The sequence below is a fragment of the Esox lucius genome, chromosome 3, assembly GCF_011004845.1.
Source record: "Esox lucius isolate fEsoLuc1 chromosome 3, fEsoLuc1.pri, whole genome shotgun sequence".
NCBI classification, from domain to species: Eukaryota; Metazoa; Chordata; class Actinopteri; order Esociformes; family Esocidae; genus Esox; species Esox lucius.
Window position 1 is genome coordinate 35,818,373 of NC_047571.1, and position 115,225 is coordinate 35,933,597.

The following is a 115,225-nucleotide window of genomic DNA, read 5'->3' on the forward strand; positions in this document are numbered from 1 at the left end:
AGTCGACTGAAGTCTCAGTTTTAAACTATGAGTTTAATGAGCGGGAACCAGACCATGCCAGATGCCAGAAACATGGATCAAATAAACATGTAGATATTACAAATAAAAAATGTGATTTCTGTGACATTAATTGTGTATACAGTCAATTATTAATGGTGACATCAGACAAATGACAGAGCAGGTGACTGTAACAAGTTCTTATCAAATGTATTGTTATGTTTTCAACCAGTCATGTGAAAATGTGGATGTGATGGGTTAATTTACTGTGAATGTAAATTAAAACAAATTATCAGTTTGGTTGAGGTGTAGCTTTTTTCTCTCTGAATGATGCATGTATAAGTAATATAACATTTGGAAATGTTCTGCAATGTTCGGATGTTGTACTGAATGTGACTATTGGGCTTTGGGCTCGGTAGGTCTAGCAGAGTTGGGATGTCCTCGTATGGGCTTTGGGCTCTGTAAGTTTAACAGTGTTGGGATGTCCTCGTATGGGCTTTGGGCTCTGTAAGTTTAACAGTGTTGGGATGTCCTCGTATGGGCTTTGGGCTCTGTAAGTTTAACAGTGTTGGGATGTCCTCGTATGGGCTTTGGGCTCTGTAAGTTTAACAGTGTTGGGATGTCCTCGTATGGGCTTGGGCTCTGTAAGTTTAACAGTGTTGGGATGTCCTCGTATGGGCTTTGGGCTCTGTAGGTCTAGCAGTGTTGGGAAGTATAGAGTAGTTCACAGTTGAAAAAGTTTGTGAATTATGAAAAAACAAAACATAAAATACCTTATTGTATCTAATCTTTTAACTTTCCTTGTCTGTCCTTCCTTCTTTATCTCTGCATCTCTGTTTGTCTCATTCTCTCTTTGTTTCTCTATTCCCCCCCGCTCGTTAGGCTTGGGAGAATTACAGCATATGGCACCTCTGAGTGTGGGAGGTAGATGACATATTTATGGAGAGATGGGAGGATAGAGGGGTGAGGTGATACCATTCACCACAACATACCATTCACCAAAACCATACCATTTATTTCAACCATACCATTCACCACAACATACCATTCACCAAAACCATACCATTTATTTCAACCATACCATTCACCACAACATACCATTCACCAAAACCATACCATTTATTTCAACCATACCATTCACCACAACATACCATTCACCAAAACCATAACATTTATTTCAACCATACGATTCACCACAAATATACCACTCATTTGACCCATACCATTCACCAGAACCATACAATTCGCCACAACCATACCATTTATTTGAACCATTATATTTATTTCAACCATACCATTCACCACAACCATACCATTTATTTCAACCATACCATTCACCACGACCATACCATTCACCACAACCATACAATTTATTTAAACCATTCCATTTATTTCAACCATACCATTCACCACAACCATACCATTTATTTCAACCATACCATTCACCACGACCATACCATTCATCACAACCATACAATTTATTTGAACCATTCCATTTATTTCAACCATACCATTCACCACGACCATACCATTCACTACAACAATACCATTCACTTCAACCATACCATTCACTACAACCATACCATTCACTACAACCATACCATTCACTTCAACCATACCATTTATTTCAACCATACCATTCACCAGAGGCGTCGCTAGGATCACAACACATTTGGGGGTTAGCCCAGCCTCCCTTCCCGCCCGGGACAGGAAGTACAGGGTTTTGAATGACCATGTGGAATATGTCAATGTACACACTAGCGACCTACACGTCTACATTGTCATAATGCGCAATCGGAATTATCAATTAATAGATATGGGGATATTTTTTTATTATTATTATTGGGGCTATAGCCCCACTAAAGACGCCACTGCCATTCACCACAACCATACCATTCACTTCACCCATACCATTCACTTCAACCATACAATTTATTTCAACCATACCATTCCCCACAATCATACCATTCACCACAGGGCCTTGGATAGCTCTTTGATATGGGTGTGATGTATCAATAAAACTCTATATGGATAAGAATAAACCAGAACAATGTCCTTATGAAAGGTTCAACCTTCTTAATTTACTCTTTAATGATTTTCAATGTATTTGGACCAGTTTTATGCAGATTATTCTAATTTTAGCCATTTCATGTGGTGTTAAACGTGCAATTGTATCAGGTGAGAAAGTGTATAATAATACTAAAAACAGAAGTGTTTTTATAAAAGCATTGTATGAAATCTGGAATGAATTCATTAATAATCAAAAGTCGTTATTCCAGAATTCTGGAGGCTGTTAAAGACGGAGACAAGAAGCAGGTTTTGACGCACAGAAATAAATGCTTGACAGATGGGTAGAGAGTGACTGAATGTGTGAGTGTGTGTGTGTGGAATTAATCAGTTCCAATTTTAAGACCCAGGTAAGGTGAAGTACTGTATGTATTACAGGAGAGCAACCAGTGTCAGAACCAGCTCTGGTGGAGGAAGATGGGCCCATGGACCTTCAACACTTGCATCATCCTAGTTTTTGTTACCAGTTCTACTGAAGGTGGGTCATATTAATGGTTATAGATAAGGCAGGTCATGTTAATGATTATAGATAAGGCAGGTAATGTTAATGATTGTAGATAAGGCAGGTCATATTAATGATTATAGATAAGGCAGGTTATGTTAATGATTATTGATAAGGTAGGTTATGTTAATGATTATAGATTAGGCAGGTAATGTTAATGATTGAAGATAAGGCAGGTCATGTTAATTATTATAGATAAGGCAGGTAATGTTAATGATTGTAGATAAGGCAGGTCATATTAATGATTATAGATAAGGCAGGTTATGTTAATGATTATTGATAAGGTAGGTTATGTTAATGATTATAGATTAGGCAGGTCATATTAATGATTATAGATAAGACAGGTTATGTTAATGATTATAGATAAGGCAGGTTATGTCAATGATTATAGATAAGGTGGGTTATGTTATTGGATAACACTTTATTTGAAGGGGTGTGCATAAGAGTGACATGACATTGTCATGATACTGTCATAGCCAAGAATCATTGTGCTGGAGGTCTACGATGGCCGGGAGCTGGGTACCAGTTTCAAACACTTGACTGGAGCTAGCATACAGCTAACTGGAGCCAGCTAATAACCAACCGAAGACAGCTAGGAACAAGGAACTAGCTAATCGCTAACCCTTACAGTGCAACGATTGCTAAGTTCCTATACAATACAGTTACACAATTGAATTATATTAATCATAGGGATATTGTCAGGAGTGTTGTTTTCGGAAAAAAACGATTCAGTACAGGACAGTGCCGGAGGACATTGTTTCTGACCGGGGCCCCCAGTTTACGTCTCGGGTTTGGAAGGCCTTTATGGGCCGGTTGGGGGTCTCGGTCAGCCTCACCTCCGGGTTCCACCCCGAAGCGTCGAGGGGGGGGTACTGTAATGAGGACGCGCGTGGAAGACGCGCGTCCGAATACCACGCCCGAATACCACGCCCGAATACCACGCCCGAATACCACGCCCGAATACCACGCCCGAATACCACGCCCGAATACCCCCCGACGTGGTATTCGGCATGCGTCATCGCTGGCCTTCTAGTCACGCCGCTCCTCCTCCCACGGCACTGTCATGTTTTGTTATTGCACGCACCTGGTGTCCATTCCCTCATTAGGTTGCCTATATTAGTTCCTGTGTTTCTGGGCGTCTTTGTGAGGTATTGTTCTATGTCTGGTGTTGTACAAGAAGTTTGCACGCTTGTTGTTGCACTTGAGCATTTGATTTTCTGCGTGCCATTTAAGTATTAATATACTAAGTTACGTTAACCGCCTCCCTGCGTTTGACTTTGACTTCATTCTACGCACACCACAACGACACCCATTCTGACAGAGGTTACGAGAATGTGCAGGTGTTTGATCAGTCCCAACGCAACACGACCACGTCAGACTGCCCCCTATAGGCCACCCATAGTAACTGTCCTTCAATATGAAAGAATCTTTCAAAATTCTATATCAACCCCATATGCAACCATACATTTTGAATGTGTCACACCTATTTGAAGACGCAAGTAGCCAGTCTACCTTTTTATAATGGTTACCGCACTGTAATCATATTAACAAATTGGATTATGTATATTATCTCTTGAATAATGTATATTACTTAGCCTATTCATCATGCAAACCACTAGTTACATGAATGGATGTCCTACATCAACATTAACAAAATTAAAGTACAAAGTATGTTCCTGCAAAAAACGTTGATATAAACTTGACTTGTTTTTTCACATCATGGAAAAGTCTGCCCAAGACACCATTATAATGGCGTATGGCTAACCAGTGGTGCCACTATCATTTTGAGGTGAACTTCAGTGACTCAGGAGTGCGATTACCTTTATGACTCCCTATTTACAATTTGTATTTCTGCCATGCATGCTCAATATGCTGAGTATGAGCACCAGTCTCAGGATCAGCAAAGTTCCTTTTATGGCAGACAGAATACTGGCTAAATAGTTTCTTCAAGTTTGATAATTAGGCCCATGTTTATGACATGTCATGTTGTCATAAAAAAAGACACTGACAGGTTATGTTGTCTCAGTTAATGTCAAGTTTTCATAACAAAGACATCCCAAACAATGTCAGCCTTGCATAAAAAATGAAATAATCAACGGAATGACACCTAATGACAACATTCATAAACATTCAAAATGATTCCTTAATGTGTCATTTCATGGTTATGACAGTATCATGACAGTGTCATGTCACTCGTGCACACCCCTTCAAATAAATGAACACCCCTTCTGTTATTGATAATAGATAAGGCATGTCATGTTAATGAATATACTTTACCTGGAAGGACATCAAGCCCAACTTTGATGTGCCCTGCATACATATTACTATAATAATACATATTATTACTATACACACTACTTACATACTGTATAATACATATTATTAATATACATGCTACTTACTTACTATATAATACATACTATTAATATACACACTACTTACATACTATTTAATACATACTATTAGTATTCATACTACTTACATACTATAGAAAACATACTATTAATATACATGCTACTTACATACTATATAATACATGTTATTAATATAGATACTACTTACATACTATATAATACATGTTATTAATATAGATACTACTTACATACTATATAATACATGATATTAATATAGATACTACTTACATACTATATAATACATGTTATTAATATACAGGCTACTTACATACTATATAATACATGTTATTAATATACATGCTACTTACATACTGTATAATACATGTTATTAATATACATGCTACTTACATACTATATAATACATATTATTACTATACACACTACTTACATACTGTATAATACATATTATTAATATACATGCTACTTACTTACTATATAATACATACTATTAATATACACACTACTTACATACTATTTAATACATACTATTAGTATTCATACTACTTACATACTATAGAAAACATACTATTAATATACATGCTACTTACATACTATATAATACATGTTATTAATATAGATACTACTTACATACTATATAATACATGTTATTAATATAGATACTACTTACATACTATATAATACATGATATTAATATAGATACTACTTACATACTATATAATACATGTTATTAATATACAGGCTACTTACATACTGTATAATACATGTTATTAATATACATGCTGCTTACATACTGTATAATACATGTTATTAATATACATGCTACTTACATACTATATAATACATGTTATTAATATACATGCTACTTACATACTATATAATACATGTTATTAATATACAGGCTACTTACATACTATATAATACATGTTATTAATATACATGCTACTTACATACTGTATAATACATGTTATTAATATACATGCTACTTACATACTGTATAATACATGTTATTAATATACATGCTACTTACATACTGTATAATACATGTTATTAATATACATGCTACTTACATACTATATAATACATGTTATTAATATAGATACTACTTACATACTATATAATACATGTTATTAATATAGATACTACTTACATACTATATAATACATGATATTAATATAGATACTACTTACATACTATATAATACATGTTATTAATATACAGGCTACTTACATACTGTATAATACATGTTATTAATATACATGCTACTTACATACTGTATAATACATGTTATTAATATACATGCTACTTACATACTATATAATACATGTTATTAATATACATGCTACTTACATACTATATAATACATGTTATTAATATACAGGCTACTTACATACTATATAATACATGTTATTAATATACATGCTACTTACATACTGTATAATACATGTTATTAATATACATGCTACTTACATACTATATAATACATGTTATTAATATACATGCTACTTACATACTGTATAATACATGTTATTAATATAGATACTACTTACATACTATATAATACATGTTATTACTATAGATGCTACTTACATACTGTATAATACATGTTATTAATATACATGCTACTTACATACTGTATAATACATGTTATTAATATACATGCTACTTACATACTGTATAATACATGTTATTAATATACATGCTACTTACATACTATATAATACATGTTATTAATATACATGCTACTTACATACTATATAATACATGTTATTAATATAGATACTACTTACATACTGTATAATACATACTGTAGCGACTGTGGTAAGGCCACTACTCGCCCCTCCAAATGGATATCCTTATTTGGAGCAGTGGGTAGTGTGCCTGCCTGGGGAGCCAAAGGTTGTGGGTTTGATACATTGCCTGCCAGACGCTACAATGCAATTAATATACATACTATATTATACATACTACTTACATACTAGGAGTATACAAAACATGCTATATAAAGCATAATATTAATGTACACACTACTTACATACTATATAATACATACTATTCCCACCTATTAAGTTTATAAAATGGTAGGTTTACCATTTAACAGCACAATATCTGATACAGACTAATTCTCCACCCACTCAATAATTTTCCTTTGAATGATGGCAAACATTTTAAGATGATAATATTTTCATATCCAGCCAAGGCCTGATTACACAGAACCAGCGTTGGGACTGGTGCAACTGTTGTTCTTTGTCACTACATTCCTGGCCAGTACTGCCCCCTGGTGACAGCGGACAGGACACAAGACAGTTAATCCCCCCTCAATTGTCATCTGAAGCTTTCACTCGTCTGACAAACAATGTGTTTGCAACGTATGACTGCCAGGGAGAGAAATGAGTTGAAACTATTTGTTGGCAATGTTGCCTTCATTGAGGAACTCTGTATGTTGGAATGGGGCCCATAGACCAGCATGAACATTGCAATAATCGATTTCATCGGAAGGCTTGGCCAGAATATTGAGCCTGTCATTTATCCATGCCTGTAAAGAAATGTGGGTTTTTGTTTTGGTGTATCAGCCCCCTTAGACATTTTTGCCATAAGACAGAAGTACGTTTTCTTAGTTAGGTCTTTGCTGTTACATCTGTTTGTTTTTTGGGAGAGGCCTGGTCTCAGAAGAAGGAACAGTCATGATGTCAAGGGGATGTTCTGCAGATGTTGTAAAGATCCACAGCTGTTGCATTTCATTCCTGGGGAGGAAGAACTCACCTGCAACATAAAGCCAAGCTCAGCCAGGCTTGTATAAAGAATGCGACAATCTTGTTCTTTTTTTTCAATCGCTTTGGTACTTTTATCAATAGTATGGTGCAGTGTTTCAAAACTCTTACAAGACTCCAAGCAGATCATACTCTTAAATAATTAAATCTTGCATTTCATACAACTGATATGCTTTAATTTAATTTGAAAACATCTTTCACCACAAGATCAGTGATTCAACCACTAAGTTTTTAGTGAAATACAATGAGTACGTTCGTTAAGTGATCAAAACATAACATAGTGAAATTCTTTCAGTTAAGTAAATGTAATAATGAGTTAGTTCAAGCCCAAACAATATAAGACACATGTTTCAAAATGACAGTTTATTTAATCACTGTATTCACATTAGGCAAAACTGTAACTGTACATTACCTATCAAAATTGACAGAAAATACTTTCCATAAATCCTATCCCATCATCAAAAGTGTGATTATGGGATCTTCTACAATCATTGATGCAAAAAAGTTAATTTTACTTCAACATGTTTTTTGTCTATTCAACTTTAACAAATACTATCAGAAATACACTGCTCAAAAAAATGTAAGGGAACACATAATCATCACAGTATAAAACCAGGTCAATAAAACTTCAAGGATATCAATCTGTCCAGTTAGGATGCATAAGCAATTGTGAATTCATATCCTCTCCTTATCCTTCCTGACTGTTTATTTTCTAGTTTAGCATTTTGCTAGTCTCCTTGTCACTACAGGTAGCATGAGGTGGTACCTGCAGCCCAATCAGGTTGCACAGGGAGTCCAGCTCCTCCAGGATGGCACATCCATACGTGCCATCGCAAGAAGGTTTGCAGTGTCTCTCAGTACAGTCTCAAGAGCATGGAGGACATACCCGGAGATGTTACACAAGGAGAGCTGGACTGGGCTATAGAAGGGCATCAACCCAGCAGCAGGACCGGTATCTGCTCCTCTGTGCGAGGAGGAACAGGAGGAGCACTGCCAGAGCCCTACAAAATGACCTCCAGCAGGCTACTGTGTCCATGTTTCTGACCAAACTGTCAAATACAGACTCCATGAGGGTGGCATGAGCCCAGCACCGTGCAGCTTGATTTGCATTCACCAGAGAACACCAGAACTGGCAGGTCCGCCATTGGTTCTCTTCGCAGATGAGCGCAGGTTCACACAGAGCACGTGACAGGAATGAAAGATTCTGGAGAAGCTGTGGTGAACGTTATGCTACCTGCAACATCATCCAGCAGGGGTGGTGGGTCAGTGATGCTCTGAGGAGGCATATCCTTGGACAGGTCACACAGATCTCCACGTGCTAGCCACGATACCCTGACTGCTGTTAGGTACCAGGATGAAATCCTCAGACCCATCGTCAGAACTTACGCTGGTGCAGTGGGCCCTGGGTTGTTGGAACAGGCAGTGATTTCAATTGTTTTCTTTCATTTTCGGTGCAAGTTTGAAACCAGCCCTCAATCGGTTGGTGATTTTGGTTACCAATGACCATTGTTACGTCATTTTGTCTCATCTCTCATCTCATCTTCATCCGCTTATCCGTATCGGATCGCGGGGACAGCAGCTCCAGCAGGGGACCCCAAACTTCCCTTTCCCGAGCCACATTTGCCAGCTCTGACTGGGGGATCCTGAGGTGTTCCCAGGCCAGTGTCGAAATATAATCTCTCCACCTGGTCCTGGGCCTACCCCAAGGTCTCCTCCCAGCTGGACTTGCCTGGAACACCTCCCTAGGGAGACATCCTGGGGGCATCCTTACCAGATGCCCGAACCACCTCAACTGGCTCCTTTCGATGCAAAGGAGCAGCGGCTCTATTCCGAGATCCTCACGGATGGCTGAGCTTCTCACCCTATCTATAAGGGAGAAGCCAGCCACCCTTCTGAGAAAACCCATTTCAGCCGCTTGCACTCGCAATCTAGTTCTTTTGGTCATGACCCAGCCTTCATGACCATAGGTGAGGGTAGGAACGGAAATTGACCAGTATATCGAGAGCTTTGCCTTCCGGCTCAGCTCTCTTTTCGTCACAACGGTGCGGTAAAGCGAATGCAATACCACCCCTGCTGCTCCGATTCTCCGGCCAATCTCCCACTCCATTGTCCCCTCACTCGCGAACAAGACCCTGAGATACTTGAACTCCTTTACTTGGGGTAACGCCTCATTCCCTACACGGAGGAGGCACTCCATCGGTTTCCTGCTGAGAACCATGGCCCCTCCCAACAGATTCGCACTCGGCTGCAAACCGGTCCAGTGAGTGCTGAAGGTCACAGATCGATGATGCCATCAGGACCACATAATCCGCAAAAAGCAGCGATCATTTTGTTTTCAACTAATTAAACAATGTACAGTAAAGATCTTTAATACATTTAGTTCATCAAGACCCGATGTGTGATTTAAGTGTTTCCTTTATTTTTTGGAGCAGTGTAAATTAAAGAAATGTCAATGTTTAGAACACACTACATTAATGTGTCAGTTCTGTTTTCGGCATTTGGCCAAGATATCTTGTCCATGTCACAATGGATATCAAAATATTTCCATTCAGTGCTGGAAAAAATATTTTGGCATTGCTAACCCAAATGTGACATTAGTCACCAGTGATGTCACGACATGGCTTGTCCATGAGCTGTAGGGGGACATGCTCATGGGGATGGCAGTCATAGATCTTCCACCTCCATAATGAAAAGGAGATTATGGGGCAGGTCTAGGGTCAGGGATTGGCCCAAAACCATTCCTGAATCACCTCAGAATGGTGGAACCTGTTATTATCCACACAAATCCATTGAGGAAATCAATGAGATTTGCAACCACAGCATTGAAAGACCCAATAAGTGTCTTATGTCCTACCAGCCCATCTTCAGATATGGATACACAAAGGAATATGTTTCCCCCATGTTGTACCGGCACATGGACAGGTGCTCATTGACCATTGATATTGCACCAATACTGCTCCATAGAAGTCCGATTTATCAACAACGATGTACTTGTGATGGTTCACAGCAGTTCTTTTTATTTCAAGGACAGAACAGCCTACAGACCCCTACAAGGACAGAACAGCCTACGGACTCCTGCAAGGACAGAACAGCCTACTGACCCCTGCAAGGACAGAACAGCCTACAGACCCCTACAAGGACAGAACAGCCAACAGACCCCTACAAGGACAGAACAGCCTACAGACCCCTACAAGGACAGAACAGCCTATAGACCCCTACAAGGACAGAACAGCCTACTATTGAAATTCCCTCTGAAAGTCTCTCTTTTTGTTGTCTTGTTTTAAATACTCAAGTTCTGAGTTTCCATGATTGCTAATGAACATGGTAATCCTGTTTGTTACATTTCAGACATTTACCTGTAATAAAAGAAGTTGGGAAACAGATAATTATAAAGGAAACATAAATATGTATATATTTCACTATTTACAGGATCACTGTTTAAGGTATCTGTGCCAGTAATATTAAAACATAGATGGCCTGCGGGTAAATGGATTGATTGATCAACATAGATGGCCTGTGGGTAAATGGATTGATTGATTAACATAGATGGCCTGCGGGTAAATGGATTGATCAACATAGATGGCCTGCGGGTAAATGGATGGATTGATCAACATAGATGGCCTGTGGGTAAATGGACTGATTGATCAACATAGATGGCCTGCGGGTAAATGGATTGATTGATCAACATAGTTGGCCTGTGGGTAAATGGATTTATTGATCAACATAGATGGCCTGTGGGTAAATGGATTGATTGATCAACATAGATGGCCTGTGGGTAAATGGATTGATTGATCAACATAGATGACACAGTCACAGTCTTGACATCGTCACTTGACCTTCGACCTGTTGGTAGTCTGCTTAATAGTGTTCAGTGCTGGTGTGCCATGGATCTCAAGATGTTCAAAGCCAAGAGGCATCTGGGTGGAAATTCACACAGGAATATATGACATTCTGGAGAGCACAATATCTCCACAAAGCAGCAGGCTCCATTCGCAAACTTCTCTTCATCTCTGCAGACTGACGAGTTCCCCTGAGGATCCAACCAGGTGCAGAACTCGGTTCTCCTCACGCGGCAGCGTTCTCTGGAGGGAGAAAGATATGTGTAGCTTTCGAGGGAGTGAAGTACCTTGCAGTGCCTGATGTGAGGAAGCTAGGAAGCCTTGTGGTATCTTCAACCTTGAGACAAGTTAAAAATGTGTTGTTATTTCTAATGTGTTCATCGGATATGTAAGAACATACCTTCAAATGAAATATTAGCATTTCATGCATTGTAATAGGGAGAGACACAGGGAATGGTCCTAGTGATGTCCTGCTGGATGTTTTATTAAAGAAGTGAAAGATGTGAGGGAGTGTTAGAAATCAGCCATTTCGTATAGTGGTTGTAATAATTATTGCATACCCGTTTGTCAAGGGAGAGAGAAATTATATTATTTATTGCAGCATTAGAAAGTCTTGTTCATGAGGTCTGTCAGGGAAATGTCTTAAACTGATGTATTCTTACTGATTAAAGGACTGAGTCCCCATGTTTAGATAAGTAGAGGAATGTGGGAGAGGGGGATCTGGTATTTGTTTAAGGGGGCATACTTGACTGGTAGCAGCAGATTATAGGGTTAATTGTAAATCCGCCTATCTGTACAACCCATTAGTGTCTTTCTGTAGTTCGACCAGATGCTTTAAATCCTCCTCAAGGGTTGAGAAGGTTACCCAGGGGGGAGGGAGGACAACAGGTGCCTTGTGAAATGTGATAGAACAAAGGGCATGTTTGATTGACATGAGACAGAAGGCAGCATCTTATCACACCCCTTTGCCTCCCTTAAATACAGACGGTTGTCCTGTGTTAATTTAGAGATTATTCATTGTTACTTTGTAACATGGGTATTCTCTCCTTGCAAGAATAAACTGTTTATTGTGCATTAGAGTTTTCCTCTGTCTTACCTACCATTTTTGTAAATTGTTTGGACTTTAGAAATTGCCATCACATGTTACTGACCTGGTCTTCCTTACACAACCTCAATCTCATCTCACTCAATCTCTTCTCACTGTAATGTTGGTTACAAGCTGATATATAAATTGAAGGGTGTGTCTAACTAGCAAAGATCAGGTTTCCAAGACAGTGACCCCAATGCCAAATGGTCAGTTGTAAAACATTCCTGGGGTTAGTAGAGCGCAACCTACAGAGAGATACAGAGAGATCTAAACAGCCAGGTTTCTGTTGTTTTCATTATCTAGGCACATTCACCTACAATGAAATGTACATTCACATTGTAATTGTTAATGCTCAGATTCCACAGGAGTAATCAACAGAAAACAAACTGCTGTGATAAGTTGTTGGCGCTGTCTTGATGACAGCCTCCCAGTTGTCTGCGTTGTCTTGGTGACAGCCTCCCAGTTGTCTGCGTTGTCTTGGTGACAGCCTCCCAGTTGTCGGCTTTGTCTTGGGTGACGGCCTTTTCTTTGTAGTTTGGGAGGAACGGACTCTCGGGGTGGATGAAACTTCCTGGGCTCCCATCTTCCACGGGCCAAGCAGCTGTGGGGACTGCATGTCTTGGGGATGCCTGCTGTTTGCCCTGAGTCTCAGATGCTTCTTCCTCGCAAGCTACCAAAGCAAGTCCTTCTTTGGCTTTCACAGCTTTCTCCTGAAGTTCTTCCCAAGGAGCTTCTTGGGTGTAATTACGGATCTCCCCTAACAAGGACTGGATGAGATCCAGCTGTGCCGGGGATATTCAATACCATTTAGCTGTTCTAGTATCCTACCCCTGGTTCGTGCTTTTGAAGAACTGTTGAATGTTCCTTTGTGTTCATGATGTAGTTTTTGTCAGTAATTTTACTAACCAACTGTGAGACCTCCCAGAGACAGGTGTATGTACCTGAAATAATGTAGAATAATGTGGCTACACCTTAATTGCGTAAAAAAAAAAATGCCATGCTGTTGCAAGTTTTAAACAATTGTTCTGTGGAGTGGACTTAACATTACCATTACCATTTGCATTGAGATTCCAACTCACTATTTGAAAATTGCAGTCCACAAACATTGTCCAATGTGATGACAATTCCATTGAATAGAACCCTTTCGGAAAGCAGGTACAGAAACAGAATTCTCTTAGCACAATTAGCACTTCAATTACTTGAGAAAACACAGTCACAAAGTAACAGTGGGGAATCTCTGAAGAAGTTCAATACTTAAACAAGAATGTGTGGGGATAAGAATGTGCAGTTATCCTGTGAAAACAACATATGTTCCTCATCCCTTCTTACACCCTGGTGTGTGTCTTCCTTGATCCTGTTCTAAAACACATTGATCTGTGTCTACCCCGATTCTGATAAAAGGTCTACATCCACATCAAAACCTCTGGCATTCCTTTTCTGGCATTTCTCACAAGGAATCAGTACTTTTCCAATAAGCTCAATACTTTACTAGAAATATACAATGTACAATCAATTAATGCATCAGTTCAGTAAAATAACCACAACACCAACAAATCCAAACAACCTTGATTAAATCTGCCAAAAAGAATGGGGCCACAAACACTCAGACCAGACGCCATGTTCAAATCTGATGCAAACTTACCAAAAGAATTAAAGCGGTCTATCAATCCGACGCTGTGTGTAAATCTGATACATACTTACCAAAAGACCTAAAGCGGTATTTCTAACGTAAAATGACTACCAAATATGAATGCATATTTTAGTTTTTAATCTTTCTTACAAATATATATCCCAACAAACCAAGGTCACCAAACAGTTCATTTTGCGTTTTAAATCAAAATATCAAACAGAATTAAATCCAATTTATTAAATCCAATTTGTTATTCAGTTAAATTAGATAAATGTTCAGTGGTATTAATGCAGATTGATGTAATCGTATGGACAATTGCCTTTAAGGAAATTCGAAAAAGTGGAAAATTAGCATTACATTACTCCAAACGAAATTAAAACAAAATAATTACAACTGATATTGCCTGAATTAATGGAAAAATAACCTGAATTGTTTTACCTTTGTAAACACAGCATCATAGCATGTCCAGAAATGGTTGCAAAGATTTAAATATAATCAGTTCACAGTTCACATGGATTTTAGTACCATTCATTCCTGAGACTAGCGTGTATTCTCTTTCCTTACATACGTTCTGATCACATTTTTAGACAAATTAATTGGGAACACAGATTTTGTAAGTCCAGGACAAAGGTTAGAACTAGGTGTGAATTAGACCAAAATTACAACCTCAAAAAATGTGGGATGCTGCGTAAAATGCAAATAAAAACAGAATGCATTGATGTGCAAAACACGTACCCCTATATTTAATTGAAAATAGTACAGACAACATATCAAATGTTAAAACTTAGAAATGCTATTGTTTTTGGAAAAATCCATTCTTGTTTAATATAGGATTGCATCTTCTCAACAGTTCAGGGTCTGCATTGTCAATTTTTCACTTGCCTTTGTGGATGCAGCGACATATTGTGTTCACAGACAATGGTTTTTGGAAGTGTTCCTGAGCCTGTGGAGGGATTTCCGCTTCAGAATCATGTCCGTTTTTAATGCAGTGGCGCCTGAGGGCCCGAAGGTCATTGCCATCCAACATTGGTTTTCGGCCTTGTACCTTGCGTCCAGAGATTTCTCTGGATTCTCTGCATCTTTTAATGGTATTATGTACTGTAGATGATGAGACCCCCAAACCCTTTGCAATTTTACATTAAGAAACGTTATTCCTGCAGACTTTCACAGATAAAAGTGAAAGACTCATCTTCTCTGGGATGCTCTTTTTATACCCAATCATGTAACTGATCTGTTGCCAAATAACCAAATTAGTTGTGAGATGTTCCACCAGGTTCTTATTTAGCATTACACAACTTTTCCAGTCTTTTATTGCCCCGTCCCAGTATTTTTGAAACGTGTTGCTGGCACCAAATTCAAAGTCGGCATATACTTTTCAAGGAACATCAACGTTTCTCAGTTTCAACATTTGATATCTTGTCTTTTTCCTATTTTCTATTCAATATAGGGTTTAAATGATTTGCACATCATTGTATTCGGTTTCTCTTTACATTTTACACAGCATTCCAACTTTTATGGAAACAGGGTTGCATTTATATGTATTGAAAATAGACTAAGGACTCACATGATAGACTGGGTATTGAAAGGTCATTTTGACCAGTCCCCTCAGAAATGTTGGCTCCAAGTCGATCTGATCAATAATTGAATAGCAAAGATCAGAAACACAGTCCTAGCAGGCAGGTTAGGACAGGGCTTCTATGTACAGTATATATGAAGATAAGGAAAAATAATTAATACGAGAATTAGGTAGAAATAGGACTTTAGTATATACTTTATTGAAAGCTGTTCTGTTGGTTGGTGTGGTTTTCAAATTACTTGCTTTATTAGGAACTTAAAATAGATGGAATCTATACGGAAGAGGATTAGTGCCAAGCAATAATACAAAAATAAAACCATCTCGACATTAAAGTCATCATAATGCGAGATTAAACTCGTTAAATTTTGAGAAAGAAAGTCGAAATACAATCGTGAGAATAAACTCATTAAATATCGAGAATAAAAGTCTAAATTAAATGTAGAATAACGCATTCGATCAGTGTGCATTGCATAGCCTACTGATAGAGGACATGGCAGAGTTGGATCAATTAGTCAAACTATATTATAGACTTTCTTTCAGTAACAAAGAAATACTATCAACTTTAGCTAATTATGACAGAATTATAATTAGCATACGAACTTTAAAATGAATTTGCAAGCAGTTAGGTCTTTTTAGAAGAAAAAATCTGTCCAATTTGCGCAATGTACTCGCTTTTGTCCAACATGAATTGACAACCAGTGAACATATGCCAAGTTATCGCTGGCTTCACCTATGCGCGATTCATCGAGGTTTCGTGGTTTCCCAGGATACCAAAAAACGGATTATTAAACTTTATTCTCGATATTTAATGAGTTTATTCTCAAGATTGTATTTCGACTTTTTTCTCAAAATTTAACGAGTTTAATCTCGCATTATAATGACTTTTTTTATTATTATTATTGCTTGGCACTAATCCTCTTCCGTAGATCTATAATTCATAATTTAGGGACAAAATTATAAAATGACACATTAGTATTCTTACCCAGTAAAGGGTCTAGTATGACATCTACCCCTGTTTTGGTTTAGTCTACCTGGCACTGTTACCAACAACATTCGTTTTAGCATTAGTTTCAAAAATCACATCCAGATCCTGGTACTTAAATGTATTTCATTTAAAACATATCAAAAAGGTCAAACACATATATGGTTTAGCTGATGATGCAAGCAGGGGTTTAGTTCAAGATGCAACAACATTAACATTTTACCTGATGGTGGTTTGAGCAAGTTGTGCACAACATCTAATATTGGTGACTCGGATCAAATTTGTTCTGAGAATACTATGAAAACTCAGCATTTGGAAACAGGGCCATGAAAAAAAGGATGGCTTTCTTTCGTAACGTGTCCATATAGACTTCTTACAAACTATTTACACCAAAGCATCATTGTGTTATTTGGACAAGCAATACATTTAACTACTGCATGTAATATAATAACATGACATATATTTGAAATTGTGTTTAGATTCCAGCCATGGAAAGAAATAGATCCAACTCTGCTATTAGGAAATACTTACGTACTAACCTGCCTTACACGCAATCTAAAAGTACAATGTGAAAGTTTTCTTTCATTCTCCAAAGAGATTCTAACAAAAGGCCGAACTCTGACACAAGGTTAGGGTTAGGGTTAGGGTTAATACTGCCCAAAGCTATTCCTACCGTGAACGTATTCAGTACACCTACATTATTGCACTAATATAATTAAATGATTATGATACATATACACTGTAGTTGTTTATACATAATATTAATATCTTCCCAACTAAAGGGATAAAAGTCTTCCAGTCTCTACGATGAAGGAAACAGACATTTTTAAATTCTATGTTTATGTACATATTCAATATTTAGTAAAGCCATTTATCACTCTGCACTCAGTGGCCCTCATTTATCAAAAGTGCGTACACCAAATTTCCAGCGTACAACTGGCGTACACCCAAAACCACGGTGACTTTGAGATTTATCAATATGGACGTTGGCGTACGGCACTCTCAAATCCTACGCCAGCTCAGGAGGTGGTGTACGCACGTTTTGAGTTAGTGCGGAAATGCGCAGAAAAAAAAATCCTAACGCACTGACAAACTAAAATATATGATATATTATGACCCACTGTAAAAAAAACAACAACATAATTACAAGCTTCAGTGTTTATTTTTGTGCAACATGGACTTCAAGGTTTCATTTGTGTGACTTTACCAAAGCATTTAACTTATATGTATTCCTTCAGATGCGAGCCTGTGCGCTTTACATGACGTTTCAGGGTTAGGCCCGGCAGTTGCGCATGGACTGGGTTCAGTAATAAAAGGCTTTAAATTACCAAAATATAATTCAGACTGACAAAATAATAAAACTGACATTCTTCTTCTTTTAAATAATAATAGAAATAATAATAACGACATTCTTCTTCTAAATAACAATAAACGTCATTAATAATAAATATCATGAAATAATAAGACGAATATTACAAATTGTCATGCAATTATTAATGTGAATGAATGGTACTCCACATCACATCATCATCTTTTATTCCGCTTTTTAAACTGCCAAATGAAACAATTTTATTTATTTCTACCTCCCTGGTGATTGTCTCAATCTCCACGTCAGAGAAGTTTCTCTTTTTTGCCGTCTTCCGTGTGTCCATGGCATAAAATGAGGGCTTGGGGGAAGCGGAGACTTGAATATATAGTGGCGTGTTATTCTAATGACGATCGTTTTCATCCGCGGCATTTATCAAGGGAAGGTATTGTGTACACCTGGATTTTAAAGGTACGCACAGTTTCATAAATCAGGCGATGAGAGGAGTGTGAGCAAAATCTTACGCCAACATATACGCCCGTTTCTACGCAAGAATGATAAATGAGGGCCAGTGTCCTTCCTAGTCTATACTCTATGTGTCTGGTCATGCCTATATCAGAAGGTTTATGTGGTACAAAAGCTTTTCTCTGGTCTGGCTGCAGGACCTAAGGTCACGCCTAGATTACAGAGTAGATCACTCTGTTTTAAAATATGGTGCCAGGAAACATAGATTGGAATGATTAGAGGGTATATTCTTCAGGACAAGTCTTGTTATCTTAAGGTTAGCTATCCAACCCAAACTACTTTAGTTTCTGGGAAATAAACCAGAGCGGGGTTTGGGGAAGCTCTCTCTTGTATTTTCCTCACTTCTGCCTGCATTTTTACTCTTGCAAATTAAATTATCCGGAGCACTTTGATCTTTGATACTTTTGATACTGTAATACAATACTCCATATTAAATTAATTTGTTTCATTCATTCCATGACAATTTGGAATTTATCTAAAACGAGTGAAAATCCAGTTCTTTCGACAACAACCAAGAGTCTGCTGCCCAATGACACTCTATTCCCTATATAGTGCAATACAGAGACCATATCACACTGGGTAATGAACTATTTTAGACCATATTACATTGGGTAATGAACTATTTTCTTCCATATTACATTGGGTAATGAACTATTTTAAAACCATATCACATAGGGTAATGAACAATTTTAGACCATATTACATAGGGTAGTGAACTATTTCAAAACCAAATTACATAGGGTAATAAACTAATACAAACCATATTACATAGGATAGTGAACAATTTTGAAATATATTATATAGGGTAGTGAACTATTTTAGACCATATTACACAGGGTATGGAAGTATTTTAGACCATATTACATAGGGTATGGAAGTATTTTAGACCATATTACATAGGGTATGGAACTATTTTAGACCATATTACATAGGGTATGGAACTATTTTAGACCATATTACATAGGGTATGGAACTATTTTAGACCATATTACATAGGGTATGGAACTATTTTAGACCATATTACATAGGGTATGGAACTATTTTAGACCATATTACATAGGGTAGTGAACTATTTTAGACCATATTACATAGGGTATGGAACTATTTTAGACAATATTACATAGGGTATGGAACCATTTTAAACAATATTACATAGGGTATGGAACCATTTTAAACAATATTACATAGGGTAGTGAACTATTTTAGACCATATTACATAGAGTAGTGCACTATATATGGAATATACTTTGTTTATTGCTATTCGTTACGAAAAAACGTTGAACCCGACATCAAACCTTATATGTTTTAGAGTTTCTGAATGACACAGAAATCAGAGGTCTGTACTACGAAGCAAGTTCAACATGCCCAGGATTTATTTTCGTTAGTTGGCTTCACTGAGCCAAAAACTGCAACTCCGCAAAAGTGTTGTCACAACAGTGGTTATCTATTTGTTAAATCTACCCAGGTTTTCCCAATCTAGCCATGGGCGCATTCAAATAAAAGCCATGACCAATCACAAACATGGACAAGTCTAGAGACGCATATTCCATTCAAGAGCAAACGATCACTTTAGAGAAAAATGAAGAATATAGAAATATAATCCAGGCTAAAAGGAACACAGTTGCTGCTGCCAAAAGCAAGAAGGAAAGCTGGCCAAAAAAATGCAGACTGTAAATCCAAAAATTGCAAGGCTTTTCAATAGCCTATCACTGCCCCATCATTAAGGCACAACTAGATCTGACTATAATTACAGTTGTGTACTCCATTAGATTAATTCTTATGGTGCGTAAGACCATTTTTGCCTTATTGTTTCAGTTGCAACCCTGGCTGTGCTAAGTAGTCCATAAAAAATAAATATAAAAACATAATTCACCACTAAGTAGGATTACCTACTACTCAAAAAGTACAAGGCTGCTGGAGTCAGTCTCTGTTTCAGGTAGATACAGGAGTATGCATTTAATAAAGGCCTAAAACAGTAAGCGTCAAAGGGGCTACATTATTAATAGATGAAGTAGTCCACGTAATTTGTTTACCAGCTATTTCATAAAAGCCCCCTTTTAATGTGGCCAGGAAACACAACAAATGTATCAAGTAGCTCTGTTAGAGCAGGAAGCACCTTGTTTTTCACGTGTTGATCTGTTATCTGGAATATAATCTGCTCCGGGGCAGGTTAGGTGTGCTGCATAAGTTACCATAGTGATGTAACCGGTGCCAAGGGAACCACTGTTGTGACACTGACAACCCAGGGTTCAACCTGAAGTTAGCTCACTAACCCCAAATCCTGCTTTGTAGTACAGGCCTCTGAAACAATAACAAAGTTGAACATACACATTGAGTACACTATTACAATTAATGAGAATTTTAAATAGAAGACACAATATAAAACAAAAAACACTAAAGTCAAACCAGGGTTGAGCCAATGACATCAGTTCATAAAGTAAATCCAATTACCATATCTAATGATCCTCACTGAAAAGCATTGAACGAACCTTTAAACAGGAAACCCTTGACCTTTAACCCTGACCACTATACAGCAAAATGGTTCAATGAGGATTTGCCTAATAGTTTACAAAGGTATTTAAAAGTAAGATGACAAGTTCATTACAGATGTATAAAAGTAAATTAGCCTTGATCGCCAAGGCTGGTCTCCCATTTATCAGAACGGTATATGTACATTTCTGTTTAAATGAACAGTCTGTCTATTCCTCGTCTAAAAAGGACACAAAGAAACATCCAGTGTCAGAGGCTTGAAGAAACAACTATGAAAACAGAACATATGACATACAGGCTTCTGTCTCACCAGAACTGTAGTTGGATTACCGCATACATTTTGAGCACCAGGGTTAGGGTTCATTCAGAAGGGGAATTTTGTCATCATACAGTTCTAACATGAACCTATGACAGAACAAGAAAAATTAGGGAAGACTGCAAGAAGACTGATGGAAGAAGACATATCTATCCAGTAGAGAAAGAGATGGAAAAGGACATATCTATCCAGTAGAGACAGATGGAAAAAGACATATCTATCCAGTAGAGAAACAGATGGAAGACATATCTATCCAGTCACGACAGATGGAAGAAGACATATCTATCCATTAGAGAGACAGATAGAAGAAGACATATCTATCCATTAGAGAGACAGATGGAAGACATATTGATCCAGTAGAAAGACAGATGGAAGAAGACATATCTATTCCGTAGAGGGCGCTAGAGCTTAAGCACATGATGGTCATTTATCGTCCTCCCAGTCTTGCCTGTTGTTCTTAGTCCATCGTTATCTCTGGAGGAAACAAAAACAGGTCTTAAGTTAATGTTTGTTTCATCGGTAACACTTTACTTGAAGTGTAGTGTCATAACATTGTCATAACTCTGTCATAACCATGTCATAATGTGTCATGTCAGCTGACATAACATGTCATATCCTGTCATAACATGGACACTGTAATGACACATATATTTTGAAATATTATGATATATATTGAATTTTTTATGACTGGTTATGACACCTAAGCAAGTCTGATAAGTGACACAGGATGATCATTATGCCATCATGACATTATTATAAACGGTATCTTCTCAGTTCAAGTAAAGTGACACAGGATTGTCAAAATGCTATCATGACATTTTCAAAAACTGCAAGTAAACTGACAACCTTTAGTTATTTATTCCTGTCAGGACGGTTTATTGCAGTGACACCCAATTCTCTGTACTCATCACTGTTCACTTCACAGAGGTTATGCAGAACACAACATGCTATCACCATGGATTGGACCTTGTGTATGTTGCAGTTATTTCATTTTAACAAGCACCTACATCTGCCCTTCAGTCTACCAAAAGCGTTCTTCTGTTAATCATTTTAAAACAAACTGCCATCTAACGGTATAATTCTTCTTTTCAAATGAGGCTACAATCCTGCCCTCCCAGTCTACATTTCTTGAATGTCAGTAAAAAGCTGACCCTTCAGTTCAGAGCTGCCATGGTCGCATATGAGCATCTCCAAAGGCCCTAAACACTGGACAGTCCTGACCTCTGACCCTATCTAAGTATGTTCTTCAAGGTAGGATTCTTGGAACAACCTAACTATCTGTACATATTAATAATGTTGTGCCTGCAGCTGGGAACTCCCTCTTCCAACTTTATGCCCAACCTGGCGGTCCCCAAACATCCTCTCCCTGAATGAGTCAACCAAGATACAGGACTAAACTTTCCACTCTCATTCTTTACTCATATCAACCACCTTCACCCATATCAACCACCTTTACCCATATCGACCACCTTTACCCATATCAACCATCTGTTTTCCCATACGAATTACCTTTACCCATATCAACCACCAAATCCAGAATTTCTTACTTTCCAAACAAAACACCTCTCACTATACAGACAAGGCTAAACGTGTAGCTCTCTACTTAAAATCTGCAATGTCATTGTTATGAGTGAATGTGGATGACATTGGTTGGTGGCCCTCTACCTTCATTTGATTGCAGGTTGTTCTGGTCACTCGGTGGAAATTCTGCCCCCTCTGGCATTTCTCCTGTAGGATCATCAGATTCAGAAAATATCATTTTAATATACAGAATGACAAGGCTTTGAAGGCTTTACTATTTCCTTGTCTGTCAAACAAGGTTTCACATGTGGTTGGACATATGATATTAAAACTGTAACTATCAATACAAAAAAAATGTAAGCTTAATTTTAAATTATGGTGCTGTTGTATGTTATTGTGTATCCCTTTAGAACTCAAAAGAGTTTAACCACAAATAGACGTCTTTTCTATATATAGATATTGGGTTCAGAGTCATTTTTTACAGGCTGATATTGGATTCAGAATCATCCTTCACAGGCTGATATTGTGTTCAGAGTCATCCTTCACAGGATGATATTGGATTCAGTCATCCTTCACAGGCTGATATTGGGTTCAGAGACATTTTTCACAGCCTGATATTGGGTTCAGAGTCATTTTTACAGGCTGATATTGGATTCAGAGTCATTCCTCACAGGCTGATATTGGATTCAGAGTCATTCTTCACAGGCTGATATTGGATTCAAAGTCATCCTTCACAAGCAACTGAAAGACTTTCATTTAGAATGAGACATCAACATTTTCCTGTCATCTGGTTTCCCCGGGTTCTCAAACCCATTTTGTAATGTCTGTATTTCATTTTGCTTTGCCTTTTTAGGCTGTCTTTTAGAACCCAATCTTCCTGTCACTTGACGACCTTCCTTAAACAACCCCATAGTGTCTTTAGAATAACCTTGTTTGGTTTGTCAAAGTGATTTGTATGTCAGTGATTTCTATTTGTTTTGCTATGGGGGAAGGCAACATGTGACTTACCATTCTCTTCCAGTGAGTTGGTGTCTGCTGAACTAGCAGGCTGCATTTTCCCTCCATCACTCTCTTTACCCCCCTCCCCCGTTTCTCCGTCGTCACATCTGTTCAGCTCCTCTCGTGTTTCTCTCTTCTTCTCTCCCTCACCCTCACTGGTTTCTGTCTCTCCCACTTTTTGTTCTGATTGCCCATCCTGGGGTTTCATGGTGTCTTCCACCACTGGTTCAGTATGTCCCTTTAGAGTCTCTTTGGGCTGGGCTCTGTCCTCCTCATTTTCCCTTAGGGCCTTTTCCTCTGTTTCTGGCGCAACACACAGACACACAGAGATGACCGCACTTCAAACCACTTAAAATACATACAGTATAGCAGAGGGTGCTCATCGACTGATCTAATTTTAATTAAAATCGATTCATTGAAAACAAAAATCGAATTTACCTTTAGTGGCTTGTGTCTTCCATCTGTTTCGGTTCTGATAAACCTCTTCGCTCCATAAATCCTTAAAGTTCTTCAGGTCCACAGCCAATAGAGAACAGCTTTCTGTAGGACTGCCCTCCGAGGCTGAAGTCCTCTGACTACCCCACTTAGCATCTTCACAGCTGATGCTGTTCAGACTGGAGAGGAGAAGTGTGGAAGAGAGGAGAGAGGGGAGGAAGGAGAGGAGAGAGGGGAGGAAGGAGAGGAGAGAAGGGAGGAAGGAGAGGAGAGAAGGGAGGAAGGAGAGGAGAGAGGGGAGGAAGGAGAGGAGAGATGGGAGGAAGGAGAGGAGAGAGTGGAGTCGAAGAGATGGGAGGGAGGGAGGAGAGGAGAGGAGAGAGGGGAGGAAGGAGAGGAGAGAGGGGAGGAAGGAGAGGAGAGAGGGGAGTAGAAGAGGAGAGAAGGGAGGAAGGAGAGGAGAGAGGGGAGGAAGGAGAGGAGAGAGGGGAGGAGATGAGATGGGAGGGAGGGAGGAGAGGAGAGGAGAGAGGGGAGGAAGGAGAGGAGAGAGGGAGGAGAAGAGGAGAGAGGGGAGGAAGGAGAGGAGAGAGGGGAGGAGAAGAGATGGGAGGGAGGGAGGAGAGGAAAGAGGGGAGGGAGGGAGGAGAGAGGGGAGGAAGGAGAGGAGAGAGGGAGGAGAAGAGGAGAGAGGGGAGGAAGGAGAGGAGAGAGGGGAGGAAGGAGAGGAGAGAGGGGAGGAAGGAGAGGAGAGAGGGGAGGAGAAGAGATGGGAGGGAGGGAGGAGAGGAGAGAGGGGAGGAAGGAGAGGAGAGAGGGGAGGAAGGAGAGGAGAGAAGGGAGGAAGGAGAGGAGAGAAGGGAGGAAGGAGAGGAGAGATGGGAGGAAGGAGAGGAGAGAGTGGAGTCGAAGAGATGGGAGGGAGGGAGGAGAGGAGAGGAGAGAGGGGAGGAAGGAGAGGAGAGAGGGGAGGAAGGAGAGGAGAGAGGGGAGGAAGGAGAGGAGAGAGGGGAGGAAGGAGAGGAGAGAGGGGAGGAGATGAGATGGGAGGGAGGGAGGGAGGAGAGGAGAGGAGAGAGGGGAGGAAGGAGAGGAGAGAGGGAGGAGAAGAGGAGAGAGGGGAGGAAGGAGAGGAGAGAGGGGAGGAGAAGAGATGGGAGGGAGGGAGGAGAGGAGAGAGGGGAGGGAGGGAGGAGAGAGGGGAGGGAGGAGAGAGGGAGGAGAAGAGGAGTGAGGGGAGGAAGGAGAGGAGAGAGGGGAGGAAGGAGAGGAGAGAGGGGAGGAGAAGAGATGGGAGGGAGGGAGGAGAGGAGAAAGGGGAGGAAGGAGAGGAGAGAAGGGAGGAAGGAGAGGAGAGAGGGGAGGAAGGAGAGGAGAGAAGGAGGAAGGAGAGGAGAGAGGGGAAGAAGGAGAGGAGAGATGGGAGGGAGGGAGAGGAGAGATGGGAGGTAGGGAGAGGAGAGAAGGGATGTAGGGAGAGGAGAGAAGGGAGGTAGGGAGAGGAGAGATTGGAGGTAGGGAGAGGAGAGATGGGGGGTAGGGAGAGGAGAGATGGGAGGTAGGGAGAGGAGAGGAGTGGTGAGAGAGATGTGACTACAGAGAAAATGTAACAACAGACAGCAGACATGATAAGGAGACTAGCAGACAGGTGAAGGGAAAGGAGAGATGGAATATAAATGTCTGCCTGAAGCCTTTATATGACAAACAAGATGCAGAAGCAGGAAGCAGGAGGCAGGAAGCAGGAGGCAGGAGGAAGGAGGCAGGAGGCAGGAAGCAGGAGGCAGGAGGAAGGAGGCAGGAGGCAGGAGGCAGGAGGCAGGAAGCAGGAGGCGGGAGGAAGGAGGCAGGAAGCAGGAAGCAGGAGGCAGGACGCAGGAAGCAGTGTACCTGGAGTGTCTGAATCCAGCCAGGCTGTGTGACGCCTCGTCAATCAGGGGAGTGACAATTTTCTCTGTCATATCCGTCAATACTGTGAACGTTGGAACGACGATGAAATCTATAAACCCTGGAGGACAGATAGACAACCACTGGAAACAGACTGAGAGACATAAGCTGACAGAAATATTGGGATGTCAGGTTCATGGTAACTCACCGATCTGTGACTGAGCGACCATGGTTGACTTGCGGTCACACAGAGGAGAGAATGGCAGTCCTAACTCTGCCTCTTTATCACCCTACAGAGAAACCAGTAGTTAGAGGTCAGTGGTTACAGGTTAGTGGTTGTCAAAGGAATCAATCAATCAAATATATTTTATAAATCCATTTTTTAAATCAGCAATTGCAAGGTCTTCTAAAGATATCCAGTTTGAACCCAAAAGAGCAAGCAACAACCCGAGTGAAGCATAGTGTCTAGGAGAAGTGGTCAGGGGGTACCTGTCTGAAGAATTCCTCCAGCAGGGAGGCTGTCCAGCGATGATGCAGGTCCCAAGTTTTGGCTGGGTGGCTGATATCAGCTGCATGCAGTAGGAGGGACAGGGCCTTGGGCTTATCAATCCTGGGGAAGGGACAAACACGCACAAACACGCACACACACAGTTAAAAGTTTTAGCATGCTCCCTCCCCTCTATCAGTCAGTATGTTCTACAGCAGAAGGTTATTACCACTATCAGTCAGTCTATTCTACAGTAGAAAGTATTTACCTCCTCTATCAGTCAGTCTGTTCTACAGCAGAAGGTCTTTACCTTCTCTATCAGTCAGTCTGTTCTACAGCAGAAGTTCTTTACCTCCTCTATCAGTCAGTCTGTTCTACAGTAGAAGTTCTTTACCTCCTCTATCAGTCAGACTGTTCTACAGCAGAAGGTCTTTATCTCCTCTATCAGTCACTCTGTTCTACAGCAGAAGGTCTTTACCTCCTCAATCAGTCAGTCTGTTCTACAGCAGAAGGTCTTTACCACTATCGGTCAGTCTGTTCTACAGCAGAAGGTCTTTACCACTATCAGTCAGTCTGTTCTACAGCAGAAGGTCTTTATCTCTGCTATCAGTCACTCTGTTCTTCAGCAGAAGGTCTTTAGCTCTGCTATGAGTCTGTCTGTACTACAGCAGAAGTTCTTTATCACCTCTATCGGTCAATCTGTTCTACAACAGAAGGTCTTTACCTCCTCTATTAGTCAGTATGTTCTACAGCAGAAGGTCTTTACCAACTCTATCAGTCAGTATGTTCTACAGCAGAAGGTTATTACCACTATCAGTCAGTCTGTTCTACAGTAGAAAGTATTTACCTCCTCTATCAGTCAGACTGTTCTACAGCAGAAGGTCTTTACCTTCTCTATCAGTCAGTCTGTTCTACAGCAGAAGTTCTTTACCTCCTCTATCAGTCAGTCTGTTCTACAGCAGAAGTTCTTTACCTCCTCAATCAGTCAGTCTGTTCTACAGCAGAAGGTCTTTACCACTATCGGTCAGTCTGTTCTACAGCAGAAGGTCTTTACCACTATCAGTCAGTCTGTCTAACAGCAGAAGGTCTTTATCTCTGCTATCAGTCACTCTGTTCTTCAGCAGAAGGTCTTTAGCTCTGCTATGAGTCTGTCTGTACTACAGCAGAAGTTCTTTATCTCCTCTATAGGTCAATCTGTTCTACAACAGAAGGTCTTTACCTCCTCTATTAGTCAGTATGTTCTACAGCAGAAGGTCTTTACCAACTCTATCAGTCAGTATGTTCTACAGCAGAAGGTTATTACCACTATCAGTCAGTCTGTTCTATAGTAGAAGGTCTTTACCTTCTCTATCAGTCAGTCTGTTCTACAGTAAAATGTCTTTACCTCCTCTATTAGTCAGTCTGTTCTACAGTAGGTCTTTACCTCCTCTATCAGTCAGTCTGTTCTACAGTAGAAGGTATTTATCTCCTCTATTAATCAGTCTGTCTAACAGCAGAATATCTTTACCTCCTCTATCAGTCAGTCTGTCTAACAGCAGAAGGTCTTGGGGTAGTGGATGAGGAATGATATTTAATGGAGGGATGAGGAATAATGGAGGGATGGGGGATGTATGAGGGGCTGTAGAGTCTCACCCTTCTGGTTGTTGCAGGAAGTTCTTCATGTGTTTGACCTGCTGAAAGTGGCAAGACATGTCCGTAGCCAGCACCATCTCTACTACCAAGGCTCGCAGCTCTCTGAATGGACAGACAGACTGATCACTCTCTAGATTACTGGCATATTAGGCATGTTATATTCCTAGTAGTGAAGTTATTACATGACATTACAGTCATATTAGGACTTCATAAGGAGTAGGGACACCCTTTACCTTCAGAAGAAGGGTGATATTTTGCTTCATAAGAAGAAAATGCCTCATATTTCTGTAAATTCTCTAAATATATTATAGAAATGTAGTAAATGGAAAATATAATCAATCAGTCCTCTTTCCCCCTTCTTCTTCCTCTCGCCATCTTTCTTTCTCAAACCATCTGTCTTTCTCTCACCCATTTCTCCCATTTGTTTCCCTGGATTTTCTCACCTCCAGTCATCCTTGCTGAGGTTGTAGAATATGTTCATCTCATCGTCGTCCTGTAGGAGGCGGTATGCAGCGCTGACATGATGACTTTCTAGGATTGAACGGTCATTGTACAGGATAGCAGAGTCTGACCTGGACATAAACAGTTACCGTCAGCTAATTACAATCAGTGATCTGTTACCTGGTCTGGATGTGTTGAATCAATGATCTGTTACCTGGTCTGGATGTGTTGAATCAATGATCTGTTACCTTGTCTGGATGTGTTGAATCAGTGATCTGTTATATGGTATGGATGTGTTGAATCAGTGATCTGTTACCAGGTCTGGATGTGTTGAATCAGTGATCTGTTACCTGGTCTGGATGTGTTGAATCAGTGATCTGTTACCAGGTCTAGATGTGTTGAATCAGTGATCTGTTACCTGGTCTGGATGTGTTGAATCAGTGATCTGTTACCAGGTCTGGATGTGTTGAATCAGTGATCTGTTACCTGGTCTAGATGTGTTGAATCAGTGATCTGTTATCTGGTATGGATGTGTTGAATCAGTGATCTGTTACCTGGTCTAGATGTGTTGAATCAGTGATCTGTTATATGGTATGGATGTGTTGAATCAGTGATCTGTTACCTGGTCTGGATGTGGAAGTTGTTGGTGGTTCCAGTGTGTTCGTAGTCGTGAACCGCTGCTGCAAAGATCAATGCAAAGATCTCCAACTCTGTCAACCAATGCTGACAGAAAAAAAGACAGAGAGAGAAAATAAGAGACAGAGACCACTGAGACTGAACCTGACCATGGACACTGACCATGACCACCGAGAGTTAACCTGACCACAGACACTAACCCTGACCACCGAGACTGAACCTGACCACAGACACTAACCATGACCACCGAGACTAAACCTGACCATGGACACTAACCATGACCACCGAGAGTTAACCTGACCACAGACACTAACCCTGACCACCGAGACTGAACCTGACCACAGACACTAACCCTGACCACCGAGACTGAACCTGACCACAGATACTAACAATGACCACTGAGACTGAACCTGACTACCGAGACTGAACCTGACCACGGAGACCGACCCTGACCACAGAGACTGATCATGACCATGGAGACCGACCCTTACCACAGAGACTGACCCTGACCATAGAGACCGACCCTGACCACGGAGACTGATCAAGACCATGGAGACCAACCCTGACCACGGAGATTGACCCTGACCACAGAGATTGACCCTGACCAAGGAGATTGACCCTCACCATTGACCCTGACCATTGAACCTGACCATTGAACCTGATCATTGTGTCTAAACCAGACCAGTGACCCTGATCAGTGCAAATGGAGGCTCAACTGTGCCACTTTTACAACCAGTGGCCAAAACTAGCAGAATGCTTTCTTAATAATCACTTAAAATGCATATTCAAAACATCATACTTTCATCTGAGGAAAACGTCTGGGATTAGACACTCTAAACCAGATGCAGAAAAATGTGTCCCTGCTTTTCTTTCATCTAGATGTGAATCCTGGAATCCCTCCTCTTCAGCTGTTCAGACGGAACACAGCAGTTCAAATTCTAATCAACAATTGAACATGAACACATTAGTGCAGCTGCAAATGAACAACCCAGGCTGCCTGAAGTAGCACAGAAGTAACACAGTATCTAGGTTTACACAGTATCTAGGTGTCCACAGTATCTAGGTTTACATAGTATCTAGGTGTCCACAGTATCTAGGTTTACACAGGATCAAGGTTTACACAGGATCTAGGTGTCCACAGTATCTAGGTTTACACAGGATCAAGGTTTACACAGGATCTAGGTGTCCACAGTATCTAGGTTTACACAGTATCTAGGTTTACATAGTATCTAGGTGTCCACAGTATCTAGGTTTACACAGTATCTAGGTGTCCACAGTATCTAGGCTTACACAGCATCAAGGTGTCCACGGTATATAGGTGTCCACAGTATATAGGTGTCCACAGGGTCTACGAATATGGCCCAGGTGTGTAAGATGGGCTGGTGAGTTTGTGGGGTTAGGGGGTCAGGAGAGGGCATTTATTATTTGTAATATTCTCCTGACAGATGCCTGAGATTGTGATGATGTTTTGGGAATATGGCTGGTGTGTAAAATGAGCTGGTGAGTGAGTTTGCCCTCAAAACAATTTTACTACCAACCACCGGCCGAATGGAATTCCCTCACGAGCCGGTTTTGCTCAGGTGGTCACAAGGTTAGGGGTTTATGGTCAGGGGGTTAAGGGGTTAGGGGTTTATGGTCAGGGGGTTAAGGGGTTAGAGTCAGGGGGTCGGGTTAGGTGTGTGTGTGACTCACCACCATGCCAGTCTTCAGCAGTAGGTAGTGGATGGTCTGTGTGACATCAGCAGCGTGCATCAGGTTGTGATAAGGGTTTTTGTGTTTACTGTAGCCCACCTCCAGAGCCTCTACGAATGACACCACTGCAGAGACAGGGATCTGACCACAAACACACACACACACACTGAGCCAGATCCACCACATTACTGTAGGATAGATCCACCACATTACTGTAGGATAGATCCACCACATTACTGTAGGCCAGATCCATCACATTACTGTAGGCCAGATCCACCACATTACTGTAGGATAGATCCATCACATTACTGTAGGTCAGATCCATCAAATTACTGTAGGCCAGATCCATCAAATTACTGTAGGCCAGATCCACCACATTACTGTAGGATAGATCCATCACATTACTGTAGGTCAGATCCATCACATTACTGTAGGCCAGATCCACCACATTACTGTAGGATAGATCCATCACATTACTGTAGGTCAGATCCATCAAATTACTGTAGGCCAGATCCATCACATTACTGTTGGATAGATCCACCACATTACTGTAGGATAGATCCAACACATTACTGTAGGCCAGATCCATCACATTACTGTAGGCCAGATCCATCACATTACTGTAGGCCAGATCCATCACATTACTGTTGGATAGATCCATCACATTACTGTAGGCCAGATCCATCACATTACTGTTGGATAGATCCATCACATTACTGTAGGCCAGATCCATCACATTACTGTAGGATAGATCCATCACATTACTGTAGGCCAGATCCATCACATTACTATAAGCCAGATCCATCACATTACTGTAGGCCAGATCCATTACATGACTGTAAGATAACATTAGGTAAACTACAGAATGCTGCAATTCTGTATAATAAATTAATTCATGAAATTTAGGAATATTATTTAGATTTTCTTTTCTCTTTGTGGTATTGTTTTATTCAGGTGTTTCTAATGCCATGGTGTGAACACAGGCATGAATGAAAAGGTTTTAATTAATCAGAACATTTAAACAGATGACACATTCCAGTTGGTTGTACCTTAAATCTGCAGATGAGGTCGTAGCGTGTCAGTAGCTCATAGAAGATGAATTTGAGGGCGTGGTCTCCGCTGGCTTCATTAAGAGCAAACACATCAAACGACCACTTGTCTATGTGCTACAGGGAGAGAAACATATGACATTACATCTACCCCTAACCTATAACCCCAATGTGATGCCAGGAAAGGAAAACGTGGAATTTGCTCTGACCCCTGACCTATAACCCCTATTATTGTGATTATTATTGTTTTATCATCATCATACAGTTTTAAGTTGTTATTATTATTTCATCACCATACAGTTTTAAGATGTTATTATTATTTTATCACCATACAGTTCAAAGGTATTACAGTTTTATCATCAACATAGAGTTTAAAGTTGTTTTTATTTATCTGTGTTGAAGTGATCAAGATCAGCACTACAGAATGATTTGACTCGCCTTTTCAAACATTGCTGAGTTAGACTTAAACATGTATTTGCTTGAAAGAGTTGCAGGCAGTTTCTTGAAATGTGTAGGGTATGCTAAGGAAATGTAAAATGACTGCTTTGCATTGGTTAATTCCTGCCGTACGTCCACATCTAGATGTTTGCTGTGGGGGTGTGAGGCTGCAGATCAACACATCGTGCAAATCTGTCCTCCCACAGCTACGAACTCCCACTAGCCGGGTTATGAATAAAAGGGGTTGTCTTTCACCATGTGTGTTTACCTTTTTTCATTCAGGAACAAACAGCACAAACTAAACAGAACTTCAGAGTACCCCCCCCCAAGATGCGGACACCCAGACAAAACAACAAAAGTCCAAAAGGGAGGGAGGGCGGGGCCCCCATGTAGTCGGCAGCTCTGAAGATGGACGGGGCGTGATGGCAGGCAGAGGTTCCTGCCCCAGAGCAGAGCATCAGTACCAGTAGGCACTCTGCCTCCAAGGCAAGACTTGGGTTAACCGATGGGGCCAGCGTGGGTAGGTTCTGGGGTGCTGGGTGGGGCCAGCGTGGGTAGGTTCTGGGGTGCTGGGTGGGGCCAGCGTGGGTAGGTTCTGGGATGCTGGGTGGGGCCAGCGTGGGTAGGTTCTGGGGTGCTGGGTGGGGCCAGCGTGGGTAGGTTCTGGGGTGCTGGGTGGGGCCAGCGTGGGTAGGTTCTGGGATGCTGCGTGGGGCCAGCGTGGGTAGGTTCTGGGGTGCTGGGTGGGGCCAGCGTGGGTAGCAGGAGGTTAATCCACCCACATTGCCAAGCATCAACCAAAGGGACACCACCAACCGCAACCACCCTGAATTAGGGCAGATTATTGCCAGCAGAGTTCAACCCAATTGTATAATGGGCGCAACAGAGAGACAAAAACAAGCCAGTGACTTCGCCCAAAATGGCATTGGAGGGAGGGCATCCCAGTGGGGCGCTGAGAGCCCACCTGGCAAGACAGCAAGGGGGGACAGTATCAAGCCTTCTGGTCACTTTCACGCCCCCGGGCCAGGCTACACCTAATCATAAACCATGCTGTAGAGATTAGTTTTTAGTACACACTTGAAAGTTTGCACTGAGTCTGCACAGGCAGCCAGTGTAAAGAGACTAGGACAGGAGTAATGTGTCCAAATGTTTTAGTTCTAGTTAGGATTCTAACAGCCATGTTGAGCACTAATTGAAGTTTACAGTGTACTTGTTACCACTCTCAGCAGATTACTTTCACTGTAGAACATTGTATTGAAATGTAGATATTAGCCTATGAAAGACCAAAGAGCTTTAGATTCAGAACAACAGTGTTTACATGGTGTATCCAAAAACTATTATGAAAGAAGTGTTTGCCATTTGATGCAAATGCTTCATTCTGACATGTGTTTATGGCATTTTGAAGGAGATGTGAGGCATTTTGCATTTTGTGTGTGCAATTTTGGGAATTGTGTGTAGAGTTTTGAAAAAAGGTGACATAGTTTTGAAAAGATGTGTAACCAGTTGGAAAAAACTGTAATACCCAGTCATGTTACTGACCTGTTGCCAATTTACCTAATTACTTGTGTGACATTCCACCCGATTTAGTTTTTTAGCATTACACAACTATTCCAATCTTTTGTTGCCACTGTTCTAACTTTTTTTAAACATGTTGCTGGCATCAAATTCAAAGTGGGCATGTACTTTTCAAGAAACAATTAAATGTCTCAATTTCAACATGTGATATGTTGTCTTTGATCTATTTTCTATTGAATACAGAGTTTAAATGATTCTTTTTTATTTACATTTTACGCAGCGTCCCGAATGTCCTGTATTATACAGCACTTAAGCAATGCAGTGGCCTTTTGTGGCTCCGTTTTTAGAGCACAGCCCTCCCGACACCAGGATCGTGGGTATGAATCCCACTGAGGTCACACAAAGCTGTGAATATCTTCTAGATGACCACAATGATGTTTGATCCTGTGTGTTGCGCTCCGTGAATGTTGAATGTGCTTAAAGAGTTTTGACTGTGTGTGTGTGTGTGTATATGACTGTGTGTGTGTGTGTATATGACTGTGTGTGTGTGTGTGTATATGACTGTGTGTGTGTGTGTATATGACTGTGTGTGTGTATATGTATATGACTGTGTGTGTGTGTGTATATGACTGTGTGTGTGTGTGTGTGTGTATATGACTGTGTGTGTGTGTGTATATGACTGTGTGTGTGTGTATATGACTGTGTGTGTGTGTGTGTGTGTGTATATGACTGTGTGTGTGTGTGTGTATATGACTGTGTGTGTGTGTGCATATGAGTGTGTGTGTGTGTGTGTATATGACTGTGTGTGTGTGTGTGTGTGCATATGAGTGTGTGTGTATATGACTGTGTGTGTGTGTATATGACTGTGTGTGTGTGTGTGTATATGACTGTGTGTGTGTGTGTATATGACTGTGTGTGTGTATATGTATATGACTGTGTGTGTGTGTGTATAAGACTGTGTGTGTGTGTGTATATGACTGTGTGTGTGTATATGTATATGACTGTGTGTGTGTGTGTATATGACTGTGTGTGTGTGTGTATGAGTGTGTGTGTATATGTATATGACTGTGTGTGTGTGTGTGTGTATATGACTGTGTGTGTGTGTGTGTGTGTGTATATGACTGTGTGTGTGTGTGTATATGACTGTGTGTGTGTGTGTGTGTATATGACTGTGTGTGTGTGTGTATATGAGTGTGTGTGTGTGTGTGTGTGTGTGTGTATATGACTGTGTGTGTGTGTATATATGACTGTGTGTGTGTGTATATCACTGTGTGTGTGTGTATATGACTGTGTGTGTGTGTGTGCTCATTACCTTCAGGACTGATATAACAGTTGAAGGGTAGCTGAGTCCAACCATATTAGAGGTCCGTCTGTACATCCTGTGAGACATAAAAGTACACACACACAAAACCTTGGGTTTTCTATCATTAAGGGGACCAAATAAAAAGGAAGTCATGTTAACCCTAACCCTAACCCTAACTTACTGGAATCCTGAGTTTAATATGAGCCTAACCTCCAAAACGTTATATTATTCTCTAACCCTAACCCTAACCCCTAACCCCTAACCCCTAACCCCACAAGTAACCTAGCCCTAACCCTGAATAATATTTGTCTAAAGTAACCTAGCTCTAACTCTAAACCTCAATGGTATTTATGCCTAAAGTAACCTAACCCTAACCCTAAATTAACCTAGCCCTAACCCTAACCATAACTGATAATTATTAATCCTAACAGTAATCTCAATTCTAAAAATAACCCCAATGTTTCCTCCCAGGATCAGCCAAGTGTCCTACAGGCATCAATCAATCCTGAAGTCACATGGTCAAAACCCTTAACACAGTCAGCAAAACAGAAGTGTATGTGGACCAAACTGGGAATCATTTTTCATTGCCTTTCTGTGTGTGTGAATGCATGTGTGTTTGTGTGTGTCTGGGTGTATGTGTTTTGTGTGTGTGTGTGTCATATTGTTTGTGGTTAGGGTTCTTACTCAGCTTCTTTCGGTTGTAGTGATCTGTACACTAGAGACTCCAACACAACCACACACACACACACACCCACACACACACACAAACACTCTGTAGTGATCTATACACTAGAGACTCCAACACAACCACACACACACACACACACACACACAAACTCTCTGTAGTGATCTGTACACTAGAGACTCCAACACTACCACACACACACACACACACACACACACACACAAACATTCTGTAGTGATCTATACACTAGAGACTCCAACACAACCACACACACACACACACACACAAACATTCTGTAGTGATCTATACACTAGAGACTCCAACACAACCACACACACACACACACACACACAAACACTCTGTAGTGATCTATACACTAGAGACTCCAACACAACCACACACACACACACACACACACACACACACAAACACTCTGTAGTGATCTATACACTAGAGACTCCAACACAACCACACACACACACACACACACAAACACTCTGTAGTGATCTGTACACTAGAGACTCCAACACAAACACACACACACACACACACACACAAACACTCTGTAGTGATCTATACACTAGAGACTCCAACACAACCACACACACACACACACACACACACACAAACACTCTGTAGTGATCTATAGACTAGACACTAACTCCATTACAATCACACACAGACACAAACACTCTGTAGTGATCTATAGACTAGACACTAACTCCAACACAATCACACACACACACACACACACAAACACTCTGTAGTGATCTATACACTAGAGACTCCAACACAACCACACACACACACACACATGCATACACTCTGCAGTGATATACAGCCTAGATACTCACTCCAACACACACACACACATACAAATACACACACACTGTAGTGATCTATAGACAAGACACTAATTTTAACACAACCAGACAAACACACACACACACTGTAGTGATGCATTTGAGGACTCAGTACTGGCTGAAAACAGTGACAGCTTGGTAATGGTTTTCTAGATTGGATTATAAAACTCTCCTCAACACCACTCTGCTTTCCAAAAGACCCCCTACTCCCTACTTAGAGCACTTTTCAGAGAGTCCCTGGGCCCCGGTCACCACTACATTGGGGATCACTACTGTGGACTGACAGAGAGGCATTACACAGGACCTACAGAAGTGTGTGTCTCTCTCATTGAATGCTACTCTGAATGGAATTTGTGTATGTGACTGGATGGGTGTGTTTTAGAGTGTGTGTGTGTGTTTGTGTGTACCTCTCCACGAAGATGCCAGCCTGCACAGCATGAACAATGCTTCTGAAACGAGGTTTCTCCTCAGTCCGCCGCAACATCAAACCCATCTGACGGGTGAATGTTGACGCCAACCAATCACGGACCTCAGAGGGAACAGACTCTGATTGAATATCGCTCAGCTCATCCTCTGTGTCAACCAATCGCCTGGAGGAAGAAGGGGGGGGGAATCTTCTTGTCACAATTATAATATAGTTCTTGAGACAGAAATGAAGTGATGTCAAAAAGGGGTAACAGGGCCATTAGCTAATAAATTGAATGTCCAGTGATAGTTGTGATCTTAAGCTAAAATATTTAATTTCTATTGTGTTAGCTGTGACGTTAGCTAATACATTCCATTTCTATTGTGTTAGCTGTGACATTAGCTAATATATTCCATGACTTGTGTTAGCTGTGGCATTAGCTTACATATTCCATAACTTGTGTTAGCTGTGACATTAGCTAATATATTCCATGACTTGTGTTAGCTGTGGCATTAGCTTACATATTCCATAACTTGTGTTAGCTGTGGCATTAGCTTACATATTCCATAACTTGTGTTAGCTGTGGTATTAGCTTACATATTCCATAACTTGTGTTAGCTGTGGCATTAGCTTACATATTCCATAACTTGTGTTAGCTGTGGCATTAGCTTACATATTCCATAACTTGTGTTAGCTGTGGCATTAGCTTACATATTCCATAACTTGTGTTAGCTGTGGTATTAGCTTACATATTCCATAACTTGTGTTAGCTGTGGCATTAGCTTACATATTCCATAACTTGTGTTAGCTGTGGCATTAGCTTACATATTCAATGACTTGTGTTAGCTGTGACCGTATAATATATTATATAATAAACATGTAGAAATATAGGGCTTTTATTACATGTAGTATAAATTGTTACGTAAGTCACAGTTTGATTATTGCTGCTTAGATGTCACAGTCATAGTATGTCTTGGTCAACTAGATGTTACCGTGTTTCCTCTATGTAAACCGACTCCAGAACAGAGGCTGCATATTCCAGGTTCTTCTTCAGGTCCACAAGAGATGCCTCCCCTCTCTCTAGCTGCTTCACCAGACATCTCAACCTGGAGGATAAAAAGAACAACACTGTGAAATCTCAACTTGGAGGATTAAAAGAAATACACTGTGACATTTCAACCTAGAGGACAAAAAGAACAACACTGTGACATCTCAACCAGGAGAACAGACAAACACAACAACACTGTGACATCAATGTTACAACAACAACTTATCGCACTGTCAGTGGTTACAACAACACCTGATCCCAGTGTCAGTGGTTACAACAACACCTGAACCCAGTGTCAGTGGTTATAACAACACCTGATCCCAGTGTCAGTGGTTATAACAACACCTGATCCCAGTGTCAGTGGTTATAACAACACCTGATCCCAGTGTCAGTGGTTATAACAACACCTGATCCTAGTGTCAGTGGTTATATAACACCTGATCCCAGTGTCAGTGGTTATAACAAAACCTGATCCCAGTGTCAGTGGTTATAACAACACCTGATCCCAGTGTCAGTGGTTACAAAAACACCTGATCCTAGTGTCAGTGGTTATAACAACACCTGATCCCAGTGTCAGTGGTTATAACAACACCTGATCCCAGTGTCACTGGTTATAACAACACCTGATCCCAGTGTCAGTGGTTACAACAACACCTGATCCCAGTGTCATTGGTTATAACAACACCTGATCCCAGTGTCAGTGGTTACAACAACACCTGATCCCAGTGTCAGTGGTTACAACAACACCTGATCCCAGTGTCAGTGGTTATAACAACACCTGATCCGAGTGTCAGTGGTTACAACAACACCTGATCCCAGTGTCAGTGGTTACAACAACACCTGATCCCAGGGTCAGTGGTTACAACAACACCTGATCCCAGTATCAGTGGTTACAACACCTGATCCCAGTATCAGTGGTTACAACAACACCTGAACCCAGTGTCAGTGGTTATAACAACACCTGATCCCAGTGTCAGTGGTTATAACAACACCTGATCCCAGTGTCAGTGGTTATAACAACACCTGATCCCAGTGTCAGTGGTTATAACAACACCTGATCCTAGTGTCAGTGGTTATATAACACCTGATCCCAGTGTCAGTGGTTATAACAAAACCTGATCCCAGTGTCAGTGGTTATAACAACACCTGATCCCAGTGTCAGTGGTTACAAAAACACCTGATCCTAGTGTCAGTGGTTATAACAACACCTGATCCCAGTGTCAGTGGTTATAACAACGCCTGATCCCAGTGTCACTGGTTATAACAACACCTGATCCCAGTGTCAGTGGTTACAACAACACCTGATCCCAGTGTCATTGGTTATAACAACACCTGATCCCAGTGTCAGTGGTTACAACAACACCTGATCCCAGTGTCAGTGGTTACAACAACACCTGATCCCAGTGTCAGTGGTTATAACAACACCTGATCCGAGTGTCAGTGGTTACAACAACACCTGATCCCAGTGTCAGTGGTTACAACAACACCTGATCCCAGGGTCAGTGGTTACAACAACACCTGATCCCAGTATCAGTGGTTACAACAACACCTGATCCCAGTGTCAGTGGTTACAAAAACCATTTAAACCAATGTATGTTACTAGAACATCAGCTGATTGCTGATCTTTGTCAGTTCAACAACATTTGGTCAGTCAGTTAGTTAGTCGATGGCCTTCATTCATAAATAATGCATCTAATAATACATCTAATAATTAATCTAATAATGCATCTAATAATACATCTAATAATTCATCTAATAATGCATCTAATAATACATCTAATAATTCATCTAATAATGCATCTAATAATACATCTAATAATTAATCTAATAATGCATCTAATAATACATCTAATAATTCATTTAATAATGCATCTAATAATACAGCTAATAATTCATCTAATAATGCATCTAATAATGCATCTAATAATACATCTAATAATTCATCTAATAATGCATCTAATAATACATCTAATAATTCATTTAATAATGCATCTAATAATACAGCTAATAATTCATCTAATAATGCATCTAATAATTCATCTAATAATACATCTAATAATTCATCTAATAATACATCTAATAATTCATCTAATAATGCATCTAATAATGCATCTAATAATACATTTACTTTTGATGGTAGTTTGTGTGTGATTGTGTTGGGTTGTGTAATTGTGTTGGGTTGTGTGTGATTGTGTATTGGTTTGTGTGTGATTGTGTGGGTTTGTGTGTGATTGTGTATTTCTTTGTGTGTGATTGTGTTTTGGTTTGTGTGTGATTGTGTTGGTTTGTGTGTGCTTGTGCTTTGGTTTGTGTGTGATTGTGTATTGTTTTGTATGTGATTGTGTGTTGGTTTGATTTGAAATTTTGATTTGAAATTTTAGATTTTCATGATGTTTGCGTATGATACGATTTTAATACTATTGCCTTCACTTCTAGTAGAAAACAATGGAGGCTCTAAATTCAATACTTTGCCCATGTAGGTTTTTATTCAAAGAACTTCCCTCATGCAGGAAAATGAATAAAATGTCAATAAAACCATCAAGGTCTGAGCGGTTTTGCTGCACCACCTCCTTCTCCCACTTCTCTCACCTCTGGTAGAGTGGACAGTGTTAAATATTTCTGACCCTTACAGGAAAAGAGTTTGCTGAGAGATAAAGACGGATCAATTGGAGATTACTGTAAGTGTGAGTGCTTTTAGGTGCTGAGTGGATTAAATCTGGAGGTAACAATGTCATCCAACGATGTATGCTGTGATGTGGGCCCCGATGCAAGAACAAACTTCACTGATGGTTCTGACAGGAGGATTCTGTCTGGATGGTTCTGACTGGAGGGTTCTGACAGGATGGTTCTGAATGGAAGGTTCTTACTGGATGGTTTTGACAGAAGGGTTCTGACTGGGTGGTTCTTATGGGATGGTTCTGACAGGATGGTTCTGACAGGAGCATTTTGACAAAAGGGTTCTGACAGGAGAATTCTGACAAGACGGTTCTGACTGGATAGTTTTGACTGGATGGTTCCTACAGGATGGTTCTAACTGGAGGGGTCTGACTGGAGGGGTCTTACAGGATGGTTCTGACTGGAGGGGTCTTACAGGATGGTTCTGACTGGAGGGGTCTTACTGGATGGTTTTGACAGGAGGATTCTGACTGAATGGTTCTAACAGGATGGTTATGACAGGATGGTTCTGACTGGAGGGTTTTTACTGGATGGTTCTGACAGGAGGATTCTGACTGGACGGTTCTAACAGAATGGTTATGACAGGATGGTTCTGACTGGAGGGTTTTTACTGGATGGTTCTGACAGGAGGATTCTGACTGGACGGTTCTGACTGGATAGTTTTGACTGGATGGTTCCTACAGGATGGTTTTGACTGGAGGGGTCTTACAGGAGGGTTCTGACTGGAGGGTTCTTACAGGATGGTTTTGACAGGATGGTTCTGACAGGAGGATTCTGACTGGATGGTTCTAACAGAATGGTTATGACAGGAGGGTTCTGACTGGATTGTATACTCAATTCTGTCAACACTTTACAGTACCAGCACGTCCTCACAGTGATGCTAAGACTCCAAAACAAACTGATATTACAGGTGCAGTCTCAGCACTCTTGGTGTTTGTGTGTGTTTGTGTGTGTGCATGCATGTGTGGTTGTGTGTGTGTTTGTGCAGTACTTCAGGCAAGGCTAAGTGCTACTTTGTGATCTATAGCAGCAACCTCATCATTTAAAGCCTCTGCTTTCATCTAGAATATGGACTTAAATTACCTCCCTGGAGGGTATAAAACACAAAGTCAAACACTCAATCACTCATACCTCCTCAGTCACGGTCTCTCTAGCTGATTGTTCTCTCTCTCCATACTCTACTTCTCTCCACTAACTCCCCTTCTCTCCCCCAACTCCCCTTCTCTCCCCCCAACTCCCCTCCCCTCCCCCAACTCCCCTTCTCTCCCCCCAACTCCCCTTCTTTCCCACTCAATCTCCCTCAGGAAGCTAAAGTAAAAACGGTATTGTAGATGAACATTAACATCTCTAGGATCACCCTGTCCTTATTCTGGGCCAACCTTTCCCAATCCCAGGCCAACCTGTCCTAATTCCAGGGCATGTTGCCATTATTCCAGGCAAACCTATCCTTATTCCAGGACAATCTGTCCTAATTCCAGGCTAACCTTTTCTAAATCCAGGCCAACCTGTTTTAGTTCCAGGCCAATGTGTTGTTATTCCAGGTCAATCTGTCCTTATTCCAGGACAAACTGTCCTAATTCCAGACCAATCTTTTCTAAATCTAAATGTGTTGTTATTCCAGGTCAATCTGTCCTTATTCCAGGTCAATCTGTTCTAATTCCTGGCCAACGCTCTTTACCACTGCCAGGGGGTGGAAAGCTGTCCTTATGCATTCCAGGCATTAAACAAAAACTTTAAAAAAGTTAATAACACTGATACACCCACCAGCCATAACATTATGACCACTGACAGGTGAAGTTAATAACACTGATTCACCCATCAGCCATAACATTATGACCACTGACAGGTGAAGTGAATAACACTGATACACCCATCAGCTATAACATTATGACCACTGACAGGTGAAGTGAATAACACTGATAATTTTGTTATCATGGCACCTGTCAGTGGGTGGGATATATTAGGCAGCAAGTGAACATTCTGTCCACAAAGTTGATGTGTTAGAAGCAGGTCCGATCCAACAGACAAGCTACTATAGCTCAAATAGCTGAAAAATGTAATGCTGGTACTGATAGAAAGGTGTCAGAACACACAGTGTATCACAGTTTATTGTGTATAAAGATGTTTATTAACAGATTTGTATTAACAGATATTTACTGACAGGTGTGTATTAACAGATGTGTACTAAAAAATGTGTGCCAAAAGATGTGTACTAACAGGTGTGTCTTAGCAGATGTGCACAAACAGATTTGTACTAACAGGTGTATACTAACAGGTGTGTTTTAACAAATGTGTATTAACAGATTTGTACTAACAGGTGTATACTAACCTATGTGTATTAACAGATGTGTACTAAAAGATGTTTACTAACAGGTGTGTATTAACATATGTGTATTAACAGATGTTTACAAACAGATGTGTATTAACAGATGTGTATTAATAGGTGTGTAATAACAGATGTGTATTAACGGGTGTGTACTAACTGATGTGTATGAACAGATGTGTACTAACAGGTGTGTATTAACAGGTGTATTCTAACAGATGTGTATTAACAGATGTGTACTAACAGGTGTATTCTAACAGATGTGTACTAACAGATGTGTACTAACAGGGGTGTACTAACAGATGTGTACTAACAGATGTGTATTAACAGATGTGTGTAAACAGATGTGTATTAACAGATGTGTATTAACAGATGTGTATAAACAGATGTGTATTAACAGATGTGTATTAACAGATGTGTATAAACAGATGTGTATTAACAGATGTGTATTAACAGGTGTGTACTAACAGGGGTGTACTAACATATGTGTACTAACAGGTGTATTCTAACAGATGTGTATTAACAGATGTGTATAAACAGATGTGTATTAACAGATGTGTACTAACAGGTGTATTCTAACAGATGTGTATAAACAGATGTGTACTAACAGATGTGTATCAACAGATGTGTAGTAAAACACTGTTAGGCAGGATTCACAGTGGCGAGTGAAGAAAGTGGAAACAGGGGTCACATCATGATTGGATGAGAGCATCTGATGCTTTTAAATGTCGTGTAGCAGGAGGGGAGCTGTTGGTTCTAACAAGGGTTTACATAAAACAATAGTAATGCAGTCCATCTCTATTCCACTCTGAGCAAGGTTGACCTGAATGCTGTTCACAACCATCCTCCATGCACATCACAGAGATCCCTCTGCTGCTGCCTCTTCAACGGCAGTTTGACTATATGTTTGGCCAATTATGATGTCAAAAATGCAGAGCAATTTCACTCTCTGCCCGTATTTTACCCACATTTACCTGTATTTTACCAACTAGTTGGATCTCTGTGGTGCAGCACACAGCATATGTTTGTGAGTGAGGTTGACATGTGTCATTGCAGCTGACGGGCTCGTCCCGCCCCTCAGGTCGATATCTGACCAATACCGCCTGGGGCTCAACCATTATCAGGACCCCCGGATCACATTGTCCCCTCGTGGCCATGGCAACAACTTCTCAATGACAGCAATGACTTGGGGGCAATGAGGGTTAACTATTCTGTCAGTTATGTACTTTCATAGCTGTAAATAAGTATATCATGTTTCACCATCTGTGTAAATAGACACTAAGACCCTGTCCAAAGACAGCAGAAGATCTGTTCCAGATCGGCAGAAAATAATGCAGGTTCAAGCTTTCTGCTTCATGGCACACTTTATGCATGTATGTTTATAATGTATGTTTGTGCGTGTGTATGTTTGTAATGTATGTTTGTGCGTGTGTATATTTGTAAGGTATGTTTGTAATGTATGTTTGTGCATGTGTATATTTGTAATGTATTGTACACTACCCCCACCAAACGGGAGTGTCCTCACAAATGGGATGTCCCTATTTTGAGCAGTGGGTAGTGTGCCTGCTTGGGAAGCCGAAGGTTGCGGGTTCAAGACACTGTCCTGCCAGACGCTACAGTATGTTTGTGTGTGTGTGAATGTTTGTAATGTATGTTTGTGCGTGTGCTTCATGTGTGTGTATGTAATGACTACTGCATTTGTTTTAATCCTAGCTGCCCATTTCTCAGCTAGGAATTCATTTGGTTCTGTATAGAAACAAACAGCTTACACAAACACATACACATGCAAACGCACACACACACACACACATTGGAGAAAACAACATTGATTAAATATACAATATTTACATAATCACAGTGGGATAATAGCAGAAGTATATAACTTTGGTCACAAAGTCTCCGAAGCTAACGTGACCTTCCCACTTAAGCTATTTGTTTGTCTTGCCTGAAGACTCAACGCTCAGAGCTAAATATTATTAGATTATTTGATTGGAACCAGGCTGTATGGTCAGATGAGATATTTAGCAACAGAGCTAGATTTGCTGTAGAATAGGGATTGTCGTGCAGAACTCTCATTATGCCAAAGACCTTGATAACTTGAACAGCAGAAATGGCAGCATGGATTTTACAAAAAGATTTACACAAAAACACATCCCCTTGTGTTTTGGATAAAAAGTCCACATCCAGACCGACACATCATTGATCACATAATCAAGCCTTTGCAACGTCTACATTGTTTTTATACACAACGTTTCCCATTACCAAGGGGTTCAAAAAACATGGAGGGCACCATTTAAACGTTCCCTAACCCTAACGCAGTTTAAACGTTCCCTAACCCTAACACAGTTTAAACGTTCCCTAACTCTAACGCAGTTTAAATGTTCCCTAACCCTAACACAGTTTAAACGTTCCCTAACTCTAACGCAGTTTAAACGTTCCCTAACTCTAACGCAGTTTAAATGTTCCCTAACCCTAACACAGTTTAAACGTTCCCTAACTCTAACGCAGTTTAAATGTTCCCTAACCCTAACACAGTTTAAATGTTCCCTAACCCTAACACAGTTTAAACGTTCCCTAACTCTAACGCAGTTTAAACGTTCCCTAACCCTAACACAGTTTAAACGTTCCCTAACTCTAACGCAGTTTAAATGTTTCCTAACCCTAACGCAGTTTAAATGTTTCCTAACCCTAACGCAGTTTAAATGTTTCCTAACCCTAACGCAGTTTAAATGTTTCCTAACCCTAACGCAGTTTAAACGTTCCCTAACCCTAACACAGTTTAAATGTTCCCTAACCCTAACGCAGTTTAAATGTTCCCTAACCCTAACGCAGTTTAAATGTTCCCATAACTAAATAAACAACGTTCAACCCCTTAGCATCTAACGCCTCTTTAACCTAACGCAGTTTAAACGTTCCTATAACTAAATAAACAACGTTCAACCCCCCAGCACCTAACGCCTGTTTAACCTAACGCAGTTTAAACATTCCCATAACCTAATAAACAACATTCAACCCCACTAGCACCTAACGCCTCCTTAACCTAATGCAGTCCTACATAATGACCTGCAGTGTTGAGCCTGTAAACATAACCTGTCCTTAATGCCACTGTGATCCCACTATCTTATATCAGAAGGCTTCAGTCATCAGTGACCCTCGTCCCGCTACTGATTTGTTATATAATAACTCATATTCCAATTTAAAACGAAGCCTCCTGCAACAAAGTCAAAACCATCCTGACCTGGCTTAACACATCAACCCTAACCCTAACCCCATATTACTTTACACCACATTATTTGCATGTCAGTCTGTCTGCCTGACTGTTTATCAGTCTGTTTATATGTCAGTCTGTCTGTCTGACTGGTTTTCAGCCTGTTTACCTGTCAGTCTGTCTGCCTGACTGGTTATCAATCTGTTTCCCGGTCTGTCTGTGTGTCTGCCCTGTCTGTCTGACTGTTGTTCTGTCTGTTTTCCTGTCGGACTGTTGCTCTGTCTGCCCTGTCTGTCTGACTGTTGCTCTGTCTGCCCTGTCTGTCTGACTGTTGCTCTGTCTGCCCTGTCTGTCTGGTTATCAGTCTGTTTCCCGGTCGGTCTGTGTGTCTGCCCTGTCTGTCTGACTGTTGCTCTGTCTGTTTTCTAGTCTGTCTGTGTGTCTGCCCTGTCTGTCTGACTGTTGCTAGGTCTGTTTTCCTGTCTGACTGTTGCTCTGTCTGCCATGTCTGTCTGACTGTTGCTCTGTCTGCCCTGTCTGTCTGGTTATCAGTCTGTTTCCTGGTCGGTCTGTGTGTCTGCCCTGTCTGTCTGACTGTTGCTCTGTCTGTTTTCCTGTCTGTCTGTGTGTCTGTCCTGTCTGTCTGACTGTTGCTATGTCTGTTTTCCTGTCTGACTGTTGCTCTGTCTGCCCTGTCTGTCTGCCTGTTGCTCTGTCTGCCCTGTCTGTCTGACTGTTGCTCTGTCTGCCCTGTCTGTCTGACTGTTGCTCTGTCTGCTCTGTCTGACTGTTGCTCTGTCTGTTTTCCAGTCTGTCTGTGTGTTTGCCCTGTCTGTCTGACTGTTGCTATGTCTGTTTGCCTGTCTGACTTTGTGTCTGTCCTGTCTGTCGGTCTGAGTGTGTTGTCCAGTGATTTAAAGCTTAACACGCCCCGCAAAACATCAGGCTTAAACTGTATTAAACTCTGTTTCCTCTCTTGACAATACTACAGGAGCAGGTGGCTAATCCACCACCCTTATACACACACAAATACACACACATAGGCACACAAATAAACACACACATTTAAGAAAATTCACACACAAAAATGCACACACGTTTACGTACACACACAAATATACGTAGACACACACACAAATATCCACACATACAAGAATATCCACACACACACAAAAATCCACACACACACAAATATCCACACACACACATATATCCGCACACACACAAATATCCATGCACACACAAATATACACACACACATATCTTTTTTCTTTCTTTTTCACTTGCTCTCTTTATCTTTCTCTCTCAATCTCTTGTCTTCCTTGTTTTGTAGAGTGTGTAGTGTTGTTGAATACCACAGTAACTGCACTCCTCAAACTCGTCAATGACCTTCTCCTCTTTGCTCATGCCGGTTCTCTCAACATCCTGATTCTCCTCGACCAGAGTGCTGCCTTTGACACCGTTAACCACCAGATTCTGCCCACCCGGCTGGAGGGGCTGGGCGTAGAGGGAACTGCACTCTCCTGGCTGAATTCCTATCTCACTAACCAAACCCATTTCGGATGAAGGACAACTTCCTCAAACTAAACAGTGACAAAACAGAACTTCTACTCATTGGAACCAAATCCACCCTCAAAAAAACTTTCAATCTCAGCATCGATGACATTGTTGTTTCTCCATCCCCTCACGCACGTAACCTTGGCGTCATTCTGGACTCTACACTCTTCTTTTATTAGCACGTCAAACAGACTGTAAAATCTTAATTCTTCCATCTTCACAACATCACCAAACTCAGACCTTCCCTCTCCCATCCTGCTGCTGAAACCCTAATTAATGCGTTCATAACCTCCCGTCTTGACTACTGCTGCTCCATACTCAACAGCATCAAATCTACATCCCTCCATAAGCTCCAAATTGTTCAAAACTCTGCGGCCAGACTACTCACTCACACCAAGTCCTGGCAGCATATCACCCCTATCCTCTGTGAGTTATACTGGCTTCCTATGTCCCAACGAATTGACTACAAGATCCTCCTACTGACATATAAAGCCCTAAACAATATCGCCCCTGCCTACCTCTCCGATCTTCTTCTTCCATATCAACCTACACACACACTCCATTCCAGTACCTCCTAATCCCCAAGTCCAAGCTCAAGGGCTTTGGTGACAGGGCATTCTCAAGGGTTCCTCCTCGTCTCTGGAACTCTCTCTCCAAAACCATCCGTGACTCTGAGACTATCCCCATCTTCCAGCAACGCCTCAAGACTCATCTGTTCAAAATCACCTAATCATAGCCATGACAAATTCCACACTCTCAATCTTTGTTGTTTTCTCACAGTATTTATTTTGTTTCTGTTTGTTTTCTGTTCCAGGTCACTATTGTACAGCGTCTTTGGGTCCCTGAAAAGCGCTATATAAATATAATGTATTATTATTATTACGGTAGGTCAGTTGGTAGAATATGTAGTGTTGTGGAATACCACAGTAGGTCAGTTAGTAGAATATTTAGTGTTGTGGAAAACCACAGTAGGTCAGTTAGTAGAATATTTAGTGTTGTGGAATACCCCAGTAGGTCAGTTGGTAGAATATATAGTGTTGTTTAATACCACAGTAGGTCAGTTAGTAGAATATTTAGTGTTGTGGAATACCCCAGTAGGTCAGTTGGTAGAATATATAGTGTTGTTGAATACCACAGTAGGTCAGTTGGTAGAATATTTAGTGTTGTGGAATACCACAGTAGGTTAGTTGGTAGAATATTTAGTGTTGTGGAATACCACAGTAGGTTAGTTAGTAGAATGCCCCTCCAATGCTACTGTTATAAGTTTGATTCCTATTGGGGATCTGGATGAAGAGTCACTACTCTAAAATAAGATGTTCTGGAGTGAGTCTGTTAAATGTAGATGATAAGAGTGTCTGGGAAACATAGATAATAACAGGGTTAGGGTTATTTCAAGACAAACCCTGATTGGGATGTTTAATTCTAGGTTTGGATGTTTAGGCACATGTAGTAATTTGTTCCAGGGAAACTGTCTAGGTAGAAATCCTGAATATGTGCAGATGATCTAGGGGTTGCTGTAGGTCCCCCCTGATTGGAGACAGAAGATATAGTTGTTGCTAAAGATCCTCCCTGATTGGAGACAGAAAATATAGGTGCTGCTAAAGATCATCTCTGATTGGAGACAGAAAATATAGGTGCTACTAACGATCCTCTCTGATTGGAGACAGAAAATATAGGTGCTACTAAAGATCATCTCTGATTGGAGACAGAAGATATAGGTGCTGCTATAGGCCCTCCCTGGTTGGAGGCATAAAATATAGCTGCTGCAATAGGCCTTCCCTGGTTGGAGACAGAAGATACAAGTGTTGCTAAAGATCCTCCCTGACTGGAGACAGAAGATATGGCTGCTGCTATAGGTCCTCCCTGATTGGAGACAGATGTAGGTGCTGCTATATGCCCTGCCTGATTGGAGACAGAAGATATAGGTGCTGCTAAAGATCCTTCCTGATTAGAGACAGAAGATATAGGTGCTGCTAAAGATCCTCTCTGATTGGAGACAGAAGACATAGGTGCTGCTAAAGATCCTCCCTGATTGGAGACAGAAGATATAGGAGCTGCTAAAGATCCTCCCTGATTGGAGACAGAAGACATAGGTGCTGCTAAAGATCCTCTCTGATTGGAGACAGAAGATATAGCTGCTGCTAAAGATCCTCCCTGATTGGAGACAGAAGACATATGTGTTGCTAAAGATCCTCCCTGATTGGAGACAGAAGACATAGGTGTTGCTAAAGATCCTCCCTGATTGGAGACAGAAGATATAGCTGCTGCTATAGGTCCTCCCTTGTGTCTTTCAGTTCATTTGTAATTTTGAGTCTGTTGCTAATGATACTGAAAATACATTTCCTAAAGTTGCTGTTCATACAGATTCCCTGTAATAAATGGGTCCACGTTTATGGATTCTAGTTAATGCTGTGGTTTCAAATATTGTAGAAGATTCCACACCTGAGGGTGTTTTAGATTTTCAGAATAGCTCATTTGAATTTGTGGTCTGTAAATGTTATGATTATATGTAGGGTAACATCAAGACATATTAGATTTTGTTCTTGTATTGTTGTTATAGGATGGAAAAAGGTGGAAGAGTGGCTAATCCACACAATAAAATATATGTGAATAGCATCACTGCCACTGACATTTACTAGAAGCCAAGAAGCCAGTGAGTCAGCCAGCCAGCCAGTTGGTCAGCCAGTAAGCCAGCCAGTCAGGTAGCCAGCCTGGAGGTACTAGATTTTAAACACTATGGATGAAACCCATCAGATCCAGCTCTAACTCAGACAGATGGGCAGGGCTGGATCTATGGACAAGCAAGTCGGTGTGGAGGGAGGAGTAACTATGCTGCCCAGATGGTTTAGATGAAAAGAGTAGAGAGCTACAATAGACACTAACCTTCCAGCATGACTGACTGACTAACCAACAAAGAAATGGAGATCAAATTACCATGTGAGGTTAAGGGTTAGGGTTCAGGGCAAGGGTTAAATGTAAGGTCAGGGTTTAGGGTTCAGGGCAGGGGTTAAATGTAAGGTCTGGGGTTAGGGTTAAGGGCAAGGGTTAAATGTAAGGTCAGGGATTAGGGTTAAGGGCAGGGGTTAAATGTAAGGTCAAGGGTTAGGGTTACTTGGGTTGGGACTGACTGCTGAAGGAACTTAATTTAACCTGTAGCAAGGTGAAAGAGAGAGAAAGGAGAATAGAGTAGAGAAAGGCAAAGACAGAGGAAAAAGGAGAGAAGAGTTGAAATGGAGCAGAGGGAGGAGAAAGGGAGAAACAGAGGGGAGCAGAGGGAGGAGAAAGGGAGAAACAGAGGGGAGCAGAGGGAGGAGAAAGGGAGAAACAGAGGGGGAGCAGAGGGAAGAGAAAGGGAGAAACAGAGGGGGAGCAGAGGGAGGAGAAAGGGAGAAACAGAGGGGCAGCAGAGGGAGGAGAAAGGGAGAAAGAGAAGGGAATAGTAGAGGGAAGGAGAGAGAGAAAAGGGAGGGTGGAAACAAGGAAGGAGATGTTCAAATACCTCCTATTTCTCATTTTGTTGGTGAGATGTCATTTTAAAATAACTAAACAAGATCAATTTCATGGTCGGTTTCTTTTAAAGGAATAAAGCATGCCCAAGTACTAGTTAAGTATGAGTATCGTTATGGAGATGCTGGATACTAATATGATACATATAATCATTTATTTCTCAATGCTAGAGAGTTTGCAAACGCATATACACACTTTTATGTATACAATGAAATCCCACAGTATTTGCACACTTAGACATTGGCTCTGTACTACATCATGTTGGACTTAAAATTAGACAATGAGTTCAAAGTGCAGAATATCAGACTAAATTAGAATTTTCTATTATCCATATTGGATAAATCCTTTAGTAACTACAACAGATTCTATACAGATTCTTAGCTGTTTTAGGGGGAGAAACAACCAAACATTGGGAGGATCTTAGGACAGTCGCGGGGAGGTGGAAAGAGTAGAGGAGTGACAGGAGGAGAAGAGAGGAGCAGGTGGACACATATGCCTTACAGAGTCATGAAACACTGTTAATCAGAGTTCATGAAGCATCTAAAACTACCTCCAGCAATTTCCCTCCCAGAGAGAAGGACACCTGACTCAGTATGGAAGAGAAGGAAAAGAAGAATGTAAGGGAGGAGGAACTCTCCACTACAGCTGTCTATCATCTATCTGTCTGTCTTTCCCTCTGTCTGTCTGTCTATCATCTATCTGTCTGTCTTTCCGTCTGTCTTTCCATCTGTCTGTCTGTCTATCATCTATCTGTCTGTCTTTCCATCTGTCTGTCTATCATCTATCTGTCTGTTTTTCCATCTGTCTGTCTGTCTGTCTGTCTATCATCTATCTGTCTGCCTTTCCATCTGTCTGTCTTTCCATCTGTCTGTCTATCATCTGTCTTTCCATCCGTCTGTCTGTCTATCATCTATCTGTCTGTCTTTCCATCTGTCGGTCTGTCTATCATCTATCTGTCTGTCTTTCCATCTGTCTGTCTGTCTATCATCTATCTGTCTTTCCATCTGTCTGTCTTTCCATTTGTCTATCATCTATCTGTCTTTCCATCTGTCTGTCTGTTTATCATCTATCTGTCTTTCCATCTGTCTGTCAGGGGCTCTGCTCTTCCGAGCTTGATTAGACCTGGTCAATTACACCTCTAATTATCAGGTAGAGAAGAAGAAGAGGGAGGTGGTAAGGAGAGGGAGGTGAGAAGGAGAAGAAGGTGGTAAGGAGAAGTAGGTGGGAAGGAGAGGGAGGTGAGAAGGAGAGGGAGGTGGGGAGAAGAGGGAGGTGGGAAGTAAGAGAAGGCGGTAAGTAGAAGAAGGTGGGAAGGAGAGGGAGGTGGTAAGGAGAAGAATGTGGTAAGGAGAGGGAGGTGAGAAGGAGAGGGAGGTGGAAAGGAGAAGAATGTGGTAAGGAGAGGGAGGTGGGAAGGAGAGGGAGGTGGGAAGGAGAGGGAGGTGAGAAGGAGAGGGAGGTGGGGAGAAGAGGGAGGTGGGAAGTAAGAGAAGGTGGTAAGTAGAAGAAGGTGGGAAGGAGAGGGAGGTGGTAAGGAGAAGAATGTGGTAAGGAGAGGGAGGTGAGAAGGAGAAGAATGTGGTTAGGAGAGGGAGGTTAGAAGGAGAGGGAGGTGGAAAGGAGAAGAATGTGGTAAGGAGAGGGAGGTGAGAAGGAGAAGGAGGTGGGAAGGAGAGGGAGGTGGGAAGGAGAGGGAGGTGGGAAGGAGAGGGACAGTATTAATGTATAAATAAACCGTACCACCAGTCAAAACTCCGTCAGACCACAGCGAAAATCTCCAGAAAACACTTTGTGATCTGAAATACAACACTACTGTTGTTTGCTCCTTGGGGTTTAAGGCCAGGTGTCTCTGTAAAGCACTTTGTGACAACTGCTGTTGTAAAAATGGCTTTATAAATACATTTGATTGAAATTTGATTGATTGATACCCCAAGAAAATCTGAGAGCCAGATTCAAACTCTGGTCTCACAATGATGCACTCATTCCCAAAATATTGTGGCTTTCAGTTCAAGGAAAGTGTTTGACATGTTCTGGGTGTAGAACATCAGCCCTGATTGTCTTTGTCTCACTTGGCTGAAGGATATTGACATCAAAATATCTTCAGGTGGGATTGATGGCAAAACGGGGGAGCTAGTTGTATAAGCCCTAAATCTAGTTATACAAACTCTAAATCTAGTTATACAAACACTAAATCTAGTTATACAAACTAAACTCAGGGTATCTTGTTCTGTACCTTTGATTTGGATGTTCATCAAAGGTGGCATTAATAACTACTGGCTTGATTAATAAGAATAACTGTTTGAGTTATCAATCAATTGTTAAACATATCTTGATTATTAAGAATAACTGTTGGAGTTATCAATTAACTGCCAAAAAATATTGTGATTAATAAGAATAACGGTTGGAGTTATCGATCAACTGCCAAAAAATATTGTGATTAATAAGAATAACTGTTGGAGTTATCAATCAACTGCCACTGGTTTCAGATGGGTATCAGCATCATTACTGCTGCAACATAGTTTTTGAATAATTTTGTAATAAAAAGCATAAGGTAAGTACGTTTTTTGGAACGTTTGACTACTAACTATTGATTCACATATTCAGCTGAGATCACTGAGCAGAAATACTCACTCCTATACATAAACATTAAGTTGATATCACTGGGAAGAAATAGTTATCGATATACACAAACATTCAGCTGACATTGCTGAGCAGAAATACATACCAATATAACCAAATATTCATCTGAGATATCCACACAAACACATGTTTGGCTGAAATTGGCGTGCAGAGCTACATATCGATACATGCAGACATACATATTGCTAAGTGAGTGATAATGTTGTTTATTTCTAATGATTTGAGTATGTAGGCTAAATGATTGTCACACATTGACTCTGTATTGCTAAGTGAATGATAATGTTGTTTATTTCTGATGATTTTAGTATGTAGGCTAAATGATTATCACACATTGACTCTGTATTGCTAAGTGAATGATAATGTTGTTTATTTCTGATGATTTGAGTATGTAGGCTAAATGATTATCACACATTGACTCTTGATCCCTCCCTTCCTCATACAGCAGAGTCCTGTGGCGTCAGTAATGACATCCCAGCATCTCCCAGTCGTTCTCCACCTCCTAATTACCCTGCTGAACCCTACAGAGCTGTCAATCAACCAAGCGCCTTCCCTTCATTCTCTTTCTCTCTCTGTCATCCCCGTCCTTCTCACTCTTATCTCCATTTCAATTTAAATAGATTTATTTACAGTACAATGGGAATGTGAAAATAGCAGTTTAACAATGCTGATTTTATTTTATATTATTTATGGGTCTGTAGGATCTAATGTGTTCCTAATGTGGTCATATACTGTATTTCTTCAGCTTCTTTTCCAGCTCATTTTATGGGCAGTATGCACATAGCCAGTCGTCTCTCTAGAGCCAGGTCTGCCTTTGGCTGCCAATAGTAAGGCCAAGCTCCCTGACAGGTAATCAGGGTTCTTTATATTTTTACATCAGCCATTCTGCCACTGTGTACTCTCTGTTTAAGACAAGGCAGAACTGCAATTGATCTGTTTTTGGTTGATTATTTATTATTTAAATTGTTCTCTTTTTGTTTTCTCTGGATTTGTCTGGGTCTAACTGTGTTGTTCTGTTGGACAAATCAGGCTAAGAGAAGGCTTTGGCAAGGTCAGAGTATTGTGCATATGATTTGTTCTACAAAGAGGTGAGACCAGAAGGAGTTTTTAGTTTTTTGATGGAACAGTAGTCGCTTCATGCCTTGTCTCCAAGGTCATTCACAGCCTTGTTAAAGTCACCTGTGGTTTTGATGTTTTGTACTAAGGTAACCATTAGGTGTTTGTTGTAGGGCAACAGGTAGTCAAGCTAGTCATTAGGGGTTTCCTCTAGGGCAACAGTGTCTAGCTGGAATTTGGCGTGGAAGATACTAAAGTATCAGCTGTAGGCCTCCTTATGTGGATAGAAGTACATATGAAATAATTTAACAAATGATCTGCTGTCAGGTTTCAGGTAAGTCTCATTCAGCTGAAACAAATGTACTGTTTTTAACAGTCATTATGAAAAAGAAATAATATGTACTATATAATTCGGTGTTATGGTGCTACTGGATGTTCCGAAGGTTTTTGATACCTTAGATTAACAGACTTTGTTTTGTATTTTTTTCACCATTGTTTTACCAAGTTACCATGCTGAGAAAAACATCTGTTTTCACACTAATAACCTGGAGAAATGAGGATTTAATGTCCTGCTTACCAACCAAAGGGATTAGAGCCAACAACGTTTAGTTTACTGGCCCAACGCTTCTGACCATTAGGTTACAGTGTCATCCTTGCTCTATCAACTAAGGGATTAGAGGATATAAGATCATAATTAGTGCATGCTGTTTGACTGAGAAAACTATGTGACTGATGACATCACAGTTAACCAGGATGTTGGGCTCGGTCCCCGTACCTAAAGGTCATTTCATTACAGTGAGGGTAGAGAGCACTGGGTAGAATTTATTAACTAAACACAGGCAGCTGTCGGTGACTGTCTACCCTGAAACCCTAACAGCACACACATACAATACTCACTTAGCAAACTCTCTCTAAGAACAGTAGGACTGTAACTAACTCACAGGTAATCTCACAGGTTATCTCACAGGTAATCTCACAGGTTATCTCACAGGTAATCTCACAGGTTATTTCACAGGTAATCTCACATGTTATCTCACAGGTAATCTCACAGGTAATCTCACAGGTTATCTCACAGGTAATCTCACAGGTAATCTCACAGGTTATCTCACAGGTTATCTCACAGGTTATCTCACCGGTTATCTCACAGGTTATCTCACTGGTTATCTCACAGGTACACGGTTCTCTGTGACATACAGGAGTGGAGCCAAAAAGAGGAAGATGCCCGCCAGAACCCCACCTTATATACACTACGGCCCGGTGACCCCTAGACATGGCCCAGAGCTGCCACCTCACCGTGGGACCCTCCCCCCGGATTAACAGCCCTGCTCAGCTCTAAGACCCCGCCCTCTTAATGAGAAATACCGGAACATGAACACCTGAGAACAGCACTTAAAGGAATGCATTTACAGAAATACAGGGTCGCCACAGTAGTTTTACATTCCTCGTTCAAACACTTTCAATTTTGACTTGCTGTGCCATAGAAGGCCCCTTGAACCCAACCAGTAAATTTGACAGGCCCAGACAGGCCCAGACAGACCCAGACAGGCCCAGATAGACCCAATCAGGCCCAGACAGGCCCAGACAGACCCAATCAGGTCCAGACAGACTCAATCAAGCCCAGACAGACCCAATCAGGCCAAGACAGACCCAATCTGGTCCAGACAGATCCAATTAGGTCCAGACAGACTTAATCAGATCCAGACAGATCCAATCAGGTCCAGACAGAACCAATCAGTACCAGACAGATCCAATCAGGCCCAGACAGACCTAGTCAGGCCCAGACAGACTCAATCAGGTCCAGACAGACCCAAATAGGTCCAGACAGACTCAATCAGGTCCAGACAGACCCAGTCAGGCCCAGACAGACTCACCCGGGCACAGACAGACCCAATAATTTGGTGCTTTTAGTTTATAAATCACTGAATGGTTTAGGCTCTGAATACATTTCTGATATTTTTGAAGAATATAAACCGAGCAGGGCTCTTAGATCCATGAACACAGGTCAGCTAGTAGAGCCCAGAGTCCAAACTAAATAGAAGCTGCATTTAACCGTTATGCTGCACACAACTGGAATAAACTACCAGAAGATCATAGAAGTGCCCCAAACGTACACATTTTTAAACCCAGGTTAAAAACACTTCTCTTTTGCCTGAGCGCTTAATCTTCACCACACTGTTAGCTTTACAGCTTTTATAGCTTCCTCATGGAATCTACTACGGAATCTACCAGTTATGTTTTTATTTGGTTTTTCCATTTCTATTTTCTTTTTCTATGTTTTACCAATCATTAAATTGTTTTTCTGTAATGCCAGTTCTGGTGCTATCAGAGGAATAACCTCCATGTAAATGCAACAATCTGCTGGATGGATAATACAAGTTGTTGTGCTGCTGTTTAGACATCGATGTAGGGTTTTATCGCACAAAAGGACTGACGAGTTTATCCAAGAGCTGGACCGCGAGGATTGAGATACCGGGGTGGTTCAGTAAACAGTTATGGGAACTGTAATTCATGGAAGATGAATATTAAATGCATGAATAGACACGATATAAATGCCCCCTGGAGACAGCCGGGTAAGATATTGATGCAGAGATGATCTCACAAAGTGACTGACGGGTTCATCCTAGCACTGTAGTGCAAGGATTGAGATACTGGAGTGGAGAGACCCCCTGGAGAGTGGTTAGAGAATTGTAACAATCTGACGTTTTTTATTCTATTGCATTTTTTTTATTTAAATGTTTTCTTTGTAAAAAACATTGAATTGCTTATATGTATAAATTGTGCTACATCCTCTTGAGACCCGGGGAAAGTGAAAATATATTTTTTATATAAATGAAGTGTTGGTATAAAACACATTGCAAAGATAATTTTTTTCTTCATAATGTCATGTTTTATAACATGTGCACTCTAGTGAACAACGGGGTTAATTCATCCTTAAAACATGAACAGAATAAAACATCTGGCTGGATATCTACACAACACACCCAAACTGCATAAAAACTTCACAAAAACATAGGATACAACTCAGTCAGGGTCAAATACACATACAGCTCATTCAACTTTTCACTGGCCATAGCCCTATGATGAACATTTGGTTTGCCAGTTCATAAATACCAATTCATTTGTGATATGTGAGGAAACACTGTGACTTTTTGGAGACACATAGGAACATGTCACATTTAACACATCTCACATAGGTTCTACTAGTGCACCCAGGCAGTCTGCATCTGGAACGACTTGGACTGGCAACCATTTCAGGCAAGTGGATCGCACCATGTTTTCGGATTCTCTCATCTGGGTGTGGCTTCCTTTTCTTTAGTGTTGGAGTGAATTCTTCATCACTTGAGTCACTCTGGTCTTGTGCACATGCTTGTCCCTGGGTTATCAGTTCCTCAGCCAAGAGGAGTTTGAACTCCAGGTACTGGGCAGTGTACTTTGCAGGTCTTTGCAAGACTGGCTGTCTTGCCGATACTGAAGCCATGAGTTAGTAATGGCCAAATCAGTGAAGTGGAGCATTGTGTGGACCGTCCACTTCTTCGTCTGGCTGGACATTCTTGGTGACTGCTATTTAATCAGGTCTCCTTGGTTTTTTGCTCAGGATGTTGTCAGCAGTGAAGTGGCACTCTTTTGGGATTCGATTCTTTTGAATTGTTCCAGTAGCAGGAAGGCCCCTTTCCCGAAGAGCGTCCAGGAGACCGATGGTGGTAAAATACCGGTCAAACTAGACCAGTGTTCCTCTCTGAACTGTCTCAGTCAAACGCAAGACCGAATTTTCACCTTTCCCCATCTGCTGGACTTGAGTGAAGGTGTTCTTTCCCAGGCACAAATTGAAGAACTGGACACCAGCCGGTGAATGGAACAATCTGTTCATCAATACAGACCTTTCCTGGGTAGGTTGAGGCAACCTTGCAGGGCTCTCTTCAGAACTGGTCTGACTTTCCAGAGGGGATCCTTTTTCTTTTCCTTTTCTGCAACATCCAGATCATTGACCACTTTCAGCAAAGATCTGATCACGTGTCATGGAGTCAGCTATTATCTGAACTTTTGTTTTGGCATATCCAAGGCATGCCATATACATCGAGATTCCTAAAAAGGTTTTGATTTCTTCTGGTTTTGTGCTTAAGCTAAAGCCTGAATCCTGTACCATACATTGGTTGGTGAAGAAGGACAAGTCCTGAATTAGTTAATTGTCAATGTACTGCTGGAAATACTGCTGTGGGCTCCAATTACTACGGTTACATGGGGACCATCTTCTGCAATTCTGTGCTCTTCTAACACTGGCATGAACCTAAGACAAAGAAAAGGCAAAATTAACATGTACAATTTTTAACCCTCCTGTTAAATTTCTTTCTCAGGAACAGCAATGGTGTTTGTTGGAGAGAGACAGACAGACATAGAGACAGACATAGAGACAGACAGACATAGAGACAGACAGACATAGAGACAGACAGACATAGAGACAGACAGACATAGAGACAGACAGACCGATCAATTTGACCCGCAACATAACAGAAGCGTTAAAGGGATGGTTCACTTACAACACATTTAGGCTATGACATTAAGTCTATACATCATCATCAAATACATTTTCCCAAAACATCTTTGTAGGTTATCTTAGCTTCTCTGCTCTGATTATCCCTACATGGTAGTTTTGGCCCATAGAGGACGATGGCACACTTCAGCTGGCCCTGGGTCTTGGTCGACTTCCGCTAGTTCTGTGTCTTGGTCATCTTCATCTGATTCCTTATCTGGGTTATCACCCTCTCCTGTCTTGCTCATTGGACTCTCATCTTCAGAGAACTCTATGTCTGAATCTCCCTCAATGATTCTGGAAAGTATTCTCTCTGCCTCTGACAAAGAGCTGTCTACTTAAAAAAGAGAAATAATCATGAGTACAAAGTCTTGATGTACACTACAGTGAACATTCATTAATCAGTGATTTTTACTATGAAACTAAGTAAGTTCAGCTCTGAAAACTTACTAAAATTACTCCTCAGATGTTTACTTACTAAAAGCAATCAACATATAACCCTCAAACTCATGTTAAATTAAAATGTAATGCTTACCTTTCTTCCATAAAATGTGCCTCTGGTGATGCCAGCCATTTTGAAAAGACAGGAGAAGGGAAGTTGGCCAGGCCACAGCCCCACACATGGGGTATCAATTTAAAGCTACAGTTGTCCACTCTAAGGAACATCAGGACTTGGTAAAGTGGTACGGACACTATTAGAGTTATGTGCAAAACCTGAATGTGCACTACAGTGTACAAAAATGAATTACTGGGTCTCAAGAGGATATAAATAAACGTGCTTGTAATAATAGAAATAGAAAAATAGCTAAAAAGACGGATATTGGTTATGTTCACAATGTTGTTGTTTCTTTTTGGAGAAAAACAATTTACATCTGCATGTTCTCAGAGTGACAGCTGTATTTAACCTGAAATCATGTGAAAAACTATTTACATCTGCATGTTCTCAGAGTGACATCTGTATTTAACCTGAAATCATGTGAAAAACTATTTACATCTGCATGTTCTCAGAGTGACAGCTGTATTTAACCTGAAATCATGTGAAAAACTATTTACATCTGCATGTTCTCAGAAAGACAGCTGAAATCTTTTCAACCTGAAAAGACAGCTTTAATTGTACACCATTCAAATAGTTAAGGACTTCTAAAGAAAACAGCGGTTGGTGGGGCGGTGTTGAAGTCTGCGGAGCGCATCATCAGCTGCAATTTCCCCTCCATGCAAGGCATCTATCATAGTATGTTTAATACAAGACTGGTATAATGACAAGGACTTGAAATGTAGAAGTTGAAAGAAAGACATCACACAGGACAATGACCAGAAAAGAGAGTGCAGAGACAAGGAACTGGGAAGACAAAATAGGAGATAATAGAAAATGGAGACATACAGTGGGCAGAACAAGTATTTGATACACTACCGATTTTGCAGATTATCCCACTTACAAAGCATGTAGAAGTCTGTCATTTTTATCATAGGTACTCTTCAACTGTGAGTGACGGAATATAAAACAAACATCCAGAAAATCACATTGTATGATTTTTAAGTAATTAATTAGCATTTTATTGCACGACATAAGTATTTGATACATCATAAAAGCAGAACTTAATGTTTGGTACAGAAACCTTTGTTTGCAATTACAGAGATCATATGTTTCCTGTAGATTTTTGCCCACTCCTCCATACAGACCTTCTCCAGATCCTTCAGGTTTCGGGGCTGTCGCTGGGCAATACAGACTTTCAGCTCCCTCCAAAGATTTTCTATTTGGTTCAGGTCTGGAGACTGGCTATGCCCCACTCCAGGACCTTGAGAGGCTTCTTACGGAGCCACTCCTTAGTTGCCCTGGCTGTGTGTTTTCGGGTCGTTGTCATGCTGGAAGACCCAGCCACGACCCATCTTCAATGTTCTTACTGAGGAAAGGAGGTTGTTGGCAAAGAGCTTGCGATACATGGCCCCATCCATCCTCCTTCTTCTTCCTCCAAACACGGCGAGTGGAGTTTAGACCAAAAAGCTCTCTTTTTGTCTCATCAGACCACATGACCTTCTCCCATTTCTCCTCTGGATCATCCAGATGGTCATTGGCAAACTTCAGACGGGCCTGGACATGCGCTGGCTTGAGCAGGGGTACTGCAGGATTTTAATCCATGACGGCGTAGTGAGACTGTGGTCCCAGCTCTCTTCAGGTCATTGACCAGGTCCTGCCGTGTAATTCTGGGCTGATTCCTCACCTTCCTCATGATCATTGATGCCTCACGAGGTGAGATCTTCCATGGAGCCCAAAACCGAGGGAGATTGAGCTTCATCTTGAACTTCTTCCATTTTCTAATAATTGTGCAAACAATTGTTGCCTTCTCACCAAGCTGCTTGCCTATTGTCCTGTAGCCCATCCCAGCCTTGTGCATGTCTACAATTTTATCCCTGATGTCCTTACGCAGCTCTCTGGTCTTGACCAATGTGGAGAGGTTGGAGTCTGTTTGATTGAATGTGTGGACAGGTGTCTTGTCATGGTGCGGTGAGCAGCAGCGCCACCGTGCCATATTTCCACAAGTTCCCATATTCTCACGAACACATCCCGGACTGTCACATGTTTCCCATCTTCCACACCAGGTCCCAATCTAGCTCGTTTGTATGTGTATATATGTTTCCCCTCTGCTCCCCACATTGTGGATCATTGTTGCTGTCGCTGTCATTGTTGCTGTTTGTTAGTTAATCGGTGAGTGTTGTTTAATGTACCGTTTGAATGTTTATTGCTAAGACGCATGTTGCGCACTTTTATTTCATTCAGTCATTAGTATTGTTTTCCGTTCGTGTTTGGTTTGTTTGTTGAGTATTAAACCCACAAACGAGATTACTGCCTGCGCCTGGTTCCTAACCAACACTACACCACGACAAGTGTTACATGTCTTTTATACAGGTAACGAGTTCAAATAGGTGCAGTTAATACAAGTAATGGGTGGAGAACAGGAGTGCTTCTTAAAGAAAAACCTGCAAAATCGGCAGTGTATCAAATACTTGTTCTCCCCACTGTAGGTAAGAAGACTAATGAAACAGGTAAGAAGACTAATGAAACAGGTGAGAAGACTAATAACACAGGTGAGAAGACTAATAACACAGGTGAGAAGACTAATGACACAGGTGAGAAGACTAATGACACAAGTGAGAATACTAAAGACACAGGTGAGAAGACTAATGAAACAGGTGAGAAGACTTATGACACAAGTGAGAATACTAAAGACACAGGTGAGAAGACTAATGACACAAGTGAGAATACTAAAGACACAGGTGAGAAGACTAATGAAACAGGTGAGAAGACAAATGACACAAGTGAGAATACTAAAGACACAGGTGAGAAGACTAATGACACAAGTGAGAATACTAAAGACACAGGTAAAGAGACTAAAGACACAGCTTAAGAGACTAAAGACACAGGTGAGAAGACTAAAGACACAGGTAAAGAGACTAAAGACACAGGTGAAGAGACTAAAGACACAGGTGAGAAGACTAAAGACACAGGTAAAGAGACTAAAGACACAGGTGAAGAGACTAAAGACACAGGTGAAGAGACTAAAGACACAGGTGAAGAGACTAAAGACACAGGTGAAGAGACTAAAGACACAGGTGAGAATACTAAAGACACAGGTAAGAACAATAAAGACACAGGTAAAGAGACTAAAGACACAGGTGAAGAGACTAAAGACACAGGTAAAGAGACTAAAGACACAGGTGAGAATACTAAAGACACAGGTGAGAATACTAAAGACACAGGTAAGAACAATAAAGACACAGGTAAAGAGACTAAAGACACAGGTGAAGAGACTAAAGACACAGGTAAAGAGATTAAAGACGCAGGTGAAGAGACTAAAGACACAGGTGAGAATACTAAAGACACAAGTAAGAACAATAAAGACAGGTAAAGAGACTAAAAACACAGGTGAGAATACTAAAGACACAGGTATGAACAATAAAGACACAGGTAAAGAGACTAAAGACACAGGTAAAGAGACTAAAAACACAGGTGAGAATACTAAAGACACAGGTAAGAACAATAAAGACACAGGTGAAGAGACTAAAGACACAGGTGAGAATACTAAAGACACAGGTAAGAACAATAAAGACACAGGTAAAGAGACTAAAAACACAGGTGACAAGATTAATGACAGGTGAAAGCAATGAACACAAGGGATAAGAAACCAAACATAAACAGATTAACTAGATCTTAAATACACTGAATATAGGAATGTAACAACTAGCATGACGCTGGCCAGCGTGTTGCAATGTGAAAGTATTTAGAACCTTTCACTTCTTCTACATTTAGTCCTTATATATACTTATTTTAAAAAAGAGTTTAGATGGCCAATAATGACAAAGCAAATAGACATATTTTTGAAATATGTGCCAATTAATTGAAAATATAAAAAGGATATACAGTTAGGTCCGGAAATATTTGGACACTGACACAATTTTCATAATTTGGGCTCTGAACGCCACCACAATGGATTTGAAATAAAACAATCGAACAATTGAAGACTTTCAGGTTTTTCAAGGGGTTGAACAAAAATATTGTATGAAGCGTTTAGGAATTGCAACCATGTTCAGACACAGACCCCTTATTTCAGGGGCTCAAATATAATTTGACAAGTTTACAGAATCATAAATAAAATGTTCATATTTAGTACTTTGTCGAGAATCCTTTGCAGGCAATGACTGCTTGAAGTCTGGAAGGCATGGACAACACCAAACTTTGGGTTTCCTCCTTTAAAATGCTTTGCCAGGTCTGTACTGCAGCTGTGTTCAGTTGTTTTTTGTTTGTGGGTTTTCAGCCTTAAGCTTTGTCTTCAGTAAGTGAAATTAATTCTTGATCAGGTTGAGATCAGGTGATTGACTCGACCATTGCAAAACTTCTATGCCTCAAAAAACTCATGGGTTGCTTTCACAGTACATTTTGTGTCATTGTCCATCTCTAAAGTGAAGCGCCGTCAAATCAACTAAACTGAATTTGGCTGAATCTTTTTCTTTTTTAGACAAAGTCTAATCTGGCCTTTCTATTCAGGAGGCTTCCATCCATCCATCATCTTCCGCTTATCTGGGGCCGGGTCGCGGGGGCAGCAGTCTAAGCAGGGATGCCCAGACTTCCCTCTCCCCAAACACTTCCTCCAACTCTTCCGGGGGGACACCGAGGCGTTCCCAGGCCAGCCGGGAGACATAGTCCCTCCAGCGTGTTCTAGGTCTTCCCCGGGGTCTCCTCACGGTGGGACGGGCCCGGAACACCTTCCCGGGAACGCGTTCAGGAGGCATCCGGAACAGATGCCCAAGCCACCTCAGCTGAATACTCTGAGCTCCTCCCGGGTGACCAAGCTTCTCACCCTATCTTTAAGGGTTCACCCAGCCACCCAGCCACCCTCATTTCGGCCGCCTGTATCCGGGATCTTGTCCTTTCGGTCATGACCCAAAGCTCATGACCATAGGTGAGAGTAGGAACGTAGATTGACCGGAAAATCCAACACGACAACATCATCCGCAAAGAGCAGAGACGGAATTGTGTGGTCCCCAAACCTGACACCCTCCGGGCCCTGGCTGCGCCTAGAAATTCTGTCCATAAAAATTACGAACAGAACCAGCGACAAAGGGCAGCCCTGCCGGAGTCCAACATGCACTGGGAACAAGTCTGACTTACTGCCGGCAATGCGAACCAAGCTCCTGCTTCTGTCGTACAGGGACCTGACAGCCCTTAGCAAAGGACCCAGGACTCCATACTCCCGAAGCACCCTCCACGAGGGACACAGTCGAATGCCTTCTCCAAATCCACAAAACACATGTGGTTTGGTTGGGTAAACTCCCATGAACCCTCCATCGAAAACCACACTGTTCCTCCTGAATCTGAGGTTCTACATATCGGCCGTATTCTCCTCTCCAGTATCTCTCTGACAGGAGACTTGGCCAGACGTTCCCAGCAGACCCTTACAGTACGCTTGGGTCTGCCGAGTCTGTCCAGCTTCCTCCCCCACCATCGGATCCGTTGACAGCTCCGCCCCTCTCTTTACCCGAGTGTACAAGACATACGGCCGCAGGTCAGATGAAACGACAGCAAAGTTGATCATCGACCTACGGCCTAGGGTGTCCTGGTGCCACGTGCACTGATGGACACCCTTATGCTTGAACATGGTGTTCGTTATGGACAAACTGTGACAAGCACAGAAGTCCAATAACAACACCGCTCGGGTTCAGATCAGGGGGGCCGTTCAGGAGGCTTATGAAGGGTTTCCATCGTGTGGTGAACCCTCTGTATTTGCTCTTGGGAAGTCTTCGCTTTATGGTAATCTTGGATAATGATATGCCTACCTCCTGGAGAGAGTTCTTCACTTGGCTGGATGTTGTGAAGGGGTTTTTCTTTACCATGGAAAGGATCCTACGATCATCCACCACTGTTGTCTTCTGTGGACGCCCAGGCCTTTTTGTGTTGCAGAGCATCCACCAGTTCTTGTTTTCTTAGAATGAACCAAACTATTGATTTGGCCACTCCTAATGTTCCTGCTATCTCTCTGATGGTTTTTGCAGCCTAAGCCTGGCCTGTTTCACTTGAATTAAGAGCTCCTTTGACCGCATGTTGTGGGTTCACAGCAACAACTTCCAAATGTGAATGCCACACCTGAAATCAACTCCATAACTTTTACCTGCTTAATTGATGAATAAATGGAATAGCCCACCTGACCATAAAACAGCTTTTGAGTCAACTGTCCAATTACTTTAGACCCCTTAAAAAACAGGGGGCTACATATTAAAGAGTTGCATTTCCTAAACCCTTCCACCAATTTGGATGTAACCCTGTGTGTGGACACTCAAATTAAAGCTGAGAGACTGTACTTTAAACTCATATTCATAATTTAACTGTAACTTGTCTTGAATATATTTTGGTAAACAGCCAAAATAACAAAACTTGCGTCAGTGTCCAATTATTTCCGGACCTAACTGTATATTCATGTACATTAGTATTCCGATCCTTTATCCTTTGTGGACTTTGTGCCATTGGTGATCTCAGATCATCTTGGTCATCCCTCTACCATCTGTGCATGCCTGCATTTGGGGACTTTTATTCTTCCTTTTAAATACTTTCAAGTGAGATTGGATGGGGAGAATATTGTGTTCTTGAGATTTCCCCACAGATTTTCAACAGGGTCCAGGCTTTATCTACTCAAGAACATGCACAGACTTGTCCTCTTTGTCTTCAAGGATCCTTTCTTGTAATGTAGACTTGTAATACTTCCTTCCATTCTGACCAGTCTCCCAGATCCTGCTCCACCTGGACAACAACACAAACCACCTGGTGTTGTTTTCCAGGTGGTTTGTAGGTGTGTGTGGGGGTGGTTCTGTGTGTGGCGGGGGTTGGGGTGGTTGTGTGTAGGGTTGCTTGTGTGTGAGGGTGGTTGTGTGTCGGGGGTTTGTGAGTGGGGGTGAGTGTGTGGTGGTTGGATGTGTGTGGGGGTGAGTGTGTGGGGGCTGGATGTGTGTGGGGGGTCGGTGTTTGTGGGGGTGAGTGTTTGGTGGGGTGGGGGGGTGAAATTATGAATATTAATGGTTTACAGAAAGTTGTCTGTAAATCTAGATCTGCCAGCCCCCCACCACAGAAAAACTGTGAAAATAAATACTCTCAGATTACTCTCAGAAGCGGTCTTAGGGCGGGGAAATATTCTCAGTCACTAAAATATTATCCAGCCAAGGACATCCAGCAGCTCTTACCTCTGAGATGTCTTCTTGTACTTCCTCCTGCCAACCAATCAAACAACACGTAGTCAAAGACAGACAAACACACCAACCAATCAAACAACAGATAATCAAAGACAAACACCCTTCAGCCAAACGAACAACAGATATTCAGATTCAGTTTTGCTGGATGACTTTCTACTGAATGACTGGCTGAATGATTGAATGACTGACTGAATGTTTGAATGACTGGCTGAATGACTGGCTGAATGACTGAATGGCCAACTGAATGATTGAATTACTGGTTGAATGACTGGCTAAATTACTGAATTACTGGTTGAATGACTGGCTGAATGACTGAATGGCCGACTGAATGACAGAATGACTGGCTGAATGACTGAATGACTGGCTGAATGACAGGCTGAATGACTGAATGACTGGCTGAATGACAGGCTGAATGATTGAATGACTGGCTGATTGATTGGCTGAATGATTGAATGATTGGCTGAATGACTGCCTGAAGGACTGTATGACTGAATGACTGGCAGAATGACGGGCTGAATGATTGAATGACTCTCTATATTTTTGTAAAAACATTTTTATACATGAAATATATGTGGCGAACTAACAAAGAAAATATAGGGCAAATATTTTGTAGAGTAAAAGATCACTGCCTCTCTGTGTGTTGTGAAGTGAAGCCAGGCAGACAGACAATTTTATTGGTTTCATAAAATCTTTCTTTAGGGAAGACTTTTGCATTGGTCCATCTTTGACATTGTTTCTTTTGATGAAGAATCGTAGCTGCAGAGAAATCAAAGACTGCTGACAAACAAAGCAAGCATTATATTTAATTAGTGAAATCTGAATTATTTTCTTATTTGACAAAAGCTTGTGTAACCAGCAAGATTATCAAAATTATTTTCTAACTCAAGTGATTCGGATGCTGGCTAAAATCCAAGCTACACAAACCCAGCTAGATCTTACCGTAGTAATAAATTACTAGCTACATTTTAGTGCAACTACACGTGTATTTACATTGAGCTTCAATACATATACATTTTAGACATTTAGCAGATGCTCTTTTCCAGAGCGACTTACAGTAAGTGCATACATTTTAAAACAGCCAGGTGAAACAACCACACAGTTTGGATCAATGATTTACTTATCGGTAAATGTCAGGCCTGGAAAGAAGATTATACAAATAACAAACATAAAACATAAAAAGTTAACAAAAGACAACAGACAGAGGCGGTGGCAGTGGAACTATTTTAAGTACTCTACAAAATGAGTTTAAAGATATTTTTTGAATATAGGTAGAGAAAGTGATCTGGTTCCTCCACTGAGGTGTCAGGGCAGAGAAGAGGTTTGACTGCGTGGATCAGGAACTGTCCTGAAGGGTTGGACAGAGAAGAGGTTTGACTGCGTGGATCAGGAACCGTCCTGAAGGGTTGGACAGAGAAGAGGTTTGACTGCGTTGATCTGGAACCGTCCTGAAGGGTTGGACAGAGAAGAGGTTTGACTGCGTGGATCAGGAACCGTCCTGAAGGGTTGGACAGCCAAGAACCCAGAGGCGGCTGAATGAAGAGACTGGGTAGGGATGGGGTTTAAGCATTTCCTGAAGGTTGCGAGGAGATGCTCATCTTGTTGCTCCATAGGCAAGAACTGCAGTCTTGAAGCGGATTAGAGCTTGAACTGGAAGCCAGTGTGAGGAAGCAGGGTGACATGGGAGCACTTGGAAAGGTTGAAAGCCACTGTATTCTGAATGAGATGCAGGGGTTTTGTGGAAGAACCCCCACCAAGGCTGAGTTGCAGTTATCCAAGCGTGAGATAAGAAGTGCCTGGACAAGTATCTTTGCAGCATATTGTTTGAGGTAAGATCACACTCTTGAGTGTTGTAGAGCAGGAACCTGCAGGAGTGAGGCATTGACTTGATGGTAGCAGAGAGTGACAGCGTGTCATCTGGTGTCACGCCAAGGATCTTTGCACTCTGGGAGGAGGACACTGTGCAGTTGTCAACAATGATGGACAAGTCCTAGAGCAGACAGGTCTTCCTGTGAAAGAAGAGCAACTTGGCCTTGTCAAGTATAAGCTTGAGGTGGTGGGCTGACTTCCAAGTGGAGATATCGGCCATGCACACAGAGATGCGTGCTGTCACCTGAGTATTGGAAGGGGTGTCAGAGAAGCAAAGCTGAACATCATCTGCACCAAAACAAAGCAACTGCTACTCAACTTTACACATTCATTGGCCTATTGACAGCAAAAACAAAACCTACTTGACTGCTTCTAATGAGCAAGACAAAGTAAACAAAGCATCAAAAGAAAAAGACACTTTACATCTGAGTACATTAGACCAGTCAAGCTCCATTCTTGACTGTTGAATGTATGATAGTAAATTAAATGGGTAGAATGGAGAGTTCTTCCTGAGGCTGCCAGTTGAGGATCTGTGAGGCGTCTATTTCTCAAACTAGAAACTCTAATGTATTTGTCTTCTTGCTCACTTGTGCACCTGGGCCTCCCACTCTCTCTGTTCTGGTTAGAGCCAGTTTGCGCAATTCTATTAAGGGAATACTACAAATAGTTTTGCAAGATCTTCAATTTCTTCACAATTTGTCATATGGAATAGCCTTCATTTCTCAGAACAAGAATAGACTGATGAGTTTCAGAAGAAAGTTCTTTGTTTCTGTCCATTTTAAGTCTGTAATTTCGAACCCAAAATGCTGACGCTGAAGGTACTGTACAAATCTAAAGAAGACCAGTTTTAATGCTTCTTAAATCAGCCCAACAGTTTTCAGCGGTGTTGACACAATTTTCTAATAATCAGTTAGCCTTTTAAAATGATAAACCTAGCAACGCCAACGTGCCATTGAAACACAGGACTGATGATTGCTGATAATGGGCCTCGGTACACCTATGTAGATATTAGATTAGAGTCAACTTTATTGTCATTGAACAGTATGAGTACAGTACAACTAAATGCACTTACCATCTATATTCCATAAAAATCACCCGTTTCCAGCTACAATAGTCATTTCCAACATTAACAATGTCTACACTGCATTTCTGGTCAATTTCATGTTATTTTATTGGACAAATAAAATAACATTTTCTTTTCTTTTAAAAACAAAGATATTTCTAAGTGACCCCGAACTTTTTGAAATGTAGTGTATGAAACTATGATTTTGCTTCACTTGAAATGGGCTGTTGCAACTGTCAAATAAATAGTCTGTGATAACTGTCAAATACATAATTAGTTCATCAAAACACAATTAAACAACATGCCTTCATGGTCTTTAGAGCTAAATAGATAGTTCAGTCAGTCAAGACAATTAAACAACACGGCTTTACAGTCCTAAGAGCTAAACCCAACACAAATCATCTCACATGAATTGTTGTGCAATCATAATAACTTATGCAAATATCGCTGACTGTCAGGGAACAGAGGGTTAATATCAGAATGTGTGTGTGTGTGGGGGGGGGCAGCTATCCATCAGGGAACAGAGGGCTAATATCAGAATGTGTGTGGGGGGGCAGCTATCCATCAGGGAACAGAGGGCTAATATCAGAATGTGTGTGGGGGGGCAGCTATCCATCAGGGAACAGAGGGTTAATATCAGAATGTGTGTGGGGGGGCAGGTATCCATCAGGGAACAGAGGGTTAATATCAGAATGTGTGTGGGGGGGCAGGTATCCATCAGGGAACAGAGGGTTAATATCAGAATGTGTGTGGGGGGGCAGGTATCCATCAGGGAACAGAGGGTTAATATCAGAATGTGTGTGGGGGGGCAGGTATCCATCAGGGAACAGAGGGTTAATATCAGAATGTGTGTGGGGGGGCAGGTATCCATGGAGAGATTGTGTGAATTAGTAAAGACCTACAGTGTTCTATTCCCTCATCAACCAGTCTCTCTTTCTCTCTCTTTATCTGTCCCTCTGCCTGTCAACCTGTCTGTGTGCCTGTCTCTTTATCTGGGAGGATAAGTTAGTTCCTCAGGTATTCCTCATTGCCTACGGAACCATCATACTGAACGAATCTACTGAACCAGTCTACTGAACCATCATACTGAACCATCAAACTGAACCAATCTACTGAACCATCATACTGAACCAGTCTACTGAACCATCATACTGAACCATCAAACTGAACCAATCTACTGAACCATCATACTGAACCAGTCTACTGAACCATCATACTGAACCAATCTACTGAACCATCATACTGAACCAGTCTACTGAACCATCATACTGAACCAATCTACTGAACCATCATACTGAACCATCATACTGAACCAGTCTACTGAACCATCATACTGAACCATCATACTGAACCAATCTACTGAACCATCATACTGAACCAGTCTACTGAACCATCATACTGAACCATCATACTGAACCAATCTACTGAACCATTATACTGAACCATCATACTGAACCAGTCTTCTGAACCATCATACTGAACCAGTCTACTGAACCATCATACTGAACCAATCTACTGAACCATCATACTGAACCATCATACTGAACCATCATAATGAACCAATCTACTGAACCATCATACTGAACCATCATACTGAACAAGTCTACTGAACCATCATACTGAACCAGCCTACTGAACTATCAAACTGAACCAGCCAACTGAACTATCATACTGAACTAGCCTACTGAACCATCATACTGAACTAGCCTACTGAACCATCACACTGAACCATCATACTGAACCATCACACTGAACCATCATACTGAACTAGCCTAGTGAACCATCACACTGAACCATCATACTGAACAAGTCTACTGGAACCTTCATACTGAACCATCATACTGAACCAGCCTACTGAACTATCATACTGAACCAGTCTACTGAACCATCAAACTGAACCAGACTTCTGAACCATCATACTGAACCAGCTTAATGAATCATCATACTGAACAATCACACTGAACCAGCTGAACTAGGGAGCAGAAGGGGCTAGGAGAACTAGTTAGCCATCCAACCTGCTGATAGTGTTGGGTAAAGGACTAGGAGAACTAGTTAGCCACCCAACCTGCTGATAGTGTTAAAGGTAAAGAGTCAAGAGAATATTTCGCCTAAACCCTGAAAAAGGAACCTCATCCTAATGTCTCTTGTAAATCACTCTTGACAAAGAGCATCTATTAATTCATGAAAATACAATCAGCAAGTTAGCCAGTGTGTCAACCAGTCAGGTAGTCAATATAAATCTAGTTACCCAGTATTAATCTATATGAAGCAGTCAGTCAGTAAACATCTAGGAGAAGCAGTCAGTCAGCGGAAAAAAGCTTGGAATCTGTCAGTAAACCAGCCAGTAAACCAGCCAGCGAGTATACAGCTATGAAGCAGCCAGTACAGGTATTAGTATTCCATCAGGCTACCAGCCTAGTCACAGCCCTAACTAACACATCTCTCTGATACGCTGCCAACCTGAACAAGAAGAATGGCACAATACAGCTGTCTATATGTACGCAAATACACACACACACAGATAGACACACATAAACATACACACAAACACAGAGAGCTAGATACACATGAACACATACACACACACACACACACAGACACACTCACACCAACATAGATGACCCAGGGCCAGTTCACAGTCACGTGTGTACATCTGAGAACAGCTGGTGGGCTGAGGGAGGGAGATGTCTGTCACTCAGAAATCTGCAGATTAGAGAATACTCTTTCTCTCTCTGTCTCACTCTTTTCCCCCATTCTGTCTCTCCCCTCCCTCCCTCCCCATCCCCCTCCCCCCTCCCTCCCTCTCTCTTCTTTTCATCCTCATAGAGTGGAAAGTGTGTTTCATTGAGTCCTGAAGCAATGTGAAAGAGTTTGCCTCCCAGCACAGTTTGTCTGTGGGGGGGTGGGTCATGGTTCTACAGTAGGTTTTCTACTGAACTGTCTGTTCGTGGTGATGAAGAATCAGTGAAACACTGCGTCCTGTCTAATTGTCTCTCATCCTCTAGCTGTCATTCTTTCTGTCATTCTCTCCCTCATTGTTACTGTTATTTAAGCTGAACTAGAGAAAGACTCATGACTGTGCTCTAAACATCAAAACCAAGATTGCTGGCTGTCAGACTGTCAACACACACACACACACACATGCACATACACGTACACACAAACAAGCCTAAACACACACACACACACACACATGCACATACACGTACACACAAACACGCCTAAACACACACACTCACAGCCTTCAAAGACAAACACACAGACATGAAAGATGTTGTCACTTACAGTCCCCGTAGTCTGATCCATATATTCTCTATCTGGTCTGGCTTGAGATACTTAAGAGAGCTGCTCTCAAACTCCTCCATGTCTTTAGTAGGAGACTCCATTACAGACAAACTGGCAGACAGACAGGAACAGCTCCAGCAATCCTCTTCTGTCTTTTTTTCTAGGAGTTCTTCACAGCTGTGTCTCTCAAGACATCCTTGTCCTTCCTCAACTCTCTTCTTCCCTTTGTTCTTTTTCCTGTTCTCTTCACTCCTTTTTCGTTCTCTTTGTCCGTTCTTTTACTTGTGTTTGTGTCAGCTGTAATGGTTACCGTAGTAATGGCAGAAACGACAGCAGCTGGAATGATGGTGTTCTCTAACTCAGCTTCTCTCTTAACACTATGAACGGAGGCACTGAACCATGTTCCCTCTCTCTCTTCCTCTCAACAGGATGCAGGACAGCGCAGCCCAGATTAACACACACAGACATTACTGAGCCCTCCTCCACCCTCCTCCGCCCCCCTCCAACAGGAAGAGGGGGTAAGGGAGAGAGAGGGATGAGAAGAGAGAGAGGGATGGAAAGAGAGAGAGAGGTTCTCCATTCATGGGGAGAATTCTGCAACCTACTCTCCAGATAAAACGTGAAGCTCTGACAAAACTGCATCAACTGAATTATGTTAAGATACTGATGGTTAATTGTAGTATTATAGTTTGGTTCAGACTAGCTTAAGTTTAGATACCGATTCTGAATGGTTAATGTTAGTATTTAGATTTGGTTGAGGCTATGTTAAGTTTAGATACTGATTCTGAATGGTTTGTTAGAATTAATGTTAGGAAAAACAAAATCACAAAAAACAAGTGTTGCATAAAGGAGTTTACCTAACGAACCCTCAGAAACGAAACTGTGTCACCAAGCAGCGACCAGTGACATGGTGAAATTATCTAGATTTAGAATAGGCAGACCAGGCAAATAGGCAGACTTATGTCATTGATGAAGTGTTGCTATGCAGTCTGGCTTACTTACCAAACAAGTATTGGACCAATGCCCAGTTATATGATCATATGCCACAAAGAACACATTGGCAAACTGCAGCTGAACCAGAACTAAGCTACACGTGTAACCCTCTGGCATGTTGAAATAGCTGTGGTTAAACTGACTGATCATCCACAGGCTCCAATATACTATAAATATTTCAAGATTATTTACAATGAAATGTACTGAGATATACTGGGGGGAAAATGTATTAAATGCATAAATATATTAAACATATTGTATAAATATTTAAAGATGATTTAAAATGAAATGTATTGAGATAAACTGGGGGAGAAATTTATTAAATGCATAAATAAACATGTTCTTTATAACTGAACATCACTCCTCACAGCTGAACATCACTCCTCACAGCTGAACATCACTCCTCACAACTGAACATCACTCCTCACAGCTGAACATCACTCCTCACAACTGAACATCACTCCTCACAACTGAACATCACTCCTCACAGCTGCACTCTAATCTGTAAAGAAGAAAACAACTCCAAAAAGCTGAACACCACTTCTTATAAATAAACACGACACCTAGATACTGAACACAATGCCTGTCCTGACAGCTAAACAGTAAATAAGAGTGATATTTTTTATTTTATGTACCTGCACACAGTGTTGTTGTCTATAGGATATAACACCAGACCTGATAGCAGACTAAAGAATATAACACCAGACCTGATAGCAGACTAAAGAATATAACACCAGATCTGATAGCAGACTAAAGAATATAACACCAGAGCAGATAGTAGTCTATATAATATAACACCAGAGCAGATAGTAGTCTATATAATATAACACCAGACCTGATAGCAGTCTATAGAATAAAACACCAGACCTGATAGCAGTCTAAAGAATATAAAACCAGACCTGATAGCAGTCTATAGAATATAAAACCAGACCTGATAGCAGTCTATAGAATAAAACACCAGACCTGATAGCAGTCAATAGAATATAACACAAGACCTGATAGCAGACTAAAGAATATAACACAAGACCGGATAGCAGACTAAAGAATATAAAACCAGACCTGATAGCAGTCTATAGAATAAAACACCAGACCTGATAGCAGTCTATAGAATATAACACCAGACCTGATAGCAGTCTATAGAATATAACACCAGACCTGATAGCTGTCTATAGAATAAAACCCCAGACCTGATAGCAGTCTACAGAATATAACACCAGACCTGATAGCAGTCTATAGAATATAACACCAGACCTGATAGCAGTCTATAGAATAAAACATCAGACCTGATAGCAGACTAAAGAATTTAACACCAGAGCAGATAGTAGTCTATAGAATAAATCCCCAGACCTGATAGCAGTCTATAGAATATAACACCAGAGCAGATAGTAGTCTATAGAATAAAACACCAGACCTGATAGTAGTCTATAGAATATAACACCAGACCTGATAGCAGTCTATAGAATAAATCACCAGACCTGATAGTAGTCTATAGAATATAAAACCAGACCTGATAGTAGTCTATAGAATAAATCCCCAGACCTGATAGCAGTCTATAGAATATAACACCAGAGCAGATAGTAGTCTATAGAATAAAACACCAGACCTGATAGTAGTCTATAGAATATAAAACCAGACCTGATAGCAGTCTATAGAATAAAACCCCAGACCTGATAGCAGTCCATAGAATATAAAACCAGACCTGATAGCAGTCTATAGAATAAAACACCAGACCTGATAGCAGTCTATAGAATATAACACAAGACCTGATAGCAGACTAAAGAATATAAAACCAGACCTGATAGCAGTCTATAGAATAAAACACCAGACCTGATAGCAGTCTATAGAATATAACACCAGACCTGATAGCAGTCTATAGAATATAAAACCAGACCTGATAGCAGTCTATAGAATATAACATCAGAGCAGATAGTAGTCTATAGAATAAATCACCAGACCTGATAGCAGTCTATAGAATATAACACCAGAGCAGATAGTAGTCTATAGAATAAAACACCAGACCTGATAGTAGTCTATAGAATAAAACATCAGACCTGATAGCAGTCTATAGAATATAACACCAGAGCAGATAGTAGTCTATAGAATAAATCACCAGACCTGATAGCAGTCTATAGAATATAACACCAGAGCAGATAGTAGTCTATAGAATAAAACACCAGACCTGATAGTAGTCTATAGAATAAAACATCAGACCTGATAGCAGTCTATAGAATATAACACCAGAGCAGATAGTAGTCTATAGAATAAATCACCAGACCTGATAGCAGTCATCTCTGTGACATGGGGTGCGTTAGAAGCAGGAAGTTCACCAGCCAGGATCTCCTCTGGGCTCTTATGGTTGTTTACAAACTTTGTGTCTTTGTCCCTCACGCCCATTCCTGCCGTCAGGTCCACCAAGAAAGCATTCTGGGACTTGGAACCTGTAGGGTTAGGATTACCAAACGGTCAGATTACATTGTCAAAAACCAGAATTGATCTTTTCCCTATATAGAAAACTACTTCAGACCAGAGATGACACCCTAATCCCTATATAGTACACTACTTTAGACTAGAGATTCCCTATATAGTACAATACTTTAAACAGAAATGACACCCCATTCCCTATATAGTGCACTACTTTAAACAGAAATGACACACTATTCCCTATATAGTGCACTACTTTAAACAGAAATGACACAGTATTCCCTATATAGTGCACTACTTTAAACAGAAATGACACTTTATTCCCTATATAGTGCACTACTTTAAACAGAAATGACCCCCTATTCCCTATATAGTGCACTACTTTAAACAGAAATTACACCTTATTCTGTTGACCTTCAGATAATATGCACACATTTCATCATTTATAATGTTGCCTCAGTTGTTTATATATTTATGGTAGTCACCTGCCCAGAGCAGGTGGCCCAGTCACATGACATGAGCAGAAAAACCTATGGGCCCTATTCACATGAACTGATCAGGAAAACCTATGGGCCCAAGACATGATATCAGCAGGAAAACCTCAAATGACCCCAGTAAACTATTGTGTTACACCATCTTGTGGATGTTCAGAGACATTACTGTCTAATCCATACTGGTTTACAGACAGCAACAGATATATTCAGCCCACAGATGTGTGACACCTATCCTCAGAGTTGGGGAGTAACTGATTACACAAAAATAGTAACTGTAATCCAGTACGTTACCAACAAAAATATTGTAATCAGATTACAGATACTTTTGATAATATTTATGATTACTTCAATTGAAAAAGAATAGGTGCACGAAATAATTAGGACACGTTGTATGTTTGAGTATATTAATATTATAAAAACATCGTTATTTGAACCGTAATACGAATTGTGCGCCTCAGTTGTGTGTGATCATCATGAGCGCAGTGATGGAGGAAGCGCTAATTTAAATTTCACCGGTTTTGGTTGGTTGAATGGCTGGTGAAAACAGAGTATATCTACGATAATATTAGCCTCATATTAAATGTTATTTAGTTATCTACTCGACGCATAATTCTCTGAACAATGATAGGCAATAGGCCTACCTGGTGTTATATCTTTTTTAGCTAGAACGAGTAGCACCGAATAACTTTTACAGGAATTGTTTAATAGATTATGCAACTATTTGTTAGATAGCTGTAACATGGTGCTGCCTTCAAGATAAAACATTATATGGAATTTATCACATTTGAGGGAAAAGGTGTGTTGGGAAGCACTCAGCCAAATAATGATTATTTGCATTTGACGCAGCCACATCAACTCCGTCCATACAGGTAGGCCATGTGATTCTGCTTGCTTGGCATCTCTGAAAATTGTGTTCATTGGTTATCATTGGCTGCTGACATAATTTACTTTAAGCTAAGAGTGCAGGTTTATAACCCTCTTAATATAAAAGTAATTTAAAAGTAATTCAAAGTAATCAGACTATGTTACTGAGTTTGAGTAATCAATAAGTTAAGTTACTGATTACGAGTGTGGACACGTAACTTTTAAAAAGTTACCTACCCAACCCTGCCTATCCTACAGTGATGGTTATCTACAACAGTGATGTCATTCACTACAGTGATGGTGATCAACTACACTGATGTCATTTACTACAGTGATGGTTATCTACTACAGTGATGTCATTTTCTCCAGTGATGTTATCAACTACAGTGATGTCATTTTCTACAGTGATGGTTATCTACTACACTGGTGATTATCTACTACTGTCATTATTATCTACAATAGTTATGGTTACATTCCACAGTGATGGTTATCAACTACTGTGATTATCTTCTACAATAGTGATGGTTATCTACCACAGTTATATTTATCTACAAAAGTAATGTTATCTTCTACAGCTACACTTATTTTCTATAATGGTAATATTTACTACAGTGATATTGTCTTCTATATTGATGGTTATCTACCACAGTTACAGTTGTCCTCAACGGTTGCATACCCTTGGATAATTGGTAATATACAGTGGATACAAAAAGTCTACACACCCCTGTTAAAATACCTGGTTCTTGTGATGTAAAATAATGAGACAAAGATAAATCATGTCAGAACTTTTTCCACCTTTGATGTGACCTATAACATGAACAATTCAATTGAAAAACAAACTGAAATATTTGAAGGGGAAAAAAATAAATAAAATAAAACACTCATAAAAACCTGGTTGCATAAGTGTGCACACCCTTAAACTAAATACTTAAATATGTTGAAGAACCCTTTGACTTTATTAAAGCATTCAATCTTTTTGGATTGGAGTTTATTAGCATGGCACATCTTGACATGGCAATATTTGCCCACTCTTCTTTGCAAAAGCACTCCAAATCTGTCAGATTGCAAGGACATCTCCTGTGCACAGCCCTCTTCAGATCATCACACAGATGTTCAATTGGATTCAGGTCTGGGCTCTGGCTGGGCCATTCCAAAACGTTAATCTTCTTCTGGTGAAGCCATGCTTTTGTGGATTTGGATGTGTGCTTTGGGTCGTTGTCATGCTGAAAGCTGAACTTCTTCTTCATCTTCAGCTTTTTAATGGATGCCTGAAGGTTTTGTTCCAAAATTGCCTGGTATTTGGAACTGTTCATAAATCCCTCCACCCTGACTAAGGCCCCGGTTCCAGCGGAGGTAAAACAGCCCCGAAGTATGATGCTGCCACCACCATGTTTCATGGTGGATATGGTGTTCTTTGGTTGATGTGCAGTGTTGTTTTTGCACCACACATAACTTTTGGAATTATGGCTCTATTATGGTAATGTCTCTGTTGTGCCATATTTTCTCCACTTGAAGATGACTGTCTTCACTGTGTTCCATGGTATATCTAATGCTTTGGAAATTATTTTGTACCCTTCTCCTGACTTATATCTTTCAACAATGAGATCCCTCTGATGTTTTGGAAGGTCTCTGTGGACCATGGCATTTGCTCTGAGATGCAACTAAGAAAATGTCAGGAAAATTCTACAAGAACAGCTGAACTTTATTTGTGATTAATCAGAGTCACTTTAAATGATGGCAGGTGTGTAATGACTTCTATTTAACCTGAGTTTGAATGTGATTGGTTAATTCTGAACACAGCCACATCCCCAGTTATAAGGGGTTGTGCACACTTATGCAACCAGGTTATTGTAAGGTTTTTATTTTTCATTTTTCCCTCTTGAAGATTTCAGTTTGTTTTTCAATTGAATTGTTCACATTATAGGTCACATTAAAAGTGGAAAAAGTTCTGACATGATTTATCTCTTTTACATCACAATAACCTAGCATTTTAACAGGGGTGTGTAGACTTTTTATATCTACTGTATTTACCATTTGTAAAGAAAACATGAGTGAGCAGGCTAAACACGTCTTTTATTTCTTATGGGATTCACATTCAACTGTAGGTCATAACAGAATGGCACAATCATAAAACATGGCAAAAAAGAAAAAGATTCACTGACCCCTGTTCAAAAGTCTGCATACCCTTTCTTCTTAATACTGCATATTACCCCTTTAGCATCAATGACAGTGTGCAGTCTTTTGTAATAGTTGTCTATGAGGCCCCGAATACTTGCAGTTGGTATAGCTGCCCATTCGTCTTGACCAAATGCCTCCAGGTCATGTAAACCTCCTGAGGTTACCTGTGGGTTTTGCTTTGTATTCCGAACAATTCTTCTGGCAGTTTTGGCTGAAATATTTCTTTGTTTACCTGACCTTGGCTTGGTATCAAGAGATCCCTGAATTTTCCACTTCTGAATAAGTGATTGAACAGTACTGACTGGCATTTGCAAGGCTTTGGATATCTTTTTATATCCTTTTCCATCTTTAAAAGGCCAAATATTCAAGGGTATGTAATTTCTCAGGCCCGTTTGTATGATTTCTGTTATCGTTATGATTTAAAAAGGAGCCAAACAAGTATTTGATAACAAATGGATTCATATGATCACTCTCCTTAAATAATAAAATATAGCGGATAGTGCAAATTTTCAAAATCAATGCCAAAGTTTCATCAGTATGCAAACGTATGAGCACAACTGTATATTTATCTGCAACAGAGATGTTATCTTCTACAGTGATGTTATTAGTTACAGTTATATTATCTTCTACAGTGATGTCGTTTACTACAGTGATGGTTATTTACAACTGCAATGGTTATCGTCTCCAGTGGTGGTTTTCTTCTACAGTGATACCTTCTACAGTGATACCTATTTTCTACAGTGATGTCACCTACTACATTGTTATCATCTTCTACAATGATGTCTTCTACTACAGTTCAGTTTTGTAATATTCTGCAGTGATGTTATCTTCTGCAGTAATGGTTATCTTTTACTTCTACTACTAATCAGAGAGATGAGAGGACTAGACTCACGGGAAAATCTGGTGCTGGGCCTCTCTTCATCCTCTTTGGCAGCTGGACAGAGATAGAATAGACAGAAAGAGAAAGAAAGAGGAAAGAGAATAAAAGAAGATAAAGAGAAGAAGAAGTGAGAGTTCAAGATAAGAGTAAAAATTAGTGGGAAAGAATGAAAGGAGAGAAAAACAGAAAAATCCAAATTACTAATAAACATTAAATATTTTGAAGATGTTTGCTATTACTATCACATTCCAATTGTGATTATTCTTAAGGTGCATGGTATCACTGACCTGTACTGTTGCTGACAACCACTGAATGATTCTGCTGTTCTATACTGCACTCCATGCAACAATCTGAAACTGAATGATTCTGCTGTTCTATACTTCACTCCATGCAACAATCTGAAACTGAATGATTCTGCTGTTCTATACTTCACTCCATACAACAATTTGAAACTGAATGATTCTGCTGTTCTATACTTCACTCCATACAACAATCTGGAACTGAATTATTCTGCTATTCTTACCTTCCCTCCATACTTCAGTCTGAAACTGAATTAATCCGTTATTCTTACCTTCCCTCCATACTTCAGTCTGAAACTGAATTAATCCGTTATTCTTACCTTCCCTCCATACTTCAGTCTGAAACTGAATTAATCCGCTATGCTAACCTTCCCTCCATACTTCAGTCTGAAACTGAATTAATCCGTTATTCTTACCTTCCCTCCATACTTCAGTCTGAAACTGAATTAATCCGTTATTCTTACCTTCCCTCCATACTTCAGTCTGAAACTGAATTAATCCGCTATGCTAACCTTCCCTCCATACTTCAGTCTGAAACTGAATGATTCTGCTGTTCTATTCTTCTCACCGAACTACAATCTGAGAGAGTCACTGTTGCAGTTGTTGGGGGTGACATAAAAAGTAGAGGGTTTTTGAACATTTCAGTTGTCAGCAAATGGGTCACCTCAAACAAAACAGAACATCAAATCCAAATTCTGGGACCAATCTCACGGTTCAGAACATATACTATTTTACAGGTCATCAGAGATTACATATTAAACTGATCAATGGATTGCAGTTACATAATAAACTGACCAATATATTGTAGTTACATGTTAAACAGACTAATAGATTGTAGTTACATGTTTAATTAACCAATAGATTGTGGTAAAATATTATACTAAATGACCTATTAACCATGACAGAAAAGTAATACCTTGCATAGCAAGACAATAGTTATATAATATATGTTACAATATTAATAGCCTACACATATAATTGTATTAGATGATACGAGGATACTCAGAGGAATAGATACATAGTTATTCCAGTAGTACTCACATGGGTATAGTAACGACTTAGTAAAAGGTTGTGGTCTATGCCTGCTCCTCTGCCTTATTTTCCCCATGTCATTCACCTGAGCTGTGATTAACCACATGACACACGACACTCATGCCTCCGTGAGTCTAATGCTGCCGGGTAAATCCCACTGACGGGAGTCTGGAGTTCCACAGATATGTTCTTACTGTAGTTGATTAGTAATGAGTTCTACAGCTGTCAATCACAGTATTCATATGTTCTTACTGTAGTTGTTTAGTAATGAGTTCTACAGCTGTCAATCACAGTATTCATATGTTCTTACTGTAGTTGTTTAGTAATGAGTTCTACAGCTGTCAATCACAGTATTCATATGTTCTTATTGTAATTGTTTAGTAATGAGTTCTACAGCTGTCAATCAAAGTATTTCTTGTGTGTATATGGTTTGAATATTGTTGTATAAGGGTTGTATATGGTTGTACACAGATGAGCCAACATTATGACCACTCACAGGTGAAGCAGATAACATTGATCATCTATTAACAAGGGCAAATGTTAAGGTCTGGGTAGATTAGATGGAAAGAAAACAATCAGTTGTCATAGTCAATGTGTTGGATGGAGGAGAAATGGACAGGAATAAAGACCTGAGCGACTTTGACAAGGGCCAAATTGTTATGTTCAGACGACTGGGTCAGAGCATCTCTGAAACGACAAGGTTTGTGGGGTGCTCCTGGTCAGCATTGGTGAGTACCTACTGACAGTGGTCCGAAGAGTGACAAACCACAAACCGGCGCCCAACACTCATCGATGTGCAAGGGCAACAAAGACTCAGTGGAATGATGAGTCACGTTTTCTTTTACATCACGTGGACGGCTGTGTATGTGTGCGCTATTTACCTGAGGAAGTGATGGCATTGGGACGCACTGACGACAAGTTGGTGGAGGGAGTGTGATGCCCTGAGCAATGTTCTGCTGGAAAACCCTGGGTCTGGGCATTCATGTGGATGTCAATTTGACACATGCCACCTACCTAAACATCGTTGCAGACCAGGTGCACCCCTTCATGGCAATGGTATTCCCTGATGGCAGTGGCCTCTTTCTGCAGGATAATGCACCCTGCCACACTGCACACTTTGTTTGGGAACATGATGAACATTTCAAGGTGTTGACTTGGTCTCCAAATTCCTCAGATCTCAATCCAATTGAGCATCTGTGGGATGTGCTGGACCAACAAGTCTGATTCACGGCGGCACCACCTTGCAACTTACAGGAATTGAAGTATCTGCTTCTAATGTCTTGGTGCCAGATACCACAGGACACCTTCAGGGGTCTTGTAGAGTCCATGCCACAGCGGGTCGGTGCTGTTTTGGCAGCACGCGGAGGACCAACAGCATACTAGGCAGGTAGTCATAATGTTTTGGCTCATCAGTGTATATTGTTTGTATATGCTTAGCATAAGAGCAGACATGCATACTTGAAAGTTGTGTAAATATCCAAACACTACAAGTGGATTAGGTGTTTAGGGTCAGATTACATCCTGCATATAGACAGAATGAGCTGACAGTAGGGAAAGTACTGTGCCTGAAAAGGGAGTTTACATTTCATTAATCGAAAGGAGTCTTCTACTCCTGGTTTAAGGGCTGCTCTGTAGTGTAGTCCTGGCAGTGTGGGTATTTGATAAGAACTAACTTAAATGACATGTGTTAAGATAACACTGATGAGTCAGCTTTGTCATCTTCATCCCTCCTTTGCTCTGCCCTGCCTCTTCAGATAGGTTCCTGATAAAGGATTTTACGACTATAATGAGACAAGGAGGTCCCAGGCAGATGATTAAAGGAGACATTTTGTAGTATTACAATAACGGTTATTTTTTTTCATTTATACTTTCATCGTGATTTTTTTTAAATAAAATCAAGTCGATAAAACAATAATGACATTTACTTTCACAACCTGTTTTCTTCATATTAACCAAGGGCGTTAATAATCCTGGAGGACAATATACAGTATAAAAAAATATATATACACACACACATATATATATATACACACATATAAACATATATGCACACATAGAAATATTTATATACATAGAAATATATATGCACACATAAATATATATACACACATATAAACATATATATACACACATGTAAATAGAGAGAGCTGTGTCCAGCTCCATGGTGCATAAGAACAACTCTTAGCCGTGGTATATTGTGCCTACCATACCCCCCTTATTGCTAATCTCTTTAGTCAGAAGGTAACTAGTTATAATACCCTGTAATAGTCCTTTTTACCATTAATCAGTACATTGATCCTACAGATATAGGTCACCATAATTACAGTAATGCCATTTTGATTCGGTCATACAGGAGGAATCAGCCTGTACACTACTAAAGCAAGAAACTTTAGCAATGTCATCATATTTCCACCCTCTATAATTTCAATGTAATTTCAATGAATCTGTCCAGAATCCCCTTCAAAGTCACCCATTCTGCTTTGTACCATCAATAAGTCTGTTACATTAATAAAGCTAGTATCGAATAGTAGATTTTTCTATGCACTTACACACAGATGCTGTTCCTCCCTCCTGCCCACTTTCTCTCTCCTTACTTCATCCTGTTGTAATGCAAATAAACTTGTTTGTCTCTCTCCTTACTCACCTATAGTAACGTTTAATCCGTCGATGCTGACAAATGCTTTCCTGTTTTTCTTGAAGCTATCCTCAGATGATTTATACCTTTCTGTGCCTTTATGTTCGGTTTCTTCCCCCTGGGTCTTTACTTTAGTCATAGTGTCAGGGTCCATGATCTTCCAAATGTCTGTCCTTCAGTACGGTTTTCTAACATTTGTCTAAAGGTCTGATATTCAGTAAAGTATTTAAAACAAAAAGAAAATCAGTCATTTAGTAAGTTTTCATGTTCCAGGGTCAGGGTCCAGGGTCTTCTACGATATGAGATAATAATATTTGCTCGGTGCCTCTATTTTCTCTCTTCTGAGTTTATAATTTTCTAGACTCTTTTCACCCTCTTGTGTTTCTCAGAGGAAAGTGGGGGGAGATTTCTTGAAGACATTTTATTTATATAAAGCCCTGTTACAAAAAACTTGTAATGCAAACGCCAAGGAGATATCCTTAATTTGCTCCCACCTTGTGGAAGTTGAGCTACATAGTTGAATTACAGCAACACCAGTTTGCAATCAAAACTATAGAAAATGTGGCTTATCTATTTAAAATATATTTAAATAGATATGGAGATGGTAAAATGATTTCCTTCTATATTCAGTGCTTATTTTCTTGCTTGAACAAACATTTTGAGAACTGACAGTCACTAACCAGGAGATGACAAAGGTATATTTCTTTGATTGTTTGTTTGAGGAGAGGTGCTAGCATGCTAGTGACATCAGTGGAGGAGAATAGTGCAGTTTTCCATTTGATCAATAGAAATGTAGCATTTCAGGATGTTTTGTATGTATCCAAAATAATTTCTGGTTAATAAGTGTTGTGAAACAGAATCATTATACTATTACTGCAGATATGTGTGTCAGTATAGATATATAAATGTTATTGTCAGTTAACTGTTTGCAAGCAAGACATATTTATTTATGTAATTTGGGTGGGGGGAGGGTGTTGAATGTAAAAAGTTCTCTCCACAAAAGTTCTCTCTTTCTCTTTAATCTGTGTATGAGCATGTTTAATTCCACACAGTGTTGGTGTTCCTTAATGTGTCAGAGTGTACATGCATCATCATCTGCACACATTTCTCCTGACATGACAAAAGGAATGTACATATCTACATCATTACAAGGTGACTGTTGTGTTTCTGTCCAAAGTCCAGGGCAGTCCATAAGAAGTTAGGGTGTGGTTTAACTCTCTGGGTAATAAGAAACTTGGAGGGATCTTTCATCTTATCATAGAAGTAGGGTGGACTGGTCAAAGAGTTGATATTTAACCACAGTTCTGTAATTAGTCAATATGAAATGATATTCCAAACAGCATGTTTACAATATATAAACCAAACATGTGTCTCATAGCTTTTAAAATCCTGTTACCAATGTAATGATGTCAGACCATGTAATACTGTCTTATACAATGGCTTTACAGCAAATCAGCGTTTGTCTTTCTTCTGTTTTACTCCAAACCTCACGGAATGAGTCTCTCAAATGTTCACAGCTCTTTATTCAAATGATTGATTCTTTAAAAAAAATCTAGTCGACCAGTAGAGCCTAGGAATTGACTGCTGCAAGAAATGCCATGATCGGAGACAGATGGTAGAGATGCTAGAGGTGGCAGATGTGGTAGAGATGGTAGATATGGTAGAGATGGCAGATACGGTAGAGATGGTAGATATGGTAGAGATGATAGAGATGGAAGAGATGTTAGAGATGTTAGAGATGGCAGAGATGGCAGATATGGTAGAGATGGTAGAGATGGCAGATATGGTAGAGATGGTAGAGGTGGCAGATATGGTAGAGATGGTAGAGGTGGCAGAGATAGTAGATATGGCATATATGGTAGAGATGGTAGAGATGTTAGAGATGTATATTGTTGTGGAAATTTCTATGCACAATGTATTCTAACTGAGTAAAGGACTGAGTCCCACTGTTAAGATAGGTACAGGAATGTGTGGGATCTGGTATTTGCATAGGGGACATCTATTGTCTGTCCAGATGGAGATCAATGGGTTTTAGGACAAGATAGGAGAAGATACAACAGGGGGCAGTAAGGTCAGTTGGCCCCTTTGGGTAAACACTACAGTAAACATTATGGCAGGAAGGATAAGGTGGGGGAAGATAGCATTTGACTTGTGTGATAGAACAAAGGGAAAGGTGTTTGATTGACATGAAACAGATGGCAGCATCTTACCACACCCCTTTTCCAATGTAATAAATACTGTCGAAATGATGTTTTTATTTAGAAACTATCCACTGTTACTTTGTAACCTGTATACTTTCTCCTTGCAAGCAAGATTAAAACCGTTTATTGCGCAATTGATTTCTCCTGTCTTACCTACCATTTTCATAGAACTATTTGGAATTTAGAAATTGCCATCACAATATATGTTAGAGATGGCAGACATGGTAGAGATGGTAGATATGATAGAGATGGTAGAGATGGCAGATATGGTAGAGATGGTAGATATGGTAGAGATGGTAGAGATGTTTACTTAAAACAATAAAAATTAAAAAAAATCAGTAGGCTACACTACCAGTGGAGGGTTTGGAAATGTTTGACTGTTGCTCAGTAAAATAGAGATGATGCTACTTATCATACAACGGCACTTCTGAAATAAGACAGTACTCATTTAGAATGCATAAGGCTTTAAGAACAAGAAACCAGGCAAGCCTAGTTCAGCCAGCCCGCAATAGAGAAAGCTTCCATCTTGAGATTCAAACCAGAATCGCCCACGTGAAAGGCTGTGTTGCTTACCACTACAACACAGAGCTGTATATTTGCCAGCAGTCAGAATAGCCTCTTGTCTATATTAACACCCGGCATCTGTATATCCTGAACAAATCCTCTTTTGCCACTGGCCGTTTTAATAGTTAATTGGCCATTTGTGAATGACATGATACAGTTAAACTGATTAATATTTCTTACTAAGTTTACCTCCACCACAAATAGCGTCTATGTCAGGTGCTGTAACGGAAGTAGGTCACTCTGGATAAGAGCATCAGCTGAATGACTAAACAGTAAATGTGTCAGGTGAAGTGGAGGAACTCTTTGTTCCCCTACAGTCTTCCCAGATGAGACCTGTGATATGAGAACTGAGTGCATGTGTGCATGTGAGAGACCCAGGCCAGGTCCCCTGGTAGGGGAGAGGAAACTCTGCATGTGGTCTCATGGTGACGAACTCATGGTAACAACACAACAAACGATATTACAGAACCCAGCCAGGGAGACCCAGCCAGGGAGACCCAGCCATCTCTCAGGGGAGGGAAATGGAGAGAGAGAATTAGGAAGGCTGTACTGGTTCTTACCAGTTGTTACTGGCCCCACTGTCTGTGAAAATCCTTATTCCTTCACCTCTTTCTTTCGCCTACATCCGCCTACTGATCTCTGGGTGTCCTACAAACTGTCCTCTTGACCCTTCTCCAGACCACCTCTCCAGACCACCTCTCCAGACCATTTCTCCAGACCACCTTTTACCTTACCTTACTTTCCTCATCATCTCCTCCCTGTCCACTGGCTGTGTTTCCTCTGACTTCAAGTCAGCTTATTGACCCCCTCCTCAAGAAACCAACACTTAATCGCTCTAATGTCCAAAACTACAGACTGTGTCCTTTCTTCCTTTTTATTTCAAAAACGCTTGAGTGTGCTGTTTCTAAACAACTCTCTTCTTATCTGTCCCAGAACAACCTTCTGGACCCTACTGAAAGAGTCCCTACAAATCTTCAGAAAATGGCTGAAAACCTACCTCTTTGATGAGTATCTAAATTAACTTGTGTATCCCCAAACCCCACGACCCAAAAAAGAATACACTGATCAGCCATAACATTATGACCACATGCCAAATATTGTGTAGGTCCCCCTTTTGCCGCCAAAACAGCCCTGACCTGTCGAGACATGGAGTCCACAAGACCTCTGAAGGTGTGCTGTGGTGTCTGGCACCAAGATGTTAACAGTAGATCCTATAACTCCTGTAAGTTGCGAGGTGGGATCTCCATGGATCTGACCTGTTTGTTCAGCACATCCCACAGATGCACGTTTGGATTGAGATCTGGGGATCACAGCTTGTTGTTGTGTTCCTCAAATCATCCCTGAACCATTTTTGCTTTGTGGCAGGGCGCATTATCCTGCTGAAAGAGGCCAATGCCATCAGGGAATACCGTTGCCATGAAAGGGTGCACATGGTCGGCAACAATGCTTAGGTAGGTGATACGTGTCAAAATAATTCACATGAATGGCAGAACCCAAGGATTCCCAGCAGAACATTGCCCAATGCATTACTCTGCCTCCGCCTTCTTCCCATAGTGCATCCTGGTGCCATGTGTTCTCCAGGTAAGTGGCGCACACACACCCAGCCATCCATGTGATGTAAAAGAGAATGTGATTCATCAAACCAGGTCACCATCTTCCATTGCTCTGTGTTCCAGTTCTGATGCTCATGTGTCCATTGTAGGCACTTTTGGCAGTGGACAGGCGCCAGCATGGGCACCCTGACTGGTCTGTGGCAATGCAGCCCCATACGTAACAAACTGTGATACACTTTGTGTTCTAACCTTTTCATCAATTTGAGCCACAGTAGCTTGACTGTTGGATTGGACCACACGGGCCAGCCTTCGCTCCCCACGTGCATCACAGAGCCGTGGCCTCCCATAACCGTGTCACTGGTTCACTGCTTTTCCTTCCTTGGACCACTTTTGGTAGGTACTGACCACTGCAGACCGGGAACACCCCACAAGGGCTGCAGTTTTGGAGATGATCTGACCCAGTCATCTAGCCATCACAATTTGACCCTTGACATGCCCAGTGACATCCACTAATCTCATGCCCAGTGACATCCACTAACCTCATGCCCAATGACATCCACTAACCTCACGCCCAATGACATCCACTAACCTCATGCCCAGTGACATCCACTAACCTCATGCCCAGTGACATAAAAATGATATGTTCAACTTCTTTTTTAAGTTCATTCAAGTATAAATTGTTATTTGGGTAAATAAAAATATATCTGGAACTTGTTACAAAATAGCTGTATTTTAGGCTACTAAACACAATTCTTAATGAGACATCAAATGACATCAAATGGAATTACATGTAACAATTAGATTTTAATTGTACAGTTTCCTAAATTAAAAATGTACTGAAAGTCAAAGATGACAAAACACACCAAAACCAATTTTTAAGCAGTTTTAGTAACCCCTTCAAATAATAATCTTAATCAGGATCTGGTCTCCCATCCAGGAACAGACTAGCACTGACCATGCAAACTGACAATTCAAACAAGTAGTGGGATGCAGACTGCTATGCTGCGGTGCTGGTAAAATAAATGTTTGAAAGCATCATCACTACAAGGCCAAACTGCCACATAGATTTCATACAGACGGTGTATGTGATTAACAATGTTTTCTCAGTGGGAGTTACACATAGTTGAACAGCGAAAACACATTGCTATATCCAGAAAATATCCAGAGGCGTTAACCAACAGATGACGTTATCTTTTGGACGGGGCAACAGAAAGAATTGTTCATTCAAAGACCACAAACACGGACCAATCTTTGTCTTTTCTTATATAGTGTTATTATGGATAGAGTTACTAAATATGATATATTAATATGGATAGTGTTACTAAATATTATATATTAATATGGATAGTGTTACTTAATATTATATGTTAATATGGATAGAGTTACTTAATATTATGAATTAATATGGATAGTGTTACTAAATATGATATATTAATATGGATAGTGTTACTTAATATTATAAATTAATATGGATAGTGTTACTAAATATTATATATTAATATGGATAGTGTTACTTAATATTATATATTAATATGGATACTGTTACTTAATATTATATGTTAATATGGATACTGTTACTTAATATGATATATTAATATGGATACTGTTACTTAAAATTATATATTAATATGGATAGTGTTACTTAATATTATATATTAATATGGATAGTGTTACTTCACATTATATGTTAATATGGATAGTGTTACTTAATATTATATGTTAATGTGGCTAGTGTTACTTAATATTATATATTAATATGGATAGTGTTACTTAATATTATATGTTAATATGGATACTGTTACTTAATATTATATATTAATATGGATAGTGTTACTTAATATTATATATTAATGCGGATAGTGTTAGTTAATATTATATATTAATATGGACAGTGTTAATTCATATTATATATTAATATGGATACTGTTACTTCACATTATATGTTAATATGGATAGTGTTACTTAATAGTATATGTTAATATGGATAGTGTTACTTAATATTATATGTTAATATGGATAGTGTTACTTAATAGTATATGTTAATATGGATAGTTTTACTTCACATTATAGTATATGTTAATATGGATAGTGTTACTTAATATTATATGTTAATGTGGCTAGTGTTACTTAATATTGTATATTAATATGGATAGTGTTACCTAATATTATATGTTAATATGGATAGTGTTACCTAATATTATATGTTAATATGGATAGTGTTACTTAATATTATATATTAATATGGATAGTGTTACTTAATATTATACACTCACATAAAGGATTATTAGGAACACCTGTTCAATTTCTCATTAATGCAATTATCTAATCAACCAATCACATGGCAGTTGCTTCAATGCATTTAGGGGTGTGGTCCTGGTCAAGACAATCTCCTGAACTCCAAACTGAATGTCAGAATGGGAAAGAAAGGTGATTTAAGCAATTGTGAGCGTGGCATGGTTGTTGGGGCCAGACGGGCCAGTCTGAGTATTTCACAATCTGCTCATTAACTGGGATTTTCACGCACAACCATTTCTAGGGTTTACAAAGAATGGTGTGAAAAGGGAAAAACATCCAGTATGCGACAGTCCTGTGGGCGAAAATACCTTGTTGATGCTAGAGTTCAGAGGAGAATGGGCCGACTGATTCAAGCTGATAGAAGAGCAACTTTGACTGAAATAACCACTTGTTACAACCAAAGTATGCAGCAAAGCATTTGTGAAGCCACAACACGCACAACCTTGAGGCGGATGGGCTACAACAGCAGAAGACCCCACCGGGTACCACTCATCTCCACTACGAATAGGAAAAATAGGCTACAATTTGCACGAGCTCACCAAAATTGAACAGTAGAAGACTGGAATAATGTTGCCTAGAGTCAGAATTTGGCATGAACAGAATGAGAACACGGATCCATCATGCCTTGTTACCACTGTGCAGGCTGGTGGTGGTGGTGTAATGGTGTGGGGGATGTTTTCTTGGCACACTTTAGGCCCCTTAGTGCCAATTGGGCATCGTTTAAATGCCACGGCCTACCTGAGCATTGTTTCTGACCATGTCCATCCATTTATGACCACCATGTACCCATCCTCTGATGGCTACTTCCAGCAGGATAATGCACCATGTCACAAAGCTCGAATCATTTCAAATTGGTTTCTTGAACATGACAATGAGTTCACTGTACTGAAATGGCCCCCACAGTCACCAGATCTCAACCCAATAGAGCATCTTTGGGATGTGGTGGAACTGGAGCTTCGTGCCCTGGATGAGCATCCCACAAATCTCCATCAACTGCAAGATGCTATCCTATCAATATGGGCCAACATTTCTAAAGAATGCTTTCAGCACCTTGATGAATCAATGCCACATAGAATTAAGGCAATTCTGAAGGCGAAAGGAGGTCAAACACAGTATTAGTATGGTGTTCCTAATAATCTTTTAGGTGAGTGTATGTCAATGTGGATAGTGTTACTTAACATATGTTAGCATGGACAGTGTTACATAATATTATATGTTAATGAATAGTGTATGCTACTATGATATCTTTATTTGTGTTTTAAGTCTGGTTTTAAACTCATCAGCAGATATTATGTTGTTGTGTAATCACACCCATCTGGTTGAAGAGTGGTTGGAGTAGTTTGCCCAGTAACTGATAGGTCCCTGGTTTGAATCCCAATGTTAAAAACATGAAATATCAGTTGTTTTCTTGAGCAAAGCACATATTTCTTATTGCAATATTCATATAAATCACAGATTAGCATTTTCTGGAAATTAAATGTAAACACACTAGGCTTCTGTTAAAAGTTACTCTGCTGAAGTTGTCTGGTACAAACAAATTGTTAATGTCAGTTGTTTTGAAACACACATATTTTCACCCAGTTGTGTCTGCTCATAAACTGTCTTTATGTTAATGTGTTTTCTGAAACACAGACACAGCGTTGAGAGGTTCACATCACAAACTGATACATCAAATGGTAGTTGAGACATTCACCATTCAGGTTTCTCTTCAAAGCCTCCTTCTGCCCATTCATGTGGATGAATTAAAAGAACATGATTCCCCTACAGTACCCAGGGTATCTATCTCCCTCCCTCACCCCCACACCCCCTCACCCCCACATCTCCCACTCTCTCTCTATCCACCTCTTTCTCTCATACAGATAGGTATTAATGTCTTTTTGTTATCCCATTCAGAATATTCCTGTAAAAAAAATTACGCTCCACTCAATGGACTTGTACCAAAAATGTGTTTTTAGAGAATAGAGACAGACACTGAACAACAAACATTGAAGATTTTATATATATATATATATATATATATATATATATATATATATATATATACTGAATGTCAGATTAGTTCCAATTTATTATATTCTATGAACTTATATTACCTTGTTATTACATTATGTTGCATGATATTACAGAATATTACATTATTTTATATTGCATCTGCATATAATGTGCAAATACTAGCCAGCAACAAGTTTCAGGCAGTTTCGATTATTCTCATGTTCATGTTGTTGTGTCCTCGTTATGACATCATATAAAGACTCACCTTTGAACTCAGAGGTCTCCAGAGTATTCAGTGAAGTTTTCAGCATGACCCTTCTGCCACTGGAATCTGTTGCGACCTGTCCCGTGGACTGTGAATGAGTCATTCCTGGCCGTCCCTTCTGGTCTAATGAGGAGGTAGTGGGGTACACACTCCTCTTCTTCCCCCGGTCAGACCCGGGTTCCTCTGGTTCAGAACCCACTTTGACCATTGCGTGTCTGCTTCGTCTAGTCAGGGCAGATGTCACAGAGCCCATAGTGGTGGTTTCAAGACTCCGTCCTGAGATTAGAGCAGTAAGTCTTCAAGAGGTCACAAAGCACATAGCATCTTAAAAAATTTGAATGATCAGGGCAGTGATTCTTCAAAAGCGTAAAGTGCAGTAAAGGAATAAAGTTAAAGCATTTCCCCGTCAGGTCTTCCAGCTGCTTTCAGGGAAATATACTTGTTCCAGCTACTAAATCCCACTGGAGGGAGGAAGAGGGAACTTCATCTTTTAATTGAATGCGTTGTTGCTTCATCGGTTTCCCTCCTTTACTACTCCGCAGACAGGAGCAGACAAGTTCATGTGGTGTGAAATTACCAGGGCATGCCAGTAGAGCAGAACAGTTTTGGGGATTTTCGTCATCGTCACTCAATACGTTCCTTCTCTGATCTACCTCTCCTGTGTTCTCCTCTCGTCATCCTCTCCTCTCCTTTCTGAGCGCATCCTGTCTGTCACCAGGGGATGGCGTCACACAGAGAAAGTTGCTTTGCCAAACATACAGGAGTCTCGAGAGCAAAGATCCTGGAAAACAAGCTCTGTAATGACTCTGTTGCAGTTTATTAATACCACAGGAAACCAAGTGCCCTGGATGACATGGGTAACACACAGCTTTGCAGGATAAAGGCTTTTCTAATGATCCTAACATATATAAATGCTTTAATTCAATACTAAAACATGTAAAGCTGATTCTCTTGAATGTTTTTGCATTCATGTACAAAAAACGTATGTTCTCAGTAGGTTTTGTTCAAATTAATTGAAGTGCTGTCAAAAAGTAATTTAATTTAAATGGAGCAACTTAAAATCAGCTGTCAAAATAGTGCTTGTTTAACATTTATATTCTATTTCACAATCTATTCATCATTATCATGTAGAATGTAGATTTATGCCTATTGGCTGTGGGGTTGACTAACATAGGCTCCAAAAAGATGGCCTTGTCCACCTGCATCACTGTAATGTCAACATCAGAATATCTGACGAGTGGGAGAAGTCAGCAAATGTGTAGTTCCAAGGAACACCACCAGGTGGCATTAGTCAGATACACTGAGCTGTGTCAGAGAAACCCTTAAGTCCAATCACAAACAGCCCCTAAACCTTCAGTCCTTCAGTGACGTTTTGCACTGTCATATCCAAGTGTACTTGCAAGTGTACTAGCCCTGGCAAAGGTGATCAGAGTTAAAAAAATTCTGTAACCAGCTGCTCACCTCACAATGAGGTTAGATTTTGATACAGAAAAGTAGTTGTGTTGAGTAAATGTGACACACGCGACTGAAGTTATTCTAAAAAGGTGACCTCACTGTGTCTCAGACATGCAATGACCCACCAACATTTAAATGAGATTCAGGAGTGTATGTAAGCAGTTGGAAGACGATGCCCATGCTTTGTCTGTTTGAATGGGCTGGGATTGGTTTTCACTTTTATCAAAGTAGTTCATGTATTCATTATAGCTAAAGTGAAGACCCACTTCACATGTTGCGCGTTGCTTTTTGTTAACTTTGCAACTGTATCGAAGATAATTTTTTTATTGTTTTTGTTCATCTCAATCAGGGTGGAGAAATAAGCTGATCGAGCAGATGTGATTGCTTTTCGGTTTTGTAGTGTACTCTCCATCCAGGCTAAATTCTTCCAACTTGATGGAGTGCCACTTTCGTTCTAATTTTCTGGAGGCTTGCTTGAGTGCTCTAGTATTGTCTGTGTACCAGGGAGCAAGTTTCTTGTTGCGTATTTCCTTTGTTTTTAGTGGTGCAACTGTGTCTAATGTATTTCGCAGTTTTTAGTTTAGATTCATTTGATCGTTTACAGATTTATTTACTCTGTCGTTAATGAGCGAACTTATTTGTAGTCCGAGAATTTATAGTACGGCTTTTGAAACTCATTGTTTGCGGAGCAAGTGGATTTCTGGTTTTAACGGTAAATGTAATAAGACAGTGATCCGATAATCCAGGATTTTGGGGGTAAATTATTAGATCTACAATATCTATTTCTCGTGACAGGACTAAATCTAAGGTGTGATTGTGGCAAATGTGTTGGACCTGAGACATGTTGGATAAAACCCATTGAGTCAATTATGGCTTCAAAGGCTTTTTGAAGAGGATCATTGGACTTTTCCATATGAATATTGAAATCGCCAAAAATTTGAATACTGTCTGCCATGACTACAAGGTTAGACAAGAATTCTGAGTAAAACTTCAAATGAATGAAAACCAGTGATGTGTTTAAGAGTACATTTATATTTACTGTCATAAATATTAGCAACACCCCCTCCTTTTCGGGATGCACGAGGGATATGATCACTATTATAACCAGGAGGAGAGGCCTCATTTAAGGCAGTGAATTAATAAGGCTTTAGCCACGTTTCACATAAACCAATAACATCTAGTTTATGATCAGAGATTAATTAATTTACTGCAACTGCCTTTGGAGCAAGGGATCTAACATTTAGGAGTCCCATTTTGAGATGTGAGGTGATACCGTCATTTTTATCTGTTATTCCCCTTTAAAGGCCATATACACTTAACTTGCTTACAAATGTATTTGCTTAATTTGTATATTTAAAGGTCCCAGATTACAAAGTGAATGCAGATCCTGTAAACCTTTGTAAGGAACGAGGTGCCGGATCGAACAAGTTATAACAGAAGCACTGTGCTGAAATAACTGAGAAAAAGCCTCACGCTCATGCTGATAAATAAGATGAAAATTGAAATATAATGAAGACAATGCCTTAACAAATCAATAATTGTCATTACTGCCAAAACTGTTCTGTGCCCACATTATTAACTAATGGGAGTTACATTGAAAACCAAACACATCTCTTAAAATAATTCAAGCATTGCACCCAAGTCATAGAAAGGCCCAGCTAACTACATCATAACATCAACATCATCGGATCAACATTATAGTCATCAATACTAACGCACAGTTTCTGAAAAATGTGTATTCTTACCTTTCTGTTTAATGGTCATAAACACTCCACATAACAGCAATGGAGCTCTCGTCCTCTCTGGACTGTTTAGGTACCGAATGACCCACTTGTTCAAAAAATTAAAATAAATCTGATTGTCTTTCACACATTATTTCTAACGTTACCTCACAATCAGTATTCCACCACAGCTGGTAAAAACATGCCGTTTTGAAGGCCCTGTTACCACGTACACAATACATTACTATAGGCACTGTGTTTTTTATTAGAGATATTTTTGACCACTTTGTTGGTAAAACTGTCATGTGTTATACTTATTCAGAAACAATCAGATCTGTCAAATTATATGCATGTCCCAATAGATACCAGATAAGAGTTGCCAAGTCCCAGATCTAGATTTAATGTTTTATATTTATTCAGACACAATCAGATCTGTCAAATAATATGCATGTCCCAATATAAACCAGATAAGAGTCGCCAAGTCCCAGATCTAGATCTGTATGCCTTGGGTCCGGCACAAAATAAGCACTGCATGTTGGATGTTGTTGGAGGGTGTTTCAGATGTTTTCTGGAAATTGTGGAGACTTGAGAGTTCAACACGTGATTTTACTGACCTCCAATGGCAGTAGGGAATTACAACGTATTTACCATCACCTAGAACAGACCTGGGCAAGATAAGGCCCCCGGGCCGGATCCGGCCCGTTGAGTCATTCTATCCGGCCCGCGATAGATCCAAAACTTTTCAAATAATACAAAATATAAAATACCTGACGAAGTCCGCAGATTACGTTACTTTATTTACTGTTGCATATTTATTTATTTTCAAATTAAAAGTCCCTTGGCACTCCCAGTAATAAGTACAGTAGTATTATACTGTCTGTTTAAAATACCTTTAAGTTGAAACAAGGTATTTGCGTTGCTATGATACGTAGGGACCAGCACCACAATCCACGCGCGGAAGTTATCATTTGTACGTACTATACGCAATTGATGGCTTGCGATCTCTGGATATGAGCCTAAGAAAAGTTGATAACGAAAGCAGGGTATTTAAAAAATTATTGACAGGAAAATATTTATATGCAGATGTCGCAGGTAAAGCAACTTGCTTAATATGTTAAGCTAACGTCACAGTTTTTAAAGAGTACAATTTGCAGAGGCACTTCCTGAGCAAGCATGCAGCGAAATACAAAAACTGTCACCCGATGGTACAATTCAACAAGTCCAAGCGCAGATGCAGCCTCATTGATGAACATCTTGCAGCAGTACCGCACACTGCTTCAACAGAACCGCACACTGGTTCAACAGAAATGACTCCTGACTTCACCGCACTTGTCAACGCCCATACGAGGCTCTCCTGTTCATATTGAGTGAGTAGCCCTAAAAGTTTATTTCTTGGGACTGGGCTGCTGGAATCGCGGTCGTTAAAAGCACGTAGTACAAAAAATAAACTGTATGATGTTAGATGACGGCAATTATACCAACATTTTCTTTGAGTGAAAATCTTCAGAAGTGATTTCATAGACTTATGTCTGCCCTAATAACTATTATACCTATATAACTGTTATACACTATACCTTATGTAATGTAGCTTACTCTATTGAGTTGAAAGTTAAGTTTTAAGGCAAATATGTGTTGAAAATATTTCTGTTTAGTAATAACCCTAAAAAGGGATTTTCTAGGCCTTTGCCTGCCATAATAGTAGTTGTTAACAGAAAATAATTAAAAAAAACATTGTTAAAGTAAATTAAGTTCAATTATGAAAACGGTGTTGCTTGGAATGTAAATATGCATAAATATAATATGCAAGTTAACAGGTAGCTATGTTGTGTGTTTTTTAGGCATGTTGGTTAAAAAGGTAATCTGGCCCATGATGCTCTCTGGCATTTTCAGTCTGGCCCCCCAGTGAAAAATAATGACCACCCCTGATCTAGAACAATAAATCACTACTGACCCTATCCTAGAACAATCTATCATTGCTGACCCAAACCTAGAACAATCCATCATTACTGACCCTAATCCAGAACTTTCCATATTTACTGACCCAAACCTAGAACAGTCCATCATTACTGAGCCTAACCTAGAACAGTCCATCATTACGGACCATATCCTATAACAGTCTATTATTACTGACCATAACCTAGAACAATCCATCATTACTGACCCTAACCCAGAACAATCCATCATTACTGACCCAAATCCACAACTACCCATCTTTACAGAGTTCCTGTGGCCATAGGCAGTAAGAATATAAGTATCGATATCCAGATCTACCTGGACCAGTTTTGCTGTATCCCCATCCAAATGCCACCTTATTCTACTTTATGGTCTGATCAAAAAAGCTCCAAAAAACCCTGGAGAACAACAGAAATCACATACAGACCCTGGTCAGAAAAGCATACAGACCCTGGTCAGAAACCCCTACAATCCCTGGTCAGAAAAACATACAGACCCTGGTCAGAAACCCTTACAGACCCTGGTCAGAAAACCATACATACCCTGGTCAGAAAACCATACAGACCCTGGACAAAATACCATACAGACCCTGGTCAGAAACCCTTACATACCCTGGTCAGAAACCATACAGACCCTGGTCAGAAACCCTTACAGAACATGGTCAGAAAAACATACATACCATGGTCTGAAAAACATACAGATCCTGGTCAGAAAACCATACAGGCCCTGGTCAGAAAACCATACAGACCCTGGACAAAATACCATACAGACCCTGGTCAGAAACCCTTACAGACCCTGGTCAGAAACCCTTACAGACCCTGGTCAGAAACCCCTACAGACCCTGGTCAGAAACCCCTACAGACCCTGGTCAGAAACCCCTACAGACCCTGGTCAGAAAGCCTTACATACCCTGGTCAGAAACCATACAGATCCTGTTCAGAAACCCTTACAGATCCTGGTCAGAAAACCATACAGACCCTGTTCAGAAACCCTTACATACCCTGGTCAGAAACCATACAGATCCTGGTCAGAAACCCTTACAGAACATGGTCTGGAAACCCTTATAGATCCTGGTCAGAAACCCCTAAAGACCCTGGTCAGAAAAACATACATACCTTGGTCAAAAAAACATACAGATCCTGGTCAGAAAACCATACAGACCCTGGTCAGAAACCCCTACAGATACTGGTCAGAAACCCCTACATACCCTGGTCAGAAACCCCTACAGACCCTGGTCAGAAAGCCTTACATACCCTGATCAGAAACCATACAGACCCTGTTCAGAAACCCTTACAGATCCTGGTCAGAAACCATACAGACCTTGGTCAGAAACCATACAGACCCTGGTCAGAAACCCTTACAGAACATGGTCAGGAAACCCTTATAGATCCTGGTCAGAAACCCCTACAGACCCTGGTCAGAAACCCTTAAAGACCCTGGTCAGAAACCCCTACATACCCTGGTCAGAAACCCCTACAGATCCTGGTCAGAAACCCCTACAGACCCTGGTCAGAAAGCTCTACATACCCTGGTCAGAAACCCATACAGACCCTGGTCAGAAAGCCTTACAGATCCTGTTCAGAAACCCTTACATACTCTGATCAGAAACCATACAGACCCTGTTCAGAAACCCTTACAGATCCTGGTCAGAAACCATACAGACCCTGGTCAGAAACCATACAGATCCTGGTCAGAAACCCTTACAGAACATGGTCAGGAAACCCTTATAGATCCTGGTCAGAAACCCCTAAAGACCCTGGTCAGAAAAACATACATACCTTGGTCAAAAAAACATACAGATCCTGGTCAGAAAACCATACAGACCCTGGTCAGAAACCCCTACAGATACTGGTCAGAAACCCCTACATACCCTGGTCAGAAACCCCTACAGACCCTGGTCAGAAAGCCTTACATACCCTGATCAGAAACCATACAGACCCTGTTCAGAAACCCTTACAGATCCTGGTCAGAAACCATACAGACCTTGGTCAGAAACCATACAGACCCTGGTCAGAAACCCTTACAGAACATGGTCAGGAAACCCTTATAGATCCTGGTCAGAAACCCCTACAGACCCTGGTCAGAAACCCTTAAAGACCCTGGTCAGAAACCCCTACATACCCTGGTCAGAAACCCCTACAGATCCTGGTCAGAAACCCCTACAGACCCTGGTCAGAAAGCTCTACATACCCTGGTCAGAAACCCATACAGACCCTGGTCAGAAAGCCTTACATACCCTGGTCAGAAACCATACAGATCCTGTTCAGAAACCCTTACATACTCTGATCAGAAACCATACAGACCCTGTTCAGAAACCCTTACAGATCCTGGTCAGAAACCATACAGACCCTGGTCAGAAACCATACAGATCCTGTTCAGAAACCCTTACAGAACATGGTCAGGAAACCCTTATAGATCCTGGTCAGAAACCCCTACAGACCCTGGTCAGAAAACCCTACAGACCCTGATCAGAAACCCCTACAGACTCTCGTCAGAAACGCCTACAGACCCTGGTATTGGCTGGTTCTGCTCCAGACAGACCACACCCCTTGACCTGCTGGTGACTGGTTCTGCACCAGACAGACCACACCCCTCTGACTTGCTGGTGGCTGGTCTGGCACCAGACAGGCCACACCCCTCTGACCTGCTATCAGCTGGTTCTGTACCAGACAGGCCACACCCCTCTGACCTGCTATCAGCTGGTTCTGCACCAGACAGGCCACACCCCTCTGACTTGCTGGTGGCTGGTCTGGCACCAGACTGGTCTGGCACCAGTCTGGCAACCAGCCACCCCTCTGACCTGCTGGTGGCTGGTTCTGCACCAGACAGACCACACCCCTATGACCTGCTTTCAGATGGTTCTGCACCAGACAGGCCACACCCCTCTGACCTGCTATTGGCTGGTTCTGACCGTTACCTTTCTTTGTTGAACATATTATTAATGTGTTTCCTTTATAACTTACTCTTAAATTATGAGACTTAAATTAAATACATATGTTCAGAGCAGACTAATGTCATTTAGAATAGAAATTAATTTACAATAAATATATTTAAAACACACGTTTTGAGCATACATTAAAGGCATTTAAATTACATTATTGATTGTAGTTTGGGGCCATGTCGGAGTTTGAGCTTGATTGTGAAAATAGACGCCTGCCTCCTGAATTAGTAAAGACATTTAGAATGAAGATATTTAGAGAAAATATATTTTAATGAATGGTGGAATGCATGGGTTATGAGACTTTTGTAAGACTTTTTTTTTCTCTGTATTCTTCTTTGTTTTTTTATGTAATATTTTTGTTGGCCTTTCTTAAAATGTTTATGAAAAAAAGAAAGCACACACCTAATTTCTGTATCATTGTGTGACTAAAGAAAATATTTCAAACAACACAAATAAAGAAATGTTAAGTAAAGACACAAGCCAACATAGTAATAACAAGGTAATTGTTCCAGTTCTGCTCTATTCATGAGTAACAGTCTGAAATGCCTCTCTAGTGTAGCCAATTGGGTTAACCATGCTGAGCCAGCACTGTTGGGGACTAATCAGCATGAATTAGGTCAGGTGAACAGTAGAGTCCCTGTAGTTTTTCTGAGAAGTGAACATTGTGGCATAATGACATAAGAAAATAAAGAAGACTCAGCAGAAATAACTGAAGTGTCAAAGAAATGCACTGCGACATGTTTGTGTCTAACATGTTTATTGGCATTCAGAGGGAGACAGTGAGGGCAGTCGGTTAAAGCTCTTCTGTTAACACGAAATTGTGAGGGTGTTTAATACTATTGTATACCAGGTTGTGAAGGTGTTCATGGTCGTTGTCTACCATGTTGTGTAGATGTATAGGGTTGTTCTTTTGTTAACAGCTGATGTCTAACAGGTTGTGTCGATTTTTAGGGTTATTATTTTGTTAACAGCCAATGTCTACCAGGTTGTGCAGAAGGACCAAGATGGGTCACTCAACACTGAGTCTACAGTCTGCTTGCATAGACAGGTTCCTATAGAGCTCTTAAGGTAATGCTTCATATAATATGTATGTCCCATAGAGGCAGTGTGATCTCTCTTTCCATCTATTTCTCAGCCATTCCTCTCATCGGCTCACCCCTACTCAACTGATCTACTGATTTGTCCTGACCACTATCTCCAACCACTATAATTATACCAGTACAAACATGGCAAAACTCCTCTGGAGGCTTCAGCCTACCCAGACCAGTTTAGCACATAATATATCTACCTGAAACAGATGTAGACATATAGATCTGGCTAATAGAAAAACAACAGGTGTAGACATATAGATCTGGCTAATAGAAAAACAACAGGTGTAGACATATAGATCTGGCTAATAGAAAAATAACAGATGTAAACATATAGATCTCGCTAATAGAAAAAAAACAGGTGTAAATATATAGTTATTTCTGCTGGATGATAGAAAAACAACAGGTGTAAATATATGGATCTGGATAATAGAAAAACAACAGGTGTAGACATATAGATTTGGCTAATAGAAAAACAACATCTGTAGGCATATAGACCTATCTGAGGGAATGACAAGGCACTTTAAGATTCTTCTGTTGGGTGCGTTTGCTGGGGGTAGGTCATTTTCTCACTGGTGCTATGGCAGGTGGCTCCAGAGGCAAACTACAGAAATACAGACCATAGAAATATGCTCCATAGATTTAAAGAAATACAGACCATAGACATATGCTACATAGATCTAAAGAAATACAGACCATAGATACATGCTGCATAGATCTAAAGATATATTGACCATAAATATATGCTCCATTGATCTTAGTGTCTCTGTGTATCTCTGTGTTTTCTCTGGTCTCTAATCGTAGACCTCGATCGGGTCATCATGGTTGGTCGACTCGTTGATCACCTGTAGAAAAGAGAGACAACCGTCAGAACCTGGTCTGAACTCTCATATGAAAAAAGTATTTACACTACTCCAAAAAACGGGTCTTGATGAACAAAATATAGTAATTATCCAAATCTTTACTGTACATTGTGTATTTCGTTGAGAACAAAATGAACTCACAATTAACAATTGAAATCACAAGCTGCGTGAATTTCAACATAATGTGACTCAGTAGTGTGTATGACCCCCAGGTGTCATCCAACTGCCTACACACTCTTGCTACATGAGGCCGGGCATTGTCCTGCACCAGGAGGAACCCAGGGTCCACTGCACCAGCGTAAGTTCTGACGATGGGTCTGAGGATTTCATCCTGGTACCTAACAGCAGTCAGGGTATCGTGGCTAGCACGTGGAGATCTGTGTGACCTGTCCAAGGATATGCCTCCCCAGACCATCACTGACCTACCGCCAAACCGGTCATGCTGGATGATGTTGCAGGCAGTATAACGTTCACCACGGGGTCTCCAGACTCTTTCACGTCTGTCACATTCTCAGTGTGAACCTGCCCTCATCTGTGAAGAGAACGGAGCGCCAATGGAGGACCTGCCAATTCTGGTGTTCTCTGGCGAATGCCAATCTTGCTGCACAGTGCTGGGCTGTGAGCACAGATCCCATTAGAGGACATCGGGCCCTTATGCCACCCTCATGGAGTCTGTTTCTGAAAGTTTGTTTAGAAACATGCACACCAGTAGCTGGATTCATTCCCTTCTACAGCCCAGTCCAGCTGTCCTCATATAATAGCCCGTCTCCTAGTATCTCCTTCATGCTATTGATACTGTGCTGACAGACACAGCAAACCTTCTTGCAATGGCATGTATGGATGTGCCATCCTGGAGGAGCTGGACTACCTGTGCAACCTGAATGGGCTGCAGGTACCACCTCATGCTACCAGTAGTTACAAGGACACTAGCAAAACGCCAAACTGGAGAACACTCAGTCAGGAAGGATAAGGAGAGCGCAGTTGTCTGTGGACACCATTTGCAAAACCATTCCCTTTTTTGGGGTTGTCTTGCTGTTGCCTCTCACGTGCATCTGTTGTCACTTTCATTTGCACCAAAACAGGTGACACTGATTCACAATTGCTTATGCTTCCTAACTGGACAGATTGATATACCTGAAGTTTTATTGACTTGGTGTTGCACTGTGATTATTATGTGTTCCCTAAATTATTTTGAGCAGTGGTATGCATTAGTTTTCATCCCCCTGGACCAATCTATCAAGCCAACAAGCAGGGCAATGTCAAGTCACCAACTGGCCAATGAATCAAACCAACAAACAGGGCAATGTCAAGTCACCACCTGGCCTATGAGTCAAACCAACAAACAGGGCAATGTCAAATCACCACCTGGTCTATGAGTCAAACCAACAAGTGGGGAAATGAAGTCACTGAATGAAAAAATTGTCATAACAAATGAGGAATATCAAGTCACTCACTGATCAACCAAGCTAACATGTGAAGATTATCAAGTGAACGTTACCTGTCCATCTCTGGTTTCAATGGTCTTAATCAGAACTTTCTTGGACACTGTTGTTTCAACCATGGGTCTGGAATCCATCATGGTCTCTATAGCGAAAGATGACAGGACATGAATATAGGCTTTTTGATTTACTGATTATTGATACAGCATATTATGAAGTGGTATTGTTGATCATTTTTGATTAATTATATTGAATATTATTGATTCTTTACAGAGAATATTATTGATTATTAATATTGCTAATCATGAATTGATTCCTAATTATAGGTTGGTCAGTCAGTATTTTTGGCCCAGGACCTACCTCTTAGGTTCAATGAGCTGGAGAAGTTTGGCAGAGGAGAGCTGATTCTGGAAAGAGACACATCACTGAACTGTTAAAAACACTTTTCAGTTCCAGCTCTACCTTCCTCTTGGTAGTTCTCTATGTTCAGCATCATCATCAACATCTTCATTATCCTGCCCTCATCACCCTGCAGCACCTCTTCCCCGTTCAATTACTCCACCTCTTTTTCCATCTTTTGTCTCTACCTGCTCTCCTCCCCCTCCAGAAGTTTTCGGTAGGTGGCGATCTCTATATCCAGGGCCATCTTGACGTTGAGGAGTTCCTGGTATTCTCTGAGATGTCGTGCCATCTCATCCTTCATGTTCCTAATGTCCTCCTCCAGACGACTAATGTTGTCCTGGTAACCAGATGACTCCATGCTGAAGTTCTCCTCCATCTCCCTCATTTGGCGTTCCATAGATTCATTCTGAAGGTGGAGGATCAGGAGGATAGATTGAGCACCATCTCTTAAGAACATGGACATCATAACATGTCAGGACAGTTAGTACAAGCTAGTTAGTACAAGCTAGTTAGTACAAGCTAGTTAGTACAAGGTGGAATACTCACACTTCCCTTCAGGGCGTCAACCTCACAGGTAAGCCCCTGAACCTGGCGTCTGTAGTCGTTGGCCTCCTGCTTAGCAACCCGGAGTGCTTCAACGTTACGGGATGCAGAATCTGCCAGGTCAGCAAACTGCAGACATGACAGATAGACCTGAGATTGTCAATAGGAAACCATTCTACACACCGGTCCTTTTCCATATGTACTGGGGTGGAGGTAGGGATGTATGTGATATGGGTATGGGATAGATTTGGATATAGGGGTAGGGATGGATGTAGGGTTTAGGATGGATGTAGTGGTAGGATGGATGTAGTGGTAGGATGGATGTAGGGGGTAGGATGGATGGCGGGTTTGGGATAGATTTGGATATAGGGGTAGGGATGGATGTAGGGGGTAGGGGATAGGGATGGATGTAGGGTTTAGGATGGATGTAGTGGTAGGATGGATGGCGGGTATGGGATAGAGTTGGATATAGGGGTAGGGATGGATGTAGGGGGTAGGGGATAGGGATGGATGTAGGGTTTAGGATGGATGTAGTGGTAGGATGGATGGTGGGTATGGGATAGAGTTGGATATAGGGGTAGGGATGGATGTAGGGGGTAGGATATAGGATGGATGTAGGGGGTAGGGGATAGGGATGGATGTAAGTAGTAAGGGTGTAGTGATGATGTAGGGGGTAGGAGATAGGAATAGTGATGGATGTAGGGGGTTGGGTTGGATGTAGGGGATAGGATGTATGTAGGGGGTAGGTTGGATATAGGGGGCAGGGAATAGAGATGGGGTAGTGGGTTGGGGAAATGTAGGGGGTAGGGTGTAAGGGATAAATGTAGGGTTTAGTGGGTAGGGGATGCATGTAGGGGTAGTGGGTAGGGTGTAGGGGATAAATGTAGGGTTTGGTCAATAGGAGATAAATGTAGCGTTTAGTGGGTTGGGGATACATGTAGGGGGTATGGGTAGGGTGTAGGGGATAAATATAGAGTTTAGTGGGTATGGGATACATGTAGGGTGTAGGGGATACATGTAGGATTTAGTGGGTATGGGATACATGTAGGGGTAGTGGGTAGGGTTTAGGGCATACATTTAGGGTTTAGTGGGTAGGGGACACATGTAAGGAGTAGGATGTTGGGGGTAAATGTAGGGTTTAGTGGGTAGGGGATACATGTAAGGAGTAGGATGTTGGGGGTAAATGTAGGGTTTAGTGGGTAGGGGATACATGTAGGGGTAGGATGTTGGGGGTAAATGTAGGGTTTAGTGGGTAGGGGATACATGTAGGGGTAGTGGGTAGGGTGTAGGGGATAAATGTAGGGTTTAGTGGGTAGGGGATACATGTAGGGGTAGTGGGTAGAGTGTAGGGGATAAATGTAGGGTTAAGTGGGTAGGGGATACATGTAGGGGTATTGGGTAGAGTGTAGGGGATACATGTAGGGTTTAGTGGGTAGGGGATACATGTAGGGGTATTGGGTAGAGTGTAGGGGATACATGTAGGGTTTAGTGGGTAGGGGATACATGTAGGGGTAGGGTGTAGCGTGTAAAAGATAAATGTAGGAAGGTTTGGGGTCGGGGTTAGGATTTAGGAGTTGAGTGAGGCATACCTTAGACTTGTACCATTCATCAGACTCTTGCATGTTCTTGGAGGACAGGTTTTCGTACTGAGAGCGGACATCCCTAAGAGCAGCGGTCAGGTCGGGTTTGACCACATCCATGTCCATCTGAACCTGCTGAGACTCCGACACCTGTGACTGTAGCTCCAACAGCTCCTTTAAATAGGGGTACAGAAGTTAGGGAGATGTCACAGGAAGGTCAGAGGGTGTGTGTGTGTGCACTGACCTCATCATGTAGTTTCTTCAGGAAGTTTATCTCCTCCTGCAGTGACTCCACCTTCCTCTCAAGGTCGAGTCTGGACAGAGCTGCATTGTCTACATCCTGTATGAACACGGCCACGTTAACAGAGCTAACATCCTGTATGAACACGGCCACATTAACAGAGCTAACATCCTGTATGAACACGGCCACGTTAACAGAGCTAACATCCTGTATGAACACGGCCACGTTAACAGTCCCTCTAAATCCAGTGCGTGTCAGATAGTAGAGCTTGGCTCTTGCATTGTCTGGGTGGTTGGTTCGATTTGCCTACAGAACAGTCATGGAATCTACGAGATGTTGGAAACGTTCTCCAGGGATCCTGAGGTGATGACATCACCCAGTTGTAATGTGATTGGATAATGGTACATTCATGCTTTGAACAGCTGACTCCATCTCATTCCAAAGATGCTCTTTGGGGTTGAGGTGTGAGACTGTGCAAGCCACTCTAACTGAATTAGCTGTCATTCCTAGGACAATTCTGAGACAATAAAATATTTGCCAGATGGTACTGCTGAAATGTTTGTGACAAATGTTAAACTAGAGTGATGATGGAGTGTACATGGTCAGCAGCAATGTTCAGATATGCTGTGGTTTTATTGCCAGGGGATGTTTCTTCCCTAGCCACACTATTCTTAGTAACACACACTGTTGTCAATGAAAGACTCTGGTCTTCCTATCATACTGGGACAACCCGGGAGGGCCGGTCTTCCTATCATACTGGGACAACCCGGGAGGGCCGGTCTTCCTATCATACTGGGACAACCCAGGAGGGCTGGTCTTCCTATCATACTGGGACAACCCGGGAGGGCTGGTCTTCCTATCATACTGGGACAACCCGGGAGGGCTGGTCTTCCTATCATACTGGAACAACCCGGGAGGGCTGGTCTTCCTATCATACTGGGACAACCCGGGAGGGCTGGTCTTCCTATCATACTGGGACGGGTACACTGTGTAACGCCCATAGAAGCTTGGCCCACTAGTTTTGACCTTCTATTATTCAATCCAACATTAAAATGCCTTGATCCTCTCTACTTTACAAGATTTATTGGGTAAGGGAAAGATATCTATGGGAGAAATGAATGTTAAGTCAAAGCCACACGCAACATTGGGGAATGACGATCAGTTGTGGGACATACCATATACATTTTATGTGATCAATGTCAGTTACAGGTTTTACATTTTACCTTTTCTAACATTTTACCTTTTCTAACATTTTACCTTTTCTAACATAGATGGCTGGCTGGCTTGTGTCCATCAGCCATCAATGGAGGAGATTTAAAACTAGCAAACAACATTTATTTATGATGATGACACTATACCTGCACTAGCTGGACCCTGAATTTATATATGATATAACTTGATGACCCTATACCTGCACTAGCTGGACCCTGCATTTATATATGATATAACTAGATGACCCTATACCTGCACTAGCTGGACCCTGCATTTATATATGATATAACTAGATGACCCTATACCTGCACTAGCTGGACCCTGCATTTATATATGATATAACTTGATGACCCTATACCTGCACTAGCTGGACCCTGCTCCCCTTGAGTGAGAGAATTTCATGCATGGAGAGACAATCCAACAGTTACTTCAAGTGACCTATGATTTTTTTTTTTATATTTGTAATTATTCCTTTACATTCTATAAAAACAGTATGTACTCTGTCTCTTTGTCCAACTCTGCTGCCCTCTCTTCTCCACAGCTCCTCTCTCTCCTCTCTCTCTCCTCTCTGCGTCTCCTCTCTCTTCTCTACCCGTCCTCTCTGCACTTCCTCTCTCTCCTCGCTGCCCCACCTCTCTCCTCTCTGCCCCTCCTCTCTCCTCTCTGCCCCTCCTCTCTCCTCTCTGCCCCTCCTCTCTCCTCTCTGCTGATCCTCTCTCTCCTCTCTGCCCCGCCTCTCTCTCTTCTCTGCCCCTTGTCTCTCCCCCTCCTCTCTCCTCTCTCTCCTCTCTGTCCCTCCTCTCTCTCTTCTCTCCCTCTCCTCTCTCCTCTCTCTCCTCTCTGCCCCTCCTCTCTCTCTTCTCTGCCCCTTGTCTCTCCCCCTCCTCTCTCCTCTCTCCTCTCTCTCCTCTCTGCCCCTCCTCTCTCCTCGCTGCCCCTCCTCTCTCTCCTCTCTGCCCCTTCTCTCTCTCCTCTCTGCCATTCCTCTCTCTCCTTTCTGCTCCTATTCTCTGCTCCTCTCTTTTCTTCTCATCTTTACCCCTGTCCACTCCTCTCTCTGCTCTCCTCTTTGCTCTGCTCTGTCAGTCACCAGCAGACAACATACCCCTGTCACCTTTTCCACTGCAGCCAGACTGGAGTTGGTCCTCCAGCCATAATGTCAAAGAACCAGTCAGCCAGCCGTAATGTCAAGGAACCAGTCAGTCTGAACCAGCTAGGCATAATGTCAAAGAACCACTCAGTCAGAACCAGCCAGCTGTAATGTCAAAGAACCAGTCAGCCGTAATGACATATCCTACTGCCAGAACCAGGATGTCAGACAGCCATACTGTCAGAACAGATCAACCAGATAACACACTAGCTCCACTTCTCAGAACCAGCCAGTCAGAATCAGCCAATTTGAGCACGCTAGTTAGAACCAGCCAGTCAGAACCAGCCAGTCAGAACTAGCCAGTAAGCAGATCCAGTCACCTCTAGAGCAGGCTTGTCTGAGGGGCAGGGGTAAAGTCCTGCTCTGTGAGCCAGCTATGTTTGCAGTGGGACAACCTGTCTGTCTGTCTGTCTGAATGTCTGTCTGTCCGACTGTCTGTCCGCCTGCCTGTCTGCCTGCCTGTCTGTCTGCCTGCCTGTCTGACTGCCTGTCTGTCTGACTGCCTGCAGGGTAAATGTAAGTCAGTCTTGTACCGCTCTGAAGCCTTGCATGGTGTTCTCTGCCTCCTCACGCTGGACCATCTCCTCCTGCAATCTGGAAAACACAACATTATTATAGGGTGTTGATAGTGTATTTAAAGTATACCTGCATGTGGGAATAGAACATTAATTTATTCTATTTAAATTTACATCAAAGTGAAGTTCAGGGAAAATTAACAGTAAACAGAACAACACATTTCAACTCCCCTTTGACACCCTTCAGAAAGTGGTCTGGTCTCTTTCATTGTCTCTATTACTCTCTTGACCTTCTCCCTCACTCTGCTCTCTCTTTCTTTAATCTCCCACCCTTCTCTTTCTCTTTTCTCCATCTGCTCATTCCTCTTTCATTCTCTCTATTGGATTCCTCTCTCTTTCTTCTCCCCACTGATTTGGCAGATGTACAGCATGGGGAGAAATAACAAAAACAGAACCAAACAAGCCCTTCTAAGCTGCCAGTCCATGTAGCCCCCAGTGCATAATTTGTTACAGGGCTGTAAGAGAATGTAAGTATTTTGGCACTAAGACCATGCAATACATTATTGAAAAGTAATTCCCATTGTGATGTAGGCCTGTATATACATCATAACGGTGTGTAATGCTGCTTGCCAATGAATAATATAAGTACAGATGTTCAACGTTTCTTACTTCTCTCTGAGCCGTTCTAAGTCATCAGACAGATTGTCCCGGTGCACTTCAACACGAGCCTTCTCATTCGTCAGTTGGTCCACCTGTCGCCGCAGTTCCCGCATCTCGTCCTCGTACAGGTCTCCAATGCGAGAATGGGAGGTGCCCTTACCCCGGAGCTGCTCCAACTCGGCCTGCAATATTTTATTCTGCTGTTCGAGGAACCGAACCTTCTCAATGTAGCTTGCGAATCGGTCGTTAAGCGATTGCATCTGCGCCTTCTCGTTAGTCCGGTTGGTCTTGAACTCAGAGTTTACAGCATTGGACAGAGAGAAGTCCAGGGTTTCGGAGGTAAGCCGGGGCATGGAGGTGCTGCTGCGGAGCCGCTGAGACCTGGATGCATAGAACCCCGGGGCGACGGAAGACAGGCCGAAAGAGACGCGGGAGGAGCGCACCGCAGTCGGGTTGGAGTACAGTTGGCGACTGGATGAATAGGATGGGGATCGGTTTATGTTCCTCTCCGCTCCGAAATACTTCTTATAGGAAGACTGAAGACCACGGGGGGTTGTCATATTCCTGTTCACACTGTTGTCGTTAAAAGTGATTCGGTTTTTTCTGGTCGGATCTTGGTCCTGCCTTGTCTTGTTCAGTCTCTGTCACTGAGTTGCTGTAAGAGTTTAGTGATAGTATACTCCGGTCTTTATTCTAATGAGATAACAATCCCTTGAGAGTGGCAGCTCCAACGTCCTATTAAGGAATGGTAAGATAGAAACGGGAAAAGGAGCGTTTGCCTACAGATCTCTTTTGTTTCTGCATGTTGCCACCTTCAAATGTAGGAGCCCCTCCTGGCGGATTTCAACAAAGACCCACTAGTTTAGTTTCACCATTTACCAACATCTTTGCCCACCAGAGAGTAAAACATACACAGAGAGTTGCTTTAGAAATGCAACTGCTAATCACATCACTTAACTACTGACAACTTTTATAACATAACAGCATTCAAACATCTACTACACATTTCCATCTATGCTATTTTAGGGTGAATCCTGGAAGTGACCTGAGACAGTATGTAGTTATGTCTGCCTGTTTGTCTGTCTGTCTTTAAGTTTCTCTGTCAAGTCATACCATCTATGTCTCTGTCTGCCTTTATTTGTCTGTTTAATTATACCTCCTCTGTCTCTCTGTCTATCTCTCTGTCTTCCTGTATCTGTCTGTCTAAACACAACATCACTGTGTCTGTCTGTCTTTATCTGTCTCTCTAATCACAACATCACTGTGTCTGTCTGTCTAATCACAACATCACTGTGTCTGTCTGTCTGTATCTGTCTGTCTAATCACAACATCACTGTATCTGTCTGTATCTGTCTGTCTAAACACAACATCACTGTGTCTGTCTGTCTGTATCTGTCTGTCTAATCACAACATCACTGTGTCTGTCTGTCTAATCACACCATCACTGTATCTGTCTGTCTAATCACAACATCACTGTGTCTGTCTGTCTGTATCTGTCTGTCTAATCACAACATCACTGTATCTGTCTGTATCTGTCTGTCTAATCACACCCTCACTCTATCTGTCTGTATCTGTCTGTCTAATCACACCCTCACTGTATCTGTCTGTATCTGTCTGTCTAAACACAACATCACTGTGTCTGTCTGTCTGTATCTGTCTGTCTAATCACAACATCACTGTGTCTGTCTGTCTAATCACACCATCACTGTATCTGTCTGTCTAATCACAACATCACTGTGTCTGTCTGTCTGTATCTGTCTGTCTAATCACAACATCACTGTATCTGTCTGTATCTGTCTGTCTAATCACAACATCACTGTGCCTGTCTGTCTGTATCTGTCTGTCTAATCACAACATCACTCTATCTGTCTGTATCTGTCTGTCTAATCACACCCTCACTGTATCTGTCTGTATCTGTCTGTCTAATCACACCCTCACTGTATCTGTCTGTATCTGTCTGTCTAAACACAACATCACTGTATCTGTCTGTCTAATCACACCCTCACTGTATCTGTCTGTCTAATCACACCCTCACTGTATCTGTCTGTCTAATCACACCATCACTGTATCTGTCTGTATCTGTCTGTCTAAACACAACATCACTGTGTCTGTCTGTCTGTATCTGTCTGTCTAATCACAACATCACTGTGTCTGTCTGTCTAATCACACCATCACTGTATCTGTCTGTCTAATCACAACATCACTGTGTCTGTCTGTCTGTATCTGTCTGTCTAATCACAACATCACTGTATCTGTCTGTATCTGTCTGTCTAATCACACCCTCACTCTATCTGTCTGTATCTGTCTGTCTAATCACACCCTCACTGTATCTGTCTGTATCTGTCTGTCTAAACACAACATCACTGTGTCTGTCTGTCTGTATCTGTCTGTCTAATCACAACATCACTGTGTCTGTCTGTCTAATCACACCATCACTGTATCTGTCTGTCTAATCACAACATCACTGTGTCTGTCTGTCTGTATCTGTCTGTCTAATCACAACATCACTGTATCTGTCTGTATCTGTCTGTCTAATCACAACATCACTGTGCCTGTCTGTCTGTATCTGTCTGTCTAATCACAACATCACTCTATCTGTCTGTATCTGTCTGTCTAATCACACCCTCACTGTATCTGTCTGTATCTGTCTGTCTAATCACACCCTCACTGTATCTGTCTGTATCTGTCTGTCTAAACACAACATCACTGTATCTGTCTGTCTAATCACACCCTCACTGTATCTGTCTGTCTAATCACACCCTCACTGTATCTGTCTGTCTAATCACACCATCACTGTATCTGTCTGTATCTGTCTGTCTAATCACACCCTCACTGTCTCTGTCTGTATCTGTCTGTCTAATC

The 115,225-nt window shown here is 41.0% G+C and overlaps 2 protein-coding genes across 6 annotated transcripts; both read right to left on the reverse strand.

The window, feature by feature from the left end:
• Window positions 1-20,005: 20,005 nt before the first annotated feature.
• On the reverse strand, window positions 20,006-83,172 carry pde1cb (phosphodiesterase 1C, calmodulin-dependent b). Of its 5 annotated transcripts, none has more exons than XM_034291594.1 (19): window positions 83,105-83,172; window positions 81,777-81,818; window positions 77,203-77,365; window positions 67,712-67,738; window positions 38,439-38,552; window positions 37,448-37,630; window positions 35,502-35,568; window positions 32,237-32,353; window positions 31,188-31,328; window positions 29,482-29,582; window positions 28,862-28,990; window positions 28,419-28,520; window positions 26,789-26,909; window positions 26,508-26,589; window positions 26,303-26,420; window positions 24,419-24,594; window positions 23,990-24,277; window positions 23,126-23,188; window positions 20,006-21,934 (listed from the first exon to the last, which is right to left on the reverse strand). In XM_034291594.1, the coding sequence occupies exons 1-19, from the start codon at window positions 83,169-83,171 to the stop codon at window positions 21,918-21,920; spliced, it is 2,118 nt and encodes a 705-aa protein (XP_034147485.1). In that variant the 5' UTR covers window position 83,172; the 3' UTR covers window positions 20,006-21,917. The 5 variants fall into 5 exon arrangements, with proteins under 5 accessions (XP_034147485.1, XP_034147484.1, XP_034147486.1 ...); XM_034291593.1 differs by having other exon boundaries at window positions 23,990-24,283; XM_034291595.1 differs by lacking the exon at window positions 67,712-67,738 and having other exon boundaries at window positions 23,990-24,283.
• A 20,238-nt stretch (window positions 83,173-103,410) lies between these two features.
• On the reverse strand, window positions 103,411-113,110 carry LOC105010334 (vimentin A2). Its single transcript, XM_013131714.4, has 9 exons — window positions 112,373-113,110; window positions 111,722-111,782; window positions 108,830-108,925; window positions 108,595-108,759; window positions 107,009-107,134; window positions 106,648-106,868; window positions 106,421-106,467; window positions 106,120-106,205; window positions 103,411-104,603 (listed from the first exon to the last, which is right to left on the reverse strand). Exons 1-9 carry the CDS (start codon window positions 112,921-112,923, stop codon window positions 104,553-104,555), a joined length of 1,404 nt encoding a protein of 467 aa, XP_012987168.1. The 5' UTR covers window positions 112,924-113,110; the 3' UTR covers window positions 103,411-104,552.
• Window positions 113,111-115,225: the final 2,115 nt, after the last annotated feature.

Excerpts from the sequence above, each read along its gene's own strand:
- pde1cb (XM_034291593.1), bottom strand. The coding sequence starts at position 83,171 with ATGGGGAAAATAAGGCAGAGGAGCAGGCATAGACCACAACCTTTTACT. Across the intron at positions 38,553-67,711 it reads TACAAGAAGACATCTCAGAG|GTTGAGATGTCTGGTGAAGC; the intron begins GTAAGAGCTGCT and ends TTTATCCTCCAG. Across the intron at positions 28,521-28,861 it reads CTCAGCAAGGATGACTGGAG|AGAGCTGCGAGCCTTGGTAG; the intron begins GTGAGAAAATCC and ends CTGTCCATTCAG.
- LOC105010334 (XM_013131714.4), bottom strand. The coding sequence starts at position 112,923 with ATGACAACCCCCCGTGGTCTTCAGTCTTCCTATAAGAAGTATTTCGGA. Across the intron at positions 107,135-108,594 it reads ATGAATGGTACAAGTCTAAG|TTTGCTGACCTGGCAGATTC; the intron begins GTATGCCTCACT and ends TCATGTCTGCAG. Across the intron at positions 104,604-106,119 it reads TTGAAACCAGAGATGGACAG|GTGATCAACGAGTCGACCAA; the intron begins GTAACGTTCACT and ends TCTTTTCTACAG.